Source organism: Rhinatrema bivittatum, chromosome 15 (genome assembly GCF_901001135.1).
Source record: "Rhinatrema bivittatum chromosome 15, aRhiBiv1.1, whole genome shotgun sequence".
Taxonomy (NCBI): Eukaryota; Metazoa; Chordata; class Amphibia; order Gymnophiona; family Rhinatrematidae; genus Rhinatrema; species Rhinatrema bivittatum.
This window is the reverse complement of record NC_042629.1, coordinates 28,994,615-29,116,510: the sequence shown is the minus strand read 5'-3', so window position 1 is coordinate 29,116,510 and position 121,896 is coordinate 28,994,615. Positions and strand designations below refer to the sequence as shown.

General features: G+C 43.8%; 1 protein-coding gene across 2 annotated transcripts; it reads left to right on the top strand.

The window, feature by feature from the left end:
- Window positions 1–3,016: 3,016 nt before the first annotated feature.
- Window positions 3,017–64,136, top strand: BTLA (B and T lymphocyte associated). Of its 2 annotated transcripts, XM_029579157.1 has the most exons (6): window positions 3,017–3,301; window positions 36,080–36,415; window positions 37,051–37,098; window positions 55,578–55,721; window positions 58,709–58,755; window positions 61,831–64,136. In XM_029579157.1, exons 1-6 carry the CDS (start codon window positions 3,217–3,219, stop codon window positions 62,167–62,169), a joined length of 999 nt encoding a protein of 332 aa, XP_029435017.1. In that variant the 5' UTR covers window positions 3,017–3,216; the 3' UTR covers window positions 62,170–64,136. The 2 variants fall into 2 exon arrangements, with proteins under 2 accessions (XP_029435017.1, XP_029435018.1); XM_029579158.1 differs by lacking the exon at window positions 37,051–37,098.
- Window positions 64,137–121,896: the final 57,760 nt, after the last annotated feature.

The following is a 121,896-nucleotide window of genomic DNA, read 5'->3' as shown; positions in this document are numbered from 1 at the left end:
AGCAGATCAGATTGAGAACTGAGGCGTAAAACAGATTATTATACTAAAGATATGCAAGGGCCTTAGATGCCTTTTATATAAGCACTGCTCACCTTGACAGCCTTGGGAATGTGAGGTATCCAGCTCTCCAAGCCCACTCTCTGCTGCTACAGACCAACTGTTCACCTCGGCATCTGAGGCACTTTGCATATCATTAGTATAATAATCTAACCATACAGTAATATACTTATGTACCATTTTAGAGATCTTCATAGTCTAAAAAGGGCATAATGGTAGCTTTGACACTCAAGAGAATGCTATATTTGTAGAATAGCGGGAGGCCTTGGTCTGGGGCCCATTGAGCTGTTCTCCATGCCTATAAGGATAGTCCAGTGGTGACGAGAAAAGGGCAAATCAAAAGAGTCTATAGTGACAGTTTCCACACGTTACCTTTTTGAAAGGGATAAGCTAGACCACGTTTCTGACAGGCCTGGACCCAATGGCCTTCGTGCTTGGCGGCATCCACAAGCGGGAGAGAGTGAGGATGAAGAGGAGGGGGCCAGTGCATTCTGGTGCTGACAGACAGGAGCCTCTGGGGGATGTGACTACCAAAGCAGAGTGCACCCAGATTTTGTTAGGGGAGGAGGAGCCAAGGCCCATATGTAGCCAGCTAGCTTATAGTCTTTAAGTCTTGCGGCATGCTTTACACGAAGGGCTAGGCAGGCAATTTGAAGAGGGCAGCATCTCAGGTCTAGAAGTTGAAGCGGTGCCTTGTACTTCAGCATAGAGCCTCATGCTACTACTTAATGAGGGAGTGGCAGAAAAGACTGGAGGCCTAAGACAGGACATCCAAGGCCTGAAGAAAGTGATGCGGAAAAAATGCAAGGTCTCGGAAGAAATTCAGGGTGCACTAAATGGCCTTAGCATGCATGCTAAGCTTTAAAGCATTGGTCCCTTTATATCAGATGCCCTGAAGTTTGTTAATTTATCATTCAGATAGATTAACTTTTATCTAATTATTTTAGTTTATTTGTACCATGTTCTACATACCGGTAGGTCTCTCTCTCTGGTAGAAAGCATGTCGTGTGGCTATGGGGACCTCAGTAATGATGCAATAGTGTTTCCTTCTTGGGTTCTTCTTTGATAATTGCAGCCTTTCTAAGTCACGTATAGTCCCTGGGTGCTTTCTCTGTCCTGGTTGTCAGGAATCAGCAGGTAGCCAGAAAGGGTAGCACACAAAGGGGCCCAGTGATATGCAAGAGCTGCTTACTAGTTGGTTTCTAGGGATGTGCTGTCAGTTGAAATAAAATAGGAAATGCCAATGACATTTGCTATTTCATTTTGTTTCATTTTCAAAATAAAACAAATGAAAAATGAATGAAATTTAGTTCGTCTTTCTTTCCTTCATTAAGAAGATGCCACTAGCATTAGTTATTTATTTATTGGAGCTCTTATAGGCTGCATTATCCACCATTTTAAGTGGCTTACAATTTCACATCCATAATTCAAATTTAAACATATAACATGAAACAGAATACAATAAAAGAAAAATATAAAATGAAGTAATAATCAAATTGAGAATTAACATTAAATATAATAAAATGTGAGCACAACCAAACACCAAAGCCAACAGATGCATAGCAGATATAAATATCTATAAATAAGTGAAAAAGAATAAAACCAGCAAATCCCTCTAAAATGGTCTCAGTGATGATAAAAAGGCTTACTGTTTTATTCTTGTTTTTGTTTTGTTTCTTGTTTATGATTTTATTGATTTATTATTTATTTCTCAAGTCTATTTATATTTTATGAATATTTTATTTGTATGTTTCCTAGGGCTTCGGTATTGGTGACTAATAAAAGATTAATAACATAATATACATAAAATAAGCTTTCTACCAGAGAGCTTTAGCATAGCAAATATAAGTACCTATAAATGAATAAAGAGGATTAACACCAGCAAAACCTTCTGGGGGAAAAAAAGCCTGAGTGATGATAAAGGCTTACTCGTTTAAAGTGTTTCTGGAAAAATAAAACTGGGGTGAGGTCCAGGCCCCTCCTCCCACCCACCAACCATGCTTAAAGAGAGGCTCCCCCTGTCCCCTCTGACCTTGTAGTCCATGGTGCTGGCATTGAGGAGGCGGCAGAGGGGTGGGAAGGCTCAGTACAGGCTCCAGCTGTTCAGCCTGACCTGGTGGGGTCTGGCGATGCCTCCCTGCTCTGCCTGGCTACTCCTTATCATTCTCTTCTGGTTAGGTTGTGATAGTGGAGTCACACCCCCCCCCCCCCCCCAGTTTTGAAATTCTAGGCCACCGCTTGGTGCACACAGTGGTAAGGCTGGCCCCGACCGGGGTATACCCTTCGCAATGTAGACCTCCGAAAAACTGGGTAGCGTGGATGAACCGGCTGCTCTTTATCTGCTATCATCTGCCATGTTAAGGGGCAATTTTCAAAACTGCCCGCATTGGTGCAAAGTCCTCAGGCATGTTATTTGCAGGCTTTGCACCAATTTTCCAAGGGAAATGGTGTACGTATTTTCCCTTTGAAAATTCCCTTTGGAAAAACTACCTGCAGGCATTTGCACCTGCTTTATATGTGTGTTCCCCCCCCCAGGAAAACGAGGTGCACAGTTATGAAAATGCAAAACTACGCAGGTTGTTGCCTCCCCTGACTTAACCCCACTCCCAGGAACACCTTTGCCCAATGCAGGTAAAACGATGTGAGCTGCAGAATGATGTGCATGGCTTTTACCTGCATGACGGGTGGGCAATTTACAAAACAGCCCATCATTTTGAAATCGCTCTCTCAGTAAATACTCAGCTCAGATTCCTGCAGCTCCCCCAGGAAACCTCAGCTCGGAAGCTGCAGTTTTTGTTCCATTTTTTTCTTTTTCACAGTATGAACTTCTGAATGTGAGCTACAGAGCGATAGTAAAAAAAAACAAAACAACCCACAAAGACAATTACTGCAGGGCAGAGTTTCCGAGATGCACACTTTGCACTATTACGAGCAGTGCACACTAAGAAGTGGGCTGTGAAGTGTGCGGAAGAAGGGAGGTGATCTTTCAGTTCCACTCCTCGTCTCTTTCTTGGGGGGCTGAGCTGACAATGAGAATCCAAACCGGCAAGCGCGCTCAGAAATGGACGGAACCGAGATCGCAGAAAGACGATGCTGTGGCTGCACCTCTTGAAAACCCAAATTGGATGTCTGTAAGAACCCAGTGAGGCGTGCGTGGTGATGTTGGCTTCGGCAGCCATGTGGAGCCAACGGACCCTGCTCAGCATGCTCTGCTCCCTGGCTCTGCTGATGGCAAAAGCTTGCGGTAAGAAGCCTGTCTGGCCCATATTTATTTAGTCTTCGTGAGGCAGCTCGTAGGTAACTGTGATTCGTGCTGGAATCCATGCCCAGATTTCAATGCACCTTGAAAACAGAACAAATGCGAGATCAAAATTCAAATAATTCACTTGAGGCCGATGGGCTAAAATAGACTAAAACTCTGTATGCATGACATGGTCTAGATGTGATGAAAATGTGATCTGATTGAAGTAATAAATTTGGAAGCAAAACTCCAACTGAGTAAAAAGCTAGTTTTATTTAGCACTTGGCTGAACGTGAATTATCTGCTGCAACCAAAGGTGTGAAAACTTAAGATTTGTGAAACAATTTGATAGACCCAGAAACATTTCACAGTTTCAGTAGGCTAGTTCATTGAACATTTGCAGATGAAATATGAAGCAGATCAAATCAATTCACTTCAGCATTTTGAAACTTTAAGGTGGATTTTGCCAGATTGTGAATCTGCTTTGAATTTTTTCTAATTTCTTCTGAATTTTCCCCAAATCCAGCGATGAGTCGTCCAACTGCTTTCCCCGGGGTATCTGGGGAAAATTCAAATATTCCCTCACATTAGAATCAGGCTGGAATGCTCCCGGTTTGAGTTTGACTTTCAGTGGTTTGCACAGCTCTACGCTCAGAACCATCTTCCGGACCTTTGAACCCACTTAGTGGTGTGCAGGTCCTGAGCTTTCTTTTTTGAAAGGCCTGTATCCTTTGCAAGGCACTTTGTTTGAACAAAGAGACAGGGACCTCTCTTATTTCATGGGGAGGCCAATTTTCAGCCTGCCTGCAGTGCTCGTAGACCCACAGGAACAAAGTCTCCATGGTCCTGCAAACCCAGTTTCAAAGGGAACTCTCGCCCCATGGGATTTGCCTTTGAAAATGCCATGGCAGCCGCTGCGGGGCGGATTCTTTACCCTGCTTACTTTGCTGGTGCAAAATATGTGCGATAGAGTGGGTGGGCATTTCAAATCAAACGACCCACCCGAACCTTGCCCCTTTTCTCCACGTTCTCCATGTGTATTTACGGTGTCTGTTTACCCATGGAGAATCTCTTTAAATATTTCTTCCCAGATGAACAAGTGTAGGACCTCTCTCTCTATGTCTAGATAGATATGTATACAGTTGTGCTCATAAGTTTACACACCTCTGTCCGAATTCGTAAGATGTGTAGCATTTTAAGAAAGCGCGAGTGATCAGACAAAACTCGGTTGTTATTTTTAATGGGTGTCAAATTAAACTATTTTATGCATCACAGAATAGCACAATCATTAAATAAACCATAACAACAAAGGAAATGATAAAATGGTTCTGTTCAAAAGTTTGCATACCCTTAGTTCTTATTAACGTGTACTGCCCCCTTTTGCAGCAATGACGGCTTGTGGGTTGTTTTTTTTTTGTGATAGTTGTGAATGAGGCCCTTTATTTTCTGCATGTTTGAGTGTTCCCCAAAGTGGCTCAATGATGGGAAGGCCAAGAGACTGCAATGGCCACTCCAGAACCTTCATTTCCGTCTACACCAGCCAATAGTGTACCTAAAGTATGTGATACCCGGGACAGATGCTACCTTTGGTACACTCCCCACCCCCCAGCAATCCCCTGGTTCACTCCCTCTCTGTCTCCTCTCAATGCCTTCACTCGAAACGTTTCCAATGAGCTGATGAACAGAGTAACATCCAATAATTAAGAGCTCATACAAAATTTGAAAATTTTTCTAAACAGCAATAAAACACTTCAAAATGGCAGACACATCAGACACCCAATAATGAAAACTAATAAGGACAGAAAAATTTCCCCAATCTCCGTACCTGAAATGTTTTGATTTCGAGTCACCTGGATCTTGTCTTGGATTAGTGGGGTAGCACAAAATTTCTTCACACACACACAATATAGGAAGAATCCCATTGACACACACACACACACACACACACACACACCTCAGGCAGGCTCCCAGTCTCTCTCTCTCTCTCTCACACACACACACAAAACTCAAGGGGAGAGAGGTGGATGCTCATGGGGGGGCCTAGAGATTGTAAAGCCTGTTGCTAAATTATTGTTCATTGTAAACCGAGGTGATGTTTTGAAACGTTCCGCGGTATATAAAAAAACCTTTAAATAAATAAATAAATAAAAATAGAGAAGCCCTATATATAGAAAACCTCCCATACCAAAAGAACACCAGCTGCAGGCATTGAATCCTACTGCTGAAAAGGCAACACTGCAAACATTTCACTGGGCCCTAAAACACCAATGCCCCTCCTATTAGGAAAACAGAACAAGCTAGGCTGCTATAGATCCCTACATAGAAACTACCTGCTAGCAGACAGACTCTCACCAGATGCACAATAAAGAGACCACAAAGGATAAATAAAAAATATGCAGACAAAAATTAAACTGGAGTCTGCTACGAGCCAGACTCTTTATATAGTGCAATAATGGAAAAATAGAATTGCCATTCCTTATAAAACAAACAATAAAATCACTCTTATATGTGCTCTCTCACACACACATACATGCTATCTCATACATGCTCTCACTTTTTCATACACAAAATCTCTCACACACAACTCATATGCTCTATTTCATTGCGGGAATGACTGCTACTACCTGGAGATTAATTTCCTAATTAAATAAATATACACACGGTTAATGCGACTCCAACATTGCTCTATGCTTCAACGGCAAGAGGAAATAGAAAAAAAAAAGGATTTGCATCCACAAAAAAGCAGGGGAGTAGCTTGCTTGATACAGCGGTTACTACCCCAAACCAAATTAGCCTGATACTTCACTCTCAATGATATCCAGCATAGTTCTCTGCTTCAACGGCAGGGGGAATGATGAAAAGATCTCTGCTTCAACGGCAGGGGGAATGAAGTAAAGATGATTTATATTCGGACAACAAGCAACAAGGACTGAGTTGCACAGGCTGGATAAACATGAGTGGGAGTAGCTTGCTATGACGGCAGTTACTACCCCTAAACAATTAGCCAGATACTTCACTTAGACGCAGCTCCAGCACTGATACTTCACTTAGATGCAGCTCCAGCACTTAGATGCAGCTCCAGCACTGATACTTCACTTAGATGCAGCTCCAGCACTTAGATGCAGCTCCAGCGCTGCTAACTACATCAATGGTGGGGGTGGAAGGGAAATAGATCAATATCGGGGGTGGAAGGGATGGCGGGGTGGAAGGGAAATAGAACAAAAAGTCACTTACAAGGGACAAGAGAAACAGATAAGTATGGGGGAGAAAAAAAAAGTGAAAGCTTGCTGGGCAGACTGGATGGACAGTTTGGTCTTCTTCTGGCGTCATTTCTATGTTTCCATGGTCTTGCTGTCTTACACTACCTACACATTCACTTTCTCTCACATGCCCTCTCTTTTACAAGCACTATTACTCACACGCACTCTGACTCATGTTGGGTCTCTCCTTTGACTGTTTTCAGAAGCCTTTGGCTGCTAGTGGGATAAATTACAGCAGAGATAACCACGGCTACGTGCGTATCTATTGAAATCCCGTGTACTCTTGTTCGCGCGTGCGCAGATTTATAAAATCTGCCCCTTTGCGCGCGCCGAGCCCTAGGGGAGCCCCGATGGCTTTCCCCATTCTCTCTGAGGCCACTCCGAGCAACCCACTTTCAGCTTATTCTCCATTAATTTTCCCACCACTGAGGTGAAGCTAAATAACCTGTAGTTTCCATGCTCTTCTCTGCTCCCACTCCTGTGAAGCAGGACTACCACCACTCTTCTCCAGTCATGCGGCACCACTACCATTACCAGGGATCTATTGAACAGGTCCTTCAGCGGACCAGTCAGCACATATCTGAGGGACAGTATAGTAGGATGTACCTCATCCGGCCCCATGGCCTTGTCCACTTTGTTTTTCTAGCTCTTCCCATACATTCTCTTTTGCAAACGGAGTTTCATCTACTCCACCCCCATCCACAGTCTTGTTGACCAGCGATGGTCCTTCTCCAGGGTCTTCTTTAGTGAGCACCGAACTGAAGTATTTGTTTAATATATTGGCCATTTCTTCATTACTCTCCACCCATTGATCTTTGTCACCTTTCAATTCACTATACCACTGTGTTTAAAAAAGGATTGGATAAGTTCTTGGACGAGAAGTCCATTACCTGCTATTAATTAAGTTCACTTAGAGAATAGCCACCGCTATTACTAGCAACGGTAACATGGAATAGACTTAGTTTTTGGGTACTTGCCAGGTTCTTATGGCCTGGATTGGCCACTGTTGGAAACAGGATGCTGGGCTTGATGGACCCTTGGTCTGACCCAGTATGGCATGTTCTTATGAAGCTTTCTCATTTCTCTGACATACCTGAAAAATGTTTTGTCACTATGCTTTACTTCTTTGGCAATCCTTTCTTCCAACTGACTTTTTGCATTCTTGATTTCATTCTTCATCTCCCTCAGTTTCACCAGATATTCTTCCCTGTGTTCCTCTTTTTGTGATCCTTTATATTTCTTAAACGCTGTTCTTTTTGTTTTTATTTTATCAGCCTCCTCCTTTGAGAACCAGATCAGTTTCTTATTTCTCTTACTTTTGTTTACTTTTCTAACATATAGATTTGTTGCCCTTGTAATTGTGCCTTTTAGTTTGGCCCACTGTTGTGCCACCTCTCTCATTTTCTCACAGATACCTAGTTCTACCACCAGGTATGTCCCCATGTCGACAAAGTTCGTATTTTTGAAATTCAAAACTTGGGTCTTCACGTGACTTCTCTGAATCCCATTTTCAATATCAAACCATACTGTTTAATGATCACTGGTGCTAAGGTGGACACCCACCCAGGCATTAGAGACATTATCCCCGTTAGTTAACACTAGGTTGAGTATAACTCCCTCCCATAATAATGCCCCAAAATTGTGAAACGCCGAAATCACTGGTGCTCTAGCCGGATGGAAATATGAAGGAACACCTTAGACAAGTCCAGAGACGTCAGACATTCCCTCAACTGCACTGCCATTATCACTAAGCACAAGGTTTCCATGCAAAAATGAATCACCTGCAAATGACTAGAAGTACAGAGATAGTGGATGCCTTACAAGGGGTTCTGTTTAAACAAATGGTAATAGAAAAAAACCTTGTGCTTAGTGATAATGGCAGTGCAGTTGAGGGAATGTCTGACGTCTCTGGACTTGTCTAAGGTGTTCCTTCATATTTCCATCCGGCTAGAGCACCAGTGATTTCGGCGTTTCACAATTTTGGGGCATTATTATCAGTTTCAAGTACTATGGTTATGGTGATGGGGGTGGCAGCGGCAGACCTGAGAGAGGATGGTATTCTGGTACTCCTATAGTTGTGCAACTGGCTGATTTGGGCCAAAAGTCTGGAAGAGAGCCTACGGGTCTCTCGCAAGTTGATCTCTTTGTTTCAGGAGCTAGGTTTGGTGGTGAACCTGGCCAAGAGCAATCCAGTCATCATAGTCACTGGAGTATCTTGGTATTTGGTTCGATATAAAGCAGGGCAGAATGTTCCTGCCAGAGGGCTGTATTCAGAAGCTGATGGCGCAGGTGCAACTATTGACAAACATGATATGTCCAACAGTGTGGTCTTACCTGCAGCTACTCAGATTGATGGCAGCGACCGTAAAAGTGGTGCCATGGGTCAGGGTGCATATGCATCCTCTTCAAGGCACTCTACTGTCTCGTTGGAACCCACAGTCTCAGGACTATTCGATTTGCCTCCACCAATTGATGGAGATCTGCATACACCTGCAATAGTGGTTGCAAGCGGATCATCTAAGAAAGGGGGTTTTCCTAAGGTCACCAGACTGCCTAATACTCACAACAGATGTGAGCCTCCATGACTGGGGAGCTCACTGACAGGATTTGACAGCACAAGGGCACTGGAGAACAGAAGAGTCTCTCTGGAGCATCAATTGGCTGGAAGCCCGTGCCGTCCAGTTGGCATGCTTGCAATTCGGTGACCGATTGCAGGGTTGAGCAGTCCGCATAATGTTGGACAATGTGATGACAGTGGCTTACATCAATCACCAGGGAGGAACCAAGAACCAGCAAGTGTCGCAGGAAATAGCCCAATTTATGGAAAAGGCAGAAGTGCATCTTCAGGATATCTCACCCTGGTACATTGTGGGAAAAGAGAAATTAAGAGCCAACTTTCTCAGTAGACAGAGTCTGGATCCAGGAGAATAGGAATTGTCAAATGAGGCATTCCAGCTCTTAGTGGATAGCTGGGGCATTCCGTTTCTGGACCTGCTGGCGACTTCTCACAATGCGAAGGTTCCTTGCTTCTTCAGTCGCAGGAGAGATCAAAAGTCCTTGGGCATCGATGCCCTCCTTCAGGAGTGGCTGGAGGGCAAGCTACTAGATGCTTTTCCCCTGTGGCCCATGTTGGGCAGAATGATTCAGAGGAATGACAGTCACATGGGGATGGTGCTTCTGGCCTAGAGGGCCATGCTATGCAGATTTGCAAAGGCTTCTGGTGGACTCTCCTCTCCAGTTTCCATATCACAGGAATCTGCTTCGGCAGGGGCCTGTTCTTCACGAAGATCCAACTCAATTTTGTCTTAAGGTATGGACCTTGAGAGGGCTTGATTGCTTAAAATATGGATATTCTGCTGCGGTGATTGCCACCTTGCTATGAGTGAGAAAGATCTCCACTTCCTTAGCCTATGTGTGGGTTTTGCGAGTGTTTGATGGCTTGGTGTGAAGATCGCGGGGTTCCTCCTTGTTCAATTAAGATCCCACTCTTTTTGGAATTTTTGCAGGATGGATTGAATAAAGGGTTGGCCCTTAATTCATTAAAGGTACAGGTGGCAGTTCTTGCCTGTTTTTGAGGTCAGGTGAATGGTGGACACTTTTCGGCTCATCCAGATGTGGCCCGTTTCTTAAAAGGAGTGAAGTATCTTCATCCTCCCTTGCGGATGCCGGTGCCTTTGTGGAGTCTTAATCTAGTTTTGGATTTTTTTGGCGGGCCCGACTGTTCGCCCAATGCGTAGCCTTTACTTGAGGTTACTAACCTTGAAAACGGTGTTTCTTGTGGCAATTTAATTGGTGCATAGGGTTTCTGAACTGCAGGTCTTTTCTTGCCGGGAGCCCTTTATACAGGCTCTGGGGATGATACAACTGCGTACTGTTTCTTTATTTTTAAGAACATAAGAACATGCCATACTGGGTCAGACCAAGGGTCCATCAAGCCCAGTATCCTGTTTCCAACAGTGGCCAATCCAGGCCATAAGAACCTGGCAAGTACCCAAAAACTAAGTCTATTCCATGTTACCGTTGCTAGTAATAGCAGTGGCTAATTTCTAAGTCAACTTAATTAATAGCAGGTAATGGACTTCTCCTCCAAGAACTTATCCAATCCTTTTTTAAACACAGCTATACTAACTGCACTAACCACATCCTCTGGCAACAAATTCCAGAGTTTAATTGTGCGTTGAGTGAAAAAGAACTTTCTCCGATTAGTTTTAAATGTGCCCCATGCTAACTTCATGAAATGCCCCCTAGTCTTTCTATTATCTGAAAGCGTAAATAACCGATTCACATCTACCCGTTCTAGACCTCTCATATCCCCCCTCAGCCTTCTCTTCTCCAAGCTGAAAAGTCCTAACCTCTTTAGTCTTTCCTCATAGGGCAGCTGTTCCATTCCCCTTATCATTTTGGTAGCCCTTCTCTGTACCTTCTCCATTGCAATTATATCTTTTTTGAGATGCGGTGACCAGAATTGTACACAGTATTCAAGGTGAGGTCTCACCATGGAGCGATACAGAGGCATTATGACATTTTCCATTTTATTCACCATTCCCTTTCTAATAATTCCCAACATTCTGTTTGCTTTTTTGACTGCCGCAGCACACTGAACTGACAATTTCAATATGTTATCCACTATGACGCCTAGATCTCTTTCTTGGGTGGTAGCACCTAATATGGAACCTAACGTTGTGTAACTATGCCATGGGTTATTTTTCCCTGTATGCATCACCTTGCACTTATCCACATTAAATTTCATCTGCCATTTTGATGCCCAATTTTCCAGTCTCACAAGGTCTTCCTGCAATTTATCACAATCTGCTTGTGATTTAACTACTCTGAACAATTTTGTATCATCTGCAAATTTGATTACCTCACTCGTCGTATTTCTTTCCAGATCATTTATAAATATATTGAAAAGTAAGGGTCCCAATACAGATCCCTGAGGCACTCCACTGCCCACTCCCTTCCACTGAGAAAATTGTCCATTTAATCCTGCTCTGGTTCCTGTCTTTTAGCCAGTTTGTAATCCATGAAAGGACATCGCCACCTATCCCATGACCTTTTACTTTTCCTAGAAGCCTCTCATGAGGAATTTGTCAAACGCCTTCTGAAAAATCCAAGTACACTACATCTACCGGTTCACCTTTATCCACATATTTATTAACTCCTTCAAAAAAGTGAAGCAGATTTGTGAGGCAAGACTTGCCTTGGGTAAAGCCATGCTGACTTTGTTCCATTAAACCATGTCTTTCTATATGTTCTCTGATTTTGATGTTTAGAACACTTTCCACTATTTTTCCTGGCACTGTAGTTTCCCGGATCGCCCCTGGAGCCCTTTTTAAATATTGGGGTTACATTAGCTATCCTCCAGTCTTCAGGTACAATGGATGATTTTTATGAGCTCCATGCTCAAAGTGGTCTTGGATTTTCACTTGAATTAGTCAATTTCCCTGCCGTCTCTGGACAGGGAAAGAGATGCAGAGGAATATCACCTGTTTTTGGCCCTTGGATGTCAAGAGGCATATCTTGAGGTATTTTGGAGGTTTCTAAACCTCTCAGTAAGATGGATCACCTGTGGGTTCTCCACAAAGGGGGGGGGGGGGGGGGGAGTAAACAGAATGAGCCGGCATTGCGGCCTAAGATAGCCCATTGGATTAAGAAGATAGTCACGGTCTCGTATGTGGATGCTGAGCAGCCATTGCCTAGTCAGGTTAGGTTTCATTCCACTAGGGCTCAGGCAGTGTCATGGGTGGAGGTTAGATTGTTGTCTCCCATCACCATTTACCGAGCTGTGACATGGTCCTCCTTACACACCTTTTCCAGGCATTACCATCTAGATTTGCAGGCCCAGGAGGACTCAACCTTTGTGCGTGCTGTGTTGATCGGACCGTGGGCAGCCTCCCTCCCTGTTCAGGAGTAGCTTTGGTACCTCCTACTGGTTTTGAATCCACCTGTCCATATGCTAAGAAAGGAGAAAGTACTACTTACCTGATAATTTCCTTTTCTTTAATAAGGACAGGTGGATCCACCTTCTTGCTCTTGGCTGCCGGATCTTTGTGCTATTGTCCTCCTGCGTGACTGCGTATTTCAGGAGTTACTGGTGTTACTCCAGTCCCTAGACTATTGTTATTGCACTCTTTGTCTGAGCTCAGTGTTTTCCTGTTGGCTGAGTGCTGGAATGGTTATCTGTTGTTAATCACGTTTTGTTAGTTTATTCACAGTTGGCTTTTGCAGAGAATACTGGCAGGCTGATGTCACTGCAGGGGAATATATACCATGATGTCAGCTTTGCTCTGTCTCCATCTGCTGGTAGAGGTGCATAACCCACTGGTTTTGGATCCACTTTTCCTTATTAAAGAAAAGGAAATTATCAGGTAAGTAGTAATTTCTCCTATATCTCCAATGTCAACCCTATCAGAACAATGTTGTAAAAATACATAATTAGGGGTGTGCATTTGTTTTTAAACAAAATGAAAAATGAGATGAAGAACATTTCATTTAAAAATGAAACAAACCCACCCAGCTACAGAAGTTTTTGTGCTTTGTTTGCTCCATGCTCATCCCTCTCTTCCTGTTCCCTGTATGCTTTCTGGGAAGGGTGGTGCTGGAGCAAGAAGCAGAGAGCTATTCTGTTGCGCGCATTGCGGGATAGGCCTACAAGCGGCTCCACTCGCTGATCTGACAACCCACTGCAGAGCTCTGCCACCAGTGAAGATGCGGCCCGACTGCCACTCACTTCTTTTGCCACGCGGTGGGAGGCCGATATCTGCTCTTTGCGGCAGGATCACCACTGCCCGCGTCTTGCAGTAGGGAGTCACCACCACTCTTCTCCTTTGCGGCCTGGAGCCGCCGCTGCCGCTTCTTATCTATGTGGCCTGACTGCCGCCAGCATTTCCTTCTTGTGACTCAAGCTGCCCCTGCTGCTTCTGCCTTCCTTGCAGCTGCGGAGCCGCTGCTGCTCATCTTTGTGGCCCGGGTGCCGCCGACACCGACACTTTCTTCACGGCCTGAACGCCACCAACATCCTGCTCCTGCACCAGATATCTTCCTAGGCGCACCTGCACGCTTCTCCTTGCAATTTAAAGGGACAGCAGCAGGGAAAGCCTTGTTTGATGTCACAACCTTGTCATGACTCCAGCCCTATAAAAGGGCTCTTTGCCGGTTCCTCGTCCTCAGAGTCTTCCTTCAAGGTCTTCTGTGGTCATCTCTCTGTCTTGATAGTCTTCATGTTCCTCATTGAATGTTCCTGATCTCTGTTCCACATTCTGGTTCCATGTTCCTGGTCTCCTTGTTCCTCATCGGAGCTCCTTTATGTTGCCTGTTCCATGTTCCTGGTCTCTCGTCTGTTCCTTGCCAAGTCTGCTGAATCTTCGCCTTGTCTGAATCTTCAATCAAGTTTCTAATGTTCTGGTCTTCATTCCAAGGTCAGCCTTCTGGATCCTCCCTCATCTTTCCTCCAGGCATGCCAGTGTCGTGGTCCGTGACCAGCCCCGGGCGCTTCCTGGCACAGGGCCCATTTCCAAGACCATCTTTGCTGGATCAAGTTTTCTGAGTCCATCCTTGTTTATAAAGTCCCAAGTCAAGTCTGAAGTTCCTAGTCATGTTCCTAGTTCCGGGCTCGAGGAGCTTGTCCAGCCAGTGGATCAACTTGTTCCTCGTTCCAAGCCTTGTTCCTTGTTCCAAGTGATATCCTTATCCGAGTCTCAGTTCAGAGCCTCTCCCACTTCTGGTGTAGTCTGCGACCATCCTGTGGCAGGTTGTGTAGGGCGCGTAGCGAGACAGCATGGTCCGTAACCAGCCCATTGTAGGCTGTGTAGGGCATGCTGCAGTGCAGTGCCTTGAACCCGAACCCGAACCTGAGTCTTCTTCCAAGTTCCAAGAATCTTCATCCCAAGTTCCAAGTCTTTGTCCAAGTCCCATGTCATGCCGTGTCCTGACCTCATCCTTGGCCTGTTCTGACACACGAGCTGTTCCCAAGCGGCATGTCCAAAAGGGCTTTCAAGTGGCTGGAGAGCTACTCTAGAGACCAGCATTACGTTGTTGGGTCTCACTCTATGAGTGCAGGTTCAGTGGAGTCTGAGAGTTCCAAGGTCCAAGCTCGCCTCCCACATTATGTATGTTGGAGTTCCACCCTGGGGTGGTGCCATGGTCCGAGGACTTTTTCTCTCTCTTGAGCAAGTGACCACATTCCCCATGCTTGCAACATATTCTCCGCTACCTGAGATGGGCACTGGCCAATAGAGTCATAGGGCAGAATCCTGTGTGTGCATGCAATGGGCCCCCTACTTTGCAGGGCCCATGCAGTTGCCTATTCTGCTCATAGGTAAAAGTGACCCCGAGTTTGCAGGTACTTTGTATCTGAATTTATCCCAGATTTTCAAAGTAAATTTATACACACAAGTCTGCTTTGAAAATTTGCAGGTTTGCCAGGTGCATGCATGGATGTACACACACAAAGTTACACCTGCATTGCAAGGGGCGTCCATGTAGATTTACGTGTGTACTTTTTAACAATTGAAAGTAAATGCATACATCCTAAACCCACCCCAACTCTGCCCCTGGAGTGCCTCTTCTGAGGACGGGTAAAAGAACGCATAAAATTGTTTCGTGCATATTTTTGTCTGTACAACTCCCAGTGGATTTTCAAACGGCCATTTATGTGCATAAAATCAGATTATAGGCTTAGAAAATCAACCCCTCAGAAATCAGAAGTGTTATAAATAGAAATGACATTCACTGAAGTTTCTACTTGTGCCAGGTGTGTTCCATGTTTATACTGAACGTGCAGTGTGCCACTGTGTAGCATGTGAGCTGAGCATACAGTATGCCATGCATGCTTCTGAGGCATGTTCTGTGACTACTGAGCTTACAGCATGCTTTGTTCATGTTATATGCAAGCTGAATGCATACAGTATGCCATGCATGTGCTTCTGAGGCATGTCCTGTGGCTGCTGAGCTTTCAGCATGCTTTGTTCATGTTATATGCATGCAGCGTACCATGCATGTGCTGCATTTGTGCTGAACATATGAATTGCTATAGAGATTTATAAACCTTGGAGTCACCATAACATAAGCACAAGAGCAGGCCTGGCACAACCTAGTATGCACACCGTGCATTTGCACGGGGCAACACACCTTGGGGGGGGGATGGGATGGGGGGGCACAGTGGCAGCAGCAGGAGAGGCTGCGAGGCCACCGGCAGAGCCCAACTCACTAGTGGCCAAAACTAATGAAAGTCCGCGGCAGTTTTCCGTTTTAGATGAGCGCGTGTGCTCACAGCTTTCCAGCTCCCACCCTCCCCCTCTTCGCAGAAAGGCCAGTGGGGCCGAAGGAAAGAGTAGCCTACAGGGCCTTGGTGGAGCTCATTCAACCATGGCCAGAAAAGGGAGAAGGAGGCTGCAGAGGAGCCCATCCCACCGTGATCTGGAGAAAGGAAGCCATGTGTCTGTGTGAGAACCTGTGTGCATGTGTCTGTCAGCTTGCGTGCATGAGTGTGTGCCTATGTCAGAGCTTGAATGTGTATCTGGTCAGAGCTTGTGTTCATATGTATTTGTGTGTCTGTGTCAGAACTTGTGTGCATGTGTGTATGTATGTGTGTCTGCATGAGAGCTTGTTTTTGTTTGTGTGAGAGCTTGTGTTTGTTTCTATGTGAGAACTTGAGTATATGTCTGTCAGAGCTTGAGTGTATCTCTGTGTCTGAGCTTGAGAGTGTGTCTTTGTCAGAGCGTGTGTGTGTGTGTCTGTGTGAGAGCCTGTGTGTGTGTGTTTGTGTGTGTGTGAGACACTATGTGTCACATATAGATTCTCACAGGCATGCTCTCACACATATTACGTGTCTGTGAGGAAGTTGAGAGCAAGTGTGTGTGAGAGCAATAAGCATAAGCATGTGTGTGAGAGTGTGTGTAGGTGTGTGTGAAGATAAAGTTTGTGTGGCCCTACCTCCCCAATCCATGACAATCTCAAGGTGACTGGACAGCAAAAGATCCCAGATATGGAGTATAGGAGATTTTTTAACTTAATTAGTTTTCATTATTGGGTGTAATTTGATGTTTCTACTGTTTTGAAATATATCAAGAATGGTAATGTTTTTGTTTTTCCATTGTTTCACCGAAAATAGAGGCTGACTTGTTGTGGGTTCCAGTTCAGTTCTTCTCTGCATGTTTCTATTTATATTTTGTGGTCTCTTTATTTTTTATTTGGTCAGGATCTCTCTGTGTTCTCCGGGTGTGTCCAAGTTGAGGTATTCTGCTACTATAGAATTTATCTGTGGTGATCTATAGCAGTCTGATTCGTTCTGTTTTCTAAATAGGAAGTGTATTGGTGTTCTAGGGCCTGGTATAATATGTGTAGTGTTACCTTTTCATAGATAAGGTTGTTACTGTTTGAATACTGGCAGTTAGGGTTGTTTTGGTATGGGAGGTTTACTATATTGTAGTGGTAATTCTTTTTACCCACACCCAGCACACATTACAAAAAATGTAATTCCAGAGGAGTTCACTTGTCTTTTTTGCAGGATTTTCTGGTTGGCACCACAACAGTGCATGTAAATATAATATGCATGAGGTGAGTGATATTTTTACCTCAGAAGATTGTACTTTTGAATGTTCTTTTCTCATGTAAAATCAGTTATAAATGCACAATTGAATTGTGTGTGTGCGTCTGCAGTGTGTGTGTGTGTGTGTGTGTGTGTGTGTGTTTGTGCGTGCAAGGCTGTTAAGGTTTTACCCTTCCTTTGACCATGGGTTCCATTTGGAGGGTGACAGTTGTTAAAAATACAGATTTCTGGAGGGAGCTGGGGGTTTTTTTTTGTTTTTTTTTTGATGGGTGCGGGACAGAGATTGAATGATGCGGGGGAGGGGGCAGCACACTAATTGTTCGCACAGGGCAGCAAAGAGGTTAGCACCGGCCCTGCACAAGAGACTCTCGCACAAAACCTCTGCTGAGAGGGAGAAAGCAGAACCTGCTTTTGTACTTTAGTGTACATCATCTCAATGATGAAAGAGAGATTGTTGTACACTAATGCCCTGTGCCAGGCACAGCTGACTTTCTTAACGGATGTCATAAGTGGTTTTTCTTCTATTCTTGGTGTATAGAACTGCTTGGCTCTGTTCTGGTTATTGCACCTTCTCTCAGCAGGTTGAATCCGTATTATAATCATAATAGTCCAGCTTTCATAGCTCTGCATAAAGTAGGGCTGTAAACTGCTTCCATTTATGGCGACCAGGCTGATCCGGTCCTGGTTTTATCCTACTGCATGCTTTCTATAGGTCCTGGTTTTATCCTGGTTTTATCCTACTGCATGCTTTCTATAGGACACCACGTGCATTTTTGCCTTTTAGTGAAGATTTCCATGGAGGTGGGTGCATAGCAGACTTTTTCAGTTTTCGATTGCCTTTGCTTTTAAATGATAAAGAAAAAGGGCCTAGATCACAGCAGAAGGGGGAGGGAGTCAAGATGGCCGCCGCCGCTGAAGGACGCTGAGTCGCCTGCTCTACCTTTCCTCATTTCGCAAAAAAATTTTTCTATTTGAATTACTTACCGTGCCGCACAAAAGGAAGGGCAAAGTAAGAGTCTTTCCTCCGGACCTACCAAGCCCGGTAGGGCAGAGGGTCATTACTGACTTCGCAGTCCAGGGCGCTCAGTTTGGGGCTTCAGCCGCCGCTGCAGAGATCTCGAAAGGAGCGGGATTCTCGCCTGGCGAGATCACCCTGAGCCCCCCTGACCCACGTGTACCGTTGTGTAGCTCTCCACTTCCCGGTGTTGGAGGGACTGCGCTTGCCGACCCCAAGTTGGTCGGGCTGTTGCAGACTGGAGGAACCACCAGCATTGAGGGAGCAGGGACGGGAGGGCTGGACCTGCCCGGCCCGGAATATAGGCAAGAGACTCTGGAGAAGGGGTTTCCCGGAACAGATGACGAACTGCCAGGAACATCGGGCGTAAAGCCACGACGGGAGGAGGTAGGAACTGTTACTCTCTTACCCTGGGAGTTTAAGAAACCCACGGATATTACGTTAGAGTCCCTTTGGGATCTAATGATGGCTAATGCCCAGACCCTAAGGGAACAGTCTCACCAGATGGGAATTATGGATAAAAAAATGGAGAAAGTGGAGAAAGATTTAAAGCAAAGCTCCCAGGAACAATCTGTGGAAATTCAAGATTTATCAATAAAAATGAAGCAACTTCAAGATTCAAATATTGCTCTTATAAAAGATCGTACGATTGCTCAGAGGAGGATTGAATCAATCGAAAACTATTTGAGAAGAATGAATATAAGAGTGACAAATTTCCTTAAAGTTGTGGGAGAACTCCCTATGCTGACTTTCAAAAGATATTTGGGGGAGATACTAAAGATACCTGTTGAATCTCAGATAGCTATTAAGAAAGTACTATTTTTACCTTCAAGAAGAGAAATTTCTCATTTACCTACTGAGGGGAACAGGGCGGATTTAGATAACTTAACTCAATATCTGGAAAATTCAACCTTGGAAGTAACAGAAAGAGCAGTCCTCTTTGTCTCACTCTTTACTGAACCAGATAGATCAAAGATAATGAAAGCATATTTTCAAAATATGAGTACTCCCTTCATGGGAGCCACAGTAAGGATCTATCCAGATTTGTCTAGGGCCACCCAGCAGAGGAGGAAAATGTTTATCATGATGCGCCCTGAAGTTTTGGCCAAGGGGGCAAGTTTCCTATTGAGACTACCATGTAAATGTATTATAAAACATGCTGGAAATACTTATATATTTTTTATCCCAGAACAGTTGAGGCAGTTCCTGGAGGGTGGGACATAGCCTATATAGGGGACATGTAGTAATGAGGCCTTATCAGCGGTAAAATATTTTGATTTTTTCCTATGTACTCCTTATTTCCTTCCCTTACCTCCTCCCCCTATTATTTCCAATGAATACAATTATTGCTACTTTTGATATAAATGCATCTATGTGTATTGTGTCAAGTACACTAGTTTGTATGAAAATTTCTGTTATTAAGATAATATTCTGTATTTCCTAACAAGTTTTTTCTTGTTATATTGTTGAAAACTAATAAAAAGTTAATAATAAAAAAATAAAAGAAAAAAGAAAAAAAAAGAAAAAGGGCCTAGATGGCTTAAGGCATTTGATTGCTGGCTCGTTAAGCTCAGCATGCATAGGGTCCAGTTCCCATTCTGACTGCTATGATTGTTCTTTAGGACTGGAGAATAATGCAGGGCGCAGCCACACAGGCAAGTACTAAGCGAGTTTCACAGACCCCTCGCCTTTCTCTGGGAGGGTAGCAGTCCATATGTTTTTATTTGGCACCAAACTGCAGTCCCTTTTTTTTTTTTTCCTTTTGTTAAAAAAAAACCCCAAACCCTGTTGCTGCAGTTCTGGCTTCATTTCTCCCCTCATCTTTCAAACTCCTCACGGCTCTGGCTCAAATGTCCATCTACAAGACCAGGAGGAGGCAGTGTTTGAATAGGGAGGCCCCCTTTGCCAACCACGAAGGATTTTACAGTCCTAAATGAAATCCGCCCCTTCAAATTATGTGTTGGGTTTAAGTAATTCATTGTTCTCCATGCATTGTTCCTCCTTTCTAATTTACAGGCACATTTAAAACGGTTTCTGTTTGAATATTGATTTAGATTTTTTTTCTTAGTTCCCTTAAAGAAGAGGAACTAAGCCTGCCTTCCTCTATTTTACTGTATTTATTACTTATATTCCACCTTTTGAGACACTTCAAAGCAGATTGCATTCAGGACTCTGATGATAAAAATATACACCACCGATGTTCCACCCAACTAAGAATTCAGTCCGTACCTTCCTGTTGATACATTTTTTCTACATCTACCCCAGGGGTCTTGGGTACACTTTTCTCTGCTGAAAATAGCTAATAAAATATGTTTATTCTTAAACCATCCTTTCAGTGCTCCATGGCAGGCTCAGCAGCCTAATATTTTTAGAACATAGATTGTTACTGAGGGCTTCATTTAATCTTGGAAGATTAATATTATCCTGGATTAAAGCTGAAATTGCTACCTTATTAAGCCTCTGATTGGACTCAAATGGCAGAAACATCTCTTTTTCTTATCCTTAATGTCACATGACAAATTCAAAGTTGTTTTCCGAAAGGTTACTCCATTCTGAGTCAGATAAATCATTGTTTTACATCAATCAACTGAATTACATCAACTGAATAAGGGGTAAAGCTAGCCTGCTTGTGATTGTTCACTGGCATGGCACTGGCCGCACTTCCATCACCCTCTGCAGGGGTCTAGTCTATCATCTTGTCCTGTGCACTCCTGGGCTCCATAGCATGATCGAGCCCAGCAAACTGGCTGGCACCGCAGCACCCTTCACCTTCCATTGGCTGCTGTATGGGATTTCCTGTACCGTCCGCAGCAGAATGCAAAGGCAGCAAGGAACTGAGAGAGGCTTGCAGACAGCAAGAAAGATAAACCCAATCTTTCAGAGCCACAAAGAATAACTGGTTGGTGAAAAAGCAGTTTAAAACTAGCGGGCAGAAGCCGTAGTATTTTTTTTAAAATTCTTGTTAGGAATATAACAGCATTTATATAAAACAATGCCAACTATATCAATATTGCAATTATACCCTTTACATTTTACCAAGATAATAATTCACAAATAATTGCATTCCATAGATCTTTTTTTTATTGCCATCACACTCACTTTTCTGTTTTTATAAACCAATCAGTCCACTAAACAAAAAGCAATTGCTACACAAGTGCATTCTCACATACAGTCCACTCATACCCTTCATTTGTGCTCCTGTCACAGAGCCAATACTTTTGCCATCTTTGATGTAAACCTTATATTGAGTGTAACTCTACTGAATAATTTAGTTCAATTAAAGATTTTTTATTTCACAGGTAATCTTTTGGGATTTTCCAGTATTCAAGAATAACATCCAGTAGGGATGTGCATCCATTTAAAATAAATGTGCATCCTGGACTGGATGAGGCCATTTTTGTTAGAACATAAGATATCACACCAAAAATAGTCAAATATCATATGTAAATGAAATAAACTTATTACAAAAAACTCATTGCAAAGTAGTTTCAACCAATGGAAGAACACAAAGAGTGTCTCTAACTAATATTATATTGGGACCATCATTCCACCCCGCAGATACTGGGACAAATTCTCTTTTCCAGTTTTTTCACCGCTAAAGCTACACTTTAATCATCGGTCCAGAAAGTAAGAAACTTTTTAGCTTTTTTGAATACTTCATAAAAAGAGATACTTCCTCATTCAGCAGAGCCCGACATGATATCACGTTTCACCACATCTGCCTCAGGGGCTGCCAATTAACTCTTGTATTATTATAAATAAAGTCATTGTCTGCATGCTTTGATGCCTTTCTACACCCAATGAATCTTCTTTCAGGATAGCCTCTTTCACCCACACACTGCTCTGCATGCAGCTAGCTATGCTGGTCTGTAGTGTTATCTCTGGCCTCCTCTAAACTATCCTTACAGCTGCTTGTATGTAACTTTGAGTTATTAGGGTTGCTGTGTATGCTTAGCTCCCCAGAATGACCTTCCTGCAATGGAAACTACACTACAGAGATTCACAAATTTCCTCTCAGCTCATGGTTTTAGAAACTGTGGTTCAGAATCCCAAAGGAGGGACACAACCTTCAGAAGGAGGCAGGGGCGGACTGGCCTATCGGGGATCAGGCTTCCCCCGGTGGGTCGGTTGCTCCCATCATCTGTTTTGGGTTGTTTTTTTTCATCTTCCCGGCCAAAGAAAAGAAGAGGGGTTGCTGTGGCCCAAAGTGAGACCTACAGGGCCACAGCAGAGCCCATTGTGCCGTGACCCAAAAAGAGACCTGTGGGGCTAAGGCAGACTCATCCTGCTGCGGCCCAAAGAGACGTCTACGAGACCGTGCTGCCTCCCACCCCCACCTTGCAGGGGTAGTGTGGTGGCAGTGGCCTCCTTCCACCTCCCTTCAGCAGTGTGGAGCAGCACTGCCATCCAACAGTGGTCAAAGACAAGGACGAGAAGACAGAAGGAGGCCTGAAAGCTTGTATGTGTGTATGCTTGTGTATGTGAGAGAGCAAATGGGTGTGTGTGTCAGAGAGAGAGAGAGAGAACGAGCCTCCATGTATGTATGAGAGCATGCATGTGTGTGTGAGCCTGCATGTGTTTGAGAGCAACAGAGCCTGCATGTATGTGTGATAGACTGTGTATGAATGAGAGCAAGAGAGCCTGCTTATGTATAAGAGACTGTGAATGTATGTATGAGAGAGTGAGAGACTACATGAGTCTGCGAGATCCTGTGTGTATGTGAGAATAAGAGAGACTGTGTGTGTGTGTGTGAGAGAGTGTGAGAGCAAAAGAGCCTGTGTGTGTATGAGGGGGGAAGAGAGGGTAAAGATTGTGAGGCCCCCCTTCTCTAATTCACAACAATCTATGGGTGATTGGAAATCAAAAGATCCTAGGTATTAAAGAGCTGGGGATTTTCAATCCTATTATTTTAAATTTCTGGGTGTTATTTCATGTGTCTGCTGTTTGAAATATTTGGTGTTTGGGAAATATTAGGAAAATGTATGAGTCATTTAATTACTGGATGTTCATTGGCTGATGCCTGCTTGACATATTTATTCTTTTTATTAGTATGGTTTTAATATTATGAATGTTTTATATCTCTTGACTTTATTGCTTAGTGTTTTATGAGTAATGATTATTATTCTGTTTTTCCATTGTTGCACTGCATAATACAGTCAGGCTTGCTCTGGTTTCCAGAACATGTGGGTGAGTGAGAGTGAGTACCCAGTGAGCATGTGTGTGAGTGAGAGGAGGAGAGAGCCAATGAGCAGATGTGTGAGCAAGAGGACTATATAAACCAATGAGCATGTGTGTGAGCAAGAGCGAGTCAGTGAGTATGTGTGTGAGCCAGAGTTTGTGAGCCAGTCAGCATGTATGTGAGAGAGAATATAAGAAAGTTTGTGTAAGAATGAACATGTATGTTAGAGAGAGTGTATATATGAGGGTGAGGAGAAAGTTTGTGCATACCACCTATCCCTGACTAATCCATGATAATCTCAGGGTGACTGGAGTCTAAAGTTCCCAGTTATGGAGAGCAGGGGCTTCTTTTAGCTTTAGTTTTAATTATTGAGTGTATTTGATGTGTCTGCTGTTTTGAAATATTTTATTGATGTTTGGAAAATTTTAAAAAATTGTTATGTTTTTAATCATTGGATATTCTGTTCAGCTGCTTTGAAATATTTATTCTTTTTATGAGTATGGTTTTACTATTATGATTGACGGTTTATTTATCTTGATTTTATTGTTCGTGCTTTAATGAGGAATAGTGATGTTTCTGTTTTTCCATTGTTCCACTGCATATGGAGTCTGTCTTGTTACAGTTTCCAATTCAGTTTTTTGTCTGCATGTTTCTAGTTATTGTCTCTTTATTCTATATTTGGTGAGGGTCTGTCTGTGTTCTGCATGTGTGAGTGAGGTGAGGTGTTCTGCTAGCAAGTAGTTTCTGTGTAGGGATCTATAACAGATTAGCTTGTTCTGTTTTCCTAATATCAGGTGTTGGTGTTTTTGGGCCTGGTGTAATATTTTCAGTGTTGCCTTTTCATAGGTAGGGTTGCTATTGTTTCAGTGCTGGCAGTTAGTGCTGTTTTCATATGGGAGGTTTACTGTATTATAATTCAGTTTACTTAAAGCTTTCTGAGGGCTGACATGCTTTATAATAGTCCTAATATCATATGGCTGCAGGTGTCTTTTTTTTTTAAGAGTTTTCTGGTTGGTACCACAGCAGTGCATGTAAATAATAAGTGTTGTAAGTGATATTTTTACCTTAGAACACTGAATATTCTTTTTCATGTAAAATCTTACTATAAATGCATATTTTTAAATTATTTGTGGGACAGGTGGGGCAGGGAGTGTGTCAAGGCTGTAAGGTTCGCTTCTGCCATCTAATACCCTCCTCGCACCAGCTCTGGCTGCACAAGAGAAAGCAGGATTCCAGCTGGAGCTGTGCTGCTTTGGTTTAGTGGCTCTCCTCCAGTCTCTGCCATGGCTCAATTTTCTCTTTTTATAAGCCCAGGGAACAGTATGGGTCACTTCTGGTCCCCCCTCCCCTGGAGTCGGTAGGGGAGCCATAAAAGTAGCAGACTATGTAGCCTGCAGTCATTGGGAATGCACTAGAGTGGTGGGAGGGTTACAGAGAAGTGGAGGCAAGCTACAGACACAGGAAGGAAGGGGGTAAACCAGGAGGGGAAGTGCCTATGCAATGTTGGGGAGGCTTCCATCTGAGGTGACTGTACTGAGCTGTGAGAGAAGCAGCTGGCCCTGAAACCGGTGAGTCTCTTAGAGAATGAGATTGGGAAGGGGAAGGAGCTGCTGCAGAATGGGGAAGGGCTGGCAGCACTCACTGTGTGAGCACATAAGCAGCAGCACAGCAGCAGCACGTCAGAGAGAGAGTTTGTGTGTCTATGTAAGAGAAAGCGAGAGACCCACACCCATACACACTTTGTCTGTGAGGGAGAATGTGTGTGTGGATATCTGACAGAGACACACTCACACTGTGGGTGGGTGTGTCTTTGTGTCTGAGAAAAGAGTATGTGTCTTTGTGGGTGTCAGTGTGTATGTGCCAATAAAGTTTCTGCAATCTAAAAATCTGTTTGTGACTGAGCGCGTGTGTGTTTGACACTTGTAACTGGTTCAAGAGCCACACCGGGAATCCAGAATATATCTGTATAAGAGAAATAAGCACATGTGTAGGAGGCCCAACCAATTTGCATGGATGGAAAGAATGTGGTTTAGAATGTGCTCAACTTCTTAGTTATTTAGGAAAGATGAAGTTTATTTTGGAGATATTTTGGCCCAGTTCTGCCAGGTTGCAGAATTGACTTGGCATGTTTTTAGGAGCTGTTGACACACATGCTGCAGGGAAAGAGCATGAGGGCATCAGATTCCCCATGGGTCCCAGTTACCAGAAATGCCAGCACTCTTTAGGTACCATCACCATTAGAAGGGGAAGTCAGATTGGGGGGTGTAAGCCAGCACACATTCACAGGCCCTTGAATGGGTTTTTATGGTAATACAAAGTCCTGCATGAGGAGGGATTGTAGGCACTGTGGAGCCTGTGAGCTACCAATCGCTCATAGGACCGCTGCAGATTTTAATGATTAATGCTGCTGCCACTTGCAGATCACTGTCATGCTTAAGACCAGCCATGAGGAGAAGGTTGACGGTGAGGAGAGGGACACCATGGCAATCTCTACTCCTGGAGACTGTGTAGGTTCCTTAGTGGGTGAGGAGAGAGGAGCCATGGCAATCTCCACTAGCTATAGTCATTAAAATCTGCACCTGTCCTATGATCTTTATCCTGCTTGACTCAGTGCCATCCCCTGCATATAGCACCAACCCCTTCCAAGTTGATCCACCCTATCATTGCTTTGTCCCCTGATATAGCACTATCCTATTACCTATTTTCCTTCACCATGTCTCTGAGATGCTAGTTCTTTACTTCTTTATTCAATGTTATACATTCTAACTTACCCATCTTGCTTTTGAGATGTCTGGCATTTGTATACAGATATTTTAAGGTGTTGTTTTTATTTGTATATAAAACTTTATTCACAGTTGACAGGGATAATTTGGAATCTTTTATCTCAAGATGGTTCTTTACTTAAAAGCACCTGGGCTACTTCTGCCTTTATTGGAAGCTATCCGGATGCTCTGACTCCCTTGTTTTGTTAGTATCCTTTGAAGATACCTCTCTCCAGCCATATTGGGAGGATTTTCAATGGGATCTAACCAGCTAACTCTTTCCCCAGGATGAACATGTTCCTGAGATTTAGAAACTTGTAATGGTGGGTGGCCCTAGAGGATGGGTTTGGTTGAGGAAGCAATGTTAACCTTCTTGCATTGATTTTTTAACACTAGCCAGCTAACTTAGTTTAACGTAATCTAATAAAATTGTATTACTTGCTCCATATTAAATTCTGGGTGAGTTTCAATCAACACACATAACATAAGCAGATACAAAAACTCTAATAAAATACAGAATAACCAAATACTATCATGTACTACTGAACCAGACATCACTCTCAACTAGTACTTTATTATCCCATATATTAGCTATTCAATTGCACCTGCAATGTAGCAAATGCCTCATTAAATAAAACAAGCTTTAAGATTCTTTTGAAAATGCTTCAAATCAAACTCTGCCCTTAATGAGTCTAACGGGGCATTCCATAATAATGGTCCTGCTACGGCAAATGTCTGAGCTCCCATTTCACACAGATGGGGAACTCTGAAATAGAGTTACCTCAATAGATTTTTGCCTTCTGAACATAAATCTCCACCAGGAGCTCAAACCTAGGGGCTGCAATGGCAGACCTGAATCTAGAATGCCTAGATTTTAGCTGGCTAGATTTTAAGCTCATTTTCAGCTTCAAACTCAGATTGCAAGATTATACGGAAAATGTGCTTCATGTAACCAGCCAAAATTTGGCCAGTAAGGTACTCTGTTTAGATCTTATAGCAATTTAACTCCCAATCACAAATTATCAATATAACCATGCACAGATCAATTATGTGTCTCTTGTCATGTCAGTGACTATAAGTGACTCATCATATGCCGGTCTCAGGGAGAAAGTCTTATGCAGTCACATCAAATCTTTGGCCACAAATTCCACTATGAAAACCCAAATCAACAAATTATTCAGAAACAGGAACAAAGCTCGACAGGACAGCTAGGCTCTACTCCTAGTGCATGGCTGTTTTTTTTTGGTTCCCTCAGAGGAAAGAAAAGTTATTTTGAGTTGTTTTTACTCATTTATTTAGCCATTTTATATACCGTCGTTCCAAATGAAGATCACAACAGTTTACATCATGACATACATAATATGAATTGACAAATACGATCACTTAATATGTTCAATTAACACTCAGTTTAAAGATGGACACAAACGATGAGTAAAGTTCTCAGGGGCACAACCTACGTTGGCTAGGGTAGAGTTATCGGGGGTGAGAAGATATGCAGGGATGAGCTAGCATTTTTTTACTATGACAAGGTGCCCTCTTCTGAAGCCCATTGGTCAGACATTCCACAGCCAGCCAATAGGCTGCAGAGGAAGATGGGCGAAGCAGAGATGCAGAAACATCTCCTTCCTGCTTCCCCTGTAGAATGGAGCTCTGAGCTCCAGATTCACAGGCATGTAGGAGACAGTATTGAGATGCTCAAGCACCCACACAGCTGGCACCTATGGCTCTGTGTTTTGTCAGAGATGCAGACAAAGTCAGTCAAATGAGTTTAAAAGAACAAAATAAACAAAAGCATGATGAAAAACAGTACTCGGTGCGGCTGTTTATTTTAACACATAATGAAGTTAATATGTCAAAAACCATAAAATGGTAAGTCAAATAACAGGAACAGAGCAGACGCTGACAGCTCTGAGCCCAATATTTAAAATTAAATGTTTATTTGTTAATTGGATAAGACTTGTCCAGTTAACTTAAATGGGCTATTCAGCAGCACAGCTATGGTGCTGGATATCTGTGTATAAGTCTCTACTTAGCCGGATAAGTTACTTATCTGATCAACTTAACTGGATAAGTCTGAATATTGGCACTTACTGGTTAAGTTAGTTGGATAAGTAGTGCTGTCCCAATCCGCCCATTCCCTGCCCATTGACTATCCAGTTATCGACTTAGTCGGATGTCTTACTCTGAATATTGGCCTCAATGATGTTATCGCACGCTTCCAACATTTCGGGAAGTGGCTGACAGTTGGTTTGACACTTCTGAGCTCTCAGCTGATGTTTCAGTAGGGAATCCAGGGGTGTGAAAGGGGTTTCAGGTGGGTAGAGAGAGTGGCAGGAGGAAAAAATATCATGAAAGGAGGGGGCTGGGCTCAGACCACTATGGCTGCTTCAATTTTTTAAAGGTTTATAGGATGGGGGAGCATGAGGCACTAGCTCTCACTTATGTTAAATGTTTTCTGGGGTGGGATCCAGTCTCATAACCCATGTACTTTTTTAGTACTGTGTCGACACTTAATCAGCTACATCCAGTGCAGCCATGGGGAAAGTGCATAATTAGCTTGTTGCTGCAAAATTGACAACCTGCCACAGAATCAGCATTCTTGAAACGTTCCAACCCCTTAATTTAATCATTTAAAGAAAGCTGCAGGATGCCTGCCTTCAGTCTTAGCTATCTATCTGCTCCTGATCCAGTCCCTCCCCTCCCAAACTGCCTGCAGGTAACAGGAGGAGGGGTGAGGCTTATGAAAGAAGAGGCTTCCTTGTTCCCTAATCTAGTCCCTGTCCACCAGTTGTTGCCCCCTTCCCCTTTCTCCTGTCCTGAAGGGAACAAGAAGTTGGACAGAGAAAGCATTCAGAATGCCTGATCCCGCAAAGATCTCTTAAATCAAACCGATTATGATTTTTATATAATTCCTGGAGGTTCTTGCACGTGCAGATGTCATGAACCATATACCAGCTAGAAAAGCCTAGATGTATTTTTTAGAAGTCTGCAACTGCTGATGTGTCACAGCTGGCAGAGAGAGCATTCATTTCAGTTCTCAGAAGCCTTGATAACTGGCACTACTGCTGCCAGCTTTCTAATTTGTGTTAATTCAACTCATTTTTGTGCTGCCTTACATTCAATATAGGGTGAATTTTAAAAGCAATGTGTGCGCATAAAATAACAGATGTGCTTGCTATTTTATAAACCTCACACATAAACTCCTAAGTACCGAAACACGAATAAATTTGCTAGTGGAAAAAATGGGTATATTCTGGGGCATTCTGGGGAGCGGACAACATTTATGTGCATAAATCCTGATTGTATAACCTGCAAATGCAGCTTGCATAAGGCTGTTACCTGCACATATTTACTTCTGCTCTTTATCAGGTATAAGAATAGAACTCTTTATAGCCAAAAACTAACAGGATGAGGGGTTTGGTTAAACTGGGGGGAGTGCAGGCTGAAGAACCAGAGGGGTCTTGATGACCTAGAGATAGAATGGGCAAACTGCTGGACAAATTGTTAAAACTGGGAATTTCCTTCACGCACGCATGTTCTAAAATGTCTCACTCATGCATGTAAAAGCTGACAAGCCCTAAGGAAAATATGCAAATAACGTGTCTCGTGTAACTGCTTAAAATTAGGAGCACACATACATGCGCTAGGCGTATTTTATATAATGTATGCACACTTACGCGCACAATATAAAATTCTAGTGCATGTGTGCCGGCGCTCGCACGTTTGTTTTAAAGTTACCATCCCTATGTCCAAACCAAATAAGCCTGATACTTCACTTTCAATGCATATCCAGCATAGCTCTCTGCTTCAACGGCAGGGGAGAAGAAAACCTGATACTTCACGCATATCCAGCATAGCTCCCTGCTTCAACAGCAGGGGAGAAGAAAAACTGATACTTCACGCATATCCAGCATAGCTCTCTGCTTCAACGGCAGGGGAGAAGAAAAACTGATACTTCACGCCTATCCAGCATAGCTCTCTGCTTCAACGGCAGGGGAGAAGAAAAACTGATACTTCACGCATATCCAGCATAGCTCTCTGCTTCAACAGCAGGGGAGAAGAAAAAAGGATTCGCACTCACAAAGCGGGGAGTAGCTGGCTTGTTACGGCGGTTACTACCCCAAACCAAATAAGCCTGATACTTCACTTTCAATGCATATCCTGCTTCAACGGCAGGGGAGAAGAAAAACTGATACTACAAGCATATCCAGCATAGCTCCCTGCTTCAACAGCAGGGGAGAAGAAAAACAACCAATAAGGGCTGAATAACACAGTCTGGGTAAAACAAATAAGCATGGGTGTAGCTTGCTTATTGCGGCGGTTACTTCCCCTACTACCCGTAACTAATCAAGCTTGATATTTCACTTGGTTGCAGCTCCATCACTGCTCTCTACATTAATGGTGGGGGTGGAAGGGAAATAGAACCAAAGAGCTAAGAGAAACAGATAAGTGTGAGAAAAAAATGTGAAGCTTGCTGGGCAGACTGGATGGGCCGTTTGGTCTTCTTCTGCCGTCATTTCTATGTTTCTATGTTTCTATGTTTCTATATCTTTGTGTGATTAACAGCATGACAAACTGCTGATCTTCAGGACTTTTTTTTTTAACCATATATGAAGTCATATATTAAAAAAAACAAAAAAAAAACAAACCAAGGACTTTCTCAAGAAAATATAAAAAGGATGGTTGCACTATTTCAACTCAAAAGTGACATTTTACAGTTAAATGTTTGTAACTTATATATCTTGATAAATTGTTGAGTTTTGTTCTTGGTGCATTTTTTATTTGTGAATGGTTTTCAATAAAAAAAATCGACTTTTTATGCATAGTCAGAGGTGTGAAAATGCATACAAAATGATGAAAATTTGCCAGATAATTGACACAGAAATTTGAAAACTCTGCCACAGAATTTGCTAACTCTTGCTGCAGAATTTTGAAAAATCTACCAGAGGAAACCTTTCAATAGAGCCAGTTAAGGTAAAAGTTATCTGAGAATATGTTCCTGGATAACTTTACCGGCCACATCTAGAGTTAGCCAAATAACTTATCCAGCTAACTCTATTTATTTATATTCCGCTTTTTGCACTTTTTTCAGCCCTTCAAAGTGGATTACATTCAGGCCTGGATTCACTGATGCCACAAGGCAGGCATTAGTGAATCCCGGCATTAACGGGGGGCGGTCCTGCACTGCCGGCATCGCGCCGAATAACTACACCATAAAAGGTGTAGTTATTTGGCGCGAAATAGGCAGCGATACGGAAGCTTTACCGTTTTGCTGTCCGCGCTGCGCTCGCAGAGTCGGCCCCGGTGCCGCCCCGACTCCTCCTCTTCCGGGGCCGACTCCGCCCCGATGTTGCTTTCGCATTAATGATTCTGTTACAAACCAAATTACGGGATGGGGAAAAGGTATGACAAGAACCGGCTGGCACCATTTTTAAAATGCCGATGCTGGCCCTGGAGCCCAAGAAGGAGCTCTTGGCCCCAATTGACTCACCAGACCTAAGAACATAAGAACATGCCATACTGGGTCAGACCAAGGGTCCATCAAGCCCAGCATCCTGTTTCCAACAGTGGCCAATCCAGGCCATAAGAACCTGACAAGTACCCAAAAACTAAGTCTATTCCATTTTACCATTGCTAATGGCAGTGGCTATTCTCTAAGTGAACTTAATAGCAGGTAATGGACTTCTCCTCCAAGAACTTATCCAATCCTTTTTTAAACACAGCTATACTAACTGCACGAACCACATCCTCTGGCAACAAATTCCAGAGTTTAATTGTGCGTTGAGTAAAAAAAAACTTTCTCCGATTAGTTTTAAATGTGCCACATGCTAACTTCATGGAGTGCCCCCTAGTCTTTCTATTATCTGAAAGAGTAAATAACCGATTCACATCTACCTGTTCTAGACCTCTCATGATTTTAAACACCTCTATCATATCCCCCCTCAGTCGTCTCTTCTCCAAGCTGAACAGCCCTAACCTCTTTAGTCTTTCCTCATAGGGGAGCTGTTCCATCCCCTTTATCATTTTGGTCGCCCTTCTCTGTACCTTCTCCATCGCAATTATATCTTTTTTGAGATGCAGTGACCAGGCCTAACTAGATAAGAGATGGGGAGATTGAGGGGTGGGCTATGTTTGAGGTTTGGAAGTCCGTGAGGGGGTCAAAAAGAAGGAAGATCTGAGAAAGGTGGAAGGGCCTGTGCCTGGGGACAGTAAGTATTGAAAACTTAAAAAAAAAAAAATGTTTTTAAACTTTTGCTTCCTTGAGGAGGATGGTGGAGAAGGTGGGACAGGGGGAGGGGTCTCTCGAGATCCCCCGGAGTTTTGGAATACCTGAGGGGGGATTCTTTGAGCCACTGGCACTTTCAAAGAAAGCTTTGGGAGCATTGCGATGTGTTTTAGTGTCCTCATTCTCCCAGTGGAAATTATCTACATCTCGAGTTGTAGTTAACTTAAGATCAAATAACATGACTTGTAAATTTTGAGGCAAGCCACATTATTTGATTTTCATGGTTTTATCGAGTAATGAGCTGGTTTGCATGTAAACCAGCTCACTACTGTTCCCAAGTTTTTTTTGGGAGGGGGTGATAACACACATTAAGGTGAATTTTACAAGCCTAGCGCGTGCAGTCAATCAGGAGATAGGCACATAAGTCGGGCTGGCGCACTCCGACTGAATTTTAAAAGCCGCCCAGATGCGGGCGTATCTCTTGCGCGTGCATGTGCATGTCAAACGTTTTCAAAAGGGCATGGGTGTGGTCTGGGGGGGGGCATAGGCATTTTAGGGCTTGGCCAAGAGATGTGCGCTCATCCAGAACCCCTGCCTCATACCCTTACTTCTGCTATGGAGTACATGTAAGTTAAAAAAAAATAAAAATAAAAAGCCATTTCTCAGAGGTTTAAAGGGTGCATCCATGCACACATGTTATAAAATGGCCGTATATATGGGCGCGCACCAACACATACGTGTCAAAGTTTGCCCAAGTGCCTATTTAAAAATGACCTTCCCTATCTCTGAGTTAAAGCCCTAATACAGCTTAGTAAATGATCCCCTTAGATGGTAAGCCTTCTGGGAACAGGGAAATACCTACAGTAAGTATAGTGACATAGTAAATGTCGGCAGAAAAAGACCCAAGTGATCCATCCAGTCTGCCCAGCAATCTTTTTAAAACTTTTTTATTCTGTTCTTAGATTGGTTATTGTTGCTCAGTCAACAGGAGTTGCCCTTTTCTTCGACTCCATCATTTTGCTACTAGGAATCCTCTGTTTATCCCATGCTCTTTTGAAATCATTACTCTCCTTGTCTTTTCTACCTGTTCTGTGAGGGACTTCCATGCATTCACCACACTCTGTGAAGAAATACTTCCCGACGTTTGGTCCTGGCTCAATCATATTATGACCCCTTGTTCTACAGTTTTCTTTGCATTAAAAAAGGTTTAATTCTTGTGCATTAATAATACCTTTCAAAGTCTAGAGGATGTGAATGAAAAGAGGGTGGCTTGCGGGAATGATGGCTACTACCTGGAGATAATACCCTTATTCAATAAACATACACACGGTTAATGTGACTCCAACATTGCTCTATGCTTCAACAGCAAGAGGAAATGTGGAAAAAAGGATTTGCATTCACAAAAAAGCGGGGAGTAGCTTGCTTGTTACGGCGGTTACTACCCCAAACCAAACAAGCCTGATACTTCACTTTCAATGCATATCCAGCGTAGCTCTCTGCTTCAACGGCAGGGAGGAATGAAGAAAAGATGATTTATATTCAGACAACAACAAGGACTGAATTACATAGTCTGGGTAAACAAATAAGCATAGGTGTAGCTTGCTTGTTACGGCGGTTACTACCCCAAATCAATTAAGCCTGATACTTCACTTTCAATGCATATCTAGCGCAGCTCTCTGCTTCAATGGCAAGGGGGATGAAGAAAAGTGGATTTATATTCAGACAACAACCAACAAGGACTGAATTGCACAGGCTGGGTAAACAAATACGTGTGGAGTAGCTTGCTTATTGTGGTGGTTACTACCCCTAACCAATTAATCTAGATACTTCACTTAGATGCAGTTCCAGCACTGCTTTCTAGTCTACATTAATGGCGGGGATGAAAGGGAAATAGAACCAAAAGGTTACTAAGGGCCAAGAGTAACAGATAAGTATGAGGGGAAAAAAAAGTGTAAAAGCTTGCTGGGCAGACTGGATGGGCTGTTTGGTCTTCTTCTGTCGTCATTTCTATGTTTCTATGTTAAATATTTATAAGTCTGTTTCATATCACTCTTGTCTCTTCTTTCCTCCAATGTAGACATATTTAGGTCCTTCAGTCCCGTCTCATAACTTTTTTGATGCAGATTGTTAAAAGTGGTAACTTCTGACTAATTAACTCAATGAATACCAGCTTCAAATAGTTTAAGATAGATTTAATAATGAAGGAAGGCATTGATTCCTTCATGGAGAAGCGACACAAAACAAGTGGAATATAATTCTAAGCTTGCTCAAAGATCTGACGTGAGTGCTCAGCCTTATAAAGGGATTCCATCAGTCCATCCCAGAATGTCTGCAAAAGCCAACCCATTTACCTTATAGCCAATCAGTATATTTTGGCATGTGTCGTGCTCTTACTGTAGGGGCCTCTTGTTACCAGAAGTAGAGAATAAGAACAAATTAGTTTCGTTTTCCTAGGAATTATGTCATCTGTGCTGGCTGATTCTCTGGTAAGTTTAATTATCATAGTGTTTCATAGTGCTATCAATCCACTCAGCGCTGGGTATTCTTACAAGATCCACACTAGTTTTCTGCCTTTCTCTGGACTGCTTCCATCCTGTCTCTATCCTTTTTGAGATGCAGTCTCCAGCCTGAACACAGTACTCCAGATAAGGTCTCATCAACAATCTGTATAGGGGCATTACCACATCCTTTTTCCTACTGGTTATGTCTCTCTCTATGCAGCCCAGCATCCCTCTGGCCCCAGTCACCGCCTTGTCATGTTGCTTCGCTACCTTCAGATCATCAGACACTATCACCCTGGGGTTTCTCTCCCAGTCTGTTCACATCAGACTTTTGTGCCCCCCTTCCCCTCCATCATGTACAAATCCTTTGGATTTCTGTACCCCAAATGCATGACTCTGCACATCTTGGCATTGATTCCCAAGTGCCAAACCTTCAACCACTCCTCGAGTTTTCTTAGATCACATTTCATTTTCCCCATTCCTTCAGCTATGTCCACTCTTTTGGAAGTCTTAATGTCATCCACAACAAAAAAAAACAAAACAAAACAAACAACAACAAAAACAAAACCCTTTTCCTTCTGAGCCTTCTGGGACATCATTGACAAAGGTATTGAACAGAACCAGTCCCAGAACTGATCCCTGAGGCACCCCACTTAGCACTCTTCCCTCAGAGTAGGTTCCATTTACAACTATTCACTGTTGTCTTCAATCAATTAATTCCTGATGTATTGCATCACTTTGGGATCCATTCCCAGGCCTTTAAATTTATTTTATTTACTTATTTATTTATTTACGTGAAACGTTTATAGACTTTATAACTTGGCCCAGCCTCCTGGGCAGTATCAAAAAGCTTTGTTGCAATCCGGCAAAATCACATCAAGTCCTCTTCCTTGATTTAATGTTCTAGTCACCCAATCAAAAAAAGTCAATCAGATTTGTCTGACATGATCATGTTGTCTTGGATCATTGCAGATAGTTCACTAACTTTTCGTTCCGAAGCATCTTCATTAGTTTTCCCATCACAGAGGTAAGGCTACCCAGCCTGTAGTTTCCAGTCTACTCCCTGCTACCATTTTTGTGAAGCAAAACCACAACCGCCCTTCTCCAATCTTGCAGCACCACTCCTGTACCTGAATGTAATCGGTTTTGGAAGTGGTTGGCCAATCACAAAAGCTGGAAAGTAATTCAGAAATTAAATATAATTAAATCCACCAAAATATTATTTTTAAACAGCATATTTTCAGAATATAAAGATTAATCCTGCTCTACGTTCTTTTCTGTACCCTCAGGAGATGACCCACTCTGTGCTCCAGAAATTAATTTTCCCAGACGTTTCCAATACCACTCAACAGCAGGAGAATCCCTTGTCATACACTGCCCTGTGAGGTACGACTGCTCGCCTTCACGACCTAATGTGACCTGGTGTAAGTTGAAAGGTGACGTTTGCATCCCTGTGCAGGAGGAGGGCAGCGTGAGTACCCGGTGGATGTATGAGAGGGGACATTCTGGGGATTTTGTGCTAAACCTGGCATCTGTTGAGCTGAATGATACGGGGCTGTATCGCTGTAAGGCAGAGCTGTTCACTCAAGCGATGTGGAGCCAAACAGTTATTGTTACTGTCAAAGGTAAGCTGACATTTACATTGTCTTGGTTTGTTCAGATGACAAATTTTCACTGGCAAATAGTGTTTAAAGATGGGCTGGTCAGGAATTTATGACCCGTTGCCTGTGGTTCAAAATCCTCTCAACTAGTGGCCAGTTCCGCACTCTGAGAGTTTAGCTACCAACGTGGCAATTCTCCTATCATGGTCATGATCTAGGAATGATTTTCTGGGAGTCTTGATGTGATTCACTTAAACTGGGAGGAGAGAGCAAAAGTGAATATGTGACCACACGGCTCCATGGGAAAAAACAGGCTGAGGGACTCTGCCTAGGGGGCAGGGTGATAACTACAGCTGCACATGCTCAGTAGGGCATGTTTGAAAGTTCTAGAATCTTTGAGATCAGAGTTCCTGACTGGGCTCCATCCCATGATGTCACCCATGTGTGAGGCCTGCCATCCTGCTTGTCCTCAGAGAAAATGCAGAAGTCTGTCATTTTTTCCACCTTGTTTATTTCCCTTAGCTTCAATTTGATATTCAGATTAAAAAGTAAATCCCAAGGGTCAGGTTGGACCAATGTGTATTCAGTGTATATATCAGCTATATACAGAATAACAGCTGACTTTCTCTCAATTTCACCTTTGATTTTGCTTTTCTTAGCTTTGGGGTCAGAGGGAAACAGGAACCTTAGCACGCAGTCACCAGTCTGTAAGTTTCACTTCTTTCATGTAAAATCATTTGTGTTACCTTCTATATCACTTTCTGTCCTAGTGTTTGAAAGGAAAATGTCCACTTCCTGTATAGTCTGTGTGTTCCTGAATGGAACCCTGGTTGTATTCACCCTCTATTCAGCATTGCTTCTCATTCATGAGAAAATTCTGATCTACTGCAAGTGGGAGGCTGATCTGTAGTACAGTAATCGGGGGTTTAACAGCTGAAACTATGCTTGAAATAATTAACCTCCAGTTTTCCATCCTTTATCAACTTTGTCCCATGATGCTTTTGGCCAGTAACTAGGTGTATTTGAAGTGTTAGCCAATTAATGATTGTGCATGACATTTACATATAAACGCGACAGCAGAAAAAGACCGTATGGCCCATCCAGTCTACCCATGCGCCCAATTGATTTAACTTTATAATTCCCATCACTTCCTTAGAGATCCTCTGTATTTATCCCATGCTTTTTTGAATTCAGATTCTGTTTTTGTCTCTATCTACTCCACTAAGAGTTCCATATATCCACCAACCTCTCTGATAAAGAAATATTTCCGTAGATTTCTCCTACCCCCTTTCACCCTCATCCCATGACTCCTTGTTTTAGAACCTCCTTTCCGTTGAAAGAGGTTCGCCTCCAGTGCATGGAAACCTTTGAGATCTTTAAATGTCTCTATCATCTCGCATTTCCTCTAACCCATACATGTTTAGATCATTAAATCTATCTCCATATGCTTTAGAATGAAGACCACTGACCATGTTAGTAGCCACCCTCTGGACCGACTCCATCCTGTTTAATGTTTATATCCTTTTGAAGGTGCAGTCTCCAGAACTGTAGACATTATTCCAAATGAAGTCTCACCAGGGACCTGTACCGGGGCAATATCACCTCCCTTTTTCTGCTGACCATTTCTCTCCCTATGTAGCCAAGCATCTTTCTGGCTTTTGCTGTTGTTTTATCCACCTGTTTGGCCACCTTGAGATCATCACCCCCAAATCCTACTCTTCTGTCATGTTTAAACGAATTTCACTTCCAATACTGCACCTCTCCCTTTGAGTTTTGCATTCTAAGGGGCAGATTTTTAAAGGGTTACGTGTGTATATTACACGCGTAACCCCGAAAACCCGCTCCTGCTCGCACCAAGCCTATTTTGCATAGGCCCGGCAATGCATGCAAGCCCCGGGATGCGAGTATGTCCCGGGGCTTGAAAAAATGGGCGGGGAGTGGGCGGGACCGAGGCCTCCGGCACAGCTGTTGTGCCGGGGGTTCGCGCAGCCTACGCCTGCTCAGAGGCAGGCACAACTTCACCAACAAAGGTGAGGGGTTTTTTTTTAGAAAGGGCTGGGGGGCGGGTTAGGTAGGGGAAGGGAGGGGAAGGTGGGGGGGAGGAAGGAAAGTTCCCTCCGAGGCTTCTCCGATTTCGGAGCGGCCTCGGAGGGAACAGGGAAAGCCATTGGGGCTCTCCTAGGGCTTGGCGCGCACAAGTGTGCACCCCCTTGCGCGTGCCGACCCCGGATTTTTTAACATGCGAGCGTAGCCGCGCGCATGTTATAAAATCGGGCATAGATTTGTGCGCACCAGGTTGTGCGCCCAAATCTACGCCCGCGCGTAGGTTTAAAAATCTGGCCCTAAATGTATAACTCTGCAGTTTTTTAACATTAAATCTTAGCTGTCATACTCTGGACCATTTCTTGAGCTTCGCTAATTCTATCTTCATGCTTTCCACACCTTCCAAGTAAAAAGAGAAGAGAAAAGGATGAAGGAGGCTACAGAATATTATAGTGCTTGAAACAATTGAAGTAAAATGTTTTAAAGTTTCATACATGATGCATAATGGTTATTGCAAATAACAGAGTAGAGTAGAATACAATCTGAGGGAGTTTTCTGTAGAGTCCCTCACAGACCCTCCCCCTCAGCTCAGCCTTGCTGAGATGAGCATCTGCCTGTATAAGAGACACCTGTCTACACAGGAAATTCGCATTGGCCTTCTCCTTTCCTGCCTTATCTCGGATTTTATAGTGAAGGGCTGCAGTGCCAGGAAACACCTCATCACCCTCATGTTGGACTCCTTGTTCCTATTCATCCATAAGAGTGGTGGGTGAACTGCCGTCCCAGCAGGAAAAAGTGTAAGGCATTTAAGCCCATGTGACTGCCAAGGCCTATTTTCCACTGCTGAGTAGCACTTTTCTCGTGGCATCAACTTCCGGCTAAGGAACACCACTGGATGTTCTTGACCATCCCTCTTTTGAACTTAGGCATCATTCTGTACTGTGAAGGGTTCAGTGAAGTCAGGGATGGATGTAGGTTTTTGTCACCCCTAGACATTATTGGTGGTGTCGTACCTTACCACCACCCCTCCCCCCCCCCCCCCCCCCCCCCCACACACTCTCTCTCCAGGTAGGACATTACCAATTAAATTAACACTGACCAGATTAAAATAGAAATCAAGTAATGGTGCATCTTAATTTTCTTTTATTTCATGGCACACTTAAGTTTGCTCAATCCTTGTGGTAAACGAAATCAAATTTTGCATGTCCTATTAGGAAAACAAAATAAGCCAAGCTTCTATAGATCCCTACACAAAAACTACTCGCTAACAGAATACCTTACTGTGGTCACACATGCAGAACATAGACAGACCCTCAGTAAATACAGAATAAAGACACCATAAAGTATAAATAGAAATATGCAGATGAAAACTGATCTGGAAACTGCAAGAATCAGTGCACATAAAATGGAAAAACAGAAACATTACTATTCCTCCTACAACAATAATAAAATAAAAAATACAAACATCAAACATAATAGTAAAACTATACTAATAAAAATATTTCAAAACAGCTGAAAAATTGAACCAATATTTAAAAACTCATAAAAATGTTTAAAAATTTCACAAACACCAATAACATATTTCAAAATAGCGAAAATATCAAGTAATGCCCAATAAAAAAATAGTGGGATAAACACTATGGATCCATAAAGTCTAGAGGATTGAATGAAGAGAGGGTGGCTTGCGGGAAAGCAGCTACTACCTGGAGATAATACCCTTATTCAATAAACATACACACAGTTAATGCGACTCCAACATTGCTCTATGTTTCAACAGCAAGAGGAAATGTGGAAAAAAGGATTTGCATTCACAAAAAAGCGGGGAGTAGCTTGCTTGTTACAGCGGTTACTAACCCAAACCAAATTAACCTGATGCTTCACTTTCAATGCATATCCAACATAGCTCTCTGCTTCAACAGCAGGGGGGAACGAAGAAAAGTGGATTTATATTCAGATAACCAACAAGGACTGAATTGCACAGGCTGGGTAAACAAATATGTGTGAGAGTAACTTGCTTATTTGCGGCGGTTACTACCCCTAACCATTTAAGCTAGATACTTCACTTAGAAGCAGTTCCAGCACTGCTCTCTACATTAATGGCGGGTTGGAAGGGAAATAGAACCAAAGGTTACATTAATGGCGGGGGTGGAAGGGAAATAGAACCAAAAGGTTATTAAAGGCCAAGAGTAACAGATAAGTATCAGGCCGATTCAGTAAAGTCCGCGGGAGAGCAGGCAAACACCCGCTGTCCCGGCACGCGCACAGCCACTCGCCTGTGTGTGCGATACAGTATTTAAATGAGGCCCGGCGGTAGAAACGGGCAAAAGGAAGCGCTAGGGACACTAGCGTGTCCCTAGCGCCTCCTTTTTGACAGGAGTGGCGGTTGTCAGCGGGTTTGACAGCCGATGCTCAATTTTGCCGGCGTCGGTTCGCGAGCCCGCTGAGAGCCACGGGCTCGGAAACTGGACGCTGGCAAAATTGAGCGTTCGGTTTTCGACCCAAAAGCCACCAGCCGACTTCCAATTTTTATTTATTTTTATTTTTTTAAACTTTTTTTTACTCTTTGGGACCTCAGACTTAATATCGCCATGATATTAAGTCAGAGGGTGCACAGAAAAGCAGTTTTTACTGCTTTTCTGTGCACTTTCCCGATGCCGGAAGAAATTAGCGCCTACCTTTGGGTAGGCGCTAATTTCTGAAAGTAAAATGTGCGGCTTGGCTACACATTTTACTTTCTGAATTGCACGCAAATACCTAATAGGCCCATCAACATACTCTTTTGCATGTTGAGGGCGCTATTAGGTTCGGCGGGTTGGACGCGCGTTTTCCGCCTCTTACTGAATAAGGGGTAAGGAAAAACGCGTGTCCAATGGCGGGTTAACTCCGTCGGAGCGCACTGTACTGTATCGGCCTGTATGAGAAAGAAAAAAAAAGTGTGAAAGCTTGCTGGGCAGACTGAATGGGCCATTTGGTCTTCTTCTGCCGTTATATCTATGTATGTTTCTATATAATAATTAAAATGAATAAGGATTAAAAAATACCCCCCTTTCCATACCTGGGACTTTAGATTCCAGAGTGACAAGAATCCAAAGGGCTGGAGGTTGTGCACAGACTTTATCCTCTTTCTCTCTCATATACTCACACACTCTCTAACACAGACATGTTCAATCACACTCATTTGCTCACTGACTGTCTCATACACACAGTCACTCTGGGCATTCAGGCTTCAGGGTGCCTGCTCACCTGTAGGGACACTCAAACCTCACTATTTCCTATAGTCTGCATGGGTCACTTCCCTACACCGCCCCTGTCTGCAACCGGTATGTGTGCAAGCTGAATGTGATTTCCCACAAGAGAGAGGTTTACTCGACTCACACACTCATGAAGTTATCATGTAGCACATTTAAAACTAATCGGAGAAAATTCATTTTCACTCAGCACACAATTAAGCTCTGGAATTTGTTGCCAGGGGATGTGGTTAATGCAGTTAGTGTAGCTGGGTTTAAAAAGAGTTTGGATAAGTTCTTGGTGGAGAAGTCCATTAACTGCTATTAATCAAGTTGACTTAGAAAATAGCCACTGCTATTACTGGCATCAGTAGCATGGGATATACTTAGTGTTTGGGTACTTGCCAGGTACTTCTAGCCTGGATTGGCCACTGTTGGAAACAGGATGCTGGGCTTGATGGACCCTTGGTCTGACCCAGTATGGTAATTTCTTATGGTAATTTCTTACGCTGACTCTCACACACACACACACACACACACAGACACATTCTCACTGACTCGCACACATGCTATTACACAAATACATGCTAACTTACACACAAACATGATGAGAGTCCCTTTCACATACTCTTTTGAACTCCCATCTCACCTCCACTCCCCCCTTTCCCCTCATTCACTCTCTTCATTCACACTGGTTTTCCTTCCCTTACATATCCATCTCTCTGTCATTCACCCCCTTCTTTCACCTCCACTCCTTTCCCTCTCATACCCCTCTTCCCACTCACTCCATTCTTCCCCTCACACTTGACTTACCCTAACCCAATGGTGAAGCCAGAACTAATTTTTTTGGAGGGGCATAAGGTTAACATAGGTGGGCTGTAGACAAGCATGTCTGAGACCTACTAGTTGCATTCTTATTGATAAATACCTTGGCTAGATTACCCTCCAATCCTATCACACCTTCTTTAGATCCCCTCTACTGCCCCAACTCATTCACAGCATTGGAAACATTCGAGCCCACCTATTCTACAGAGGTGGAAACTATCCTCAAAAGAATGAAACCCTCCACTCACCCACAAGATCATATCCCATCTAAATTACTGCTTCTAATACCAGACTCCATCTCCAAATACCTAGCAGACATTATTAACTGCTCACTTTCACAAGGTATCTTCCCAGACACTCTCAAACTAGCAACTCTCAAACCTATCCTCAAAAAACCAAACCTGGACCCAGATGATCTAAAAAACTATCGACCAATATCTAATTTGCCATTTATAGCCAAAATCATGGAGAAAGTAGTAAATAATCAACTATCAAATTACTTGGAGGAAAATAATATCCTTCATCCTTCACAATATGGATTTCGGAAAGAACATAGTACGGAATCACTCCTCATATCACTCCTTGATCAAGTATACCCGGGAATTGACAAAGGATGCTCCTTCCTGCTTGCACTCCTTGATATCTCCGCAGCCTTCGATACAGTCAACCATACTATATTATTAAACCGGCTATCCGACATAGGAATCTCAGGATCTGTCTTCAGATGGTTCGACTCATTCCTCAGTAATCGAGGTTATAAAGTTAAAATCAATAACATGGAATCTCCTCACACTAACTCCCCACATGGAGTCCCCCAGGGCTCCTCTTTATCTCCCACCCTATTTAATATATATCTCCTCCCTCTCTGCCATTTCCTCTCGTCGCTAAATTTGAAATTCTACGTATACGCAGACGATGTCCAAGTTTTGATTCCTATAACAGGCTCCTTGGACTCAGCAATCAAATTATGGGAATCTCACCTTCAAACTATTAACCATCTCCTTACCAGCCTCAACCTGGTGTTAAATACTGCTAAGACTGAACTCCTGCTTATCACCCCTGAAAATAGTCTACACTTACAACAATTGCACACTACCTCCCACATCACTCATGCTAGAGATCTTGGAGTTATAATTGACAATCATCTGAGCTTAAAGAAGTTTATAAATTATACTATAAAGGAATGCTTCTACAAGTTACAGGTACTCAAAAAACTCAAGCTTCTCCTATATCACCATGACTTCAGGACTGTACTCCAAGCAATCCTGTTCTCTAAGGTCGATTATTGTAACTCGATCCTGCAAGGTCTACCAGCTGTTACATTAAAACCTCTGCAACTACTCCAAAACGCAGCTGCAAGGATTTTGACCAACACTAAGCGCAGAGATCACATCATGCCCATACTAAAAGACCTACATTGGCTTCCAGTTAATTTTAGAATTATTCACAAATCCCTCACCATTATCCATAAAAACATCCACCACCAGACTCCCCTAGACTTACTACACCCTCTCAAATTACACTCTTCAGCTAGACCTTTGAGAGATGCCTATAAGGGATCCCTTCATGTTCCCTCAATCAAAATGGTACAAAGATTAACAATCAGGGACCGGACTTTTTCAACAGCAGGCCCCACCATTTGGAATACACTACCCCCAGACCTCCGACAGGAAACCTGCCTCATAAATTTTAAAAAGAAACTGAAGACTTGGCTTTTCGGTAGAGCCTTTCCTGTCTCCTAGACTATATTCTACTAAGATATTATTCAATCAGCTGTGCTTCAATAACTAGCAGAATGTCATATAATCATGTTATAATGCTAGAGTTATTCTCCTGAGGTTGGCTTCAAGCCCCTTCTCTCTGTTATATCTCTCTACTTTGATTATCTGTCTCTTCATTTCCAATTCCAAGTTACTCACCCTTGTTATAATGTAACTTTTTACCTTCTGCTCCCAATCTGTCTCCTCTTTTGAGGTTTGACTAGTTATTGTTAATGTACTATCGTTCTATGTAAACCGAGTTGATTTGATCTGTATCAAGAAAATCGGTATATAAAATCCCTAAATAAATAAATAAATAAATAATGCCATATACTGTACTCTACACTTTTATTTGCAGCAACCATTATGCATCATGTATGAAACTTTAAAACATTTTATTTCAATTATTTCAAGCACTTACCAGCATTAAAAATTCCTTATATTTATTGTAATTTATAAATGCACAAGCATATCAGGTAAAAATCAAAGAAAACAAACAGATCCAATTAATTATGTAATAAAACAAAAATCAATGTATTTTTTCATGAATCCTCTGCAGAAAACCAGAAATCAATAAAATACCATTAATCATCAGAAAAGGTGCAGAGCAGAGCTAGGACAATTCAAATTCTGATGTCACCTCAGCAGAAAATATCCCTCACCTGCATTTTGTGAAATAACACAAACTCCTGCAAAAAAAGAGACATCTAGAAGCTTGCCATACCATACAATCACAGCACTGACTCTCAGGACTCAAATAACAGCATCCTTATGAAAAAGCAGCAATACAAATGCTACACTAGGCCCTAGAACACTAATACACCACCTACTGGAGTAATAGAACAAGCTGGAATACTACAGAGAAACTACACGCTAGCAGAAATACTGCATTTCAGTCATACACAGGCAAAACAAGACTGACCCTTAACTAATATACAAATAAGGGGCTATATATTAGAAACAGAAACATATAGACAAAACCGAAATAGAAAGCTTGAGAAACTAGACTCTGAACAGTGGAATACTGAAAAAAAAGAAAAATACAAAAATATAAGAAATGCACATTCCCAAAGACGGCATATTCCAATTGCTAAAATCTCAAAAAAAAAAAAAAGTATTTTTTATCTTTGTTGACTGATCTTTGTATTTTTCTAATCAGTTTATACCAGTCTCTTTTTTTTCCTATTTTTCCCTTGTTGGTCATTTCCTAATTCCTTTTAGGGTCTCTCTTCTCCTTCTGTTTCTTCTCCTACTGCTTCTTCCCTTTCTCTCTCCACACATACACACACTCACACACACACACACACACACACAGGCTCATGCTTTCTCTCACAGACGTCTGATTGAAGCGCTCAATCAGGCCATCGTTCTGCGGGAGATACACCGCGGTCTGCAGAATTTTACTTTGAGCAAGGTGAAGAATTGGAGATGAAAGAGGTGCCCATATCTATCAGGATCTCCTTGGGAGCCCAAGTCATGAAAAAAACTCAATTAGGGTGTTGCCATGGTCTCTATATTCTGTAGTAGCACTGCTTCCAGATATCAGGAAGCATAGTCTAGTACAGGGAAAGATTAGCATACACTGCCTCCATTGTATGCAAATCTATCTTATGCATATTCATTGTGGATATCCTGAAAACTCAACCTGTTTGTAGCACTCAAGGACTGGCATTTGACATCCCTGGTCTATTATGATGAGAATTTATTTATTTCCGAGAGTCAATCTCTCTAGTGGCCCCACAAGATCCATGCCCACTTTTTAAAAAGAGGTCCTTATTATGGGCATTGGTATGAGAGGTGCTGCCTGTACTGCGGCAGGCTTTGTGAGCTGGCAGGTAGGACAGGACAGGCAATACAACTGGATGGGTTTATGTAGGCTGGGCCAATAAGATTGTGCCAATATCTTTTCCAGGGTTTTCCTCCCCAAGGTTAACCCCCTAGAAGATGGCTGTGTGCTAACTGCATGCCCTTCTGATGATAGGGTTTGGGAACTAGGAGTTGTTCTATCACTTCTCCTTCCACATTCCCCTTTGTGACTTGGTAAAATAAATCCCCTTTCATCACTAGATAGGAAGGCATAGGGTCTGTAAGTGCGCTTCAGGGACTACCTTTCTGTCCAAACTTTGTAAATGCTCCTGGGTGCACTTAAAGGATTCATCCTCCTTCTGATCACACATAAAGCTCCCCAGGTCACCCCTGTGTTCCCATTCCAAGGGCCAGGTAAGACACTATGGGTGGGTGGTTGTTCTTCCACCGAATCCAAACCCTCCTCCGAGGTTGCCTCTAAATTAGCAGCATTGGTGTATTTGTCCTTTTGTGATTGCCTCCGGGACTTAGGAGTCTTAGAGTGTTTATGAAAGAGATCAGGGTCATCCAAGGGGAAGAGTTCTGGAAAATCAAACTCTTTAAGATTATGGATGGATGAACCTATAGTAAGCTGGTTCCAGAGACACTTGAAGTTTGGACAGTACCATCTAATCATCAAGGGGTAGGGTAGCCGAGGGAAAACTCCCAACTCAACCATGTCTTGGCTGGCTGTGGTCTTCAGTCGCACCAGGCTTGTTGGATATGGTCAATGGTCCCCATGAATGCATGCCAAGGTCACTTCTTTGTCATAGTCAATTTGGACTTACTTCACCAAGTCTTTCCGAGCAAGCATTTTCACACTCCCAGAGTCCACTAATGCTTGTGCTGGAATGCCATCTAGCTTGACTGAGATCACCAAACTTGAAACACCTTGGCTGGAGACATCCATGAAGTTTTAAGAGTGGGGTCATGGCATTAATGCCTATTGTCTTCTCTCCCCTGCGGGGTCAGTCATGGGCAAAATGGTCACCTTTTCCCACAATTAAAGCATGGCAGTCCAGCTGAGGTCTGCAGCTGAGGTGAGAAATCTGGCCAAACTGAACTACTAATTGTTGAGACCACTTCATCTTAGGACTTCGCCATCCTCTATCCAAGTCGAGGGGCTTTTCTTAGAATTGTGAGACCCCTGGCATGGTCTGGGCTTGATAATAGGCCTTCGCTACTTCCAGGGCCTTCTCGACTGTAAGGCATGGATGATGACAAACCCACTGATGCATGGGCGGTTTGAGGCTGGACAGAAACTGTTTGAGCAGAAATGCTTTGGCTACCTCCACCCCAGTTTTCCCTTCTGAGTGCAGCCACTTCCAGGTGACATCTTGAAGCCTGTGGAATAGGTTCCTTGGGTTTTCTCCTGGCTGCAGAATTCCCCACCAAAATCGGTCTGGAGGCTTCTGGGGTGTGTCCTGCTTATTAAAAAATGTCGTCCTTGACTTCCTGGTAGGTGGCCCTCCCTTCCGGATCTGGAAAGCATCTTGCCTACTGCTGATGAGTAGATTCCCCAGATAGGTAGCCCACCTGTCCTCTGGCTAGCCTGCCAGTCGTGCTATACGTTCAAAGCTTTTCAAGAACCCATTGGGATCTTTTCCGGGGAACATCTTAATTAGTATCTGTGACATAAGAGGTGGACTGATTATGGCCATTTGCACAGCTTGGGCTATCTGTGTTAGCACCATTTGCTGCTGCACTACCTGCTCTTGTAATGCCTGCTACAGATAGATTTACATTTGCATGTCATTTTCTAATTGCTGCTGCACTGTAGTGAGGACATAGATCACCTGCTCTATCTTTCCTGCTTAGCGAGCTGCCTCCACACAATATATCTCTCCAGGAGTAGGAGAGTGGGGGAACCCTCCCCCCCCCCCCCCCAAAAAAAACCAAACAAACCTGCTGGCCCGTCCAGCCCTTACTCACTGCCTGACCCCTGACTATACAGGCAAGGATAATCCCCTTGGCCTGTTGTACAAAACTGGAAAAGTGAAACTGGGAAGCCCTAGGAGAAAAGGAGAAAACCATTTTCTGCAGGGTTTTTTCTTCTCTTCTGCTTCTACAGCTTTGAATTCTTGTCTGCATTTCATGCTCAGTGTTGCATTTGGCAGTCCACAACACTGAGCATTCTTAGGCGAATGCATGCACGTGACCTTGGGGAATTTAAAGAGACCACAGCAGGAAAGCTTCATGGTCCCTGTTGATGAGATCATCAAGGTGATCCTATTTAAGGCTAACTCTCCTGCTGGAAGACGCCTCAGCAATAGGTTGACTACTGTTAAGTATAACAAGTTGCCTCAATGTTCCTGGTTTTCATTCTTGGTCTTCATTCCTGTGTTCCTGGTCTTTGTCTTCATCCTGTGGTTGGTCTTCATTTCTTTGAGTCTTTTTCTTGTGATCAGTCTCTTCAGTTCTTCTTTATCTTCTCTTGTCTGCCTGTGCTGCTTCTTACCTCTCTGCCTGCCTATCCATTCCGGCTTCCCTCCTATGGATCTCTGCTTTTGACTTCGTGTTGGATCCTCAAATGTGCTTGATCTCTGCCTGCCACTTAATCACTGCCTGACTCATGACCACATCTGAACACTGCCTACCTTGATCACCACTTGTCTCCATGTATGCCTGTAACCAGCCTGCCCTGGACCCTGGCCTGTGTCCAGACCATATCCATGGACCTCCAGTTTGTCAGCAGAGGCCCCCACCTAAGACTGCCAGCCCCGGCACCCGACGCTCAACCTAAGGGGGAATGAGGGCTGGTATAAGTGAAGCTCCAGCTGGGCCTCTGCCATAGCCAGCTCCACCAGCCGACAGTGGGGACCTATGGGGCTTCTCCCTGCAGGTTGTGCTTCACTCCCCCTTGGTCCATGGGACCATACCTGCAACAGATTGCCAAGGCCATGGACTTGGCAGATGCCACCGCTTTCCAGGCCATTCCAGGGCTCACGTACAAGCTCCAAGCAGTTCCTGGAACTCCTGGCAGCTTCCATGAAGTGACTCACCAAGCGAATGGATGCTGCCTTGGCTTCAGCCACATCAGTAAGGTGTGGCTGAAGCCACCCACACTTGACACTGGCTGTGCCACCCACACTTGACACTCCAAATCGGCCCACCCCAGACCTGCCAGCTAGCTATCCTGGTATGCCAAGGATCTTAAACTGTGCTGGGAATTTCTAAACCAGTGGTTTATGCACTTCATGCTCCAAATGGCACTCTTTCCCGATGACAAGGATACTGAGGGAGCTCAGAGATGTTCTGGCGGGTCCGCTGTGTGACCTGTTCAATAGATCCCTAGAAACAGGAGTGGTACCAAGAGATTGGAGAAGAGCGGTGGTGGTCCCGCTTCACAAGAGTGGGAACAGGGAGGAGGCTGGCAACTACAGACCGGTCAGCCTCACTTCGGTGGTGGGAAAAGTAATGGAGTCACTGTTGAAAGAGAGAATAGTGAACTATCTACAGTCAGGAGAATTAATGGACCAGAGGCAACATGGATTCACCAGGGGAAGATCCTGTCAGACAAATCTGATTGACTTTTTTGACTGGGTAACCAAGGAATTGGATCAAGGAAGAGCGCTCGATGTCATCTACTTGGATTTCAGCAAAGCTTTTGATACGGTTCCGCACAGGAGACTGGTGAATAAAACGAGAAGCTTGGGAGTGAGTGCCGAGGTGGTGACCTGGATTGCAAATTGGTTGACGGACAGAAGACAATGTGTGATGGTAAATGGAACTCTCTCTGAAGAGAGAGCGGTTTTAAGCGGTGTACCACAAGGATCGGTTTTGGGACCGGTCCTGTTCAATATCTTTGTGAGCGACATTGCGGACGGGATAGAAGGTAAGGTTTGTCTTTTTGCGGATGACACTAAGATCTGCAACAGAGTGGACACGCCGGAAGGAGTGGAGAGAATGAGACGGGATCTAAGGAAACTGGAAGAGTGGTCAAAGATATGGCAGCTGAGATTCAATGCCAAGAAGTGCAAAGTCATGCATATGGGGAGTGGAAATCCGAATGAACTGTATTCGATGGGGGGGGAAAGGCTGATGTGCACGGAGCAGGAGAGGGACCTTGGGGTGATGGTGTCTAATGATCTGAAGTCGGCGAAACAATGCGACAAGGCGATAGCTAAAGCCAGAAGAATGCTGGGCTGCATAGAGAGAGGAATATCGAGTAAGAAAAGGGAAGTGATTATTCCCTTGTACAGGTCCTTGGTGAGGCCTCACCTGGAGTACTGTGTTCAGTTCTGGAGACCGTACCTTCAAAAAGACAAAGACAAGATGGAGGCGGTACAGAGAAGGGCGACCAGGAAGGTGGAGGATCTTCATCGGATGACGTATGAGGAGAGATTGAAGAATCTAAATATGTACACCCTGGAGGAAAGGAGGAGCAGAGGTGATATGATACAGACTTTCAGATACTTGAAAGGTGTTAATGATCAAAAGACAACGACAAACCTTTTCCGAAGGAAAAAAATCAGCAGAACCAGGGGTCACGATTTGAAGCTCCAGGGAGGAAGATTCAGAACCAATGTCAGGAAGTATTTCTTCACGGAGAGGGTGGTGGATGCCTGGAATGCCCTTCCGGAGGATATGGTGAAGACCAGAACTGTGAAGGACTTCAAAGGGGCATGGGATAAACACTGTGGATCCATAAAGTCAAGAGGCTGCCAATGAAGAGTGGGTGACTCGCCAGAATGACGGCTACTGCCTGGAGTCAATACCCTTATTAAATAAACATACACAGGCTTACTGTGACTCCAAAATCGCTCTAAGCTTCAACAGCAAGAGGAAATGTGGAAAAAAGGATTCACACTCACAAAGAGGGGAGTAGCTGGCTTGTTACGGCAGTTACTACCCCAAATCAAATAAGCCTGATACTTCACTTTCAATGCATATACAGCATAGTTCTCTGATTCAACGGCAGGGGAGAAGAAAAACTGATACTTCACACATCCAGAAAAGAGGGTTCGCACTCGCAAAGCAGGGAGTAGCTGGCTTGTTACGGCGGTTACTACCCCAAACCAAATGTGCCTGATACTTCACTTTCGATGCATATCCAGCATAGCTCTCTGCTTCAACGGCATGGGAGAAGAAAATCAACCAATAAGGGCTGTATAACAGTCTGGGTAAAACAAATAAACATGGGTGCAGATTGCTTATTGCGGCGGCTTCTACCCCTAACTAATCAAGCTAGATATTTCACTTGGATGCAGCTCCATCACTGCTCTCTACATTAAAGGTGGGGGTGGAAGGGAAATAGAACCAAGAGCTAAGAGAAACAGATAAGTATGAGAGAGAAAATTTGCGGGGCAGACTAGATGGGCCATTTGGTCTCCTTCTGCTGTCATTTCTATGTTTCTATGTTTCTATGACATGGTGAACACTACCTTCATACTCTCCCTCCTGGAAGGCAAGGCCCTGGCCTAGGCCTCTTCTCTGTGGGAGTGCTCAGATCCTCTCCTCATGGACCTTCAGCACTTTATTTCTGCCTTCAAAAGAGTCTTTGACGAGCCTGGCTGACTGGCTACTATGGGCTCTGATCTCCTGTCTTTGTGCCAGGGTACCCAGCCTCTAGCAGAGAACACCATAGAGTTCCAAACCCTGGTAACTCAAGTCAAGTGGAGGGAGGATTGCCTCCATAGTATAGTCCTAGATGGCCTGTCCTCCAGGATAAAGGATGAGCTGGCAGCAAGGGAACTACCGGAGTCTCTAGAAGGGCTCATGGACCTGACAGGGAGGCTAGATCGTCATCTGCAACAATGGGCCAGGGAAATTTACCCCCTCATAGGGTTATCATGCTGGCTTCTTGCTTCCAGTGACCATTTTTACCCCCAGCTCTTGCTCTATTCTCCTCTGCATGTTCAGATGAACCCATGCAGCTCGGACACGGCTGTCTTGCTTCCGAGGAGAGAGACTGCTGCTGGCAACTAGGCTTATGCTGTATTGTGCAGGTCACCTGATTGTCCAATGTCCGATCAAGCCAGGAAACTTCTGAGTCTAGGATCTGGTGGGAGATGATCCTATGCGTCACTATACTTGTTCCCCACTTGACTCTTCCGGTGACAATCACTGTGGGCAACTAGGATTTCTTCACCCTAGTGATAGTGGACTCTGGGGCTGGGAAAAATTTCACGATGAAGGAACAGGTAGATCATCTACAGATTCCCACTGCCCCAAGGAAGTCTCCACTAATTATCTCCTCCATTTCTGGGGACCCTTTGCCTGGCTAGATCAACCTTGCCACAGCTCCTCTGACCTTATGCATGGGCTTGCTCCATAGGGATTAGACAGCATTTCACATCATAGCCTGAGCTGTCCATCTAATTGTGCTGGGACTTCCCTGGCTCCAGAAGCAATCCCCATAGTTTGACTGGGCCATGCTGCAGATCGCTCACTGGGGATGGCAATGCCATGACTCGTGCCTGGAGCACATGGAACACCTGCTCCACCTAGTACTGGCCACCTTACTCTCGGGCCTTCCTCCTCAGAACAGTGACTATGAGGATGTCTTTTCTAAATGAAAGGCTAAAACTCTACACCCTATCAGTCATACAACTGTGGGATTGAATTGCTTCCTGATACCAAGCCTTCACAGGGCCGGTTCTATCCTTTATCTCTCCCCAGGACCCGAGCAATGTCGGACTACTTCCAGGAGAATTTAGAATGGGGCTTCATACAACCATCCTCAACCCTGATGGGGGCCAGCTTCAATACTACCACCAAGAAAGATCGATATCCTTACCATTAATATTAGTGATTGTAATACCGTTCTAAAATCTGCTGTGTTTAGTAGCGATTTCAATCTGCTCAGGATTCACAACTTGTAGAAACCTGAAGTGATCAGTTTGCTAATGTGGGCTTTGATCGTTAAGTTTTCATCAATTTGACTCCTAGATTTCTCACTTGGGTTGCTGGGATTAACTGGCAATTTCTGAGATCTAGACCTATTGGAATAGATTTTGGTGGGTTTCTGCTCAGTCAAATAATTTGTTTTTTTGGAGTTCATTGATAGTTTCATGAGTGCAAGTTTTTCTTTTATTGTGACCATAAATTCAGAGATAAGTGATGCTGTTTTTTCAAATGATTTTGTTAGTGGGATATAGAATTGCAGATCGTCAGCATATAGAAAGAATTAATTCTAGGTCTGTTAGTAATTTGCACAGGGGCAGCATGTATATATTAAATAGGGTTGCAGAGATTGCTGATCCTTGCGGAAACGCCTGTTGAGCATTGGAATGTGTTGGTTAAATGATTGTTGAGTTTAACTTGGAAAGATTTGTTTACAAAGAATGAGGTGAACCAATTAAGTACATTTCCTTCAATCCCAATGTTTCGTTACTATCAGCAAAGTAGATTATAGTCAACAGTATCAAAGGCTGCTGTGAGATCAATCAGCACTAGGCAATATGATTCATTAGAGTTGAAGCCTCGTAGTATGGGGTCAGTTAGGGACTGTAGGAGAGATTCCATTGTAAGGGCAATGTTGACTATTGTTGTGATTGTAGAGGTTATGATTTGGTTTACTTGTTTCAGCGAAGAGACAGGTATAAGAACAAATGGATGAGTAGCTGGTTTTAGTTTAGTTATGATTTTGTTTATCTCCAGCTTCGAAACTGTGCCAAATGATGACCAGTTAACGGGTGCATTAAAGTTGTCCTATGTATTAACAGGGTAGTATAGGTGATTTGCTGTTTCAACCCCTGAATTTTTTCAGTTAATGCTGTTGCATAGTCATTACAAGAAGGTCTTATGAAATTATTGTTTGAAGTGCAGAAGGATTTTTGTTAGACTCTTAACTGTTTTAAACAGAAGTTTTGAGTTGAAAACAACTCCGTGTATTTATTTGAACAGATTTCTACCACGCCCAATCTAATGTACTTTCAATAAAACATACACAATCATAGAACAAAATTTGAGAATTATTACCAGACATGTCAATACATAGTCAACATATTGACACATAACTAAAAATATTCAAAAACTAAAAAATGCAAATAAAATCATAAATGCATACAGTAATTTTCAAACTTTAACAGAAATGTCACCTAATAAATACATTTATTTGAACAGATTTCTTCCACGCCCAATCTAATGTACTTTCAATAAAACATACACAATATAAAGGACCAGACCCAACCCAAAAAAGGGGAAGAGAGAACCATGGTAAGGATGCCAAAAATGCAAAAAATCCCAAAAGGGTGTCCCCAGGGACCTTCTAGTGAGGGTGTGAAGCCATGTTGTGGCTGTCTGCCTCCTGAACAGCATGCCACCGTGGTCCAGCACATCCTGGATGAGCATTTCAGTCTCTTCATGTGAGAATTTTCAGACATTTAGAGAATTTTCAGTTCACTGCCTCCATCCTAGGCTGTCAGTTCTGTAGTGGTCATTTGAGGGTCCCTCCCTTCCTGCCTCTCCCATTCCCTGCTTCCATCCCTCCCCCCCCCCCCCTTTAGAACATTCCTCAAGTTTCATTAGATCCCTCCTCTTGTTTTCCACACCATCCTGGGTGTCTGCTCTGTTGCACATTGTGGTATCATCTGCAAAAAGACCAATCTTTCCCGATATTCCTTTTGCAAGATTTCTGCAGCACACCATTGATAAGCCCCTCTCTTCTGAGTGAACTCCATTACCACTAGTCTTTCTCACCTTCTATTCAACACATTTCTAAGCCAGTCAATCTCTTTAGTGCCCTGTGACGGAGTACTTCAGAGAAAAAACCTTAAAAGATGGTCCTAAGGGTCTGGTCAGGTCCATTTTAAGACGAGGCATTCAGGGCAGCTGCCCTGAGCAGGTATATAGCTTAGGCTCAGAGGAGAGCAAAGGAGGAGGCCCTAGGAAGGAGAAGAAGGCAGCTCCTGATTATAGAACTGACCTGCGGATATTTGATTCAGTACTGCAAGGTAAGCAGTTTGATGATGTTATTTTCTGTGAAGAATAAAGTTTTGCAAGAACTTACCTCTGGTACAACCATGCTGCCTCAGACCTTGTAATCAGTTAGAGTCCAGAAATTGTACTATCCTCTGATTTAGCAGCGATTCCATTAGTTTACTCGTCACATAAGTCAGATTATCTGGCTTGTAGTTCCCAGCCTCCTCCTTACTTCCACTTCTGAGAAGAGGAAGCACATCCACCTGTCTCCAGTCCTCTGGAACTACTCGCCACGCTAAAGAAGCATTGAAAAGGTCAGCCAGTGCTGCTGCCAGAACTTAAAAGCCTTGGATGTATCACATCCAGCCCTACCACCTACTTTTAAGTTTAGCAAGCTCCTCATGTGCATACTGTTCTGAAACTAAATAAATAATTAGTTTGATTTGAGGTTTGCCTCACTTCCGATCTTATTTATTCCTCTTTTCTGTGATCCTACTTTGACCCTTCCTTAGGGAACACCAAACAGAAAAATCTGTAAAGCAATGCCACCTTTTCCTCACCAGCCTCTACATATTCCTCTCCTTCTCCATTTACTCTAATGAAATCGGCTTTGTTTTGCAGATACTGCAAACAGCACCCAGAGCGGTACAGGATTTGGACATCAATACTTCTCATGGCTTGTGTATGTTGCTTCATCACTGGGTGCCCTTTGTCTGTCCATTATCATGTGTTCACTCCTCGTCTGCTCCCTTAAGAGATACAGAGGTGAGTATTCTCTCTGGTTTATTTATCAGCAAACCCTTTTCAAGTACAGTGACCCTTCAGCTCAGCTTCCATTTCAGAAGCAGGAACAGCAAATCCAAAGCATCTTTCTAGTTCATATGCTTAAAATTCTACAAAACCTCTGAGCACATCATGTTCTTGTTGAAGACTTAGTGTCATTCACAGTTATTGTGGTATAACCAGGGATATCCTCAGAAAGATTACTTATTGGGGCTCCCTATGGCTGTAGTAGAAATTCCCCCCTTTTTTTAAATTGGTCTTGCCATGACTTCACCCTCCTTCACATTTGTTGTTTGTATTAATCTATTAAATGCATCCATTGTAAAATGGTAGATGTCCTTAGAACAGCTTCCAGCAGCTACTCACATACTCTTGCCTCCTCCTCAGGGGCAGTTGGAGGTGGATTCCCCCCCCCCCCCCTCCATGAGATTACCAAACTCCACTGCAGAGAAAATCTTCACCCCCAAGGGATAGTAACAGACAAGGTATCCGGAGCCAGGCAGGATCTACTCTGCTGCTGCTCTTCAAAAGAGGAATGAATTTCCTCCCTTTCTTCTGGCCTTGTGTCTTTGTTGGTAGGATTCTCTCAGTAATGCACAATACTGTATCTGATTTCTTTCTGTGAGACTGATAGACGGTTCTTTTATGTGCTTCTTGCTTATCATGCTTTTTATTTGGGTGTCAGGTCGTCTTTCCCTTTCCTGGAGCCCAGTATGTACTGTATATCTGTCTCCACATAAGCTAGGAGTTCAACCGTCAGCTCCTGAATCTCCTGGTCCCTTCCCTGACTTTCCTGGTCACTCTGCTTCTTGGCCTGTTTTACCCTGCTCTTGTCCTCACCTTTCCAGGTTACCCCTTCCAGTTGCTTTGGCTCTTTCGGCATCTTCCTGCTGGTGCTCCTTGATTGTTCTGTCTTCTCTCTTCCGGGGAGCCTCTCCAGATCTGCATCATCTCTCGGCTGTCTTAATATGTCATCACTTAAGTCGTCATGATTTATGACATGTTAACTTTTGTGTCGGTTGCATTTTACAGCTTTTCCTTTGATATTTTTGCTCTTTCTTCCATTTTTTTGGGCAGGCTCTCTTTGCATACCCTACAGATTTAAATATATGGTTTTTGGCATAAAAATGTGCATTATCTTCTATCTAACTGGAGTTAGCCCATGTACTTTTTTCAGTAGCCGTCTCCTGCCGCTGTGGGTCCCCAAACAGTTTCACTGTGGCCTACAGCTGCATCAGGGGATGTTGCCTTCACCTGCACTATCACTGCCACTGTCATTAGCCCTAGCACCACCCCAGGTGCATCCTGGGTGATGTGCAGAGAGTATGAATGTTTCTTTTTCCTTCCTTTTGGAAGTCAGTAGTAGTAGTAGTAGTCACTTTGCTGGGATTTGGTTGAGATGTTAGACAATGAGGTAATTGTGCAAAGACTTGGTGAGAGAAATGTATTCAGTTATTCTCGCTCCTCAGACTCCCTTGTGGGGACGTGCATCAACTCTATAAAGGTGCGTATTATTAGGCATCCACGATGATGACTTAGTCAGGTTAATTGGAGTCTCATCAGGAAAGAGGCCTTAATTTGAAACTAAACCTAAGCTCTTTCACCAAGCTTCCTTATGGCCCTTTCCACTACCTAAATGCTTTGTACGTTTTGAAAAATAATGTTAGTCCCATCTGGTAGGACCTATTTCCCATGAATCCCTATTGTTACCCTTACTCATTTCAAAACTTTGGAATATGACCCTCCTGCTTGCTTGTAAATTCTCAGTTACAAAATTACTGCTTACCCCATGTTATTACAGTAGATTTAACACCTCCCCCCAGTATCCTTGATATCCTCCTTGTGGCTAAAGGCTGCTGTAAGGGCCCAGTCATCAGATTCCCTGCACCTCCCTGGCTTTGATCACATTGCCCTCGTCAGGAAGGAAATCGGGCAAACTGGACTTATAGGAGTCAATTTTCAGTAAGCTGCTGAATGGCAAAATCCACGCTAATCGAGTAAATCAAAAACCCTTCCCAGTAACGCCAGCAGAGCTGTCCTGTTTCTGGCTGGTTAAATTTATGTGCCTTTTATTAAAATAAGTTTTCATTGACATCTTATTTTTCCACACTTTCTGGGTAGACAAAATGTAGCTGTCAGTAAGGAAATGTTTTCAGTGAGAGGCACTTCTGAAGTTAGCCGGGTAGGCCTTCTGTAGATTGCCCTGGTGGCCTTTATTTGCTGTCGTATTGTATGCCAGTTTCTGCCTCGTGCTGCTGACCCTAGGTGGGGTCAGAGCCCGAGGTCATTCAGCTGAAGCAGCCCTCAAAAGGAGATTGAGGAGCCAGGGGTGGGTGTGACATGAAATGCATCTCCTGGCCCTGCGGCTGGTGCTGTTTTATCCTCCGTGGGCAGCTGCTTCTCTTGACCTGTTGGAGCACCTAATGGATGTGAGAGATGGGCCAACCATTGCTAGTGCAGGGACCTCAGACATTCAGGGCCCGAATCAGTCATCCTGATTAGCCCCGTCCCAAGGGTGGCCATGTTGCTCTGCTGCAGGCCATCAATTTTTGCAACAGAACATATAATTCTGCACATTTGCCACCCTGATGCCACATATCAATTCAGAAGTTATTCTAGCCCTGCTATGCTGGGGATGATTGTTACAGGACACATAGGATTACCTGTGTATTAATAATACAATAGCAATGAATACGGAGAAATCTGACCCGCAGAATCATCAATGGCTGTCTTCCAGCACACCGAGAAGGAGACTAAACAGAATGGATGGACACCATTATTCTCGCAAATATGTTGTTATGTTTATGTTTGTTATTCTCCTTAGTGCTGTGTGTTTCGTTCAGGTTCTCTAAGAGTCGACAGTAAACAACAAAAGGTGTTTGGTTTGCACCTAAAGTCCCTGTTTCCTTCCTGTAGCAGCATGCTTGACTTCTCCCATGTAACACACCATCTGTGCTTTCTTTTTTCAGAAAGGTTCAAGAAGCCTCAGGATGCTGGGCCACAGAAAACTAATCAGGTGCGTTCTACCTCTTATCAAACTGTACTACTGTGTGTGAGCTTTGTGACATTACTGCACGGTTCTGTGACGCTGTAATACTGCCAAGCTCACAATCCATGACATTTTCTATTGCAAGTAATAGGGCTGGCAGGGTGGCAGATTGGTTAGAGCTTCCGTGAACCCGAAGACCCCCAGCACAATTTCACTGTCCATTTCGTGCTATATGACCTTGAGTGTAAGTCACACCCAGGGCAATTTCCAAACAGCAGGCATAAGGAAGTCGGCAAAACACCGGTGTGTGTTACCCCAATTCTCAAAGTGCATATGTCTGCTTGGAAAATTATCCCACCAAATCTACCCTGCTAAAGTGTATACACCAAGTCTCTCTGAAAATCTGCACACATACTTTTGGAAATGCAAAAATATGCAATGAGTATAAACCCCTCCCCAAATCCATCACCGGGAACACCTCCACATAGTCTGAGTACACTTACCTGTGATGTAAATATGATATGCGAGCATACGTTTATCCACATATTGGCCAGGAAATTTTCTAAAAGGCTATTTTTGCGCATAAAACATTGTTTTATGTACAGAAGTCTCTTTGAAAATTACCCCTTTCGTCCCCTACCTGTTCAGATTTAAGACCTAGTTATTTAGAGCAAGGGTAACCACATAAATGACCATAATAATGTGAATTATCTCTTACCCCTTTAATATCTATGGTGTCAATTTTCAAAGGGTTTAGGCTCCTACCTTTGGGTGTTAGGCTCTTAAATTGACCTTTTTGAAAACTTACTAGGGCTGAGACCCTACATTTAGGATCCTAGTTTCATTAGGGCTTCTAAATTTAGGAGTTTAAAAAGTGGGTGGCTACAGGGTCAGAGTTAGGGTGGAAAATAAAGTTAGGAGCATAACCCTGATTTTCAGAACTAGGCACCTAACTTAGGAGCCTAAATCTAGGTAAATGAATAGCAGGCCTCAATTTAGGTACCTAAGTATAACGTTCCTACATTTATGTGACTTTTCGGCTGAAAACTTAGGGGCCTAAGTTCAGCTAAAAATAGGGACCTAATATAGAAGCATAAATTTAGAAGCTCAACTTTTTTTGAATATCGGCCTCAATGTGTTCAAACCTGGGGCCTGATTTACTAGGGCTTTTCTCCCATTTTGTGCTCTGGGAAAAATGCTCAGCAAATGAGGCCCTGAAGACTGTAAAAGGTGAATTTTAAAAGCCCGATACGCGCATTAATGAGGGGATGCATGAATGTCAGGCTCGCTCGCGCCAAGCGGATTTTTAAAGCTGCCGAGATACCTGCATAACCACCAGAGCACGCAGATCTCGGAAAATTTCAAAAGGGGGCAGGGCTTGGACTTGGTCGGGGCGGAGCACGGGCGTTTCGGGGCATGAACATGAGATGGGTGCGCTTCTCGTCTGGCGCAGGCATTTGTTGCAGCTTGCCAGCTTGTTTTTCAGCTGGGCCTTTATGTTGCAGTAGCGGGGGGCCACCTGCTCTCTGGTCCTCTTTATTCCGCTATGCCGGGATATGGCCTGGGTGATGGTGCACTATATCTGGCCCTTGGACGTCTTCGCTGCACAGTTCCCAAACAGCATGTTGTAATTCTTGAGGACCCCGGTGATGAGCATCTCCTCCACCTCGATGCTGATCTTGAATGTGTGAAGATGGGGCCGACTTGCTTCCTGGCTGTCGTATGATAGGGATGCCACTTCCACTTCCGGAGAGGGGTCACTTTCCTCGCTCTTGCTCCCACTCCCTGCACCTGCCCTGCCAAGTTCCTCCTCCCCTCTCTCTCTGTCTAGCCCTACCCTGTCATCCTCCTCCCTCTACACTCGTCTATCCTCTTCCCCCTCCCTCCTATTCTTTCCCTTCTCTACTTCTGTCCTATCCCTCCTCCTCCTACTCTCCTCCTCCCTCCTCTCCTCACACCTCTCCTTTCTTCTGTCCCCACACCTTGCATGCTCTATCCTTTCAGCTCTGCAGTCCTCCACCACTCCACACCACTCCTCAACCACCACACAAAGACAAACTAATGACCAAGACAAACTAACAAAAGCTTCCACAAGGATAAAGACAAGAGACAAAGGGTACAGGAAAACAGATGAGAATACAAAGCAGGACAACTCATTCAGAAATCACTAAGAACCCTCCTCTCTCTCCCACACTTGACACAGAAAATAATGCGCAAAGAAAATAATGCGAGTTGCAAAACTTATATACACAATGCGGTATATCAGTACTTTTCCTAATCACGCCCATATTTTTATCACAGGACGCTAACGGGACATGTTTCTGCTTTATTTATAGCATTTTGGTGAATCTATACCCTAGACTGCTGTGAATTAAACCAAGCATGATGACAAATTTCTTTCTCTATGTTTAACCCAGCCATAGGCATTACAGTGTCATTGCTAGTATGAGTTGTGTCATTGCTTGCAAAGATTAAGCCTACAAATTAGGCTTATTCTAGAATCTTTTGTGCTTGTATGTTTTGTTTTGTTGGTTGTAACTTTATATGTACCTATTTAGTAATTTTATAGAATCCTCTTTATGCTTGCTAGATGGAATCATGGAATATAAAACATAATAAATACAGAAATGAATGCTCATATCATTATACTTTCAATGCCGTATCATATGGCGCTATTCGATTCCATGTACTGTCCCATAACTCTGCCATTCTGCACTGTTCTTAGTGTTTTATACCATATGCTAATCTATGAATATAACATTGTATCCTTCATGTTTACTTCACATTCCAGCATAAATATTTTCGCTTGGCTTTTTCTTAGGTGTTATTTTTGTGGTTCATTGTATAATTTGTCTTAATTGTATGTTGTTGTTTGTTGCATTATCATGAATGTTTTTATTGTAAACCACGAGGAATGGATCCTCCACTATAGAAAGTATAAGAAATGTAAAATAAATACATGAATGTCCAAAGAATTATTTTTGTCCTGTGTAACATTAGTCTGTTTTTGGTTGTTACGCATTTGGCACCGTAAGTATATACAGTATACGCTTGGATTCTGAATTATGCCAAGGGGATGAAACCTTTTCTGTTCCCTTTTAGGTCATTTATACTGCTGCTCAGCAGTCATTAAACTTGGCCAGCTCAGCCCCAGAAGAAGAAGCATCTGCTTACTACTACTCAGTGGCTGACTTCCCCCAGAGCTCCCAAGCAGACACCATTTATGACAATGATAATCCCGCCTACCATATTAATTCCACAAAACCAAAGCCTTCCAGTAATGCTTCTCCTAATGGCTCTAATAAAGGCTTAGCCAAGAGCCAGGATTTCATCGTTTATGCTGCTCTGAATCTTTCAGTGAATGAACCAGGAGCTCTGAGAGCAGAATTGACTGCGGTGGAGGAGCTGACGGAATACGCTGCCATCTGCGTAAGGAAGTGAGGCGGGTCCAGGACAGGCATCCAGCTGAATCGCAGCTGGTCCATTTAAGGCACACTTAAGGGGAAATGAATTATTATCTAAACCAAACCAAACGTATCTTAGTTAAAAGTGCAATGTTAATTGATACTCTACAGGACAGTTAAAATCCATGGGAAACACCAACTGCACTTCTATGGTCTGAATCATAGTCCTAGAATGAGAGGTTTAGTGTTATAGGTTTTAGAAGAAAAAGTGATGAGATGAAATTGGTTATCAGTGGCCAAACAATCCATTCACACACAAAATCTGATATCTGATGTTAGGACCAGCTGACAACCAACTGACTAATGCAGGACCACTGAGGACGAATGTGTTAGAATTCACAGTTAAGCAGACTCTGATTGGCCCTTAGGCTACAGGGAACGGAAAGTACAGATCACAGGCAGTGCTTTGCTAGACCAGTTATGCTCATCACTTAGGATATTTCTTCCCCCATCAGCAGTGGAATACAAATGTGTTGAGAGGAAGAGTTTCATCTCTGAAAACGGCTTTGAATGTCTTTTATACTTACTGAGACTGCAGAACAATCTCTCAATGGCGTCATTTCTAAGGATGGGCAGCAAACGTATCCATTCTGGTTGTTGCTTTGGATTACACTGTCCTCCAGCAGACTTTTGCTGATTTGTCCTTGCTTATGTTTCTAAGTCATCGCACTGGAGGTTAATGCATTGGCGTAAGGCAGAGGAGGCTTCGACAATCCAGATCACATCAGTTCACACATGGCCAGAAGTGACTCATATTCAGTCTGTAAAAATCTGACCATCAATGTATGCAAATACTGAATAAATGGAATACAGAGAGCAAAACACAGTGTAGGCTCAGAAAATACCAACGTTTATAATCTGTAAGTATATTTCAGCAGCATAAGAGACTCTTGTGTTTATTTCAGATTCAACCCAGATTGGCAATGGATGATATTTGAAGGTTGTTTGTGTGGAAAGAACCCAGTCATTATGGGATGGTATCACAACCTGGATATATTCTGGAAACTAACAGCCTAAGTTTAGAGATTAATTTCATCACCACCCTGTGGTACCTCAACAATTTATATTTGATATGATGCTTTTAGTATTTTCTTTCAGAGTGCAAGAACCCACTGTATTCACCAGTAACCAACTTGTGAGCCAGGCCCCCATGTAAGAGTGTGGTCACATTGGTCAGCCTGAGCTCCTTCCCTAGTAATGAAACCAAATTAAGGCAGCAATGATGAAAAATGAATAGCTGGGTTGATGGATACAAAATGGGATGTAGAACTGCTTGGATAATGCGTTTTGCAGGTGGGATAATAACATTTTAATAAATTAAATGAAAATGAAATTTATACAGTGAAAATGAATAGGTCAATGCAGGGTCATTGCAATATTTCTGGCTGCCCTATGCAGCTTCAAAATGTTGGCATCCCCCAACTCCTGGTCAACATCAGTGCTGCTGCTGATGCTTCCTTCCCCTGTAGCCCCTGTCCGATACATCCATCCCTCTTCTACCAGCACCTGATGCCTCCCTCAAGACTTCCACCATTGCTAACGCAGCTGCTCAGCTTCTTGCACGCATGCTGGACAGGCATGCAGGTTCTTGAATAAGGGACTCTGAGCTGTTGCATGCTCACTGTTCCTGTCGTGATGTGGCCCTGCCTTTTCCCCTTACTTTGGAAGCCCAGGAGTGGGAGAGATAAGGCTGTGATGGCACAGAGATTGCGAGTAGTTTGCAGGCCACAGCCTTATCCCAGGATGGCAGTGAGGAATAGGGAGGACATCAGCGAGGAGCTAGGGAGTGCCACAGAGGTGAGGCAGAACTGTGTGTGTGTGAATTTATTCAAAAAGGAGGTCTGTCGTCTTACATATGATTGTATTCCAACAACACATGATTGCATTTTACTCCTTCGTAATGATCACCCATGTTAGAATGAAGATGGGTTTGTTAATGAAGAATGTCATTAAATTTTGCATTTGCTATTTTTGTATCTGTTTATTCTTCCTGCATTTTTATACAATCTTTTCAATATGTTCATTTTTATTTGCTTATTGCTGTACATATTTATTTCCTGGAAGACTAGCGCTTGTAGCGTTTAGAGCATTCCATATTTATCACTGTCACTTTTTGTGTTTGACCAGTAACAGCTGGGAATCAGCAATTTCAGAGTTATTCCTCTATTACAGATCAGAAAAACTGATTGGCTCTTATTTTGCAGAATTACTTCTGCTGTTGACGTAGATAGCACAAGATTCACTTCTAAGTCACCAGTTTAAACCTAGTGTAGTAGTCCAGAAGTCATCATTACCCTCAAATTGTTTTGTGATTTCAGAGAGATAGCCACAGACTTCTCTAAAAGCTATGGCCAAATTACAGATGTTTTCATCTGAATAGTACAACAACGTTTGATACCTACCATATGTGTGATTACTGCAGAATTACAGTCACATAAAGCGGCATAAAAGTTTTCCAGTACATATGAAATATCAGTGGGAGAGTCTATAGGTATTTGAAACCAAAGGCTTTTACTCCTTCTAGTATTAGTTGTTTATACAGAAAAACAGATCATCCTTGTTTTATGGAGCTTAAAATCTAATCAAGACACACCAGAAGGCTTGGGTTAAAGTCAAGACAGGAGTGGCCCCACTATGGGCACCAGAAACTAGGGATGTGAATCGTTTTTTGACGATTTAAAATATCGTCCGATATATTTTAAATCGTCAAAAAATCGTTAGGGCCACGATACAATACCAATTCCCCCAATTTATCGTTAAAAAATCGTAAATCGGGGGAAGGGGGAGGGCAGGAAAACCGGCACACTAAAACCCCCTAAAACCCACCCCCGACCCTTTAAATTAAATCCCCCACCCTCCTGAACCCCCCCCCCCAATGCTTTAAATTACCTGGGGATCCGGCGGTGGTCCAGAACGGTGGCGGTCCGGAACGGCCCCCTCAATAGAATCGTGTTGTCTTCAGCCGGCGCCATTTTTCAAAATGGCCGCCGCAAAATGGCGGCGGCCATAGACAAAAACGATTCGACGGAAGAGGTCGTTCCGGACCCCCGCTGGACTTTTGGCAAGTCTTGTGGGGGTCAGGAGGCCCCCCCAAGCTGGCCAAAAGTTTCCTGGGAGTCCAGCGGGGTTCCGGGAGCGATTTCTTGCCGCGAATCGTTTTCGTACGGAAAATGGTGCCGGCAGGAGATCGACTGCAGGAGGTCGTTCAGCGGGGGTTCCGGACCGCCGCTGAATGACCTCCTGCACTCGATCTCCTGCCGGCGCCATTTTCCGTACGAAAACGATTCGCGGCAAGAAATCGCTCCCGGAACCCCGCTGGACTCCCAGGAAACTTTTGGCCAGCTTGGGGGGGCCTCCTGACCCCCACAAGACTTGCCAAAAGTCCAGCAGGGGTCCGGAACGACCTCCTCCGTCGAATCGTTTTTGTCTATGGCTGCCGCCATTTTGCGGCGGCCATTTTGAAAAATGGCGCCGGCTGAAGACAACACGATTCTATTGAGGGGGCCGTTCCGGACCGCCGCCGTTCTGGACCACCGCCGGATCCCCAGGTAATTTAAAGCATTTGGGGGGGGGGGGTTCGGGAGGGTGGGGGATTTAATTTAAAGGGTCGGGGTGGGTTTTAGGGGGGTTTAGTGTGCCGGCTCACGATTTTAACGATTTTTCACGATAGTTTACACACCCAAACGGCAACAATACGATTCCCTCTCCCTCCCAGCCGAAATCGATCGTTAAGACGATCGAGGACACGATTCACATCTCTACCAGAAACCCCCAGGCCATGTCTGTTATATTGCAGGCAAGCAAAAAAATAGTTTTAGCAGGTCAAAATGAAAACAGCTAGCAGCTGATCTGGTCACCGACACACCTTTCTCCAACTGACTTGCAGTTCTTCTCACAAGCTTTCTTGAGGTTAGGCATGTCCTGTTTTTTTAGAGGTCACATCCTCTAATTCAGGCTCCCTCTGAGTAATGTGAGCTGCCTGTTTGTCTTGGTGGGGGATGAAAGGAGGAACTGAGATTCTTCTCCCCAGCCTGGAAGAGACGTTCTGATGTAAGCACCTCTGGGCTCCTGCTCTCAGCGATCCTGGGCTGAAGCTGGTTGTGATTGAGGTCTTTGGTAGTATAGGATACACAGTACAACCCTCATTTAACTTTTCTCAGTGCATGTAAAACTGGGTTTCGTGGCAATTTTAAATGCATCAACAAAAAACTCCAGCGTAAATGACTAAAATATGTATCAGTGCTTACCAAAATGTACTCACATTTATTACACAACACTTCTCTTAAGTCCAATTCCTTAGGAAAAAAATGCACTTATGCATAGGGACACATGGGCACTCCTCCTTTGTTTATTGCCTTAACTGTTTCACATGTTATAATCATAGGACTCTACCAGGCTCATTTTTGTTGCATTTTCTTTTTTTTTTTGTTTTGTATAATCATCTTTATTGTTTTTTTCTTTTTTCAACATTAGTAAAATGTGACAAAATATGAGCCTCAGGACTACTGCAAACCAGTAAGTACCAGTATTAGACAAAAAACAGCCAATGACATGGTAAACACCATGGATGGAGCAAACAATTACTTAACCCAGCATTGATCCATGCTCTGTGCGTTCTCTTCATTAGGGATACCAATCTCGAGATAAAGACTGCGCCCCCACAGCTTTTCTCTGTGACTTCATTCACATTCATAGGCATTTTTATATTTTGTTTTAGTGAATCTAGTGCTTGTAAATGGTGCCAGATTGGTAGCACTGGAAACTGAAGTCCTCCCATTTATCTACAGAACAGGCATAGGCATTCAGTATAAAAGATAAGCTTCGCCCAAAATTGCCAGAAGCCTGGCCATCCAGTTGGTCACGATCAAGTTTGAACATATCCTGCCGGGTACTGGCATCCCTTCTTGAGTATTTTGAAAATTAATGGGCTGGGCCAACTGTCCTGATTTTTTTTTCTAAATTGTACAGATTTTTTGGGGATACTGTGCAGAAAAAATAATTACTGTACCTGAATGTAACTTGCCTTGAGCTGCCAATGAAAAGGCAAGAGCTAAATGCGCAATAACGGGTAGATTTTGTAAGGTGCACGCGTGCATCCATGCGCGTGCTGCACATGCACGCCGGATTTTATAAACCACGCTCGCAACAGGGGGGTGATACAATTGTGCAAATTCGCACAGTGATGCATCGCGAGCTTCCCCAGTTCCCTCCCAGTCCGCTCTAATTAAGGAGCGGACTGGGAGTGAACTTCCCTACCATAACCTCCTTTCCCCTTCCCCTCTCCTCCCCAACCCCTAAATCTAAATGTTTTTGGTACTTACCTTTTTTTCGCAACTTACTTCAGTTCCCGAGCTGAAGTAAGTTGTGCACGCCGGCAGCCGGGACAGCGAGGAATGGCGCTGCCCCACTCTGCCCCCCCCCCCCCAGCCTGTCCCCTTTTGAGGCCCCAGCACTTACACATGTGGGCCGGGCCAATTTGAAAATTGGCCTGGCGCGAGTAAGGCCCGGCCACGCATGTAAACGCTGGGATTTACGTGCTGGGGTTTTAAAATCCGGCCTTAAATGTACAGTACAAAGAGGGATGCTAAAAAGTTTGGAAACGTGCTAATTTTAGCCGTCCAGCTGCAGATTAGCATCCGATCCTCCCCTGCAATTGTACAATATGGTGCATGCTTTGGTAGCTACTCTATATTCAATATGTGTCGGGTACATCTTTGTTTGTGTCATTTACATAGACTTCAGTTCATGATTTAATCAGAGGCCAAAAACATTTTACAAAACAGTAGCTCGGCCCCTGTGTTGATTCAAACAAATTTTTCAGAGTAAAGAAGTTTATGATATGAGGCCCTGAAAAAGTAGCCTCAGAAGTAACATCAGAAGATATTTCCACATAGAAAGGATGGTGGATGCATGGAACAACCACCTAGTGGAGGTTATAGAGGTAAAAACAATAACAATTTAGTAAAGCATGGGATAAGTACAGGGGATCAATAATTGTGAAGATGGGACAGGAAAATCAGAGATGAATTGGAGTCTATGTCACTGTAACAGGAAGTAAACTGGGCAGACTTAGCTGGGTCCTTATTAGTGTAAACCCTTTATTTGGGATGCACTGGATTAAGGAGATCACACAATTCCCAGAGCAGCTCCTCAATATCCCAGACCTCTCTTTCTGTCATACAATGTCCACACCAGCCTCTGGGAATCCAGCGGGGGGAAGGAGTTCAGCCTCTCGGGCCCCTGGTGCAATAATGGGTAGCTCAATCTTAGTCATGAATTCACACCCTAACTCTCATGTCCTTTTTTAACCCTTTTTGAAAGGATTTAACTGTATCCAGAAATAATTTATTTCTGGGCTACTTCTGTCAGTTCCCCAAATCATAGGGTCACAAAGATTGGGGGGAAGGATGGACCTTCTAGGCCCAGGCAGTGATATCTTGTTCTCTGGTAATATGTTATTGCCCCCTTTGATGGTGTTGGTGCTGCAGGAACAGGCAGAACACAGGGTGGGTGTTCAAAATAAATTTTATTTGGATCCTTAATAATTAAATAAATTGTCTAATCCTGAAAATAACTGCTCCACTTCACCTCTGTGTTCCAACTGGGTATTTACAAGGTGAGAGAGGTAACTGTGGTGGGGCCACTTGGCAATAGTGATCATAACATGATCAAATTAAAACTAATAACTGAAAGGGGGGGACAATAAGTAAATCTACAGCTCTAACATTAAACTTTCAAAAGGAAAACTTTGATAAAATGAGGAAAGTAGGAAAAAACTGAAAGGTGCAGCTGAAAAGGTGTTCAACAGGCTTGGACATTGTTTAAAAATACAATCCTAGAGGCGCAGTCCAGATGTATTCCACGCATTAAGAAAGGTGGAAGGAAGACAAACCGATTACCATCATGGTTAAAAGGTGAGGAGAAAGAAGCTATTTTAGCCAAAAAAGCATCCTTCAAAAATTGGAAGAAGGATCCATCTGAAGAAAATAGGATAAAACATAAGCATTGTCAAGTTAAATGTAAAACATTGATAAGACAGGTGAAGAGAGAATTTGAAATGAAGTTGGCCATAGAGGCAAAAACTCATAATAAAAACTTTTAAAAATATATCTGAAGCAAGAAACCTGTGAGGGAGTCGGTTGGACCATTAGATGACCAAGGGGTTAAAGGAGCTCTTTGGGAAGATAAGGCCATTGCAGAAAGACTAAATGAATTCTTTGCTTCTGTGTTTACTAATGAGGATGTTGCGGAGATACTAGTTCCGGAGATGGTTTTCAGGGGTGATGAGTCAGTCGAACTGAACGAAATCACTGTGAACCTGGAAGATGTAGTAGGCCAGATTGACAAACTAAAGAGAGCAAATGACCTGGACCGGATGGTAAGCATCCTAGGGTACTGAAAGAACTAAAAAATGAAATTTCTGATCTATTAGTTAAAATTTGTAACCTATCATTAAAATCATCCATTGTATCTGAAGACTGGAGGGTGGCCAATGTAACCCCAATATTTAAAAAGGGCTCCAGGGGCGATCCAGGTAATTATAGACCAGTGAGCCTAACTTCAGTGCCGGGAAAAATAGTGGAAACTATCCTCAAGATCAAAATTGTAGAGCATATAGAAAGACATGATTTAATGGGACACAGTTAACATGGATTTACCCAAGAGAAGTGTTGCCTAACAAATCTGCTTCATTTTTTTGAAGGGGTTAGTAAACATGTGGACAAAGGTGAACCTGTAAATGTAGTGTATTTGGATTTTCAGAAGGCGTTTGACAAAGTCCCTCATGAGAGGCTTCTAAGAAAACTAAAAAGTCATGGGATAGGAAGCAATGGCCTTTCGTGGATTATAAACTGTTTAAAAGACAGGAAACAGAGAGTAGGATTAAATGGTCAATTTTTTCAGTGGAAAAGGGTAAACAGTGGAGTGCCTCAGGGATCTATACTTGGACCGGTCTGGAAAGGAATACGATGAGTGAGGTTATCAAATTTGCGGACGATACAAATTATTCAGAGTAGTTAAATCACAAGCGGTTTGTGATACATTACAGGAGGACCTTGCAAGACTGGAAGATTGGGCATTCAAATGGCAGATGAAATTTAATATGGAAAAGTGCAAGGTGTTGCATATAGGGAAAAATAACCCTTGCTGTACTTACACAATGTTAGGTTCCTTAGTAGGAGCTACCACCCAGGAAAAAGATCTAGGCATCATAGTGGATAATACTTTAAAATCGTTGGCTCAGTGTGCTGCAGCAGTCAAAAAAGCAAACAATGTTAGGAATTATTAGGAAGGGAATGGTTAATAAAATAGAAAATGTCATAATGCCTCTGTATCGCTCCATGGTGAGACCACACCTTGAATACTGTGTACAATTCTGGTCGCCACATCTCAAAAAAGATATAATTGCGATGGAGAAGGTACAGAGAAGGGCAACCAAAATGATAAAGGGGATGGAACAGCTCCCCTATGAGGAAAGGCTGAAGAGGTTAGGGCTGTTCAGCTTGGAGATTCCCCTTAACCAGAAACATTGTCTCAAAATTAGTACAGTCAGTATCATCAGAAATCACTCCCAAAACACACAAAAGATGCCTGCATCACAATCTGAATCCCCAAATATTTCAGAGATATAACATATGATCTTTTCCCAAAAAGCATGACGTTTTATCTTTTTTTTTTTATTGCTTATTGTGGTCAATATTTAGACATTTTTCATTTATGACAGAATAAATCGATTTTTTAATTTAATTTTTATTGGTTTTATATTCCCACCACTCCCCTTAACGGTTTTCAGTGCAACATAGACCATGAAGGCCAAATAAGTGCCCTGCTTCCACAGGTGTTTAGGTATTCAGTCTGCTCCTGCCTGCACAGCAGCCTTCTCTCTTCCTGTTTGCTATTGAATGCTGTGTCCATGCTTTTATTCTGCGTGGTTACTGTGTTTACTGTTATACTGCCAGCTGGTGGTCAGACTGAGTGTTTGCTGTTTCTGCAGTTTAGAGAGAAGGTCGGGAAGCTGCCTTTCCAGTCCATTCTCTGGCTGGTTAGGAGGGTCTTCCGGGTTGTTTTGAGGGATTTTTCTATTTTTGTTTTAAGAAGTCCGTGGTTTTTGGTCTGGAGAAAGATTACGGGGAAGACTCCCTCTTGGGGTGGGGGTGGGGGGGGTAAGGGTAAGGGAGACCTTTGCGCCCTCATCGAAGACAGAAAAATGGTGGTGCCCTGCTGCAAGGGTTCTGGTGTTAGGATCAGTTTGGGGAAGGAGGACTTTGGTTACAGGATCTGGGACGAAGGATTTTGCTGCCCCCTTCCTGCCCAACTAAGGCCGATCGTGAGAGCTGCATGCTCCTGAGTGGCTCCTTTTTCATCGAGGATTCGAGAGAGAAACACTGGACATTGGGAGAACTGTGAGCAAGACCAAATTTGAGATCTTTGAGGACCTCCACTCGGCGTCTTCACCACGGGGAAGAGGTAAATTGGGAATCTGTAAAGAAATTTTACTATTTTTATTTATTTATTTTTTGCCAGTTTGGAAGGGTTTTTTCTGTCTAAACTAGACTATCCCTGTCCCCCTGGGGTACCTTACTTATCTAAGCCCTTCAGGGTAAGGGGGTCCCCAGCCCTGGCAGAGGGCACACAAGAGAGAGAGAGAGAGAGACCCTTGCACAGATGAAAATAAAGAACTGATGTGATTTGTGCCATTGATTTTTCAAGCAACCTATAGTTTTGGACCCTCACCCTGAGTCTCCGGCACTGTTTTTCTGGTGCTTACATTCACCAACAGAAGGCAGCCCTCTCCCAGGGAAAGTAACAGTGGTCACCCCTGCCACCTAAGGCCTCGAAGGAGTAATTCCTTCCCCCCGGCCCTGAGGTGAAAGAGTGGGAGGCAGCCTCAAAGGATAAACAGATACTTTTATGGCCCCAGGGGGTTTATTTAAAACTTTTATATACCGGTATTAGTATGCAAACATCATACCGGTTTACACTGTAACTGAAGACTGAAAATACAATTAACAGGGCGGGGAAGGGGGAAAGAGTAAATACATAGTGCAGAAATTATTGAAGAAGAAAAAACATCAACTTTGAACGGTAACAGATGGGTTAATTACAAGGGACTATATACAATATAGTTACAAGAGACTATAAACAATATACAATTTAAGTGTCGCCTATGTGAGGATTGCTCATGAGGGTTGAGAGGAGTGATGTTAGAAGGAGACAATTATTCTGGGTATGCCTGTTGGAAGACCCAGGTCTTTAGTTTTTTTCTGAACTTAGAGTAGCATGGCTCAAGTCTGAGTGTAGTTGGGAGGGAATTCCATTGTTTGGGGCCTGCAATAGAGAGTGCGCGGTCCCTTGTGGCGGAGAGGTGGGCTTTTTTGATGGGAGGTATGGATAGGGTCCCTTTGTTGACAGACCGCGTGGGTCGGTCAGAGCGTATGGGGCAAAAGGGTTCATCAAGCCAGTTAGAGTTGTAGGAGTAGATGGTTTTGTGAATTATGGTTAAAGTTTTAAAGAGGAGCCAGTGGAGGTCTTTGAGTATAGGAGGAGCCAGTGGAGGTCTTTGAGTATAGGAGTGATGTGGTCAGATTTCCATGAGTTAGCAATAATCCTGGCGATGGCATTTTGGAACATTTGTAGGGGTTTCATGGTGGAGGAGGGTAGTCCGAGGAGGAGGGCATTACAGTAGTCTAGCTTTGAAGAAAGAGTAGCTTGGATGCCAGTGCGGAAGTCATGATAGTGGAGGAGGGGGTCTAAGTTTCTTTATAACACTGAGCTTGAAAAAACCTTCTTTGAGGATGGAATTGATCTGTTGGTCTAGAATTACTCCAAGGTCTCTAACACAGAGTTGGGATGATATGGTGTTGAAAGCAGGGTCATTGGAGATCAAGGGTTTAGGGGGTTGGTGTTGAGAGAGAAGGAGCAGCTCCATTTTGGAGGAGTTTAAGGCAAGGTGGATGTTAGTGAGGAAATCATTTATAGAGGCAAGGGTGGTGTTCCAAAATGCAAGGGCATCGGTGAGAGAGTTGTGAATGGGGATGAGGATTTGCACATCGTCTGCGTAGAGGTAGAATTTGAGGCCAAGGTCTGTGAGAAACTGACAGAGGGGTGTGAGGTAAATATTAAATAAGGTAGAAGAGAGAGAAGAGCCTTGGGGGACACCTTGGGACAGGGGGTAGAGCGCGGATTTGGCATTTCCTATTTTAACGGCGAACTTTCTATTGGATAAGTAAGATTTAAACCAAAGCAGGGCTAGGCCTGAGATACCTATTTCGGTCAAACGGTTGATGAGGTAGTTGTGATTGATGGTATCAAAGGCAGCTGAGATGTCGAGAAGGGCAAGGAGGTAGCAGTTGCCCTGGTCCATGCCTCTGAGTATGTGGTCCGTGAGGGAGAGTAGGAGTGTTTCGGTATTGAGGGATTTGCGGAAACCGAATTGGGCAGGATGCAGAACATTGTTGTTGTCAAGGGTTATATTAAGGGCTGGAGTGGGTTATATTAAGTTGGGAGTTGAAGAAGTGGCCTCTTCTGTCTGCGAGTGAGGGCCGAGTTAAGGTTTCTCTTTAAGCTGTAGGTAGGAAATGCACAGCAGAGTCAGAATACCCTTACAGTTTTCCCTGATACAGAGAACATGAAGGCAGAGAGTTGATCTCAGGCCCTTTCCTCTCATTTCTTCCCAACTAGGAACCTTTACGGTTTTTGTCTCCCACACTTTCCCTGGGAGGCTGTTTCAGGCACCCACCCTTCCACAGCTGCTGGGATCCCCCTGTCTGACATTTGCAAACCTTTTTTTTGTCTGCGGCCTGGACAAGGCAGAAATCTGAGGATCAGAGACAGAATTGCAATCTCTGAAATCTCTCCATGTTTAGCTGTTATAAGACGCAGGTGCTCAGGCTTCCAGCAGGTCTCCTATCAAAACAGGGCTGGAGTGGGTAAGGGGTATCTCGCTCCCAGCAGGGGGAGGGGGGGGGAGAATACATCCTATTGAAGTTGTGGGTAGATAGAGAAGATAGGAAGAGGGGGTGGGAGAGAGCCGTTAAAAAAAAATGGAGGAGGGGGTGGGGGTGATCTTTTTAGATCTTTGGTAACAATTTGGGGGTGAGGGCAGGGATTGCTCGGCCCGGCAGGGCAGTTGAAACGTATTGGGAATGGGGGATGGGAACTGGGCTGCAGATCCAGAAAGCACTTTTTTTTTTTTTTTGTTTAATAAACATCTGGTTTATTAAACAAAACATCTGGTTAAGTAGCAAGTTCTATGGCCACAGAAGGCCGGATAACGTTAGGACCCGCCCCAGAACACCTCTGTTTTATCCAACTAGATTTTAGCCTGATCATGACGTACCTGGGCCAAAATCTAGCTAGGTAAGTGGCTCAACTTGTGAGTTATCCAACTACATGGCTTTGAACAGGCCCCTCTCTGCTCTGCCCCTTCTCAGTTTTGCACCTGAATCCACCCCTTTTAGGTCCTGAAGCGGAGGGGTGGAAATGTGCACAAGATGCTGAAGGCTGCAGAGTTCCTTCCATTACACTAAATTCTGCTCTTTTGCGGTTTCATTTCTTGCAAAACATTGACTGCGTTTCCTGTACAGAGCAGGGCCCAGGGTTAGCAGGGGAGATGAGCCACCTTATGTGAATGTGTGTGCGTCAGTCTTCCTGTGTGAAATGCATACACCTGTGTGATTTAAAAATAGTTCCTGACCACACAGAAAAAGTGAGATGGTTTGAACTGAATTAAAAATCCTTTTGTGAACTGGAGCAGTTCTCGGTTACTGCACAGATTTGTACTCTGATAAAGAACAGAATCGCCAAGCATAGATTTTATAAGCTTCATAAACTGCATTTGTTTGTATCTGTTAAAAAAATATCTGTAGTGGTCAAGTGGTGATGGAGGGGAGGTTATGGTTTGATGTGGTGTGGTTATTACAGCTGTATACCACATTTAACCTTGATGTTTTGCATTTTTATTTTTATTGCTCCCGGGACCCCCACTGGACCACCAGGTACCCGTAAAAGTTTTTTGGTTGGTCGGGAGGGTGGGGGAAGCTAAGGGATTAGTTTTAAAGGGTTGGGGTGGGTTTAGGGGTTATTTTTGTGTGCTGTTTTTCCCGCCCTCCCCCAAAACAATAAGAGAACCCCCACGAACAATATCGTGGGGTTTTCCTATCGTTTTGGTGGAGCCCCCGATTTCTGACGATTTTGAAAATATCGTACGATATTTTCAATTGTCCGAAGCCCGATTCACATCCCTAATGCCCAGTATCTTGCGACAATGGTGCAAAATGTTTGTAGTAATGCTGAGCAGGGGTGTGTCCTGTCTCCGCACATATGGAATTTGGTAACAGTCAGGTACGGAGAGAGTCATTGGACCCCCGCCAAGATGAAACTAACAGGGAGGTTTCCCTGTCACAGGTGATTTAAAAAAAAAAAAAATGTTGGGGGGAGGGAAATTTTGGGAGGGGAAAATGTGCATCAAACTTTTAGTGATGTGGGCCTGTCTCAAACACCCCTCCTTCCCCTTTCCTTCCAGTGTCTCACTCACTGTCATTGCTCCAACCAGTCCCCCTCTCTCACTCTGCCAGTCGCTCTCTCACCCTCTACAAGTTCATCCCTGCCAGTCACTCCCTCCCTCCACCAGTCCATCCCCACCAGTTTTTTTTCTCTTCCTCTCTCCACCGCAGAGCCATAGCCAGGCCATGTGGCACCCTACGGCTTAAGTGAAAAAGTGCACCCTCAACCTGAGCCCAGCACAATGACCCCCACGAACTGGGAGACTGGAGGGGGCTTCGAGTTTTATTTCTACCCAGCAGGTTCCTCCGGCTCCTTCAGGCTTCCAACTCAATCAGAACCAGTAGAGAGATCCTGGCGCCAGGAGCCTTCCTTCACAACTCCCGGGGAATCTTTTTTTTTCCTCTCAACTTCCTCTCAACTTCCTCTCAACTTCCTTTAATCCAGTCAGTCCTGGGCTGAGGGCCATGCACCCGGGGGTTCCCTTCAGGACCCTGCAGTCATGGGCCCCCCCAGTTCCAACCGCTAGGGGTCGCCCAGGCACGCCCTCCCCACACACAAGGAAAGATTATTCAGATTTTACATGAAAAAGGACATTCTGAGCTAAAAATATCACTTACAACAACATCTATATAATATTTACATGAATTGCTGGGTGCTAACTGGATAACCTTGCAAAACAAGTAAAAGAAAAAAGGCAGTTGGAAACGATATGGTATTAGGACTATGGTAGTGCACGTTAGGTGCAGCCTTGGCCCTCAGAAAGCTCACCTTAAAGAGAATACGTCTCCAGAAATAAAAGTTTCTAATCGGACATTTCTTGGCTTCTAATCTACTTTGTGGCCCCCTACCTATGGAAAAGGCAACATTGCCAATAATACACCAGGCCCTCAACACCAAAACACCTTCTATCAAGAAAACAGAACAAATCAGGCTGTTCCAGATCCCCACACAGAAACTGCAAGCTAGCAGAGCACCTCACCTTATTAACGCATGTCGAACACAGACAAACCCTCACCAAATTCCTAACAGAGAGACTATAAATTGTAAATAGAAATGTGCAGATAAAAACTGAACTGGAAACCACAACAAGCCAGATTGTATGCAGTGTAACTATGGAAAACCAGAAATACCATCATTCCTCATAATATATCAAACGATATAATCAAGAAACATTAATCATACATAGTAAAACCATACTAATAAACATTTTAAATACGTCTAAACAGCTGATGGATAGAGCATCCAATAATTAAAAACTCATATCTCTGTCCATTTCCAAAAGTCAATAACATATTTCAAAACAGCTGATACATCAAATATCACCCAATAATTAAAACTAATTAGGATTTTAAAAAATCCTCTGCTGTCCATACCTGGGAAATTTTCATTTCCAGATGACCTGCGATTGTCAGGGATTACTGTTTTCTGTTACACATGATAGTGCCACAATTTGCTGTGAAGGCACCACATAATCTATCTGTAGGATAGTTGCATCAGCTCCCAAACAGTGATTTTCTGGTACTGTTATATGTGACAGAAAATGCTATTACCTCCCTTCTTCTTTTTGTTTTTCCTCCCAGATTTTTCCCCTCCTCCTCCTCCTATTCTCCCTCCCCACAGCCCATCTCCCCCTTCGCCTCTGCAGCGTCCCTTCTCTCCCTCCCTCAGATTATGCTTGTGCCCTTCTTTCATTCGCTGCACAGGGCCCTCACATTCCCTCCCTGTGTCTCTCCGTCCTAGTCCTCTTTATCCCCTGCATCGTTCTGCCCTTTTCCCTTGTGCTTCCCCTCTCCCCTCCAAAAGGAGCCATGTTGGAGTATTTTAAAGGCAGCACAGGTGAAAACTTCCTCGCTTCTCCACATGCTGCTGTCTGTGGGAGGGAGAGAAGCAGTGCATGAGGCAGCTACTTGTCTCACGGCATTTTTTTTTAGAAGACTATTATGCTGCATTTGTTTGGAAGTCCTCACATATTCAAAACATGGGATTCTTCCAGAGACCAAGCACTCAGAGAGTTCCCAGAGATGTCTGTTTATATAGATTGCCTGAATGAGTTGCTGATAATATTTTATCTCTGTTTCTGTTATTTTGTTAGGATCTTTTTTATCTTTTAATTCACAAGGTCTTAGGGCCTGATTTACTAAACTTTCTTCTCCCATAGACACAGAATGCGGAAAAGCTTAAGTGAATCAGGACCCGAGTTTACAACCCAGGGCCCATTCACCATCTGCATCTGACATTTAGCTTCCTTCTCATGTCTTGCTCTTCCCTCCATCTGTACCTGTTCACCTTCACTCCTCCCTTTCCGTAGATTTACCCTGCCATCATCCTCCCTTCATTGCTCAACCTTCTCTCTCCCCCTTTACCTTTCCATCATTCACACCTTTACTTCCTTCCTCTGTCTGGTTCACCCCTCCATTGCTCTCCCTCCTATATCCCTCTGTCTCATCCTCCATCTCATACCTTTCTGCTTTCTACTCACTTCCATCCCTTTCTGACCACTTCATCACCCACCGTGTCTCACTTAATTGACACTTCCAACCCTGTCTCCCCATCTAAAAACCCCCCTTCCCATCTCTCCCCAGTTTTCCCACTTCCCAATTTTCCCCTTCCGTCTGCAGGCCATGGCATGACCAGCTGGCAGTAACAGTGAAAAAGAGCTCATTCACTGTCTCCACAACCTTCCCCTTTTACTCCTTTTCCTACAGTGCATGTCCAGGGGCGGATTCCTGATGACGAGCGGCCACGTGGTCTGCCGAGCGCAGCTCTGTCACAGCCGCGCTCGGCAGACCCACGTGGCTAGAGCGACCGGCCCACCGGGGGAGGCCCTATCCCCCAATAGGCCAATCCGCCTCTGTGCGTGTCCTCTTCTGAAGACCTCTTCCGCCACCAGCAATCTGATGTTACTTACTGAGATAAAGTGAGGTCGATATTCAAAAGCCATTTAGACGGATAACTGCTGGCTACATTTAAAGCCATATGTGGCTAAATTCTAGCCACATAAGTTGGGGAGCAGTCTAGGGGGTGGGCCAGAGTAGCAGCATAAGTTATTCTGACAATATGGCTAACTCTGGTCGCGCCGTAGGGCTGTCCTACAGATAGCTGGATATACTTACCTGGCTAACTTTAAGATTGCCGGATACATTCAGCAGTTCGGCCGTGCTGCTGAATATCCCCGTTAAGTTAGCTGGATAGCTATATCCAACTAGCTGCTCTGCGGCTGAATATCGGCCCCAGTATCTTTGGGAATGCTGGTTCTCACAGAAATCTTCCTTTTCAGCCCTTACCTTGAACATGGGTTTATATATTGGAACTTCCAGCAGATGGCAGCAGAAGACATTATTTTTGACATCAGTGTGGCCATTAGGCCTCTTCCAAACTTAACCCAAATACATAAATGATCATAATAATGAAGATGAATTAATCCAAGCCTCTCTGCGGCAATTTTCAGTAGCCTTCGTTGTTCAAAGTATGCAGGAGGCTTTGTACTCACAGACCTTGTAGCCACTTTCCAAAGGTGGAAACGTCATTAGTTTTTTCCTTTGAAAATTGCCTACCAGGTACAGGCACATAAAAGTGCCCACATACTCTGACTCACCTATTTTTGTGGGCAGGACCAGCTCTATGGCAAATGGCATCCTGGGCAAACTTGGATGATGGCACCCTCTCTCCCCAACTGTGAGAGAATGAAACGCAGGCTCTCCACACATACAACCCCCCCCCCCCCCCATACACACACAGGCTCTCCCTTTCACATGTACACATTTACATGTGTTCATTCACTCACATACTCCTCTCACACATGCACATAGCCTCTCACACATGCATACACATGCACATAGGCTCTCTCTCTCTCTCTCTCTCTCTCTCACACACACTCCTCTCTCTCACACACTCTTCTCATGCACAGATCCATATTCTTACACATACATCCTCTCTCTCACATACACAGGCTCACAACCAGGCTCTCACTCTCTCTTAACCCACACAAGGTCTCCCCCTCTCTTCAGACCATGGCTATACCTGGGAACTCTCCGGATGTAACCCTGAGACTCCGGAAATTGCGACAAATTTCCGGATCTCCGAGCAGGATGATAAAATCTCCGGGCCGCTGCTACTTCCGCACCGCTCGCGGCACACGTGCTGGAGCCACTGTATTTCCGAGCATGCGCATTGCCAATCGCTGAGAGAGAGAGAGAAAGCGAGAGACAGTAAGAACACACTTTTCAACTCAACTGAATTGTTGATTAACATTAGATATTGATACTGATTATATTGATTGAATAATAGTGAATGGAATAATAGTGATGAATTGGTGATTAAAACAATGATTATGAATGGTAATTAATGATGGTGATAAATGTCCCCCCGCTAATCTTGAGAAATCTCAGGGTGAGCAGGATTCAAAGGTTCCCAGGTATGGCTACGGCAGGATGGGGTCCATTGCAGTCCTGCCACTGCCATCGGGCTTCTCTATGAGCCACATCTCTACCACTTCCTCATTGCCGTGGGCTGGGTGATTCTGGTGGCTCTCAAGGCGATGCTCAACTCATGGAGCCCTGGGCGACTGCCCAGTTCGACTACGCCAAAGACTGGCTCTATCTGTGAGTAGCAGACCGGGAGAAAATCACTCCTGTATAATTTGAAAATTAAAATGAATTCCTACTGTTTACTCCCTAGCTCTAAACTCTCCAACAGGAATGTCTCTTTTTAATCTGGATAAAAGTCTGCAGGTTGTGAAAGCCCAGGCAATACTTTTAGCTGTTTTGAGGGGGAGAATTTTCAATCAGGGCAATCAGGCATTAGTAACCACTAAGCGGTCCATATTCAAAAAAGGTTTGTCTGGGTGAGTTCGGGACTTAGCCAGTCAAACTCTGTGCTCTGAATCTCCTGGCCCCGCCAAATGGGTTTTAGCCAGGTAAGTCACTGACCAACTAAAACTAGGGAGGTCGATATTCACACTGAAAAGTTATCCATCTAAATGGCTAGCCGGCTATATTTAAAGCCGTATGCAGTAAATTCAAGCCACATAAGTTGGGGGCAGTCCAGGGGCAGGCAGGAAGCGTTTCCAGGTGGGCCAGAGTAAGCCACATAAATTATGCAGCCAACTCCAATATTCAGGTGCGCCCTAGGGTTATCCTAAAGTTGGCGAGATATATTTATCCAGCTAACTTTAAGATAGCCAGGGATATTCAGCGATGTGCCCATGCTGCTGAATATCCCTGTTAAGTTAGCCAGATAGCTTTATCCAGCTAACTTAATATTCAGCCACTATCTTCATAAAAATGAGATAGCATGGAGGTGTAACCCGGACCACTTTTTGGGTTACTAATAGGTCTTGCAATAGTCTGGTGCAATTAGGGAAATAATTAAGGGACAGCCCTCCCTTTGGTGAAGCTGTAATGGATACCCTTGGTTCTCAGGTTTTATAGCAGAGCCCTGACATAGGGTCTGAAGGCAGTATTATTTGGAAGTCAGCAAGAGAAGTTGGATTTTGGGCCTACCTGGAACCTCAGAAACCCTCCAAGACCCTCCACGATAAGCCAAAGGCCTCCGCTGCTGTACTCTCCACCCAAGGTGCAGAGTGGCTGCTCTGGGACTGATTTTTGAGATTTTGAACCTTTATTTAGATGAAATCTGCTGAAGGTCTGGGCCTTTCCAAAGCCCCAGGGAAAGGGGAACCCTGGGCTGAAGATGCCCAGTGTTTAGGGAAAATCTGCCCAACAAAAGGTAGTGACCCATTGCAGCGGATTCCTGCAGTTATCTAATTTAGGGAAGAAGATTTGTTTTCTAACATCTGGGAGGAAGTGTTTTCTGCTCCTTTTCCTGCCCATCAAGGGGACTGGCAAGAACTGCAGTCCGCAAGGATTTCTACCACCAGGGATCCCATCTGAAGATGAATCTACTAACTGTGAGTAAAAGATCTACATTCAAGGGAGGACACACATCTGGTGTCCACAAAGAGTCCGGAGGGCACAAACATTAACTCTGTGCCAAAATACTCAGACAGATGATGAAATGTTAAGAAAACTCAGGGAAACTAACCAATTTGGCAGTGCAATAATAATAATATTGACTGGGTAAATGTAACATCAGGACTTGCTAGAGACATAAAGTTCCTGGATGTAATAAATGACTGCTTCATGGAGCAATTGGTTCAGGAACCAATGAGAGAGGGAACTATTTTAGATTTAATTCTTAGTGAAATGCAGAATTTGGTGAGGGAGGTAACTGTGGTGGGGCCACTTGGCAAATTAAAACTAGTAGCTGGAAGGGGGACAATAAGTAAATCTGCAGCTCTAACACTAAACTTTCAAAAGGGAAACTTTGATAAAATGAGGAAAATAGTTGGAAAAAAATGAAAGGTGCAGCTGCAAAGGTTAAAAGTGTACAAAAGGCATGGACATTATTTAAAAATACAATCCTAGAGGCGCAGTTCAAATGTATTCCACACATATGTATTCCACACATTAAGAAAGGTGGAAGGAAGGCAAAACGATTACCGTCATGGTTAAAAGGTGAGGTGAAAGAGGCTATTTTAACCAAAAAAAACCTTCAAAAATTTTAAGAAGGATCCATCTGAAGAAAATAGGAAAAAGTACAAGCACTGTCAAGTTAAGTGTAAAACACTGATAAGGCAGGCTAAGAGAGAATTTGAAATGAAGTTGGCCATAGAGGCAAAACCTCATAATAAAAACTTTTAAAAATATATCCAAAGCAAGAAAATTTTGAGGAGTTGGTTGGACTGTTAGATGACCAAGGGGTTACAGGGGCTCTTAGAGAAGATAAGGCCATTGCAGAAAGACTAAATTAATTCTTTGCTTATGTGTTTACTAATTAGGTTGTTGGGGAGATACCGGTTCCGGAGATGGTTTTCAGGAGTGATGAGACAGATGAACTGAACCAAATTACTGTGAACCTGGAAGATGTAGAAGGACAGATTGGCAAACTGGAGTAGCAAATAACCTGCACCAGATGGTATGCATTCCAGGGTTCTGAAGGAACTAAAAAAATGAAATTTCAGATCTATTAGTTACAATTTGTAACCTATCATTAAAATTATCCATTGTACCTGAAGCCTGGAAGGTGGCCAATATAACCCTGATTTTTAAAAAGGGTTCCAGGAGCGATCCGAGAAACTATAGACCAGTGAGTCTGACCTCAGTGCCAGGAAAAATAATGGAAGCTATTCTAAAGATCAAAATCACAGAGCATATAGAAAGACATGGTTTAATCGAACACAGTCAACATGGATTTACCCAAGGGAATTCTTGCCTCACAAATCTGCTTCATTTTTTTGAAGGGGTTAATAAACATGTGGATAAAAGTGAACTGGTAGATGTAGTGTATGTGAATTTTCAGAAGTCCATCATGAGAAGCTTCTAAGAAAACTAAAAAGTCATGGGATAGGAGGCGATGTCCTTTCATGGATTACAAATTGTTTAAAAGACAGGAAACAGAGAGTAGGATTAAACGGTCAATTTTCTCAGTGGAAAAGGGTAAACAGTGGAGTGCCTCAGAGATCTGTACTTGGACCTGTGCTTTTCAATATATTTTTAAATGATCTGGAAAGGAATGCAATGAGTGAGGTAATCAAATTTGCAGATGATACAAAATTATTCAGAGTAGTTAAATCACAAGCAGATTGTGATAATTTGCAGGAGGACCTTGCGAGACTGGAAGATTGGGCATCCAAATGGCAGATGAAATTTAATGTGGACCAAGTGCAAGGTGTTGCATATAAGGAAAAATAACCCATGATTTAGTTACACGATGTCAGGTTCCATACTAGGAGTTTACCACCCAGGAAAAAAATCTAGGCATCATAGTGGATAATAATTTGAAATTGTCAGCTCAGTGTGCTGCAGCAGTCAAGAAAGCAAACAGAATGTTAGGAATTATTAGCAAGGGAATGGTTAATAAAAAGGAAAATATCATAATGCTTCTGCATCGCTCCATGGTGAGACAGCACCTTGAATACTGTATACAATTCTGGTCACCGCATCTCAAAAAAGATATAGTTGCGATGGAGAAGGTACAGAGAAGGGCAACCAAAATGATAAAGGGATGGAACAACTCCCCTATGAGGAAAGGCTAAAAAGGTTAGGGCTGTTCAGCTTGGAGAAGAGACGGCAGAGGTGGGATATGATAGAGGTGTTTAAAATCATGAACAAGTAGATGTGACTCGGTTATTTACTCTTTCGGATAATAGAAAGACTAGGGGGCATTCCATGAAGTTAGCAAGTAGCACATTTAAGACTAATTGGAGAAAGTTCTTTTTCACTCAATGCACAATTAAACTCTGGAATTTGTTGCCAGAGGATGTGGTTAGTGCAGTTAGTGTAGCTGGGTTTAAAAAAAGTTTGGATAACTTCTTGGAGGAGAAGTCCATTAACTGCTATTAATCAAGTTTACTTAGGGAATAGCCACTGCTATTACTGGCATCAGTAGCATGGGATCTTCTTAGTGTTTGGGTACTTGTCAGGTTCTTATGGCCTGGATTGGCCACTGTTGGAAACAGGATGCTGGGCTTGATGGACCCTTGGTCTGACCCAGTATGGCATGTTCTTATGTTCTTAAGACAGATTTTTGTGCCATCGGAAGGGGTTTCCCGACCATCCAAGGGGGGCCACTGAACAATCTAATCTAGAAGTGTGGATGGATTCCTGGCTTAATGAAGACTAATGCACAGATAGAGGAGAAAACATCTGTAATTCAGAGAGAAACTGCAGAGACTGTGGACTGTGATTTACCTTATTTAATTGTGCCATTCAATGAAACTGTGTCAGTAAAGCTTTATTTTGGACACTGCTATGTGGTCCGAGTGTGGTTTGCTTGGCACACAACACACAGCTCACAGCAGAATGAGGGAGCTCCATCACAGCTCACGTCACCCCGTACTGGGACTGGAGAGGGCTCCTTTCCACCCCTAGTCCGAAGGACCTGCACCTTGGGATTGGAGGAGAAGTAAAAGCTGGTCAGGGTCCCTGCCCCAAAGAACTTACAAATAACTTTACGCCCCCTCTGTACTCGACTTGTACGTTAAGGAGGGGTTACAGAGACTTTCTGGGGAAGGGATTATTAGCACTGATATTCAGAGCTATCCGGCTAAGTTTAGCTGGCTAAGTATATGGTCAAGATTGAGAGCAGGCCTAAAATTATCTTGGTAAATGTACTCAGATAACTTTAAGCTTAACCAGATATATACAGTGGGACTTGTTTCTTTCTGAATATCTTGACTAAATTTACCTGTCTAAATTTTTCAGGGTAACCTGCTCACTCCCCCGCTCAGTATTGAACCTTCAATCCCTTTGAAAACTGTCCTCTTGGTGACTTGAGTCTTTATTTTCTGAGGGGCAGGAATGTGCCAGGTTTTCTGTGTTTTCTTCTGGCTGAAACAGTATTGTTCCTGCCTTCACAGCCCATTTTCTTCTGGCCTTCTACTGATAAAGGTGAATCTGACAGCAGGAAATGTTGTGCACAGAAAACACTACTCATGTTCCTCTTCCTCAGGAAATGTTTTTCTCAGAATGCTCAAGGGCATTTTCAAGACTTTGAGCTGTAAAAGAAATCAGTTCACCAAGAAAACAAAATTCACAGAAGAATTTGCTGTCTTCACATGTGTAGGGACCCCAGGGCTCCCCACTAGAATAATATCCTTAATAAAGAGGCTGTAATGGTATTTTCTAGGTCTAAAGAAGTCACCCCCTAGGTGAGCCCTGAATGGAAATCTCCTGTGGGGGAATACAGACTATTACAGGCCTATACAGTACAGTGAGCTCCAACGGAGCGCACTGTTAGCCGGCATTTGGATGCGTGTTTTGGACGCGTGTTTTGCACACGCTAGCTTTACCCCTTATTCAGTAAGTGGTAATAGCGCGTCTAAAACGCGCGTCCAACCCCCCCCCCCCCCCCCGAACCTAATAGCGCCCACAACATGCAAATACATGTTGTGGGCGCTATTAGGTATTCCCGCGCGATTCAGAAAGCAAAATGTGCAGCCAAGCCGCACATTTTACTTTCAGAAATTAGCGCCTACCCAAAGGTAGGCGCTAATTTCTGTGCACCCTCCGACTTAATATCATGGCGATATTAAGTTGAAGGTCCCGAAAGTTTACAAAAGTAAAAAATAAAAAAAAATTTTTTTTAAATGGGCCTGCGGCTGACGGGTCGAAAACCGGACGCTCAATTTTGCCGGGGTCCGGTTTCTGAACTCTTGGCTGTCAGCGGGCTCGAGAACCGACGCCGGCAAAATTGAGCGTCGGCTGTCAAACCTGCTGACCGCCGCCGCTTCCATCAAAAAAGAGGCGCTAGGGATGCGCTAGTGTCCCTAGCGCCTCTTTTTACCACCGGGCCTAATTTCAATAAATTAAAATACTGTATCGCGCGCACAGGAGAGCGGGCGCTCGCTTGCTCTCCTGCGATTTTACTGTATTGGCCCATTAGTCAGAGAGATTAAAAGATCCCTATAAAATATTATTGGCTTTAGGGAGAAGGTAGACCAGGAGCTCTGTCTCAGGACAGACAGAAATTCTTAGTTCCAAAGCAGGAACCAGGGGAGAAAGCTCTTATTGTTAATAATAATAATAATAATAATAATAATAATAATAAAAAAAAGTTCATGACAGCATCTCCAGTATGTTTCAGAAGCAACAGCCAATTGTCTGCAAAAGGGGTGAAGAAGAAAGAAAGTATAACTAGCTGCTTGATACTTTTGTGAACCAAGTGCCAGTCTTTTGGATTAGGATTCAAATGGAGTTTGGGTTAAGCAGATGGTTTAGTGGACCCAGGTCCAGAAGCAGGGGGTGCAGAGGATTTTCCCTGAACTGTTAAGGATTGCTTCCAGGTGTAGGCCTTTCCTCCTGGAAGCCTGCATCACTTTTGAAGAGGAGAAGGACATCTGGAGACCCCCAACAGAGTTTCCAGCCCCTGGGGAACAGGACCAGCCAGGTTGGAGTACGGGATTCAACATGGACCTCAGGTACGGTTAGGACACCCCTTCCCACTTGAGGCACTGATTATTCCTTGCCTTGCAGGATAAGCCAGTTTCAAGGCCCCACCTGGAGGGAGACATCCACAGAGATCAAGTAAGTCCTGGCTCATGTAAGTCTAAGGACCCTGGATGTAATTGGAGACTTTATTTGTTGCATCTCTTAATTTGAACACCCGTCCGGAGAGTGCAGGGTGGTTTGTAAGTGTACCTGTCCCAAAGAGCTTTCATAATACTGTAATAATGCCTGGGCCAAGAAGATTACCCTTCCTACCATAGAAACAAATCCCCTCCATGGGAGAATGAAGAGCTGGGGAAAGGACTGAGGAGCTAGCTACATATAATAAATTATTTTCCCGGTATGCGTGTCCTTCATGGGCGGGGCAATAAAAGTATTTGTAAATTCTTTGGGGCAAGAACTCAGCCTAGCTCTTTCCTGTGCCCCTTTCGCCCAGGGTGTGGAGCCTTAGGCTTGGGGGAAGGATTGATTTCAGCTCCCGGTGCAGGGGATGCAACCTTCCTCTTGGTTATCAATGGGAGATGGGTCACTTCTCTTCCTGTGTGATGCATGCCCAAAAGAATACCCTGGACTCACTGGATTAGTGTCCAAACTTAAATTTACTGAATAAGATAGTTGCAGATGGCACAATAAAAAGGTTTCCAGCACCAGTCTCTCTTCTCTTAATTACAGGTTTTCTCTCTATCTGTGCAGGAATCCATGTGTGGGCAAGTGATCCTACCACCCTCCTAGATTAGGTTAGATGGAGGACCAGATGGGCAGGGCAACCTTTAAGCTAGGCAGGAAAACCCCCTTCCATGGATGGCCAAAATCCCTGTCCTTGCACAGAGAATAATCTCTTTATCTCTCCCCAGGGGCTGAAGACTCCTGATAGGCGTCCTCTGAAATACTTACAGTTCTATTACTCATGGTGAGCAGGTTCTTCCACTCTTTAGTTCAGACTCTGACTTCCCTTTGAATCCCTTATGAGAGGGATCCCTGGATGCAGGTTTCTTGTCCTGTTCCAATGCAGGAAGGCAGGGGGCAGCCAACTATCTTCCTCCTAGATGTCTAACTTAATAGTCTTTTCCCTTAACCGAAGATAACACCGGAGTATCCCTTGCAGTGGGTCACAGCCTCGATGGGAAGATGTTTTCTATCCCTGGGCATCCCAAACACAGGGTTCCCCGTTCCATGAACCTAGGAAATTCTCAGGTGTCCAGCAAGGTTCTTACCATGAAGAGATCAACATCTCAAAAACGACCCAGAGGGGTATCCACACCAGTTAGGGAGTAGATTGGAAGGACCACCCTCCCGACCCTGGTCAGGAATCCCAGGCTGGGTTAGCCTGTTCCCTCTGACTATATCTGAAAAGTACAAAACATGTAAGCACCTACTACCTCCTAACGCTCCAAAAATCTTACACGACTGCCTCCAGACTCTCAGGAGAGAGCTGTTATAAAGCATCTCAGGGGGATGACCATTTCCAGGCTCCTCAAAGGGAGGGACTGAATGGGTCCTCCCCCATCCACTAACCTACTCTTTCTTCTACTTCCCTGGAGATACTGGTAATTCCCTGGAGATACTGGTAATTGAGAGCCAAAGAATGGCTCTCGATTACAATTTTATGGCTCTTTGGACCTGGACACATTCCCCAGGAGAAACTAACCCATTTGGATCTTTCCTCTGCGAACTCGACCCTCAGTATGTCTATCATCAGTGCTGGTAGTCCATATACATTCCAAGCTATATTCCAAAATATTTAAACTTTTATTTCTGGGGTAAACAGCATAAAGATGTGAAAGGGCCTGTGGCCTGTCCTCTCCTTCCCCCACAAAATTTCATATAGCCCCAGTGGGTCATGCATCCCCCAACCCCCCAAAATGTATAACTAATATCCCGGGTCATATTTACAAGATAGTGAAGGATTGACAAGATTACTGAGATACTTAAGAGTTTGCAGGCAAGATACAGCTTTTGAAATGTACCATAAACAGTTATCAACCAGTTTCACAAAGATTCCAAGAGAATTATTCCTGTCACTCAAGAAATATTACAGCACTCCTCATTCCTATTCCTGTGGAAATATGTTATTTACATTTCTTTAGAACTTCACCCATCCACTCCCCCACAATAAGTTAGGGTAACTCTACATCCTTACAATCTCCAGTATTAGCTTCAGCCAGGTCAGATATTCACTTATGGGCAACAGGGTACCACCTCTCCTTAGGTTCAGTAACTCTATATCTCAGGCAGTGTTAAAGGATTTACCCAGCATCCTTGGCTTACTCCTTTTTCCAAGTACCTCTCCTTTCCTTGGTCCTCCAAAGACAATGGAGCCAAATTCTTCCATTCCTTCACTTTAGACCCAGGCCAGTTGCCCTGTTTTTTTTTCTCATGAGAGGAAGCACCTCTTCAGCCTTCAGCCTTTCCCTTTGAGAAAAGCTCTTTCAGGGCCATCTGCTAAAGCAGGGGTGGGCAAACTACAGCCGTGGGTCAAACCCAGCCAGACAATAGATTTTTTTTTTCTGACCCTCATCCTCAATTTTCTCCATTATCTCTGTTTCACTGGCACCTTGCAATGATGTCATCAACAATGGCCTGTAAGATACCAAACCTCAAAAACAGCACCCAAATCTTCTGGGGTGTTTAACAAAATGACAATCCAATATATAAATGAACCCCCAGTGTATTATAATTTTTTACCGAATATCGAAAAAAAATTCTTTGCTGACAATCAAGTCTTAAATTTACAAACTATTTAAAGGTAAACCGCAAAGTGTCGTGGGACCCTTGCACTTTACCCGATAGTTAAACTGCAAGAAATTTTTGAAAATTTCTTGCAGTTTAACTATCGGGTAAAGTGCAAGGGTCCCACGACACTTTGCGGTTTACCTTTAAATAGTTTGTAAATTTAAGACTTGATTGTCAGCAAAGAATTTTTTTTCGATATTCGGTAAAAAATTATAATACACTGGGGGTTCATTTATATATTGGATCAACAATGGCCTGACATTGCATGCCTTTGTTGACTTTGACCTGGATGTCTGTGGACGGAGGTAACCGGCAGCGTAGGGAAAGCAGCGCAGCCCTGGCATACATTTAAAAGAGGAGTAGCAGGGTAGGAAGATGGATGCCGGGGCCGCGCTGCTTTCCCTACGCTGCCGATATCACATCCGGCTACTGAGATCAACAATGGCCTGAGATATGTGTGGAAGCACTTGCCACTTGTCAGATATAGTACAAGAGAATGATATGTTGCCAGTATCATTTTTATGACACAAGCTTTTATTTTATTCCCTGCTTGAACTTGATCTTGCTGCTGGGTGGAAGTTTGAGATTCTTATGAAATTTGTTTTCCAATTGAATCTTCAGTCACAATCAGAACATGAAAATGGTCTCTCCTCAGTACAAGGGTGGCTCAAGGCAATTTGATACCTGAGGTGAGGGATGATATAGCACCCCCCCCCCCCTTCTCAAGGCATATAGCACAGGTCAAATCATTGAGAGGGCCAAAGTGTGTGTGTATGTGTGGATCCTTGGAGTCTGGCCCTTTTGGTGATTTGAAAAGCTGCAGAAGGGATAAGAGTCCCTAGAGAAGTGAAAGACTGAGTGTCAGTGATAATAATTCTAGGAAGCTGGCAACCCTACCATACTCCCAGGACCCCTATCACCTGCATCCCACATTTCTGCAGCATTTGCCCTGGAGAAGTGGGAGATGGGCGAATAGTGAGGTCTGTGAATGGCAGAATCTCTTCAGGTCAGTGCAAAGGTATTAGGGATCCTAGGCAAACTTATTTCTTTGTATTTATTTATTGGTTTTTGTATACCATCACTCGGGTTCCATCATAACAGTTCACAACAATAAATAATGCACAATAAATATACTAAAATCAACTTCCTAGGACTAAAAAATAAAACAAATTACAACCATTCAAATAAAAACACCTCATAAAACAATTAAATAAACTTATCATACGACTATCCCTCCCTCCTCCTATCTTATGACCAATGTATGGTCAAAACAATAACACCCAAACCATCTTCTATAAAATAAGGTAAAAATAGTTAAAACTGTAAAATCATGATATAAGAACAGACTTTAAGATGGGTTGGGGTAGGCCTCCTTAAAAAGCCAAGTTTTTAGAGCCCTCTTAAATTGTTTGAAATTTGTCTCCATTCGAATCTCTACGGGGAGCATGTTCCATATTTTAGGACCTGCCAGGGACTGAGCCCTGTCCCTCACTTCATTCAGCCGTGCTGATTGTACTGCTGGAATAGTAAGTAAACCTTTATTGGCAGAACGTGAATTTCTCTGGGGGACATGTAATTTGATGCAGCCTTGTGGCCCCCTCCTTCCCAGTCTTTACCATATACAATTAAAAATTGTGCATTTATATTAACAGATTTTATATGAAAAAAGACATTCAAAGTCTTCTTAGGTAAAAATATCACAACGACATGTATATTATTTTTACATGCATTATTGGTGGTGCAAGCCATAAAACCCTGCAAAGGTGATACTTGGATGACATGCCTTGATACTAGGCATGTAAAATGCATTCGATGTGGGCTTGGCCTTCAGAAAGCCATGAATAAAAAATTACAATATAGTAAACCTCCCATACCAAAACAGCACTAAATGCCAGCACTCAAATAGTAACAATCCTACCTACTATGAAAAGGCAACAATGTAAATATTACACCAGACACTAAAACATCAATACACCTACTACTAGGAAAACAGAATAGGCCAGGCTGCTATAGATCCCTCACAGAAACTACATGCCAGCAGAATACTTCTCCTCAGTCATACATGCAGAACATAGATGGACCCTCACCAAACACAGAATAAAGTGAGCATTAGGGATGTGAATCGGGGGCTTTGGACGATTGAAAATATCGTACGATATTTTCAAAATCATCAGAAATCGGGGGCTCCCCCAAAACGATAGGAAAACCCCACAAAATTGTTTGTGGGGGTTGTCTTATCGTTTTGGGGGAGGGCGGGAAAAACGGCACACAAAAATAACCCCTAAATAACCCCTAAATAACCCCTAAACCCACCCCGACCCTTTAAAACTAATCCCATGGAGGGAGCACTGGATGGCCTGCGCCATCTTTAAAAATGGCGCGGGCCATCCAGTGCTCCCACCATGTGACAGGGGCCGGCCAATGGCACGGATAACCTGTCACATGGTAAGGGCAAAGGCCATCGGTGCCATTTTGATTAGTGGCAGCCGACGGCCCGAGAGCGGGAGATCGCTCCCGGGACCCCCACCGGACCACCAGGTACCTGTAAATAGTTTTTTTGGGGGGTCGGGAGGGTGGGGAAAGCTAAGGGATTAGTTTTAAAGGGTCGGGTGGGTTTTTTGTTTATTGGCTCGGGCGCAGCTGATAAACAAAACCGCGATCGGGCCGGACGATAAAAAACACAATGTGAATCGGAACCGGAATCAGAACCAATTCCGGTTCCAATTGTGTGCACATTCCAAATAAATAGGAATGTGCACACAAAAACGAACATAAGAATTGCCATACTGGGTCTGACCAAGGGTCCATCAAGCCCAGTATCCTGTTTCCAACAGTGGCCAATCCAGGCCATAAGAACCTGGCAAGTACCCAAACATTAGATTACAAGCTCCTATTGCTCAATGCTTATTAATTACCATAATAGCAGTTTATGGATTTATTCTCTAGGAAATTATTCAAACCTTTTTAAACCCAGTTACACTAACTCCTGTAACCACATCTTCTGCCAATGAATGAGCTTAACTATGTGCTGAGTGAAAAAGAATTTTCTTTGATTTGTTTTAAATGAGCTACTTGCTAACTTCATGGAGTGCCCCCTGGTCCTTCTATTATCTGAGAGACTAAATAACTGATTTACATTAACTTGTTCAAGTCCTTTCATGATTTTGTAGACTTCTGTCATATCCCTCCCTCAGTCGTCTCTTCTCCAAACTGAACAGCCCTAACTTCTTTAGACTTTCCTGATAGGGCAACCATTCTATGCCCCTTATCATTTTGGTCGCCCTTCTCTGCAATAAGTTGGTACATTGGGGAATGGCAGGTAGGCATATGGTAGCAAGACCATTAAGTTGGTATATCTGGTGCATGGCAGGAAGGTAGAGTGGTAGCAGCAAGACCCCTAGGGTGGTATAAGGGGCATGGTAGGTAGGCAGATTAGCAGCAAGTCCCCTAAATCGGTTCATTGGGGACATGGCAGGCAAGGAGATCAGAGTAGTAAGACTGCTAAGGTGGTATAAGAAGGCATGGCAGGTAGGCAGATCAGTAGCAGCAAAATCCTAAGGTGGTACATCTGGGGTATGGCAGGTAGATATATGGCAGCAAGACCATTAAGTTGGTATATCTGGGGCTTGGCAGGTGGGCAGAGTGATAGCAACAAAACCCCTAAGGTGCTATAAGGGGCATGGCAGATAGGAGGGCAGACCAGTAGCAGGAAGGACCCCTAAGACGGTATAAGGGGCATTGCAGACAGGCGGGCAGACCAGTAGCAGGAAGGACCCCTAAGACGGTATAAGGGGCATGGCAAATTAGGAAGGCAGACCAGTAGCAGTAAGGACCCCTAAGGTGCTATAAGGGGCATGGCAGATAGGAGGGCAGACCAGTAGCAGGAAGGACCCCTAAGGCGGTATAAGGGGCATTGCAGACAGGCGGGCAGACCAGTAGCAGGAAGGACCCCTAAGACGGTATAAGGGGCATGGCAAATTAGGAAGAGTGGCAGCAGCAAGACCTTCAAAGTGCTTTCAATCATCTTGCCACTTGCATGGAAATTCTGGAAACCCAAGCAAAGGCAGATTGATTTTCAAAAAGACCAGCTTTGTCCTTCAAGACTCATCTCTCTCTTCTAAATTCTGGGTCAGACCAAGGGTCCAGCAAGCCCAGCATCCTGTTTCCAACAGAGGCCAAAACCAGGCCACAAGAACCTGGCAATTACCCAAACACTAAGAAGATCCCATGCTACTGATGCAATTAATAGCAGTGGCTATTCCCTAAGTAAACTTGATTAATAGCCGTTAATGGACTTCTCCTCCAAGAACTTATCCAAACCTTTTTTGAATGCAGCTACACTAACTGCACTAACCACATCCTCTGGCAACAAATTCCAGAGCTTTATTGTGTGTTATGTCGTCTACTTGCCCAATTAGGTGACACAAATAAGCTCTATGCAGACAACATCCAATTTTGTTTTCCTCTCGTCCTCATGGGCACTAACACTTCAATTTGCTTCTCTGTGCTTGAAGTCTATCAGAAGTTGGTTTACGAATAACAAACTTTTTCTTAAACAGAATTGATCATCTTAGATCAGCCCCCACCTTCTCCACTCCATTTTCATTTCAATTTGAGGGGGATATCCATTCCTGTATCCTAAAGTGTTCATGACTTGCATGTCATTCTTGTGCTCAGACTATCCATGGCACCCCAAATTATATCTGTTATCAGGAATTCTTTCATGAAGCTAAATATTCTGTACCACTTAAAATCTTTATTAGACTCCTCCAACTTTTGCAATGTGCTTCAAGCAGTAATTCTTCCCAATCTAGACTACTGCAATTCATTATATGTTGGCTTCCACAGAACATACTTCTTCCACTTCAAATCATTCAAAACTCTGCAGCTCACTTACTCGCATGAGTCCGGTTCTCAAATCTTTGCATTGGTCGCCAGTACAATGGAGGCTTCATTACAAGACAGCTGTTATTATCCACAATCTTCTTCCCAATGTTTCTTCCCTGTGGATCGGTTCTACTCTGTGAATACACACTCCTGTTTGCTCTCTTCATTCTTCCACCAATTTCTGTTAGATGTTACCTCTCCCAAATTAGCCCATTTATGTGTAACACATAAACACTCATTCTCCATCTATGGTCTCAGTTTATGGAACTCACTGCCAATTAGTCTACAGCTCACCAAAGACTCAAAAAGCTTTAAGAAGCTTCTAAAAACCTATTTCTTTAGGGAAGCCTTTGCTACCATTTGTTAATTATCCCTCCAGTTTCATCTGTCAGCCTTGCACATTGTATAGGCACTATTACAAACATGATTGTTTGTTGTCAGTATGACACTTTTATATTGTGTTTTATTGTACCCTGCTCCGAACTTCATCGGAGGGGTAGGTAACAAATACTTTTAAATAAGTAAATAAATAAAATCAACTCTGCCACCAGTCTTGAGTGATGAAGCCTCAATATTACCTCTGCCACGGAGAAGATGTGTTCACTAGGCATGATGGTTGATGGGCAGGAAAGATATTGTTGAGCCATCTTGGCTAGGTATGACCAGACTATGGATTTGTGTGCCCGATATTCCAGAACATCTGTGTCCATGTCTTTGATGGGATCTGCGAGACAGTGTGTCACAGACATTTGTGCTGAGGTCTCCTTTGCTGGAGTTGGTGAGGGCCTCTCTTATCAGCTACTTTAGCTATAGCTTGGTCCAGGAGCGATGATTCTTTGTGGACAATGTGGCTTTGGCGTATTGAAGTGGGGGAGGAAGAGCTGCTCCTGCTTGCACTAATCTCTGAGGCGGCCACTCTTTCCTGTGCTACATCCCCACTGCGTCTGTGCCTCTGACACTCCTGTTCACATTCCCTAGTTACCAATATCTCTTCCGTGTATGTATGTGTGAGGCTGGGATGAAGGGCGAGACTCCATTTCACCCATGGATCACAAAGGGTAAAATCATGTATTGTTTTCTGTGAGAGGTTTCAGTCTCTCTTGCAGCTGCTGCTGCTACAAGGAGTCCACAACCTGCAACACCTCTGCTTCCATTCACTCTTGCTTACAGAAATCCTCTAACATTTCTTTCAGGAAGTTACTATAGGGATGACCTCACCTGGGGGGGGGGGGGGGGGGTTGCTTTTGGAATTCAGGTCCTTTGTGACACCCATGAAGTACTTCAGGATTTGTACCAACCTCCTCACTACCCAATCATGATGTGCTATGGGGCAATGCACACCTGCATTTGTTTCCACAGACAGATCTGCTGCTCCACCAATCTCTGCAGCATGTCGGTGAATGCCTGCAGGAGCCATCATCTTGAAAAAGAGGCTTGTGAGGCATCCCCTAATTGTCTCTGCTTTTCAAGGAGAAGCTGCCCTGCTTTCACACTTCCACGAAAATGCCCTATTTTCCTGCACTTCTCTATCGGCTGCTTCAGGACTGGGATTCCAGTCGTCACTGGACCTCAGCCACGGGGGCCTCCTTCACTGCCAGGTGCAGCGAGTGTGCAGAACAACGCATACCCTGAAAGCCCCCCATCTTCTATTGCCTATATCCTACTTGTGTCATTCTCTGTCACAAAGAAACCTGTGTTTAAACTCCCGTCTCTCCTAGCTGCCAACCTTCCAGCTTCTCTCGTAAGACTTATAGAGGTACCAAGGATGAGGAAAAATCAAATGTAACCAGGGGAGAAGCAAAGAGAACAGAAGTACAAAATAGAAGTGAAATGTGTAAAAGAGAATAGATAGTGACAGAAAAGGAAAACAAAAACAAAGAAAATGGAGTAAAATAGAAAAGGACAGAATGGAGAAGAGCACAAGGAATAGAGGAGAGGGGACACCCATGAGGCCGAGAGATCTTAGGATAAGCTGAGAAAAAATGCTCCCAGTTATGGTGATTCCAGATTTGGCTCATCCATGTGGAAAGCCGCTGGCTTTCCCCTGTGATTCCGTGCCAACGCCCTCGGTAACGCTGACTACAGACCCCTCTGGCTGGGGCCCAGCGACGACAGGAATCCGTTCCCGAAGGATCTGATGGAGAAGTGCAGGAAAACAGCAGAAAATGCCAAAAGCCACGGCTCCTCCGCGGAGTCCTCAGAGGCGGGAAGCTCTGCAGGCTTTATTCATTCTACGGCTCCCAGCTCACAATTTCATGAGCATTTTTCTCTAACTGTTGTCTACGGTCTCCGTTTAAAGCACGAGAAAGATAAAAGCCACCAAGCTAAATATTATGTAAGTGGCAGCCTAAAAATACCTCTAGAACTAAATGTTATAAGCCTTGGAGCTTCAGCACTACATGCTATGAGAGTCTGAAGCCAGTAGGGCCGGTCCATTTTTTCTTTTTTTTTTTTTTATGCAAAGTCTCTCACGCTGGATCCTGACCAGCCTCCAAAGATTGTCTGAGTTCTCACGGCTCAAGAAACGTGCTGGCATGAAAATGTGTGCAAGTATTGCCAAAGCAATACATAAAGCAGAAAATATTTTAAAAAAAAAAAAGCTTTATATAAGTAAAGTATCAATGCAAAGTATCCTGCATTCTACACAGAACTATTTACGGCGAGCAAACAGACTGGTTAAAGGCGGCCTTCCGACTGCACAACTCCTCAAAGACACCTTACATCGGCGAACGAGGGTCTATTAACTATATCGTCAGTGAACTCAGCACACTTGAGTCAAGTAAGAGAGCGAGCAATATCCCTAGCCAGTCCCAAACTTTGGAGTTCGTTGCCAGTAGATTTGAGATTACAAACCGAAACTAAAAAAATTCAAGACAGAGCTAAGGACATGGCTGTTTAGCAGTGCCTATAATGATCCCAAGTGACAACAGCCCCAGCCAATTTTATTGCACCCACTTTTAATACATATTGTATTGCTTTTAAACTTTTTATAAACTTATTTTACTGTCTAATGTTTATTTTATTAGATTTCATTTCATTTCATTGCCTTCATGTTTTATCTTTTGATAATTTCTATCTGCAGCTTTGTTTTTTATCTTTCTCTTAACATTGTAAACCCTTGTGATGGCATGTCTGAACGACGGTATATAAAACTCAATAAACTAAACTAAAGTACATGGGTATTTATTAGCTGAACTCGATTACTCAATACGCAATTAAGCTCTGTTCATTGCCAGCGGATGTGGTTAGAGCAGTTAGTGTAGCTGGGCTTGGACAAGTTCCTGGAGAAGTCCATATACCGTGTTACGATTTCAGCTGCTATGCAGCCTCCCCATACCTTGATCAGGGCACTTCCCTACCAGCAGAGGCCTCCGGTGAGCCCTGCTCAGAACTGTTCTCACCATCGCATTCCTGGTCTCATGCCTCCACCTCCACTAGGGAACTTCCACGAACATACTCTCCAGGCTGGCCTGCACCATTCCCAGATTCCAGCCCTACATAGCCCTGCCTTGTTAGACCCAAGATGCTTCCACATCGAATCCCTTGGCTGTTTGCCTTAGGTGTTTTTACATTGCGGCCTACCCAGGCCTATCCCTGCCTTGCCTTGTGGCTTCTGGCCTCATTTATTGTCTTGTCCTGTGGCCATCTGGCCTCCTGCTCCTAGCCTTGCCTTCTGGCCTATGGGCCTCCCTTCTCTTTACCTTGTGGCCTATCTAGGCCTACCCCTGACCTCTGGCCTATCCCAGCCTTGCCTTGCACTGTGGCCTATCTAGGCCTCTCCCTGTCTTGCCCCTTGGGGCCTTCCTGTAGTGCTGCCTTCAGACTTTTATGTTTCATGTTTTGTGTTGTTCTTGTCTCACCCTATCCTGTCTTGTCTTAGTTTATTTTTGTCCAAGCCTCAGTTCCCGTCTGACCTGCACGCTGTTCCCGTCCAAGCCTCAGTTCCCGTCTCACCTGGGGAAACAAAATCAAAGAACTCCCTTCTCTGGGAATAATTATTTATTAGTGAGCATAAATCAGTGAAAGCATCAACTACAGTTTGCAAACCAGGCGCATATAGATTCATACAGAATGAATTGTAGGCACAAATATATTTCTCAGCAGGGTTTTTATATCCTTTTTCTAGGAGGAGTTCTATTTCCCCCTCCTTAATGCTCCATCTTGTCTGAGCCACATTGTCTAGCTTTTTCTTTCTTGTTCCCTTAATTTGCAGCTTTGCAAAGCTCCGCAGCCTACATCCCCCCTGTTTCTGGGCTTGCCATGTCTGACGGGTATTTTCTACATGCATTTGCAAAAGCTCTTTATCTTATCTGGTTATATGTCTGTTGAAGCATAGTGTTGTTGTAAGCCTGGTGTACAAAGGAAGGGAAGAGGGTGTTATCTCGTGCTCTCCCCCACTGCCAGCTCTTTTACAGAGAGGCCTGTATTTCTTTGCTCTTTGGTCAAACAGGCCTGAACAACGGTTTCAAGCATGCGGAAAGAATTTATACAGGTTTTCTATACCAAACTAGATAAAGGGGAGCTAATCTTGTGTCTTTCACTAGTGCTCTACCAAGATAAAGTCTGTCACCGAAGCTAGACTCGCTCTGTTCAGATGCATCTAGTGAGTTTAAATGTAGGCAGGAAGCTGACACAAGCTGTCAGTTATCTTTTTAGCAGCCACACAAGATTAGATTAGCTTTTCTTTATAAAAGACCTTAAAGACAACATTTTAAATACTACTTGGATTAATGAGAGAGTAACACTTAAAATCACTTCCCACACCCCTGCATGCTGTTCCTGTTTAAGTCTCAGTTCCAGCCTTACCCTGCAGTTTGTTCCAGACAAACTCTTGGTTCTGGCCTTACCAATATGTCCAAGCCTTGCTTCAGCTGTACCAGGCTGTCCAGGCCTTGTTTCAACTTTACCAGACTATCCAGTCCTTGCCAGACTGCCTAAACCTCGCTCCAGCCTCGCCCTGTGCCACTCCTGAGCCATACCAAACTGCTATTAATCAAGTTGATGTAGGGAATAGCCACTGCTTATTACTAGGGATGTGCAATTGTTTTTTGACGATTAGGAAATTCGTACGATATTTCCTAAATCGTCATAGATCGGGAAACCGATAAAACGATTGCACTTTCCCTGAATTTTCCTGAAAAATCATTTTTCAGCTTAGTGCGCGCTAACGGAAGTTAGCGCGCACTAACAAAAAAACATTAGTTTTTGTTACTTTTTATTAGTTTTTGTTAGCGTGCACTAAGCCGAAAAATGATTTTTCACGAAAAAAAAAATGCCGATCCGCGGGAATATGAGATTTTCCCTCGGCTACACGAACCCGAAAGCGGAAACGATCAGGCACCCGATGCACATCTCAATTTATTACCAGTATTAGTAGCTTGGGATCTATTTAATGTTTGATACTTGCCAAGTACTTATGACTTGGATTGGCCTCTGTTGAGAAACAGGATGCTGGGCTTGATGAATCCTCACTCTGACCCAGTATGGCCAACTTCTTATGAGTTGGTTTTTTTTTTCATATATCTGTTTTTTTTATTTTCAAAGTAATGAACAATTCTTCTTGGACAGTAAATAATAATACACAAAATACCATATAACAAGAAACAGAGGAAATTACAACAAACATCCATGACTAATAATCACCAATCAGATCCCAGCTCCCTCCCTCCCCTCCCCTGCATCTTTCTTGAACGGTGAGTGACAGACTACTTCATCATTTGTGGTCTGATAAAATCCGGCAATAGTAGTGCAGAGCAGGCGTGTCCAGATGTTATCATCTCGGAAAGCGAAATCTAGATTGTAAGTCCAACGGCAGATGGTTAATAAATGCTGGAAAGTTACTGAATGTGACTGAGAATTCAGCATCCACGTTCGATAATCTAAACTGAGCAGTTCAAGCATTTCCGCCATACATAATTGTGTAGTTGGTGCCTTTGCAGCTCTCCGTTTTGTTAATATACATTTCTTTGCAATGTTTAGACTTTTAATTATGAAAGAATATTCGAATGGTGAACAGCCAAGATTTTCAAGTTTGATTATTTAAAATATATAAGGTGGGTAACCTGGGCAAACAAACATTCAGATAAGTTTCCTCCCATGTTTAATATGTTTCCATCTGCTGTATAAGGCTCCCCCCATATTGAAGAATTATGTAATGTGCTGTTTTATCTTGCTCATTTGCTTTATGCATGTTCATACTGTACCCCGCCCTGAATGTAGGAAGGGCGGGCAATAAATGCTTTTAAATAAATAAATAATAGTCGATATAGACTAAAGAACTGCTTCCCAAAATTTTTCCACTAGCAGACACTCCCAGAAACCATGGTATAAAGTAGCATCTCTCTTTGAACATTTTATACAGGAAGAAGTAGTGTGTATACCCATCTGATATGCTCTGAGAGGAGATATTATAATTCTGTGGAGAACACGTAAATATTCTCTCATGGGAACAGAGATTATGGATTTGTCACTGTCATACAAATAGTCTTCCACCACCGTTAACTTTAAATCTGCCTCCCAGTTTCTCATTAATGCTTTGACAGTAATATGCACAAATTTATAACAAGTAGAGTGTTACGAGCGCGTCCTCCACACTGCTGACGAACCGAGGGTTTGAAGGCCTTCAGGTTCTGTTGCGGGCGCGAGGAGTGCGGTCGCCTCTAGAGCAGGTGTAGTGAGCCCTTGGGCCACGACGAGACTCAGGGAGGAGCCCCAAGCCACACTGTGGGAGGTGAGCTGGTGCAAACATGGAGAGCTAGGCGAGGCAAAGCTGAAGCAAGGACTAGAGAACAAGGTCTGCCCCTCAACTGGACCTGCACGCCCACAGCAACCAACAACGCAATGTTGATTGATGGACGGTCCTCCGACTGTTCCAAACCCTTTCGAACCTGCTGCTGGGTAACGGCATTTGGCAGCAGGCCGGACAGAGGATGAGGGCAGACGGAGTCCTTGGAACACAGAAGACATCAACAGAGGAGGGCTGAAGCGAAGACATCAACAGAGGAAGGCTGGGAAGGAGGACATTGGCATTGCCCCCTCAGGGCACCGACATGGGCGGACCCAATGGGCTGGTCATGGACCACCCTGTCCCACTGCGCGCCCTACACAGCCCAGGAAGGCTGGTCGCGGACCACGCTGAGAATGGGACAAGCACAGGGAAGAAGCGGGTTACTGCACTCCTGGCAGTCTGAAGCAAGTAGAAACATCAGGAACTGGATCAGGAACAAACATCTAGGAACATCTGGAACCAACATCAAGGAAACAGGCAGAGACACAGGACAGGGAGCCATCGGCGCAAAGACAACCATGGATGGCCTGGATCAGTCTGAAGACACAGGCAACTGTGGAACCCAATCCAAAGGCAAACAGGAACTGAAGTGAAGGTCCTTTTATACTGCTCTATGCAGGCAACTCCCTGGGAGGAGTTCACATGGACCACCCCTCACTGGCCCTATAACTGAGGAGGAGTGCCACGGGCCGGCCCCTAGGGAGAAGGGCGTGGCCGAACCAGGAAGTCCAAGCAGAGCCAAGCAAGCCACAGGCAGGCCTCAAGAACAGTGAGGCTTCCCAGGCCCTGGAGCAAGTCCTGGATAGTTCGCAGGCGAGGCCCTGGCTTCGAGAAGAGAAGGTAAGATGCCTCCTGTGGCGCAGCTACAGGAGGGATCGCAACATAGAGAGCTTATATTTACCCCCTTGATATCTTCAGCAATCTTTGAAAGGCAGTAGATGTAATACTCTGTGTTTCTTTATAAAAAGTAGTGCGATTATATCTTGAAAGTTATATATATGTGAAGTAATATGATTTTGTAAATACCATATGCAGCTAACACTGTTCAAAGGTATGTACCTTCCTACTTTGACTAGTTGCAAAATATTGTATCGAGTCCAACCCTTGTTGGCTTAATATTTTAAGCCTGCTACTGTTGTTTCCTGCAACAAAATTGGGATTACCTCTAATTGGGAGCCATAATGACCTTTCCCATGATAATGACAAATGTTTCCGATTGAATTTCCAAACAGATCTCACTGCAGTCATCAATTGATTAGTGAGAATATTATCAGATAAATCTCTCTTGGCATGTAATATAAAGTGCAGATCGTAGGGGGCTGCTGATAACTGTTCCAGTTGTGAATCTGAGCAATAATGGATCTGAGTAATGATTACTCATCTGCAGTTAATTCCCTAGTGATCTCAATAAACATCCCATGTTATAAAAATTAATATTCAGAAATCCCCATCTATTTATTTATTTAGATTTTTATATTCTGCCTTTTGCCCTTTTTCAGCAAAGCAGATTATATTCAGGTACTGTAGGTATTTCCTTTTCCCCAGAGGGCTTGCAATCTAAGGGGGTCATTTATCAAATCGCGTTTTTGCATGCGTTAAGCACCTTTAATGCATAACTAAGTGCCAGACCTGTTGTATTTCCTGCATACAATGGTCCACCCATTGTATGCAGGAAATACAACAGGTCTGGCACTTAGGAAAAGGGGTGTGTTTTATGCAATTTGTGCTAATACCTATGCAAAGTGCTAACTTTTTTGCACTATCACATGCAATACTTAGCACATTTTGATATTATAGCAAATTTCAAAAACCATTTTCGTGCATAAAGTGCACTTACACCCGTATAACCTATGGACAATTCAATGGCATTTTGTAGCAATTTTCAAAAGCCCACTTAAATGAGTAAAGTGCATTCAGACGTATAAAACCCTGTTTTACGAGTGTAAATGCTTTTGAAAATCAGGCCCTTAAGCTTGTAAATTGAATCCCTAAGCAGATCTCCCATGTATCTCCTTAATTAGGTTCTTACAAAATAGGCCCCTCTCCATCCTCCCGAACCCCCGTACTTTGATCCAAAAATAGATACCCCCACTGGACCCCCAGGTGCTTTTCCATCCACCCAAACCCCAGCCTAAGAAGAGGTGCACCCCTCATTGGACCCAGATCCTGCTCTCATCTCCTCAAACCATGAAAATGATTTTACCCACCCCCACCCCACCCCAATGGCCTGTGGAGGTCTGGGGAGGGGGGGTGCAGGGCACTAGACCATCAAGCTTCTCTGGGGCAGGTGGAGACATCTTTGAATCAACTGGGGGAGAGAGGTAAGGGGGGGTCTACTTTTCAGTTAGGGGGTGGGAAGGAAGTCCAGGTCTGGGAGGGGGGGGGTCTAATTTTGTATTGGGATTCTGGGAATAAGAGACGTGTCCGGGTCTGATGGGGGTGACCTATTTTTGGATCGGGGTAAAGAGAGATGGTGAAAGGGAGAGAAGAAGCAGATTTGCACCACTGTGGCACAGAGATGAGTGAGCACAACGTTTTTCCTTTAAGTGCTTTTATGTGCAGTGCAAAAATATCCACATTCAGATTTAGTAATCCCAGCTTCTTAACACAAACTCAGAATGGGGTCAGCTGTTTGAAGGGGCTGCCTCTCCCTTGTTACTCTTAATCGGGTTGGCTTTTTCTGGAGTCCTCCTCCTGGGCCTGCACTCTTAATCCCGGGCAGGGGCCATCCTTGGGATCATAATTCCTTGCAGCATTAAGCCTTAGGTAACCGGTCCTTAACGTGTCCTGAGGGTCTTGGGTACATGCTCTGTCACGACCATCTCATGGGAGGGGGTGTTTAATCGCGATGTGTGTAGAGGCAAGATTGTTCTTTTGCCTAATTTATTTTTTTTTGTGGGTTGGAGGGGAAAGCTGGAATTCGGTTTGTTTAATGTTTATTTCAGTTTCATTTGTTTGTCAAATCGAAATAATTAAATCACAAAAATACCTAAAAAGAAACCTAAAAGCCTCCCCCATGGCCGTCGCCACCCCCTTACTCCTTATGTGGTGGTGCTGAAAGGGTGAGGAATGATCTCCCAGTTACTCTTTACGTACTGGGTCCTCTTTAAAAGAAAATAGTTCAGTCAGCGCCACATTGCTTTATGGCTGTAATATTTTATTGACAAAAAAACCCAATATGGCACTGGCAACCTGGTGCAATTTCTAAAGAGGACCCAGTGGGACAGGAGCCACTGGGGATCACCCCTGCCACTTTCAGCCCCCTCACGTGTGGGATAAAAAAGTGGTGGAAGTAGTAGGGGGAGTGTGGTTTTTTTTTGTTTATTGGCAAATAATGCACGCTATTTGCGAGATGAAAACCTGAACAATTTCGGTTGTTTTTTTTAACCCAGGTAGGGGTGTGATTCATTTGCACTGAACCAAACTGTAAATGGTTATTTTTGGTTTGGATTCCAAGTACATTGCAAATAAACGCATATGCCTAGCATGCAAACCATGCACATATATTTTGAAAATTAAATATGTGTGCATAGTTTTCTCCCCATCCACACCGCATGCCTAGGAATGCCCATTTTTAATGCAGTTAAATATGGCCACATTGTGAAAATATGGAGCTATATTTAGTCGTGCTATCCTGGGCAAGTTTCAAAAAGATTTCTAGCCACCTAACTCTGATTAGGTGACTAAATCCCTTTGAAAACGGTCCTCCCTGTGGTAAAAGGAAAAACTTGCAAGATACAGAAATCATAATAAACACAGGACAATTCTATGATTCTGGCACTCGTCCGTATTGTCCCTTGTCAGATTGTATTTCTGGCTTGGTGGCAGGATACAGCATATTTTGCTGCCATGGTTGCTCTTTCTCTAGTTTCCTTTACGATTATACAAAGTTTCTCCTGTTTGTTCTTTTATGGGAAGTCTGATGTTGTTTTTTTTTTCTGTCAGCTTTGGGATATTGTATTTTGCACAACGTAGACTCCCTCCTGCCCAAGTCTTTTAAGATATTTTAACATCTAGCCTTGTAAACTCCTCAGAGTGTGAGCGCTGACAGATAACTGACAGTGTTTGTGGCTTTTCTCACAGCCAGAAGGTCACTGGGTCGCCTTGTCCAGAGATTTTGCTGGTTTTAAACAGGGATTGCCCTTCTCTTCTGCACCAGAGGGAGAGCCTGATAAGGAAATGTGTAGGTCAGGCCTATGCAAGGCGTCCCTTTCCTCCTGCTTCCTTCAGAGGAAGCAGAACTAAACCAAACAGGGAGTCAAACACAATGTTTCCTAGCTGGCACCAGCTCTAAGGGCTCTGTACCCATGGGTAGAGAACGGCTGAAAGTGCACCTCACAGGGGAACAGTAGATAAAATATTCAGAAACCTTGTGCCTGTGCACACCTTTCAGAGCAAAAGTAAAACACGTGAAGTTTGCTGATTTTGTCCATAAAATTTGCCTAAAATGCACAGGAACATCAAAGGAAACATAGAACATGATGGCAGGTAAGAACTACAATGGCCCATCCAGTGTTTCTAATGCACTTAATAAAATAAAGTACAAGACATTCTGCAGCAACTCAAGCTGCAAATTCAGCATTTTCTATGATTTCTAGAAATAGTTTCCCTTTCTGGTGGTGCTGATAGGGGGAGCTGGTGGACAAGAGTCCTCTTTTTCTCCTTTTTCTTCAACTCAAGCTGAACAAGTGCTGGGTTCCTGTCACCATGAGCCTTTATTCCATCTACCTGGGATTTTAATAGAAGCTCCCACTGTTCCTAATCTGCTCATTGGAGCAATGACCCTGAGGACGAGAGCCATGCAGTAGGGCTCCTTCTGGAACCCTGTATCATGAGCCTTACATTTGGCCATCGGGTATCACCACAACTCCCTTCCCCCAGAGGCTGTGAGCATTGCCTCTATCACCCACAGCCAAGCTGGAGGATTAAACTGGGGACCTCTGCATGGCAGCTTGAAGCCCTGCCACCGAGCTCCCTTATTTTCTGTAACCCCCTCTTGGTTTGGGGCCACTTAATGGAAGGGTCACCGCAAAGTTCCAGGGCCATAATTTCTCTCCTGAACCTCTCACTTGCTTCTGTCCTGGGTACCGGGGTTCACTGACGGGAAGGAGGTTTACTCCTCCAGGGCCCTTGGTACAATAGAGGGGAATTGGTATCACAATCATTCACGGTTGCCTCTCTTCGTAATCACCAATCAGCTTGTATTCATTGGTAGAGGAGTCCTCTTGATAAAATCAGCTCCTCAACACGGCAAAGAGTCAGCTGTATCAACTCAAAAAAGTGTACTGAAGTTCGAAAAACAAAATCCATGCTAATATGGCAAAAATCATGAACAGCAAAACTAAAACCATCACTCCAAAGGCCACAGACTCTTTATCCATGGTGCATGGTCTAATAGCTCCTCTACCTTCCTCTGAACCACTATCCAGGCAAAAGCCCTCCCCATAGAGGGTGGGAGCATTTTTTTCTTCCTTTAGCATCTGCTAGAGGGGAAACCAATCCAAAAATCCCTCTCTCATCAGCTGGTACAAAACGTTTAACAAAATAGCAGTTTCAACCCACTGTTGACTGGTTGTGGGAATGCAACCACCATCAACCTGCAGCCTTTCCAACAAGGGGAAAAATTGGGCCTTGTGCCAAGAACTGAAGAAAAATTCAGATCTCTTAATGACACTTCACAGATGAGACCCACCAAAGCTTCTCCTCCTCCCCCCCAAAGAGCATGCTCAGGAGAGAATATAACGGCTCATTTTGCCCATCCCAATAAGGGGATGTCTAAAAGGATGGAGAGGGTCCCAAAACTGTAAAATCCCCAGACATAAAAAAAAAAAAATCCCATCACCTTTCTATGACAAAACAATCTCCACATTTTGCAGAATCAGTGGCTTTTCCACATATTTCTCATGACTTTATATCTGCAAGTTGGTACCTCTTTAAAGAATCATTCTCAGCAACTGGAAGGACAAGGATCAGCTGAGGCTTTTGTTATATATTGCGGAAGCAACGCAAAGTCATTATAAAGAGATGTTATTTTAGGTGAAAGTTTGGGGTCTTCTAAATCCCTTATACCTGGAAGAATGAAAGAATAAAAAGTATGGAACCCCTTTTTTTTAGAAAATTACTACTCCTGAGGGCACATGGGCTCATTTCTCTCTTCTGGGGCTCCTCCGGCTAAGCATTCCATCCCACGCTGACTCTTAATCCCCGGGAGGGACTCTTCTTATGCGGGGGAAGCTCTCGCTTATGGCCCAGACGATGGGAATAGGTCGTCAGTGTGTGTGTGCTGTACTTTACGCGCTTCCCGTGAGGTGAGAGGTTGTAAGAACTCAGGACCAGGTCTGGGGGTTAAAATAAAGTTTACTGATTGGTAAAGTTAAATAAAAGTCCATTTGTCCAAACTGATGAGCGTACATCTGAATGACGGTGCAAGATGGTTCTGGGTAGTTAGGTGCCCTTGTCGCAGGCATCTGGGTAGAGGCCATAGTGATTTTAAATGCAGATAACTCTCCCAGCAGCTGTGTGGGAATCCTAGTAAAGGTGTCCCCAACTTTACTGAAAAATCCGGCCTTTAGGCATCGTCATCCTGGACGCTCATCCTGGTCCCTTGGGTGGAAATCCAGATGGGATCTCCTGCTCTTGATCTTCTTCCTTGGTAGTTCTTTCATCGTGTATTTATTGATATTTCAGGGGGACTTTTTTTTTTTTGGGGGGGGGGAAGTCTTTGGGATTAGGCAAATTCTCAGCTCTGCAATCCCAGTGGGGAAGGGGAATCCAAAAACTTACCCAATCTGCTAAAGTCCAAAAAATGCTTTAAAGATGAAACCGGAAACATCTTCTGCCTTCACTGTCTCCTGCAGCAGGATCATCACTGGCTCTTTCCTACCTAGGATTTAGAGTAGGCTCACAGGTCTTTTGTCCCCTGGTGAGAGCTCTTTTGCCCCTAAAGGGTATCAGGCTTAAACCATCTGTATCTCTCTAACTTACAGTAAGAAGGATCCTCTGGCAGGGCCTGCACGCTGAGCTGTCTGCCAGTAATGAAAATGGCCGCCGATAAACTTCATGGCGATAAACTCGGCATCCGTTTTCATTACTGGCAGATGACTGCTTATGAAAAGTGTACCAGCGTCGGTCTTCATAACTCGGTGGTCTGCCGAGGTTTTTTTTTTTACTTAAGAAAAGAGGTACAGAAAAGCAGTTTTTCCCGCTTTTCTGTACTTCTTTTACCTGCGCTCAGCTATTAACGCCTGCTCCAGGCAGGCATTAATATCTGAGCGATAAATGTGCATCTGAGACGCACATTTATTTTATTGCATGCAGAGTGAATGAGTAATAGCGCTCATCACATGCATTTGCATGTGATGAGCGCTATTGCATTCACTCCACATCCTATTGCATTAGGGGGTGGATTAGTGCCTATTTAACCCACCTCGGAGTCCAGGTTATACAGTGCGCTCGGCTGAGCTCACTGTCAATTATTACTCCTAGATTTCGTACTTTTGTTGCTAGTTCAACAGCTTGGTTATTTTTTGTTGTGAGTGTTGGTTGAATGTGGTGTATGTTTCTAAGTTCAAGGTGTAAGAATTCCGTTTTGTTGATGTTTATTACCAGTTCCATCTGATTTAAGAGCTGTTTGATTATTTCAAGATACATATTGGCAAGTTTCATTGTTTCTTCAATGGTGTTCACAATGGGTAGCAGTAGCTGTATATCATCAGCGTATAAGTAATGTATGATTCCAAGTCCTGCTAGTAGGTGACATACCAGGAGGAGATAAATGTTAAATAGTGTTGCCGACAGGGCTGATCCCTGTAGGACACCCGTTAGCAGTGTGACATTGTCTGAGAGTGTATTCTTGATTTGTACTTGAAAACATCTATTGCTTAGGCATGAATCAAACCATTTTATTGTTTTATTAGTGAGACCTATTTCTTTCAGTCTATTGAGTAGTATTTTGTTATTTACCGTGTCGAATGCTGCGGAGAGATCTAATAGAACTAGAATGTAGTGTGTTCCAGTGTCAAAACCTCTTAAGATATTATCTGATAAACCCATGTTGTGTTGGGTATAATATGTTATTACTTTCAATGTGGTTTGACAATTGTTTTTGTACTGTTTTTTCTATTAGTTTGGCTAGTAGGGGTAAGTTTGAGACTGGTCTATAGTTATTGAGAATTAGGGGGTCAAGGTTCTTTTTCTTAATTATTGGTTTGATAATGGCTCCTTTCAAAGTATCCGGCATTTAAAAGAGAAAGTGAGAAAAGAAAGATGTAATGACGGAAAGGTGAAAGTGTACAGAGAAGAAAAAGAGCAGCAGAGACAGAAAAGGAGGAACAGAGAGAGGAGCAAGACAGGGATAAAGGGTCAGGCAGAAGCCACAACTGTAAAGTCACAATTCTTTAGGGAGATCTCAGGCATCAGAGATCATGACCTGATCAAAATCTGATCCTTCCCACAGAATCACAGTGGCAGATCTAGGGCCGGCTCGGGTAAGCTGTGGCAGCTCTGCAGCAGGAGGATGAGTGCAGTGTCTGCCGCATCTGCTGCTTTGACTCACAGGGACACCTACAGCCATGGGGTTCAAAGCAGCTGTCAGGCCAGGCTGCAGAAGAATGCAGCCGGGGCACCAGGACGCTCCTCCTCCTGCAGCTGATCAGCTGGGGAGGGAGGAAAAAGAGATGAAGAGGGGGATCAAGGGAGGTGAAGCAGGGGAAAAGAGGGAGGGATTGCGGCGGCAGGGAGGGAGAGTGAGAGGGGTGGAGCTCGGTTGCCTTGCCTGACCAAAAAGGTATTCCGCTGCACCTGAGGGAGAAGCTTTGTTACTCCCAGTCTCACCACAAGGCAGTCCCATCCAGGCTTCTGTCTAACAGGTGCGGCCCTGAAGAATCTGGTTTACCTACTGCATCCAAATTGTAACTCACCTTGAGCACAGGTGTGCAAAGGTGAGCAATAAACCCCAAATCCAGATCTCTTCTGATCTTTGCCTCGGTACCAGTGCATCAGCACTCCACACTGTTTGGCACGCCCTTCCCCCAGCCTGCTATCTCTTCTTCGGTTCCCCTTTGCACCCAAAGGTATCCATATGATTGGTGAAGAACACGATTGGATCCCCTAGCATGTCTAACTACGTATGCACGGCCTGGTGTGAAAGGTAAGTAGTAATAAGGACACCCAGCTGAAAAGGCTGGAGGTGCCTGGGATCAACAAAGGCACCCGTTGTAAAGCTCAACGTTCCCTGGGGGACCCTAGGGATAAGCACCTAGCTCTTGAGGTCCTAATAAATACTTAAATAGTTAGATCCGTGAATGTGAAAACTCTGGGAACATCTCAAAATGGACCATTTGTGCTGAGTACGACTGCAGCAATGACTGACACGAGTATCTTAGCACGTATTACCCTGCACACATAGGACTGTCTGCTAGCAACGATTGCTCATTATGTTCCGACTGTGCTTCCGCCACATGTACTGTTCATGCGATAAAAGGGAAAACAGAGAACAGAATGTTAAAAAAATGTAAAAAAAACCCCAAAAAACATGACTGATTCCCCTTCATTATGTTTTCTTCATACATGCAAAAGCCTGGCCCTTCTACAGAAGGATAAAGTGATGGGGGTTCCATGTAATCCACAACAAACTGAGGCGGCCTACATGCAGACACACTAAGATACGACACTCAGCCATGAGCACAGGAGAAAAAGCACAAAGGGCCTGATTTAAAAAAAGCATTTAACATGCGGAAAACTGTTTTTTACTCGAGTAAATGCACTTTACTCAAGTAAGTGAGCTTTTGAAAATTGCTCTGACAATGTTACATTTATTCGTGTCACGCCTTTGAAAATTGACCTGAATCTGTATTCAAAATTCACAACTCTTCTAGAACATCAGCAGAACAACTGGAGCGGGGCTAACCAACTCCTGGCGGAATTTCGGCAGACAGGATTGTCACCCTCCAGACCGATCCACTTCTGCTTTTGCCCCCTTTGCACATATGGACTTGTACATTTAGTTTCTCTAGGAAAGGCAGGACCCCAAATCCAGAGACGCACAGGGGCAAAAGCAGGACAGGATCAGATTCCTAGGGCCGACACTGCCGAGATGCTGGGTGGTGCAAAGCACATTAAAAATGATGAAATGTTGTTGGACTTGTAAGTCAAACAGAAGCAGGAAGTCAGGGTTATAGGGTCTGGCTGGAAACCAGAAACAGTTGCGCCTCCTAATTCTTTCAATAGCTGAATGTTTACTTTACAAATAAACGTTTCCCAGAATTTAACTTCTGGTCTCACGAATGCAGAGAAGAATTCCCCGGAAATGGGTGAACATTTCCTCTCAGTATGAATTGGGAAGTCAGAAAAGCTCCTGAAACGTGGCCTTGCTGGGTCAGACCAAGGTCCTTCGAGCCCGGCATCCTGTCTCTGACGGTGGCTAGGCTGGGTTGAGGTACCCGGTGTAACTCTTCGTCGGGGGAGTTTGTGGTTTCCCCTAGGCCTATTAAAGTATTTGTTAGTCGGGGCTGCTCTCGCCATCCTGCCCCTTCCCAGGGGGTGAGCTCTTCCTGTGATAAAGGAAATCCTTTGTGGCCCAGCTGATGGACGGTTTCTCCTGATGTGGGTGTGTGTGTCTCTCTCTCTCTCTCTGGTAATGTAGTTTCTCCAGGGACAAACTGTCGGACTCAGATTAGGTGTTCAAATAAAATGTTTACTGATTATTTCCAAAAGGTCAATCACTGTCCCACAAACATTCCACAAATGAAATGGTCCATTTGAACTATTTACATTGCCTCTGTGCTAGGGCGCCTGTGTCCTTCCCTATACCTCCTGCGAGGGAGTCTGCCACTGTCTCCTCTTCTGTGCAAACAGCCCACACCATGAAAAGATCCTACCTGAGTCCAAAGCAGTCTGATTGCCCACAGCCTGTGTCCTGGTCCCTTTGGGGTGACGATCTGGTTGGGAATCTCCCAAGGCTTAATGTTACAACCTTGGATGACCTCTCTGATGTTCCAGTTTTGCTTACAGCCCTCAGTCTCTTTCCACAAGTGAGTAGAGAGGTGAGTAAAAGCTTCCACACTAACAAAAAGGGGAAAAGTCCAAATGTCTCTATCCAAAATATCTCACACTGGGAAGTGCTGTCACTGGTCTTGTTTCCTCTTGGGAGTAGAGGGGTCACTCACTGGTCTCCAGATTGGGGCCCCCCCCCCTCCCCAGAACAAGAAAAACTTATTAGAAACCCTAATCAAAATCTACAAAAAAAACTCTCTCTCTATAAAGGGGAGGCAGACAGGGAGTGTATTTAAGAAGAATCTCTTCTAAATGCAAGAAAAACACCAAGCTGGGTTAGTGGGCCCAACTCAGCAGGGAGAAAGTAAAAATAGGTTTTGAAGGAGCAAGGAGCTAACTCAAAATGGCCACGCACGCTCTACCTCTAACTCTGCCTTATGCACCTGGGATAACCAATCACAGTCAGCTCAGTGGAGAGACTGAAAGAGAATGGAAAATCCCAATGTTACTAGTCCTGATGGTAATGGACCTAAGGCCATCTAATGGCTAAGCGAAGGGTTGGCCACGAGGGAAGGTCACTCGCCTTCTCACCAAAGATTTGACATGAGCGCTATTTCTTCCATGTATTTAAAAGACAGAGATTTAGATAGGTAGATAGCTTTTTTTTTTTTTTTTGGAATAAATCTGCAGATGGAGTGACCTACTTACTCAGATTAACAGGGAACAGGTGAGTCGGTCCTGGGTTTTCAGAAACCTCTCTTCAGTCTTACAATCGCATGCACTAAAACAAACACACACTGCTAAAACTGTTTAAAGCCTCCCCCAAGGCTTTGCGTCATTCCTTCAGGGCCACTCAGGCCTCCCACCCCACATCTTACCCCCAACGGTAGGTTCACTGGACAGGAGCGATTCCTCGGGTCAGTCAGGGTCATTTCAAAATACATCAGCAGTGGGGCAGAAGCAACTACGGCTTGTTCTGCCCCTTTGGACCCATGGATAGGGTTAGATGTGAGATGGGGGCCCCAAGAGGGTTGAGGGAATAGCACAGTGGCTAGTGAATTTTTAAAATGAACTGAAAAATGACCAAAATTGCATTCATTTTTCTTTTATTTTACAAATGAAATGAAATAAAGCAGGCCCTTTTCTTAAGATCTCCTAATGATGATCAGGTAGGTGAGAGGGGGATGTGGAGGCAGAAGAGACGATTATTGTCCAGGAATGTGAGATGCTGTTGAACGCTTTCTTATATTCAATCCATATTATACTGCGATTTGGGGTTTTCTTTTAGCTGGCCATGATGACTTTAGATAAGTTATTAGCCAGTAATTTTTGGAGATGATTACTTGAGTTGTTCTTTGGAAGCACTGTTCTTCCTGTTGTTAGCCACTGTAGTGTTAGGTCTGTTATCCAATCAATTCATGTTTGCAGTTTGCCAGGTCTCAGGCACCAGGTGTGCAAACCTTGCAATTACACAGGGTGTCCATCCCAGGGAGTGGGGCGTTGGCAGTGGACGTGAAGAAGGGACCCAATAAAAGGCTCAGGAAGAGACCCATTTGCTGCCAGTGGACCCCAACCCACCAGCGACGGAAGAAAGGACAGGCCTGCACTCCGCAACTTAGCACGAGCACTTGACCTGGTGTGCGGGCCCCGCAGTATTCAACACTCATGGTGCTAGCACTTCCTTTATGCTCATCTCACTATGTACAAGATCAGCACAGAGGAAGCGCTAGCACCATGAGTGTTGAATAGCATGGGGCCAGCATGGAGGAGGGAGTCATACTGGGCTTCTACAGGCAACAGCTCTAGAACAACTCCTGCTCTCTTCCTCCAATGAAGCAGGCACCTTTGGACCCTGCCTGCCTGGGTTGTGGCTATGTGTGAATGGGAGCCTGCCTGGGGGTGTGGATGCAAATGGGAGCATGTGTGTGTGTATATATATATATATATATATATATATGAGAGAGGGAGACTGGAAGCCTGCCTGGGTTGTATGTGTGTGTGTATGAGAGAAAGTAAGAATGGAAGCCTGCCTTGCTTGTGTGTGTGAGAGAGAGAATGGGAGCTTGCCTGGGTTGTGTGTGTGGGGGGGTGTGTGAGAGAGGGAGAAAGAATGGGAGCCTTGCCTGGATTGTGTGTGTGTGTGTGTGCTGAGAGAGAGAATGGGAGCCTCCCAGGTCTGTGTATGTGAGAGTGAATGGGAGTCAACCTGGACTGGGTGTGTGAGAGAGAGAAAGGGAGCCTGCCTGAGTTGTGTGTGTGTGTGTGTTAGAGAGTGAGATAATGGGAGCTTTCAGGATTGTGTGTGTGTGTAACAGAATGGGGCTGTAGGTGGATCCCAACCTGCCAGCAGCTGAAGAGGAGGGCCCGGTGTGTGTGAGAGAGGGAGCATGTATCTGTGTAAGCATATGTGCATGTAAGCTTGTGTGTGTACTGTATGTGCTCTTCCAATCTCTGGCATTTCCTCCAGTTATTTTGTTATTACTTCATCATGCCATAATTTTGATAATTACCTTTTTGGTGTTCTGCTGTATGCTGGCTAGCCATTCTGCTTCTCTGTTGTGCTCTATGGGATCCTCATATACGGTAAATGTCTCCAGCTCTTTTCTGTTTTGCCTTTGGTTATTGCCGTTTTAACTGCCCTCGTGTTCTCTCCCAGTTCCCTGTAGAACTGCTTTGCGTTATCGCTAGATGTTTCCTTTTGATGCCTCCCATTCCTCTTTTCTGCCCGTCTCCCCAGAGTTTGTGCTTCTGCGGCTCTTTTCAATTTGCTCTTTGAGGTCATGGCCTGCTAGTGCAGTAATATGCTAAATGCTTCAGCTTGACGTTTGGAATCTTTCTCCTTGTTTTTGGTGTCCTTGATCCTCATCTACCAGTGACACTTTTGCACAGGATATATTTCTCTATACGTGGTGTCAATGGAGGAGTTCTTATCTTCCTTCTTTGCTTCCAGTTTTGAATCTCAGTAATGATTTTCACTGCACAGTATTGAATCCAGTTTGCTTCTGTGAAATCATTACAGTCCCTTTCTCTAGGTTGTGGTATCGGTGATGTTATTTATTATGCATTTTACTGTGGGTGGCAGATTTAACTTGGCTTGTCTTTCCCGCTCCTGGACCCCCTGCACACTTGTCCAATGCTACACAGTCCAGGAGCTTCGTTGTAAGTTCTTCTTTCTTCTGGTCTCTTATTTGCCTTCAGCCTGACTCTATTTCTTGGACTGCATTGGATTGCCTTCGTCCACTGGGGTCTAATTGCTCTGGCCGGTGTTTCTCCCAGGGTTTCCACTCTCTTTCATGTTCTGCATCATCACTTTGTTGTTTTATGGTGTCATCACTTATATAGTATTTTTATGATTTGTCCAATTAAAGATCTTAAATTTCCATCAGTTGCTTTTTGCAGCTTTTCCTTTAATATTGCTCTGTGTTCCAGTTTTTGTCAGATTCTCATTGCGGACCATGTAGATTTAAATGCAGGGTTTTTAGCCGAGTAACTTTCAGGCTTGGAGACACACTTCGCACTGACTCCAGCTTCTTTCACCAAAGATTTCTGCTTTCTTAGAACAGCATTCAGCACACAATCATGTAGACTGCTTACCTCCAGCAGTTTACTCACAGCTTCAACTTCTAACAGAGAGGGTTCAGGAGATCCCTTTTCCTGGAGACAGGGGGCCCCCTGTTCCCATCTGGGTTCTGCATCTTATCTTGCCCAACAGGGTCTAGGATTGCCAACTGTCCGGATTTTCTCCAGACAATATGGATATTTCTGGAGATGTCCAGAAGCCAGAAAGAGGGCTAAAATGTCCAAAAAATGTCTGAGTTTTAGCCCTCCAAGCCAGCTGCAATCCACCTAGCCTAAAAACCTCCTCCTGCTCAGTGCTGGTGCAGTCAACTAAGTGAATACCATTCCTAATGCTAAGGACAGCGTTACACCTCCTCTGTAGCTCCTGCAAGACCTAGTTCAGGAGCCTCCTTAGCCCACTCATTTCAAACAGCTAATATTTGACTGTACCAGGAATAACGGAAGAGGTGTCACACCAACCTTGGCAGTAGTGTACTAAGAGGAGGGGGAGAGGGTTACACAAGGCTGCAAACATTGCCTTAAGCAGGGCTTCTCAAACTGTGGGTTGGGACTCCAAATGGGGTCACGGAATGTTCAGCTAGGGTCATGTGCCTCAAAGGGAGAGGGTTTAGGATTGGTGGGGGAAGGGATGACAATTGGGGGTTATAAAAATGTGGAGAGAGGAAGATGGGAAAGGGCTGGAGGGGGTGAGAGAGAGGCTGATCTGGGAAGGTGAGAGGAGTTGTGAGATATAAGAGAGGATCAGCTGGAGGGGCAGAAGTTGAGCGAGGAGGTCCTCTGGAGGGGGTGGAGATTGAGAGAGCGGTTCGGCTGGCGTGTGGGAGGCTTAGCGTGGAGTGATTGTTGGAGGGGGACTGCACCCCTGCTGATTTGGTTTCGTCATGCTCTGGGGTCAGATACATTTTCAGCTGGTAAAATAGAGTTTGGGTAGCCCTGGCCTAGGGAGTGAGTGCATACTGTATAGGGGTGTGATATAAGGTGAAAAAAAGAAAGACAAGTTTTCCTAATGATGAGGTGAGTTATTAAGTAATTGTAATTTTCATGTCTGTTCTAATGGGATGTTGTTATATTTTTAAATTTGGGATCATTTGGTTGTATTTCGTTTTGGGCAGAGTTTTCTAGTAATACGGCGGGTAATAAAAACTTATAAATAGTTGTGTGGAAGGCATAGGTGAAAATTTTACCCTGCACGTCCAAGTGTCAGGAATTTTCACAGTGGGAAGATGGCGACCCTAGCAGAGTCCCGCCCACAGAGCTCTCTCGCTCTCTCTCTCTCTCTATGGGTTTAAGGTAGACTTGGCCTGATACCTGGTCCCATGTAGGTTAAAGGGGGGGTGTAAAGCCATTACTTTACATACATCACCCCTTTTTTGTCTTCAGGATACCACATAACTCTTAATTTTTTCATTAGTTTCTGTGATCTTTCTCCTACAATCGATCCAAAACCAGGTTCACTGTGGCCTATTACTGCACCAGAGATGCTGTCTTCACCTGAAGATTCTGCATTATCACTACCGCCAGGCCAAGGGTGGGCACCTTGTGTCCTGAGTGTCATGTGACCGGCATGAATTTTTTTTCTTTTTTTTGCGTCTTTTCATACTTCAGTAGTAGTGGTTGCCTTGCTGAGATGCAATACAACTAGGTCACCATATGAAGGTACTCAGCAAGACTTGCTTAGAGATATTTACTCTCTTCAATTATTTTCTCCTGCTCAGACCCCTTTCTGGTGATGTGGAGCCAACACCTGGACACAGTTCTGGACAGGCTGGGAGAGCTGAACCTGTGAACCTCAGATGTACACAGTCTGCACATCTTCACACCTCTGGGTTAGTACAGTAGATCTCTAGCCAACCTCCTCTTCTTCAGTATTCTTACAAGAAATGTAAAATCTGAGGACACTTCCTTGTTAAAAGCATTGCGGTTCCTGGTCCTTCTGTATCCGATTCACTAACATAAAATGAGAACAGTTTCCAGTAGCTGCTTGTGACTGGGAGGAAAGTCAGTGACTGCATGGCTGCACTGGACGGAAGCTGCAAATCTTTCTGATTGTCAGCACTCACATAGCTCCCGCTCTGCAATCCTACGTCAATCAGTTATGGAGGTGGCTTTGATGGGTCTTCTGTACAATTAAACCTATTTGTTTTTCCCTCTCTGATTAGTCTGTGCCAGTTACATCTGTTCACGACCGTCTCTGTTCTTTATCCTCTCCAGATCTTATGAAAGCATAGATTGAAAAAGAAATCGGCAGGAAGCCTTGGCGCACACAGAGTCGGACTTTGTTCCTCATTCCGTGCTGCTGGTCAAATCTTGATATTTATGATTTAAGCTGCCGTCTGTTTCTGCTACTCTGCTTTCCTTACAATATCCTTACAACTTTCCTTATAACATCCGTTTTCCAGCTCTGCTGCGGCTGTTTCTGAAGTGCCTCCTGTACACTAGATGCAGAGACACAAGGTTTAATATCACAAATGGATTAAAGTGCAGTGGCAGAAGATTGGCTGCAGCAGATAAGAGTAACTAAGAGGGATATTTTGCATGGAACCTCAGTGCAGTGCATTATGGAAGCAGACAGCAATATTGACTTTGTGCATTCTCTCCTCTCCCATCTTCTCTGCTTCATCAGGGGAAGGGTGGGAGACATGATTCTGGACTTTTTTTTTCTCTAAAGGGTCTATTCAGTTTTTACTCTGTCGTTTCCTCTCATTTGAGGTTGTGCTCCTGTGGTTAATCTAGTGCTATAGTTTTAAAAATTCCTTTCATTTGTTTAGTGAGCTATTTTTCCGCTTCACAGGAAATACATGTTGTTACAGCAAATAACTCTATGGAACAATATCGGCATCTTGGATGGTTTCCAGTGTCACATTTACATGTTTGTTTTGGAAGTGTAGAAACATAGGAGTCAATATCGAAAATGGGTTGTCCAGCTAAGTCTCAGATTTAGCTGGACAAATCACAAGATTTAAAATCCCACCAGCGGCATGTCCCATATTTAGCTAGCTAACATTTTATTCAGCTAAAAAGTCAGCCCAATAAGTCAGTGGGATAAGTGAGCCGGATAAGTCAGCAGTTCGGGAGTGATCTGGGGTGGAGTGCACTGATTTTCAGTGTTATCTGGCTAATATAGCCATCTAACTTTAGGACTGCCAAACTTGTCTGATATCTTCAGCGGTGTGCCTGCAACTCTGAATGTCCCAGCTAAATTACCTGGACAAGTTTATCTGGCTTACTTTGCAGGCTGACTGGCCACTGAAAATCCCTAATTCCCATCTATAAATTTGGTATCAGTGAAGGGCTGCTATAAATATTCTCAGGAGCAAAGGAGGAGTCTTATTATTCCATTTCCCTTTTGTAGTTCCATATTCTGGGCTGTTCCATGGCAACTCCAGCCACATGCTAGGTGATTTATGACCCCATACAGGACTAGACATATGGCTAACTGTACAAAACTCCTTGAAGGGGATGAAGCATGGAATATGCTGAAATAGCTGCAGCATTCATTTTGAGCGAGTTAATTCTACCCTTCCAGGAAGCATATAAAAATCCTCCCCAGTTCTGCAAATCCTGTGTAATTTTCTTTATGACAGGAACAAAATTCCCATTCAACAGAGAATGAAAATTAGGAACTACCTGTATTCTCTGATAGTTAAAGCCTCTTCTTTTGAATCAGCTTCAGGGGTTGGGCATTGGTCAGGCAGTGCTTAATGGTTTCCTATCAGATAGGTACCAGCAGGAGAAGCTGGCACTCACACTTGCCATTTGGAGGGCAGCAGGTCTTTCTTATCTGTGGTATTGTTTAATGTTTATTTAAAAGTGCTGGGAAAGCTGTTAATATCATTGGGTGTAAACTACAGAGTTACAGTAATCCCTGCTGTGCTTTCCAGATGTGGCATCTGCTATGGCTAAAATGTCAGACTGCATCCAAGTTGTTAGACCTTGGATGCAATGTAATAAGCTAGCTCTCAATTAAAAAAAAAAAAGAAAAAAAGAGGTCCGAGTAAAATAAGAACATAAGACATTGCTATACTGGGTCAGATCAAGGGTCCATCAAGCCCAGCATCCTGTTTCCAACAGTGGCCAATCCAGGCTACAAGTACCTGGCCAGTACCCAAACACTAAGATCATCCCATGCTACTGATACCCATAATAGCAGTGGCTATTCCCTAAATCAACTTGATTAATGGCAGTTAATGGACTTCTCCTCCAAGAACTTATCCAAACCTTTTTTAAACCCAGCTACACTAACTGCACTAACCACATCCTCTGGTAGCAAATTCCAGAGCTTTATTGTGCGTTGAGTGGAAAAGAATTTTCTCAGATTAGTTTTAAATGTGCCACATGCTAAATTCATGGAGTACCCAGTAGTCCTTCTATTATCCTGGACTGCGACACTTGATCCACAACGATGCAGGTAAGATTTTTATTTATTTTTGGGATCTTGCTCAAGGCCCCAGCGTTTAGCCAGGGCCTTGGCCCAGACAACCAGTTTCACGTTCTGGCCTAGGCCGCAGCTCTTGGTTCAGGCCACGGCCTACGCTTAGGTGAGGCCCTGGCATTGGGCCTAGGCCCAACGTCGTGCTCGGGCCTAGACTGAGTCCCTTGCTTTGGGCCTCGCCCTATTCCCTGAGCGAGGCCTCGGCTTCAGGCCTGGGCCCAATGGATCAATTTTATTTTCAATGAAATTTCATCAGATTTTCAATGGTTTCACTTTGATAATGAAATGAAATAGGAAATTTTCTTTAATTTTCTATTTTATTTCTCCTGAATGCCCAACTCTACATTACTATCATAAGCAGCTTGCTAGGCAGACTGGATGGACCATTTGGTCTTTATCTGTCATTATTAACATAAGAACATAAGACTTGCCATACTGGGTCAGACCAAAGATCCATCAAGCCCAGCATCCTGTTTTCAACAGTGGCCAAGCCAGGTCACAAATACCTGGGAGGATCCCAAGGGGTAGATAGATTCCAAGCTGCTTATCCAAGACTAAACAGTGGATTTCTGCAACTCTATCTTAATAATATTTAATGGACTTTTCCTCCAGGAACTTGTCCAAACCTTTATTGAACACAGCTACACTAAAAGCTTTCACCACATCCCCTGGCAATGAATTCCAGAGCTTAATTTCACATTGAGAAAAAAAATGTTCTCTTATTAGACTTAAATGTATTACCTAGTAACCTCACTGTGTGTCCCATGGTCTTTGTACTTTTTGAAACAGTAAACAACTGATTAATATTTACTTGTTCCATTCCACTCATAATTTTATAGATTTCTATCATATCTCCCACCAGCCATCTCTTTTCCAAGCTGAGTTCTTACCTCTTTAGCCTTTCTTCATAGGGAAATTGTTCCATCCCCTTTATCATCTTGGTTGCCCTTCTCTGCACCTTTTCTAATTCTGCCTTTTTTGAGATGTGGTGACCAGAACTGAACATAATACTCAAGATGAGATCACATTATGGAGTGATACAGAGGCATTATGATGTTCTCTGTTTTATTCTCCATTCCTTTCCTAATAATCCCTAGCAGTCTATTTGCTTTCTTGGCTGCTGCTGCACACTGAGAAGATTTCAACGTATTTTCAACGATGACCCCTAGATCCTTTTCCTGATTGGTGACTCCTAATGTGGAACCTTACATTGTGTAGCCATAATTTGGGTTACTCTTCCCTAAGTGCATCACTTTGCATTGGTCCACATTACATTTAATTTTCCATTTGCATGCGCCGTCTCCCAGTTTTGCAAGGTTCTCTTGTAATTTCTCACAATCCTCTTGTGATTTAACAACTTTGAATAATTTTGTCATTGGCAAATTTGATCACCTCACTTGTTCCCATTTCCAGGTTATTTATAAATATATTAAAAAGCATTGGTCCCTGGGGCACTCCACTATTCACCTTTCTCCACTGGGAAAATTCACCATTTAGCTCTATTCTCTGTTTTCTCTCTTTTAACCAGTTGGCAATCCACACTAGGACACTGCCCCCATCCCATGACTTTTTAATTTCCTAAGAAATCTCTTATGAGGGACTTTGTCAAATGCTTTCTGGCAGGTGTACTTTTTAAAAATCTACCCCTATATGTTCTGCGCTTTGAATTTCTGAGGTACAGGCCCATACCCCCCCCCCCCCCCACACACACACACACACACACACACACGCCCTCACCAACACAAATGTGATGTGGAAGAAAAAAATATGTTGAAGTAGACTGGA

Bases quoted from the DNA above. Each gene is read 5' to 3' on its own strand.
- BTLA (XM_029579157.1), top strand. From the start codon at position 3,217: ATGTTGGCTTCGGCAGCCATGTGGAGCCAACGGACCCTGCTCAGCATG. The intron at 36,416-37,050 runs GTAAGCTGACAT...TGCTTTTCTTAG, and splicing joins AGTTATTGTTACTGTCAAAG to CTTTGGGGTCAGAGGGAAAC. The intron at 55,722-58,708 runs GTGAGTATTCTC...TTCTTTTTTCAG, and splicing joins CTCCCTTAAGAGATACAGAG to AAAGGTTCAAGAAGCCTCAG.